General features: G+C 46.3%; 3 protein-coding genes across 5 annotated transcripts; all 3 read right to left on the bottom strand.

The window, feature by feature from the left end:
• Window positions 1-16,886: 16,886 nt before the first annotated feature.
• Window positions 16,887-25,271, bottom strand: DPH2 (diphthamide biosynthesis 2). 3 transcript variants are annotated; one of them, XM_078867510.1, is made up of 6 exons: window positions 24,953-25,271; window positions 24,481-24,593; window positions 22,672-22,892; window positions 19,274-19,945; window positions 18,439-18,627; window positions 16,887-17,464 (listed from the first exon to the last, which is right to left on the bottom strand). In XM_078867510.1, exons 1-6 carry the CDS (start codon window positions 25,253-25,255, stop codon window positions 17,331-17,333), a joined length of 1,632 nt encoding a protein of 543 aa, XP_078723636.1. In that variant the 5' UTR covers window positions 25,256-25,271; the 3' UTR covers window positions 16,887-17,330. The 3 variants fall into 3 exon arrangements, with proteins under 3 accessions (XP_078723636.1, XP_078723635.1, XP_078723637.1); XM_078867509.1 differs by having other exon boundaries at window positions 18,443-18,627; XM_078867511.1 differs by lacking the exon at window positions 24,953-25,271 and adding an exon at window positions 24,805-24,915 and having other exon boundaries at window positions 18,443-18,627.
• A 1,204-nt stretch (window positions 25,272-26,475) lies between these two features.
• On the bottom strand, window positions 26,476-41,023 carry PRPF38A (pre-mRNA processing factor 38A). Its single transcript, XM_078867508.1, has 10 exons — window positions 40,840-41,023; window positions 38,494-38,653; window positions 37,483-37,604; window positions 36,328-36,413; window positions 33,475-33,600; window positions 32,885-32,994; window positions 32,147-32,173; window positions 30,882-30,976; window positions 27,193-27,241; window positions 26,476-27,078 (listed from the first exon to the last, which is right to left on the bottom strand). The coding sequence occupies exons 1-10, from the start codon at window positions 40,967-40,969 to the stop codon at window positions 27,039-27,041; spliced, it is 945 nt and encodes a 314-aa protein (XP_078723634.1). The 5' UTR covers window positions 40,970-41,023; the 3' UTR covers window positions 26,476-27,038.
• Window positions 41,024-41,804: 781 nt separating this feature from the next.
• Window positions 41,805-127,838, bottom strand: HFM1 (helicase for meiosis 1). The gene is given in 35 exon segments (XM_078867835.1): window positions 41,805-41,874; window positions 44,050-44,117; window positions 44,514-44,664; window positions 45,521-45,656; window positions 47,301-47,344; window positions 47,498-47,583; window positions 48,491-48,621; window positions 49,531-49,611; window positions 50,198-50,359; window positions 51,519-51,622; window positions 53,186-53,343; window positions 54,554-54,637; window positions 57,833-57,918; window positions 58,035-58,172; window positions 58,279-58,376; window positions 58,679-58,726; window positions 59,408-59,511; window positions 61,192-61,283; window positions 62,777-62,854; window positions 63,618-63,683; window positions 65,090-65,223; window positions 96,553-96,647; window positions 97,838-97,986; window positions 98,751-98,852; window positions 98,950-98,993; window positions 109,112-109,200; window positions 119,486-119,686; window positions 120,224-120,412; window positions 121,766-121,843; window positions 123,014-123,165; window positions 123,292-123,424; window positions 124,005-124,075; window positions 125,102-125,152; window positions 126,146-126,273; window positions 127,807-127,838. Coding segments are annotated over 35 exon segments (3,633 nt in total).
• Between the last annotated feature and the right edge of the window lie 3,378 nt (window positions 127,839-131,216).

Genomic DNA, 131,216 nt, shown 5'->3' with positions numbered 1-131,216 from the left:
TTTGTTGTTAGTAACTCAGCTTATTGTAGAGTATAGTAAGTTTCAGTTTATATTTTAGTTTTTTATGTAGTTTTTACTTTGGTTTTCTACGTGGTTGTTTGGTAAATGCAGCTACATATCACTAACATTCCTTTCCTTTATTAACGCTGTTCCTTGCGCCCCCCCGTGGTGCTGTTGATCCTGCATAATGCATGGGCATAATGGGACTTTGAAACCCCTCCGCCCACCTCCTACGCATTGTCCATTGGTATGCTAAATTCCTCTTCATATGCACATTCTTTTGTTAAGGCGCTCCTCCTCGCAACACCTATATAAGCTCCTAGCTTGATAATGTCTCATTCTTCGCCTGAGGACGGCTGCTTGCGTTGTGGCCGAAACGTCGTGAGAATTGTTTTATTATGTTTTATTTTTATTATTTTATTACTTCCCTTCTACGTGACTTTACCGAAAGAACCAAGAAGATGACTTCCCAGAATGATTGAGCTGGCCCAGGAACTTAACATCTCGTTGCCGGTGTGCGGCCATGAACCGCTTACGTCGCGTTGGGCGGTGCGCTGCTTGGACGCCAAGTTCAACCTAAAACGCTGGGATCAGATGGCGGCATGGACGGGGAATCCCTAAATAGATGGTCCACCATTGGGGTGGTCTCCACGTTGGGTCATCCACGGCTCCAATGACTCCAGCGACGACGAGGTGATGGCTGCTGTTCCTCGCTGGGCCCCGAAACGCCGGCCGCACGAGCAGCGTGATGGGGCCGGACGACCACGTGCAGAGACCGGGACGAGCGACCGCCGGGCGACGGCGGCCACGTGTTTCAAGTGTGGCCGACAAGGCCATTTCGCCCGGAATTGCCGCTGCCGACTTCAGCCTTCTCAGCTCCCGTCGGGCCGGCTTCCATCTCCTCCACCGGACGCGGATCCACGGCACCCTCGGGCAAGTCGGCACACATCGGACATCCGGCAGATCTTGTCACATCACCCATCCACTCGCACACATGTTTGCACTCCGGACGGTAATTTTGGTGTACCTGTGTAATGCGAGCAAGGACAGGGTGGGCGCTGCCTCCGCACCACTCACACGGGCCGGAGTATTGGGGAGGCGGAGCCTGGTCGACGGGGCGTGTGGGAGGAGCCACTGCTCACCTCGGCTCCAATGGGAGTCGGGGTGAGTGGGGGCGGAGACAGGGGCAGTGCGGGAAGGAGGAGTCAGGGTCACGTGAGAAGGAGGATATAGGGAAAGAACCGGAAGAGATCTGGGAGTCGGGAGAGAGTGGAAATTGGGGAGAGCCACGCTGGGTGATGGCGGAAGAGTGGCACCATTTGCCACGTGGTCGGAGTCATGGCACCGTCGGCCAGCGGTGTACGTGGGATAGCAGTAGCTAGCGGAGTGTGTGGAGCTAGCAGGATGTGAGGAGATAGAAGCGTGTGCAGGGCACACAGGGGGCAGCGGTGTGGTTGCAGAGTGTGCAGGGCACACGGAGCAGCGGTGTGGCTGCAGGGTGTGCGGAGCACACGACGCGTGCGCGGGGCGCACGACAGAAGAGGCGCGGGTCCAGAACGTGGACATCGCGGGGTGCGAGACAAGAATCCAATAAAGGACAAACGGAGACCTACATCGCCTAAAGAGTCCTTTATTACATTGGAGTCAGAAGTGGAACGGGATGTCGAAACATCTCAAGAAGAAGAACTTACCTGCGCCATCTTCTGAAGACGACGACGATTTTCCTCCGGCGGTGGCGCTCCCGACGATGGAAGGCGGAGGCGACGCTGGGACAGGCGACGCGCTGGGAGTGCAAGATGTTGCTGGGGCGGCTGGACCGTCTGCATCGACGGGCGCCAAGGAGGGATGGCAACATGTGGCAGCCCAACTCGATTCACTGAGGGCTGTTTTGACGCAGTTATGCGCCCTGGTAACGACGACGACGAGTCCGGGGAGGCCAAGCGGGGAGCCTTCGAGTGGGTCTGAGCCGTCCGCCATTGGGGCCTTGCCGATGCTTCCTGCCCTCTCCAGCACGCGGCACCAAGCCGCCATCTTGGGCGTGGTCGGGGACGAACGGCGGGAAGCTGCCATCTTGCTGCCTCCACTGCGGGAAGCCGCCATTTTGACCCCGCCGCAGGGAGACGCCATCTTGTCGCCGCCGCGTGGAACACCTTTGGCGGGAGACGGCGATGTGGGGACCCGCAGCCATCGTCTCACGACGGTGAAGGAGTTCTCCATCGGCGGGGACTGGAGCGCATTCGCCTGCCGTTTTGAAGCGGCGGTTCGATCCGCCAAGTGGACGGATGCGGAAGCCTTGGAGGTCTTGCCAACGCTCCTTGACGATGAGTCCGTCGGGTTCTTCCGCTCCATCAAGGCCGCAAAGAAGACGGCGCTAAAGAGGATGTTCGAAGAAATGGCGGAGGCTTATGAGCCCCCGGACGATGCACATTGCAGGTTCGAGCAGCGGCAACGGACACCTGAAGAATCGCCGGTGGCTTTCCAGGGCGCTGTGTTGGAACTGACTATGGCCGCATATCCGGACAAGGAGCCCCGACTTGCTGGAGCCCTTGATATTAGGTAAAATGTTGGAATTGTCCAGGGATTTGGGCATCCCCATGCCAGTGTGCGGCCACGACAAGCTGACGTCCCGGATAGCGGCTAAGTGCCTGGATGCCCAATTCAACCTTCGCCGGTGGAAGCAGGTGACGGCTTGGACAGGGAGCCGCACCGTCGAAGGCGGTGTCACAGGGTGGGACACGTCCAAGGCCGTCTACGTACGGGACGTGAGGGGGCCTGAGGAGCTGGCGGCAGCATCGACCCAGTGGCCTGCTCAAGGGGGAGCGGGGGTGCGCTCGGGGCCGTCGTCGCGGGAGCGCCAAGACAAAGGGAGTGCTGCACGACGTGCCGACTTGTTGTGCTTCCGCTGCGGCCGTCGGGGGCACTTCGCCAGAGAGTGTTGGGCTCGTGTTCGGCCGCCGCTCCAGCAGGGGGCCCCGGTCACGGACGCGATGCGGCAAGATCACCCACGACAGGCAAGTCGGTGCGCATCAGACACCCGGCAAGGCCTGTCATCTCATGCATCACCATCGCTACTCGGGCCGGGTGCCATTAATAACGGGGGGGCGTTCAGTGGTCCGCATTGCTCACTGACGCAGTGGCGGAAATTGGCACGGAGGGTGGTTGCGGCCGCTACTGGGTCGTTGACCGTACCGGGTTCTATCCAAGGGGTCGACGTGCGCATTTTGGTGGACTCGGGTGCGTCCGCGACCATTATCTCTGACGTGTTATTTAATCTCTTGTCCATTCCGCCGGGGCGGGTGCGACCAGTTTACGACTCTTGCGTAGCGGCGAACGGGGGTAGTATGGGCATTGTGGGTCAGGTGGACGTCAGTATATCAGTTGGGGGTGTTTCGGCGTCAGGGACGGTGTTGATTTCCAGGTCCTTCGCGGTGCCCTGTTTGTTGGGGACAGATTTCCTGGTGAAGATGCGCATTCAAATAAGGGTGGATCACAATTGTATCGAATTACTGGGGGGGTCGGAAAATTTCTTTCTTGCCGTCACCCTGGGGCCAGTCCGCTCCTGATCGCCAGGTGCAGGCGCTGTCCGAGGTATCGGTTGATATTCCACCTGGCTCGCAGATGCTTATTCCGTTGCGGTATCGGAAACCGGTGCCTAGAATCGAGGGTGCGGCGGGGGTTTTGTTATCACCGTCCACTGGTATAATGGGTGGCTTGATGCTGGTCGGGGCACAGACGATTGTCCGGCCGGGTCAGCCTCCGTTTTTACACGTGTTGAACGGGAGCACGGATAATGTTGTTGTACTGGCCGGAACGGTTTTGGCTAACGCTACGACTGATTTCACGTCCCATCACGAGCGGGGCCGCCGGGGACTTGTAGGGGGGGTATCGGCCTCCACGGCACAGGACGATCGATGGATTGCCGAGTTGTGCCGAGAAAATGTGTCCTTGACTGGGGACCAACGGTCCGCGCTTCGCACGCTGTTGGGGAAGTATTCCGACGTCTTTAGTTCGGACGATTTCGATTTGGGTCGCACCTCCTTGCTTTCCCAACATATTGATACGGGGAATGCCGCTCAGATTCGGATGAACCCGCATCGGTTGATTTCGACGGAGCGGGATCATGTTCGCGGCGCAATGGAGGATATGCTGGCCGCTGACATTATTTCCCCGTCCAACAGTCCGTGGGGCGCCCCGGTGGTCCTTGTGAAAAAAAAGGATGGGAAGTTGCGATTTTGTGTAGATTTTCGCAAATTAAATAAGGTGTCGGTTGCGAACGCGTACTCCCTGCCGCGTATGGATGATTCCCTCGATGCCTTGTCTGGGGCGAATTTTTTTTCTACTCTTGATCTCTCATCGGGATTCTGGCAACTTCCCCTGGACGAGTCCTCGAGGGAAAAGATGGCTTTCCGGACGCCGCAGGGATTATTTCAGTTTAATTGTCTTCCCATGGGCTTGAACGCCGCCCCCGTGACGTTCCAGCGGCGCTCGTGTTAATGGCGGCGCTCGTGTTAATGGGTCTGCAGTGGGAGACGTGTTTGATATATTTAGACGATGTTATCGTCTTCAGCCGCACGTTTGAGGAACATCTGCGGAGATTGGATGTGGTGTTTGCTAGAATGCTTCCGCCAATTTGAAATTTAAGCCCAAAAAGTGTCACCTGTTGCAATGATCCGTGCGCTATTTGGGCCACATAGTCAATTCGGACGGAGTAGCCACGGACCCGGAGAAGACGGCGTGCATCCGAAATTGGCCGACTCCGGCCACGGTGGGGGACGTGCGCCGGTTCCTTGGGTTCGCTTCCTATTACCGCAGGTTCGTTCCAAACTTTGCCACAATCGCTAGGCCGTTGCACCTCCTGGGGACCGACGGAAGAGGCGGCGTTTCAGGGCCTGCGCGATCGTTTGGCGTCGGCACCGACGTTGGACTATCCAGATTTTACTCGGCCTTTTATTCTGGATACTGACGCTAGTGACACCGGGATTGGGGCCGTTCTGTCCCAGTCTAAGGGTGGCATCGAACGTGTGGTAGCTTACGGTAGCCGCGTGTTGTCTCCGGCAGAAACCCGCTACTGCGTTACTCGCCGCGAACTATTGGCTATTGTGCATTTTTTTTGCCAATATCGGCCGTATCTGTACGGCCGTACGTTTATTGTGCGCACGGACCGTGCGGCTTTACAATATGCCCTGAGGGTTGACCAACCGTCTGGCCAATTGGCACGATGGTTGGAAACCCTGCAGGAATTTTCGTTCGAAATTCAGTATCGTAAAGGGTCGCGTCACGCGAACGCGGACGCACTCTCCAGATTGCCGCTGGGGTCCCCTTGCACTTGCGCTTTGGGCACGAATAGGTGTACGCGGGTTTCGCAACCCCCTCGGCCTGTTATGTCTGCTGTGGAGGTGCCTGAGGCTTCCGTGTGCTCGGAACCGGCTGATGGGGTTTTGAACTTGCCGCGTTCGGTATGGGTTCGCGAGCAATTGCTCGATGAGTCGCTGGGGGCCTTGCGGGGTCGGGCTGCAAAGGAGATGGGTGGACCGCTGTCTGATGGGACGCCGGGAGCCGCTCTCCGGGATAGGTTGCTGATGTGGAGGGAAGGATTGCATGATCACTGGCGTCTGGTTGTGCCGTCGTCCTTACAATATGAGTTGATTCGGACTCTGCACTCCGAGAAGTTGTTACATCTCGGGGTGCAGAAAACCTTGTTGACGATGCAGCGGGATTATTTCTGGCACGGCATGACGACTGATGTCGTCAGGCACATTCGGGCGTGCTCCAACTGTGCCCGGCGGAAGCAGCCTAAACACCCATATGTTCCACCAGTGCAGTCCATACAGGTGTCTTGGATTAACGAGTTGGTGGCGTTGGATATTTTGGGGCCCTTTCCGCCGTCCGCTCGGGGGAATACATTTTTGTTGGTCGGGGTGGAATATCTTTCCCGGTGGCCAATGGCCTGGCCCTTACCCGACCAGTCAGCGGCGTCTATCACGGACGCGTTCCTGTTCGGATATGTAATTGACAAAGGGGCGCCGGAAAGGTTGCTCACAGACCAAGGGCGGAATTTTTCTTCCAAATTATTGGCCGAGGTGTGTGCTGCACTTGGGACCAAGAAGGTTCGGACGTCTCCCTACCACCCGCAAACCGATGGGATGGTTGAACGGCTGAATCGGACCCTGTCGACCATGCTCTGTCATACGGTTAGCGAAAAGCAGGCTGATTGGGATTTGCATATCCCTGGGGTGCTCTCCGCATACCGGATGACGCCTCATGCGTCCACGGGGTACTCACCTTTCTTTTTGATGTACGGCCGCGAGAATGTGCCGCCAGTGGAAGTGCAGCTGGGTACGGGAGCGAAGGGTTCTGTTAAGCCTCTCCCGGAGTATGTTCCAGATGCCGTTCGTCGCGTGGCAGAGGCGCGGGAGGGGGCCCGGTTGGCTACGGCCAAGACCCAGGCCCGGAACGAACGTTGCACATGGAGCTCGAATTGTGAGTCCCCCTGGCGAGTGGGGGACATGGCCTGGCTGCACTGCCCGCAGGTGCGGGTGGGGACCTCCCCTAAGTTGCACAAACCGTGGCAGGGGCCGGTTGTGCTTATTGAGATTCCTAGTCCGCAGTCCGCACGTGTGCGGTTTGGATCGCGGCGCTGGTACGTTCATACGTCTCGATTGAAACCCTACGTGGCCCCGCGGAAAGATGCGTCATCTCCTAATGTTGCCTTGCCGGTGCCTGTTGCGGCCGACGCGCCACTGACTTTGCCTGTTCAACCTGCAAGCGTGCCTGTCGTACCTTCTGTAGATGGACCGGCTGTGACCCAGCCAGACACAGTGACTCCTGCTCCGGGTGGGCCTACCACGGCGACGGGGACACTTGGCCCCGCTGTCCCTCCAACTCTGCCACGGACGCACTTGCAGGAGGCCCCGGCGACGGGCCTCTCTGCAAAACGGGACGCTGGAATTGACAGGCCTCCAACAGCAGCGGGCGGTTCCCATCCCGCTGCTCCTAAAACCCTGTCGCGGTCAAGGTCTGTATGGGGGCCGCCCCCCGTTCGGGACGGGCCGGCGACCCGCACTCGCTCTAAGTCCCTTCCCTTTCGTTAATTGTTGTTATAATACGCTGCATTTGCAGCACTTGGTGTGGCTACGTGAGCAGGAGGCCGATGCCTCTCTGGCTCCGCTGCAGAAACTGATCAGGAAACCGAGATCTCATTTGGCGGGATGGAAATGGCAGATGTTTCGGGGCCAAGCGGGATTACTGATGTGTACGGATGGATTGTCTGACCGTTCACGCCTGGTTGTGCCGACATCCCTTCGCCACAACCTGCTCCGCGCTCTGCACGCCGACAAGCTGATGCACCTCGGCGTGCAGAAAACGTTGGCCGCGATGCAGCAGGATTTCTTTTGGCCCGGCATGACAGCAGATGTCACTAACTTTATCCGATCATGCTATGATTGTGCAAAGAGGAAACCGCCTCGTCAAAATTATGTCCCGCCACTACATTCGATTGAGGTGTCCCGTATTAATGAGCTGGTTGCTCTGGACATCCTGGGCCCATTCCCTCCATCGGCTAGGGGAAACAAATACCTTTTGGTCGGGGTCGAATATTTTTCTCGCTGGCCTATGGCCTGGCCTTTGCCTGACCAAACGGCCTCGTCCATCACCGAGGCTTTCTTGAATGGATACGTCATGGATAAAGGGGCACCCGAAGGGCTGCTCACGGATCAAGGACGTAATTTCTCCTCCAAATTGCTCAAGGATGTATGCTCTGCGCTAGGTACAAAGAAAATCCGCACTTCCACTTACCATCCGCAAACGGATGGCATGGTGGAACGATTTTACCGCACCCTTTCGGCCATGCTTTGTCACATGGTGAGTGAAAAACAAACCGATTGGGACTTGCACATACCGGGCGTCCTGGCGGCATACCGCATGGTTCCGCACGTGTCCACAGGATATTCGCCATTTTTCCTGATGTATGGCCGTGAGAATGTACCCCCGATTGATGTGCAACTGCATGCAGTGGGGAAACAACCGTCCCCTTCCTTGCCTGATCACGTACGGGACTCGCTTAAACGGGTAACGGAGGCGCGAGAGGCCGCCAGATGTGCGACGGCCCGTACGCAGGCAAGGAACGAGAGGTATGCGCGTCGATCGCGAACTGACATGCCCTGGTCGGTGGACGATATGGCATGGCTCCATTGCCCTCAGGTGCCAGTGGGTACGTCCCCTAAACTGCACAAGCCTTGGCGGGGGCCTGTGAGGCTGGTGGACATTCGGAATCCCCAGAGTGTTCGCATCCAGTACGGCCAACGTCGTTGGTATGTCCATTCGTCGCGACTCAAACCCTACGTTGACCCGCGTGCTGGCCCTTCATTTCCACTTGTTAACCTGCCGGGGTCTGGTTTGCCGAATGTGCCACTTGCCTCGCCCGTTGATCCCCAGCGGGGCTGTGTTATACCCCCCGCAGATGAACAGATTTTGAGGGACGACGCCGGACGTCCCTCCTACCAACGGGACCTGTCCCAGATACAACGGAAACCGAACATTCTTCTTCTTCTTCTCCACGGCGACCACCTCCTGGCCCTAATGTATGTCTGTTGTTAAATGTTTTGAATTTCCTGGTGCGTAGACGCCTACTCCCCCCTTACCTTGCTAATGCGTCTTAGACGCCCTAATAATTTTCCTAATGGGATTCGGCTTGTCACCCTTTTCCCCGCCGAGACGGATGACTTTTTACACCGGGGGGGAGGGGGGGGTGATGTAATGTGAGGATATATCCGGCTCAATGACGTATCACAACTCGTCATGATGATTGGCTCTGCCGGTCCTGGGTTATAGCCAATGGGGGGAAGCCTAGGTGTGTGGCCCTGATGTAATGGAAAGGTGACAGCTGTAAGTAGGGGATTGGTTCTGCTGGCTTTGGCCACAGCCAATGGGGAGATGAGTTAGGGGCGTGGTCCCGGCAGCTTATGAGGGGGCCTGAAATATTCCATGGAGGCTAACCAGGATTGGTAGAAACGTACCACGTGACCCGGGTATTAAATAGGGGTGGCGACGAACGACACGTGGTCAGAACGGGAACGAACAGAGGAAGGGGGCCACGCGGGAGCGGGGCTCCGGGTTGCCACGTGGCGGTGCGTCTCTCTGTATCTATCCCTCTCACGCTGCCTGCCAGCAGTGTGAAGGAAAGCGGTAATACAAGTTGAATAAAAGACGGATTCCAGAAGTCGCCTCAACGATCTTTATTACATATGTATTGGTGAGGCAATGTCTCACCAGGGCTGGTGTTGTATCTATGCCCCTTTTTCCAAAAAATTATATTAATAATAATTAGGCCAACAATTTTTTTTTTATATATACATATTTTTAAATTAAATAATGAAAACAGCCTCTACTCCTCACAAGCACACCAGGAATCTGTGAAACGGGGAGGGCCATTAAACGGCAAAACTTCGGAGCACAGAGAGGTCAGAGACATCCAGATGGACGGAAGGTCGATGGCTTAACCTTCCCAAGACGTCTGGAGATGCACGGATAACGTGCAGAGCAGAGAAAAACAACTGTTGCAACTCGCGTTTTCTTTAACGTTTTCCTTAACGAAAAGTAGAAACTTAACAAAAAGAATCAACCAACGGTATAATACTGCAGCCTACAATATGGGCTTTTTATTAGTAATTCCCTTATTTTACTCGTATTCACCGCATATATATTATTTTGTATTGTATGTTTCTATCTACATGACCTTACCAAAAACTAAAGAATACGAATTCCAGCTGTGAAGAAAGCTTAAGTGGAAACTTAGTTACACTTAACCTCAGGACATTAAAATATAACTCGAGTAAAACAGTGCAATCCCTGTATACAGATAGACAACAAACATCAATAAACTCTACGAAATACGTGGTAATAACCATGGTAAATCACAAACCGAATAATAATTATTAAATATTAGAACAACGGTCATCCAGAAGAATAGGAAGTCAAAATAGGTCAACCACGCACAACTAAAAGAATATGTATCCCATAGAACAAAAATCTCCTCGGCCACCTTTGTCTTCCCACGATTCGGCACGAAAACAGGCCCGCAATAAATCCGTGGCGGGGTCTGGCCTCGGGATCATCCACTCAGAGGGAGTGGGGGGTCAGGGCGGTCGCGAGGAGGGTTCGGGAGGGTGTCTGGTTTTTTTTCGGTTTGTTGTCTCTCTCGCAAGAAATGTGCAGAGGGGAGGGGTTCACGTTTTTTGGGTTTTAAACACAAACGCACATCACGCAGTGCAGTCTGGTTCGAGTCGCGCTCAGTCTTGCTCTCGGCTTGCGACGTGGCGTTGCAACGGGGCTCGCAAGGGAGCTGGGGCGGGTCGTGCCTCGAGGAGAGATGGAACGAGGAGGGGTTGTTGGAGTCGCAGAAGTCTGAGTTCAACCTGGGTCGAGGCTGGGTTTTCAGCCGTGCTCCGGCTGGCGGAGCGTCGTGAGGGAGCAATCACCGATACCGATGGCAGGTGTCGCTTCTCGCAAGAGCGAAGTGGCGAGGTGTGGTTAAGTGCGAGTGAAGCTTGCGAAATTCCAGCTATCATTCTCGTGAGAGAACCTGAACCAGCGAAAACCTGAAGGAAGGGCGGGAGAGGCGCCACCGGGTACCCGCGTGAAGCTGGTAACTGCACGCCAAGGGAGAGAGCGTGATCAGCAACCGAGAAAGAGTGTCAGCATTGACGACATGCGGATGAGCTGCGAGCGCTATTGGGCACCGCCGAAGGCGAGAATCGTGCCGACTCAACAATCATCCAGCAGTGGAGAAGCCTGGAGCTGCCACCAAGAGAGAGAGAGAGCGCCATCGAATGCGCCGTGTGTTTGATACACACACACCGACCAGCACCCGCTGAGAACAGACAAGACGTCCAGCAGTGGACGACGGAATCATCGCACCACGACGGCGAGCGTCGTGCCGACTCGTCATCCAGCGGTGGAGGAGCTGCGCGCTATCCGACGACGGAATCATTGCGCGCCACGACGGCGAACGTCGTGCCGACGCCGCTCAATCTAGCAGTGGAGAGAGAAAGCAGGACGGGCTCGCTGCGGCCACGCCCAAGCGAGAAGTAACCTCTGAAGAGCTGGTTGTATCCCCTCCCCCACCCCACAAGCTCCGACACAGCGCCCTGCCTCTGCTTAAAATATTAATTTTGCAAGGGGACAACGCACACACAACACGCACACGAATAAGACTTTCAAAAAGTTATCTTTGTGTTTCAAAAAGGGTTGCCATTTCAAGGTGGTGCGTTCAATATCAACTGATCGTGCAAAGCAGTTGCTGCCGTCGAGTTACATGAATAAGAAGTGTTTTAGTCATTCATTTTCGTTAATTGCACAATCTTGCCGATGAATCTATTGACGTATACTTTTGCCTTTGCATATTAGAGTGGCATATGTTTGTTTAGAATTAAAATTGCTTAACACCAAGTGTTCTAGTGCTTCTTTCCCAGTCCATGCAAAACTGTCTTATTCATAAGAACTGTAACCTGCGTTGAGATATGAATTTGGAGACCTAACATAACATAAACACACTAAGATAATCAATAAATGTTTAATCAAAGATAATCGTTTATCCCGATTGATACAACTCTGGATAACGAAACTAAGCCTAGTTATCATAACTGCACACATTAATATAATCGCAAGCAGTCGCATAAATTAATACGATTATATCCGTGATTATCATAATTTATGAATATAAGTATGTATATTAGCATAATTTCCGCGATTTACGCATTTTTCCAATTTTTATTAAAAAAAAATTTTTTATCAAAATTTCATAATCTGGCATATACAACACTGGTATATCAGCATTCAGTCCTTGTTGGACCAAATCTTCAATTATTGCAATGGTATCGGGCACAGGAACTTTGGCCAACAAAGAAACTACATCGAAACTAACGAGCAAATCACCTGGGTACAGTGAGATGTCTTTAATTGACGAAACCAGGTGAGCTGAGTTAAGAACAGAAGAGGTGGTCTTACCAGTGAATGGCTGCAAGGTCTCTGACAGATATCAGGCCAGTTTGTAGGTGGGTGAGCCAATGGTGGAGACGATGGGACAAAGGGGTGTACCTTTTTTATGGATTTTTGGTAAGCCATATAGTCTGGGTGGTCTAGCAGCAGAGGATTTTAAGGAAAACCGTTTGGTCTGTCCAATCAATGAAGCTGAATCAGTGATGATACTGTTCGTTTTTGTAACGAGGCAGTTGGTGGGATCTCTTTTAATTTTTGTGTAGCTACCATCATTAAGTAGGTCCTGAATTTTGTTATTGTACACGTTTTTGTCCATGATGACCGTGGCATTGCCCTTGTCGGCTGAGAGGATGACGATATCTTCCCTCTTTATTAATTGAAATAACTCAAAGCGCTCCTCCTTACTGATGATGCTGACTGGTATCTTAGCGCTTTTGAGGGTTGCAGCGATTTCAGATCTTGTCACATCTGCAGCGATGTGTCCCAAACCCCTAAGAGATACATCGACCTGATAATGTCATCCACTGGTATGTGTTTAGGGGTGACTGTGAAGTTCAATCCTTTAGTCAAACCCGACTTTAGACCATTGGGAATTGGGCTATTACTCAGATCGATAACAACCTTGTCAAGCATTTACACCATTGGAACCTCCTTTGCCAGTAGCAAAATATGATAATTGTTTTTTTACCCTTTTATCTGGCAACAAAACTGACACCTTTTTTTTATAAGGAGTCATGTTTGCATTGACCACAATACGTGCGTTCGGAATGCAAACAAAACACCCAACTCTGATAATGTATGCACTGTCCTTAAAATTGATGCTTACCCCGAGCTCTCATACTCTGATGGTGCATTGTCCTTGAGTTGTGCGCCTTTTTGGCGTCATCTGGTCCAACACCATGTGAGACTAGGCTCTAATAAAAGCTGTCTCGGGTGTGGACCAATCAATTTCAAGGACAGTGCATACATTATCAGAGTTGTGTTTTTTGTTCGCATTCCGACCGCAGATATTGTGGGCAATGCAAACGTGACTCTTTGTAAAAAAAAGTTGTCGGTTTTGTTGCCAGATAAAAGGGTAAGTAAAGAATTATCAACCTTGTCAAGGTCTAACTTTACGTGTGGATCTGGTTCCTTCTTGGAAAGGTTGAACTTTGAAATCAGATTACACTGGTCAACACACCTTTTCTGGCATAAGGTATTCCAACGGTTTGAAGGTAATTTTGGGGTGCTGATTCCAAATCTGGCATCAGTTTTTGTCTATCACATCGGGGTTTTGAGATATCAAATATTGCATTTTCAATAAAAACTGCAGAAGAAAAATATTAAATAAATGTGGATATCTACATAAAATGATATTATAAACACACTATCCTAAAAATACAGCACCATATTTTAACACTAAAGCAGTCACTGACTCGCAACAACTTGCACACATAAGTGACAGAGTTAATCTCGGGTAAAATCAATGAAAATGGGGTATGCCGATAGCATAAAAATGAGATGTGATAGAGCAAATCTGAGATCAGATTTGGAATCAGCACCCTGAAATTAGTCTAAAACAGCTGCAAAAGTCGAGGCCAGAAAAAAATGCTTTTTTTTTTTACCAGTGTTATCTTTACATTTAGCTGACATTGTAGCGGCTGATGAAGCTGTCATGTTATCTACATGTTCCCAATCAGATGTAGACATTTTTTGTCAATGTTGAGTGTGATTTCAAGTGTCTTGCGAACATAATCCAGTTCAGTGCGGAGCAGTCTAATTCTCTCAGAGATCAGGGCCAAGCTAGCTCTAAGCAAAATGTGTTTGGCATTGGAGGATGTGACATTAGTAGCGGTCAGTGTGAATGAGGTCGGTATTACCTTAGAGTCACGGCATCTCTTCAAAAATGTGAGTGACTCGATCAGATGAGCTTTCTTGTCTCGGAGTTTGTTAAAAAATCTTATGGTTATGTGGAAACCCTCCCAGTAGAGGTGGTAAAATTTTGACTTGAAACTTTCGTGAATGCAGGAATTAATATTCTTGGTTCTTTCAGTAAAGTCACGTAGATAGAAAACAAAAATAATAAAATTTTAAATAATAATAAAAAAATTAAAGTGAAAATAATAAAAGCAAAAAAACACATAGAAATAGTAAAATACAATAACATTTTTTTTTAATAATAAAAGCAAAAAACCCACGACGTTTCAATCGCAACACAAGCGGTCTTCATCAGGCGGAGAGAAAAGAGGGGGCAAGCCTCCAAGCCTTCAGTCCAACAAGGACTGAATGCTGATGTACCAGCCCTGGTGAGACACTGCCTCACCAATACATACTTCACTTAGAATGGTACATTCTACAAACTGAAGGCACCCCTAATCTCCGGTTGTGGCCAACATTTTCATGGAAAATTTTGAGAAAGACGCCATACAGGTGTAGAATATGACTTCTGGACAGCCCGAGTGTTGTAGAATCACACGGAGACCAGATTCTTATTCAGGGCTGCTCGCCGTTTATTCACTCCTCTTCCTCCACTCCACTCGCACTCCTTCTCTATCTCCACACTTCCACCCGTGGCGGGCACTCGCTAGCCCCCGTCCCTTTCTCCTTCCTCACTCCCTCTCTCCCAAGGCAACCCCTCACGTCTCCCCCGTTTCCCCACTCCCCCGGGACGTCTTCACTCCAACTCCCCTCTCTCTCTCTTTCTCCCCTGCTCTCCCGGTCTCCCTTCTTCTATCCATTTTCCGTGGCTCCTCCCTTTCCACCCCTCTTCCCGCGCTCGCCCCTCGTTGGGTCCTCACGGTACTCCTCTACACAGGCATCCACTCTACGCCCGTCCTTGTGGAAGAGGCACGTGGATGACACGTTTTTCATCTGGCCACATGGCCGACTGGCTATGAAACAATTCCTCAACCACATCAATTCCATACACCCAGCAATCAAATTCACCATTGAGGTAGAAAAGGATGGCATGCTACCCTTCTTGGATGTCTTAATAAAAAATAGACGAGATGGCTCAATGAGCCACCCTGTCTGCCTTACATAGCAGAGATAACCAAAAGGATTTCCAAAATCTTGAACAAACACAAGGTCCAGGTCAGATTTAACACAGTGCATAAAATTCGTGACCTGATCCCATTTGTGAAGGACAAGATTCCTGACATGCAATATCCCGGCGTCTACAAACTAAGCTGTATCTGCGGCAGCAGTTACATTGGGGAAACTAAGCGACATGTCTCGGACTGCGTTCATGAACATAAGGAAGATCTGAAACACGGCAGGACCAATACTTCTGCTGTGGCTGATCATTACTTTAATTCGATCGGCTCCCATGAAATATATCTCTCTAAGACAATGGTACTTTGCAAGCCGACTGGCTATCAACAAAGATTCGTTCACAAAACCATCCATATATACAGACACAATTTCAACCGAGACGACGGTTTTTAAACTCAGATGTCATCAACCATTTTGGGTTATGGCTTGATTTGTTTTCTTGTCAACCTCTACCGTCAGCAGTGTGGATGTGTGTAGCGAGGTGCAATGCCCCCCCCCCATCTCTACCCCCCTCCCCCCCTATCTCTGCCCCTCCTCTCTCTCCCCCTGTCTCTGCCCCCCTTCCTCCCCCTCCAGTCTGCTCCTACATTAGCGCTGGCTGACTGGCTGCCCCGCCCATGCTGTTTGCGCTACACAAGCTCACCTCCTCCCAACTCCCCCATTGTTTTGCTCCTGCATTAGCGTGTCGCTTGCGCAGCTCGTTTTGCTTGCGCAGCTTTCGTCTCCTGCCCACTCACTTTGGAACCCGCATAAGCAGTTACATTTGGAGGCTTGCCCCCTCTTTTCTCTCCATCTGATGAAGACCGCTTGTGTTGTGATCAAAACGTCGTGGGGTTTTTGCTTTTATTTTCAATTTATTAAAATATATATATATATCTACGTGACTTCACCGAAAGAATCTAGAATATGAATTCCTGTAGTCACGAAAGTTTTAAGTCAAAATAGGAATCCACTGCAGCTGGACACATAGAATAGCCGAATACTCACTGCTCACTGCAGAGGAGAGGCTGCCATTCCTCAGTTGGGAGCTGGACCGGTACTGACCGGACCTCTATGGAATACGTCTGGTGGACTGGTTCTGTCTCCACTCACCATGAGGGATAGACAGTCCTCCACTCAGGGCAGAAAACAGTCAACCAGGAGTGGCTCTTCTTAGAAATTAAAGAATGAAGGGGTCGTGGGAACATGCAAGCGAGATATGAGAAGCTGCGAGTCCCAGGTTTATGGTAGGCTCGCCCGTGACAGACACATACAGTACAGAGAAGCAGAGACAGATACAGGCAGAAAACAGACATAATTACGTCGACACGAAGACAGAGACAAAGAGGCATAGAGACAGTAACACTTCTCTTTTCTGTAAGTGGGCTTGGGCCAGGGAATGGAAAGCATCCCAGGAGAAGTCCAACAGGAAGTTGAAGTAATGAAATCAGCGCATGTGTGTACACAGGCTGTAGAGGCAAGTATGGTCAGCAAGCACCTATGAAGGCCAGGTCAGCAATTGAGAAGAGTTGTGGCCAGAACAATTGTCAACCACCTTTGTCTCGCCCATGCTGATGTTTACACACCATGCATCAGGCACTCATCTAAGGCTGAGTGGATCTAGGGGAGGTCCAATCTAAATTTTAAGTGGAATACCGTTCATCAATAATTTACCAAATTTTTCAAAGATATGCCATTTTTATAGAATGTAAAATGAATACCAATATTTACATGTATATTTTCGTTAAATTAAATTGCATATTTAGCATAAATAGATTAGGGTTGTTTTTCTAGAAGATAATTGCATGGGTGTGTAAGGGATCTTACTTTTTAATGTACAATTTATACAGGACTGCCTCAAAAGTACATCGCACATTAGCTTTGTGTTCAGCATCGCTTTATTCCACGCAAAATTACGAAAGTTTTCATCTTTGAAAACAATTTAATTAGGCGATTTAGTTTCACGATTAAAAAAATTAATCGTTTATGTTTACTGCCATTGCAACAACCCTGCAATATTTTATGAGCATTTCAGCTTCAAGAGAGCAGACTATACACCGTCTTCACAAATCCGCCCGTCCGCATGCAAAATAAAAGTACGTTTTTATGCATACACATTATGCCCTCCCAGCAGGCCGCGTCGCTGATGGGATGTGTAAAATGTTGCTTTCCAAGGCAGTGGCACATTTGACGTTGTCGTGCGGCGAGGGCAGGGTGCGTCTCATGTAGTCGTGGCACACGCTGCCATGTCGTGGTGCGAGCCGCTACATCGTGGTGCACGCTGTCACGCCATGGCGGACACCGCCTCATCGTGGCGCGTGCTGCTACGTCGCTGCGCTCTTGTGTTCGTCTTCGTACGCGATGGCGACACCCCGGCGCCCCTGCTGTACACACGACACGCGCGTCTGACCAAGACGCGGGTCCAGGCCCTGCCAGTCACGGGCAGCCAGGTAACCAGCTGCGCACCGCACACACAGTCAGTCAAAGAACCTTCATTACTGAAGAAATAATCAGACACAGCAGCAGCAGTAGTGGTGGGTGAGGACAAGAGGTAGCAGTGGGGTAGCTATCACGACCAACAAAATCCCTCCTGGAGCAGCAAGATAAAATATTTCCCATACAGTCATACCTCGGTATACGACCGCTTTGGAATACATCGAAGTTGATATACGTTGTGTTTTGACGAGAAAAAAATGTCTTGGGATACGACGTCTTGCTTGGGATACAACGCGCTTGCTAGAACTTGTATGGGTCGGGATGAGTCACCGTGTACAGTACCCGCGTACACAATACTGTTACGGCTCTAACAAGCTCTAACAAGCTCTAACAAGCCGGAACAGTATTGTGTGGAATGACCAGACAATGTCATACTTCAGGAACATTCTTATATAAAGGCAAAAACAAACTTCAATGGACAAGTTTTTAGTAAAACTCAAACCTGGTGAGCCTCAACCAGGTCCAAGTCAAGAAAAAAGACAGACAAGAGAAAGAGAAAAAAACCCAGAATTTCACCTTCCTGAAGTTTTAATGGAAGGGGACTCTCCTTCCAAAAAATAACATCTCCTCCTCCTCCCCTTCCTCACCACCATCCTAATAGGCTATCAACTCCTCTCAGTAAGGTAAAGTGATGTTAAATTATATTTTTATTTCAATTTATTTGAATTTATTTATGCATGTATTTTAATTTGTGTATGCATTTTAGTGATAAGTAGTGTCTAAATTATTTTATACAACCCCATTAATGTATAATATGCCATATAAAATATAATTTGTTATACTCTGGAATGGATTATTTCCTTTCCCTAGATTTCTTATGGAAAAAATTCGTTTGGTATACGTCATTTTCGGTATAAGTCCTACCTTCTGGAACGAATTAACGACGTATACCGAGGTACCACTGTATCTGCATTTTTCATTTGTGCAGAATTGTACCTGCCGATTGGCTGGACGCCACTTGCAGGTTGTGACCTCGGACGAGCAGGGCATCGGTGGGTCCCACGTCCGTGGGGTTCTCTACCCCCCGCGATTGACACCTTATTGCTCCAGTGATTAGAGACACGTCTCCCTCCGTTCCCTCCTCCTCCTCTTGCGATTCTGGCAGTGGCACGTGATGTGGGTAACCTGCAAGCAGAAGTTATTTGTCGTAAAATGTCTGTGACGTTCAGACCCACATACTGTTTTTATTTAGGCGTCGCTTTGTCAAGAGATTACATGACTGTATTAATTATAATTAAGTCATGTTCCTTTGCATAGTCAACAAATGATATGCATAATCGTAGCGTGATTGTTTTCTGATTTGTATAATATAGTTTTTCGTCAAACTAGGTCCCATGTCGAACAAGAGAGGTTCCTTGCATATCAACATCTGGCAGTTCACCAGCATTGCTTGAGACACTAGATTTCAGAACTGGTCAAGAGGTTGCTTGTATCAAACCAATATCTCCTGAAATTATGCACTTCCTGAAAGCCATGTGGCCAATGAGATGGGCAAAAAAATCCTTGCATTGTTACGTGGAGATATGACAAGAAAGCATTTTACATGCTTATTTATTTTGTAATTCTTCAGGTCAGTTGATGTAGTTGTCCAAGCTGTCAAAAAAACCAGGCCAAAATCACAAATATGTAGAAATATATTCCAATTACAAGACTGGAACAAAAGTGAATGTCTGACTCAACATCTGGCAAAACACAAAACGGCTACACCACATCTAAAACGCATCACGTGTCTTCACAACTACCGGCCTACGAGTCTAAAATGGCATCAAACCTGGGAGCAGCTCCCTGAAGTCTGAGACGAAGCTTCCAGTCCACGGGCGCTGCCGGTTGCAGGCCACCTCCATTTCAAAGGGTGTCACTATCGGCTGGTAAAATTCCGCGCAGTCCAGCAACGAGTTCTCGGGGCACGCGACCAGAACGAACACGTCTATCTCTGGAAAGTTGGCGAGCTTGGCGGGGTTGGGCTTGCCCACGACGAACACCTGCCAGCGCTTGCCAGCGCGTGCCAACGCACGCTTAAGCTGCTCGATGATTTCCAAAAATCCAGCGACGCCCAGGGTGCCCACCAAAATCCCGACGAAGCCGGCGTCTCTTGCCCGCTCCACCAGGTAGTACCTCCGCTTCACCAGGCGGCTTGTGTTGGCCGAAGCCCTCTGGCTTTCTCCGCTCTCTGGGTCGTACGTAAAAAACTCACAATTGCTCCAGCTCATCATGAAATTAGTCAGGGTGATGCTCTCCCTGCCAATGTAGAAAACGCTGTAATCCTCCAGCCGAGAGCCAGCTTCCACCAGCAGCAGGCGGCCAAATGCACGCTCGGTGCCGTCCGTGCGACACGGGTTCTCAGCCGGCGGCACGTCTTCCGGGGTTTGATCCGCAGGTTGAGACTCGACTCGAGCAAACCGCACATGAGGGTACTCTGGACCAAGGATGTTCTCCAGATCATCTGTATGAACACACGTTGACTATTAATATGGCACACGGATCATTTTGCAAACATGGTCAGTTATGAAGTTTAAACAGCAATTGCATTGATACTCAATATTTAAGGCTGTCGTGGTTTAACGGTTGGCACACTAGACTTAGAATCGAGAGATTGCTGGTTCTATTCCTTATCCAGCGCAGCAATTTAAACAATGCGGCAAGTTTATTAAACCCTCTGACATCTGTGCACCCAGCAGTATAATTCAGTTCTACAGTTGGTGCCATGGGGGAAAGTGTGGGTATGCCTACCTCTTCCAACACGTCTGGTCAGCGTGGAAGAGTAGGCCAAATACTCTTTAGCGTTCACTCAAGTGGATATTCTTCTGCCAGCATTGGTGTTATCAAGTAATTTCAGGGCTGCGTCTTTACCTATTTAATCCACTGTTTATAAAAACATATACGTCAACAATAGGACAGATGAGAACGTAAAATAAAATTGCATAAAAATGCCACTCCTTAGCAGAATAAAGTTAAGACATTTGGGCGTCGACATCATGCGAACGGTACGCATTCCCCGCTAGTTTTAGCGGATCGTGGTTCAAATCCGGAAGACCACCCTGGCTAATACTACAAGTGTATTGACAATAAAATACTAGGTGCCATCTGCTTCGCTTGCAAATATGTTCCATGGGGTTCTGTGCATGCTTCCATTCTATTCTCAACTATATAAATTATATAGTATCAATCTATCTCTTTCTACAGTTCCACTTTATTCTCAATACCCCAGGATTTTCACTAGATAATGCACAACCACAATTACAAGAGGACTTTATACAACCATGCAAAACAACTGGATAGCTTTGAATCCCCAACTGAACGCTAACACAAGACAATGTTTGACCGTTATGAGCCCCAACTCTGACAGCCGGAGACATCGCGCTTTCTCCATCACCACTCTCCGCAGCACAACAACTGAAAATGTTTCCTCGTAAAAATATCTTGAGATTTGGCTCGATTCCCATCTCAACTTTAAACCTCACGATGCAAATTTTTAATAATTTTAATATAAAGGGGACTTTGTATATAAACAAATTCTGTTATTCATCTTCTACATAGAAACATATGGGAGCTGCTGCCTCCATGCCTCTCATAGACTATGCTGACATCAGATACAAATCAACCTCTGCAACTGACTTTGTATTTCTGAAACTCTTATCTTTTATTTCACCTTACTCTTTGTTACAAAATCCACCCACAAGTGACCTGCCGATATACCAATGTATGTATAGAGAATCATAATTTTTATTTATACTGGAGGAATTCGCACCTCCAATTAGCGCGGTTGGCTACATACGGTGTGAAAGAAGTTCAACATATGTACAATCCAATAAGCTATAAAGATATTTTTCACAGATGTCCAGTTGGGGGGAAAACAAACTACTTCACTCACCAGTGTGATCTAGTTGTACAATAATCCTGAAGGACTCTGTTCTCGGTCTTTGCAATACTTATGGGTTTTTTTGCCTTTGTCTTTGTTGCTGCTGTTTTCACGCACCACCTATCTCTCCCCTTGTAATGGAATCATCCATGCATCGAATTAAATAACATTTCCTCCAATATCACCTCTTTCAACTTAAATGGAGATTCATTGGGCCAAGGTCATCGTTAACGCATACACACTCAGTCCTTACCGATGCAGTGTTAATTCAGGACCTAAACCCTCAAAATCTTAAGGTGCCCCACAGCACTAAAGTGCATTGTACAAAGGACACAGAACGCACGTGGTTCTCATTCTCTGAATGCCCCCAACATCTGGAAACCCATCGCCTCAACTCTATCCTGTTACTCTCGCACCATCTGAATCACAAATTCATACTGAACTATCGATTCCTTATGATAACTTAACCTGCAACTACATCTGATTTCTTGTATCCTGGTCTATTTACAAATCACTATTGAACTAAAGTCACCCTATATCTGTTGAATTCCTAATGTTGCATTTCAATATATTTTCCATTTCTCATGTGATGCTCCTTTTTTTTGTTCTTGTTTCTATTTGCTTCAATGCTTTCTTTTATTTCACTTTTGTCATTTTGGTAACTCAGGTCACTCTTGCAACTGAGACTACCCTTGATCTCTTGAGTTCTCATCTGGTTCAGCAAAAACAAACTTTAGAGATCCCGTGTTATAGAATCATGTTCAAAATGTCAAATTTGAAAACAAAATTATGCTGCAAATTACTTGCTTGGGATACACGTAGCGATTCATCACCCCCTACTGCAAACCTTGTCAGGGCCCTCTTGAAAAAAAGTGTTGAGGCTCAGTGAGGCTTATGATTGTAGGCGTCCCTTAATAATACTAGCCGGGCGGCTCGATGGTACAGCGAGTGACTCACAATCAGAAGGTTGCCAGTTTAAATTCTGGTTGGGAGTGATCCAGCATATCAGAATCAGAAAATGTATTTAGACAGGAATCCGATAAGCTATGAAGCTCTTTCTCACAGATGTCCAATAAACCATCCCTCCAGAGTTGATAATATGAGTGCCACTTCCGTGGGAAAGTCAACGACGGTTGTCCTATGGACAAACTTGTCCCCTGCCAGATGAATACGGATTTCATCACCAGCGCAGGGATGTTAATTGGAGGCTCGCACTCAATGCTCATTTGGAGCAGAAAATCGCTTTGACTTATGACCTGAGAGGGCCAGGCCGCGATCACCGATGACAGGACGCCAGAGGCGAGGCCTACCCAGGGTGTGCTCGTACTGCACGTCGGCCAGCACCACCACCCGCTGCGCCGTGGACGGGAAGACGCCGCGGAACGCCGCGAGGCACCGCGACGCGTCGCACTCCCGGCGGCCAAACACGCGCAGCACGGGGAGGAGGCGCGCGGGGCTGAGGCAGGCGTGGCCATAGTGGATGAGGCCCTCTGCCCCGGCGTGCTGAGCCGCCACCTCGTCCACGCAGCAGCTGCCGGGGGAGACGACGCTCGGCATGAGGCAGGGGAACTACAGAATCGCTCCACCACCTGCGCTCGTATGACGCGTTCACACTGTACGGCGTCAGCCACGGCGCTGTCAGGAACGGTGAATGAGGCCGAGAGTAAGTAGTGTCATAGGAAAATTCAAATAAGTAATCAAAGGGGGGGGAAATAACGTAATTTGCGTATCAGTATTATATATTTAGTTTGCAGAGTGTGTGGTGTTATGTAGTGTGTGTGGGTGTGATCAAGTGATGGCGGTCAACCATGTAATGGATGCTGATGATCTGGTAATTGGTGTTGTCTCTCTGAGGAGTTGGAGACTACTGTTGAACCTAGAGCTTGCCACTTACCATCAGCCCTTCAAAAACAAACTGCTTGAGTATTTTGTCATCATACACGCCAACCCTTCAACTTCCGATGATAGGTGGCACAGTTGTGGATAAAATTGAGAAGTTCCCATACTTAGGTAGTGTGCTTATGACAAGTTCCAGTTTGGCGGCAAAGATCTTACTGCGAATCAGTCGAGGAACATAATACATTTGTAATAAAGGACTCTTTCACTGCGTCTGTCTCCGTTGTCCTTTATTGGGTTCTTTACACTTGTCCCACACGGCCCTCGCTCAGAGCCTCCCCGCTTGGCAGCTCGACAGCTGCCGTCGCTCCCGTAGCCTTTCTCCACTCCGATGCAGCTCCGCTGCAGGTTCCCCTTGTGCAGTCCTCCGGCTGCTCTCACTGCAGCTCCACCGCTGCTCCCCGTTCCTCCGTGCTCGGTCACCGCTGGCCGACGGTGCCGAGTCTTACTGTGTGGCGATCTCGCCACTCTCCAACCTCCGCCCTGCGTGGCCTCTCTCTGTCTCTATGCCCAACTCTCTCTCGTCTCTTCCGGTTTCTCTCCCTTAAGACCTCACCCCTCTCTCTCACGTGACCTAACCCCTCCCCCCGTGACGTCATATCCGCGAGGCCATTTACGCCCGCATTACACATTTATGTGACTGCCTATTGCTGTCACTCCACACGAAGTCACAGTCAAGCTATCCCTGCTCTTTGCTTGCGAAATGTGGACCCCTCTAATGGAACATGGACGCCGGTTTGAAACTTTCAGGCTGGCCTGTCTACGATCCATTCTGGGTTGTGAACTCACAAATCCTTGAAAGATCTGGACACATTCCCATCAGTGAGGTCGTCCGGCAGGCAAGGTTGCGTTGGGTGGATCATGTAACCCGCATGCCCAGCAACCGGATGCCCAAGCATGGGCTGGAGAAGAGATGTACTCATGCGGTATGGGAGGATGTGAAGCTGAGTGGACTTGCCGATGATTGGTACCAGCAGTGTCAAGATCGGCCTCTATGGAGGAGGCTAGTGGAGGACGCTGCTACTGTGCACTGAGGCAGTCGTCCTCCAACAACAGTGGAGGGTAGAAAAGCGTCGCCTGGAGGTCCCCATACCAAAGCTCGCGGGGCCCCCCAAAGCGCGGGGCCCGGGGCCCCGATTCGCCGTGACCCTAGGGACGGTTCTTTGTCCAGTGCAACTATTTAGTGTGCGCAGTGCGTGTACAGTGCAGCTGAGTGACGGCACCTGCCGTAGGTGGAGTCGCCGAGGACGAAGCAGAGCGCGCCGCTCTCCTCCTCCAGCGCCCACACCACCCGCGCCGCGTCCCCCAACATTGCGTCCGGGAACTGCAGCGCAACCTGCATCGTCACCACGTTACCCACCTAGTCACCACACCTCGTCACCCTCCACACCACATCACACCTCGTCACCCCCACCTCGTCATCCACCACATCACACCTCGTCAGCCTGACCACGTTGCCCACCACACCTCGTCACCACCTCACCACACCATAACACACATCTCACCCGCCACGTGGTCATCCCCACACATCACCCTCGCTTCGTCACCTCTAATTCAGTCACCCGCACCGCACGAACTCCACCTCCCTACAGCTCTCCTCTCCCACCACCCTCGCCGCAGCATCCACATCACCGCGTTACCCACCAAACATCACCCGCCACCACCACCACCACCCCACATCGCCCCCGCGGCTACCGTGCGCAGGCTGTGGAGTCGCACGAAGGCCGCGCTGCGCTCCATCTCGAACACGCGGCGCAGCTCCTCCGGGGCCGTCGGAGGCGCCAGAGCCGCCGCCTGCCCCCCCTTACCGCCTCGGAGCAGCGCCTCGCTCGTGTCGCTACTGAAGGCCGACATGGTCCCCTGGACTACCAAGATGCCCGAAGTGTCCAAGGTCCCCTTCGAGTCTCGCAGACACAAACACGAGACCCCTCGCTCTGACCCGGGGCAGCGCGACTCTTCGGGCTGCTGCTGCTGCCACCTGGTGTCCACAGAGGGCATCACAAAGCCTGGCTCCTGCTCGCTCAATCTCCACCTCCTTGCTCCATCATCAACATCATTAGCCATGGAGCATCACAACGCCCCCCCCCCACTGCACACTTGAGCAGCTGTTTCCTGCTCAAATGAGCACGAGGCTGTGGTCATCTGTTTATAGCCGAGCCAATGGTGGAAATTCCCATGGTATTGGAAAGTTGACCCAGATGACAACCCCTGCTGATGTCTTCAACTCTCCTGCATCTCTTATATTCATGGTTCTGAACTTGTTTAATTTGAACAAACACATTATTTTACCAGGCAAGGCCCATTGAGCCATATAGCTCTTTTTCAGAAGCGACCTGGCCACATAGCTCAACGAAGGGGCCTCATGATGCCCTCAGTCTAAATGTCTGTGGTGAGGTTTTTTTTGGAGCTGGCGACTCTATCCCTGGTCTCCTGAGTTATCGCCTGGCTAAACGCACTTTCCTACCATTGAAAAAAAAACACCGATTCCTCAAAAATGGTATCGTTTTCACGAGTCGTGATAATCGAATCGCAGGTGGTGGGGGCGGCTTAAGAGCATATGTCGCTCTCATTGGCTGAGCGAATGACAGGGGCGAGTACATTTCCTTCGCCGATGCTGCTGCGTGTTGTCACTGGCAAGCAGTTTAGATATCGTAAAAGAAAATTGTCCAGGGCAGAGCGCAATAACAAATCAGCATTCTACGGCGTCACGCTAAGCAAGATCTGCCTGTAACGGACACAGCATCTGTGCACACAACTGATTTCATCGCTCCATTTTCTCAGCAAATGTCCTCATTCCTTCAACTGCCACTTCCATTATTATCTTGGCCATCGTCCCATAAATCCTTTCTCGCCACGTGCCCCTTCCCGTTATGCCATTCCAAGAAGAAGAGTAGCAGGCCATTATGCGTCGGCATCTTGGCATAAATTCGAATTGAGCAACACATTGCAATATCGCCCGACGCTGCGAAAAGCTGGCAAGACGCTTCTGGAAAGTTTAGAGACTGGCCGAGGTTTTCAAGGGAAAAAAGTGGAGTAAAATACGACCCTCAAGACAGCCAGGGCTAGATATGAAATATTCCGGCAACACAGGTTATGTTTATACAGCAGAGACGTGGAGACTAGTGGCTGGCTCTTCACATTTTATCAAACTGTTAAAACAAAAAGTTAAGGGACCCATTACTCAGTTAACTTTTTTTATTAAACAAGATTTAGTCAATTACCATTTGCTTGCTCATTGTTAGGATGAATACAAACTGTACAAATCCTACCAGAATTTGTAGACAACTCACACACAGGATTAAAATGTATCACATTATTTTAATTTTGTAAAAAAAATTATTTATGAAGCACAATTTTAAAGCAAAAATATTCTACATTGTGACAGGTTCCATTCATTAAGTGACGAACTAAAATCTAAACATGCACCAAAGCACACTTGCAGATTAAGCAATGTTGGACAGTGATTTGCATTAAACTCACTGCTTTTTACACTTTCAGATAGATGTAATAGACAAATTCACTACATACACGTTGATCCAAATGTTTATTACGATTCACCGCATTGTCAGAAAGGTACAAAAAAACACTTAAAACATTCTACGTATGCTTTTGTACGACAGTTACTTGTAATGAAACCATGTGTGCCACTTTATGCAATCGTTAGTAAGTTGAATGCAGCGTGAAAACCGCTGAGAAACCAAAAACTCTGGGGCAGCAGGCAGTCTGTCTCTTGAACCGCCCCCAGCACTGGATTCTCGCACCCAGCACAGACGTTGCGATGTCACTCCCCCTTGTGACTGCGCTTGCTCTTTCTCTTGGACCTGCAGCGCCACACACACAACGCGCATCACTGTAGCAAAACGGCTGGTGAAAGTACTTTGACGTTTAATTTTCAGACTTGACGGTGTCACACAGCACATGAGAAAAGGCCTCACCGATCTGGTGAGCGCGAGTGGCTACGGTGGCGGTGGCTGCGATGTTGACCTGGCATAGGAACAACGGAACAAACAATATAAGTGGAGTCATATCAGACCAAAAGTGCAGCGATTGTAATGTGTTTATGGCAACATTATTACATTATTGTAGGTGTTCCTTAATAATAATAAACCTGGCCAAGTGGATCAGCGGTAGACAGAGTGGCTCGCAATCGGAAGGTTAAGTTCAAATAAATACCACTATGTGGCAAAATGAATGGTGGTTGTTGTCCTGTGGATAATGTCAGCTGCAGGATATAAAACATTACTTCTTCTGAATCTCTCAAGGCTCAGTATTCACCATTATTTGACAGCGCTACCATCATTAACATACACTACAATAATGTATTCAATTTGTCAATGGAAAAAAAACAAGTAATTACTATTATTTGTTTCTTTCGGTTAAGTCACGTCTAAAGATAAAATAATAAATTAAATTAAATAATAGAATACGACGTTTCGATTGCAACACAAGCAATCATCATCAGGTATAATGAAATAGCGACATAAAATCTAACCAGAAAACTATAGACAGACATATTAGCAGACAGATATCACCAAGATACATAGAGAGAGCCACACAGGTAACAGAGAGAGGTGGTCGTCTCTGTGGGGTGACCTTAAATAGACAGAGGAGGGCGGACGCAGACAGAGGGAGGGGGGTTAGAGAAAAAATTAGCATATCAATGAGTGGACAACAAAACGTGGTGCTGCAAGTGCGATGACACGGCAAGCAAGCCTGAAAATCAGGAGAAGGACACACTAAAATTAAATAACCTAGTAAAATATCGAAATGTAATGTAATACAACACAGAGGGTCGGTCAACACACAATTAACGCATAGCCTGGTTGATTACGTATTTCAAAGATTGCTAAGTTAGAATTTAAGTGTGAACATTCCAAAGAAAGGACACAGGCAGAGAGAGCAAGTAGTCAGAGAGAGAAAAAAAGAAGATAAGTTTAAAACTTCCCCGTAGAAGTGGTTCAATCTTAATTTATTAGAACTTTCGTGACTGCAGGAATTATTATTTGTTTCTTTCGGTTAAGTCACGTCTAAAGATAAAATAATAAATTAAATTAAATAATAGAATACGACGTTTCGATTGCAACACAAGCAATCATCATCAGGTATAATGAAATAGCGACATAAAATCTAACCAGAAAACTATAGACAGACATATTAGCAGACAGATATCACCAAGATACATAGAGAGAGCAACACAGGTAACAGAGAGAGGTGGTCGTCTCTGTGGGGTGACCTTAAATAGACAGAGGAGGGCGGACGCAGAGAGAGGGAGGGGGGTTAGAGAAAAAATTAGCATATCAATGAGTGGACAACAAAACGTGGTACTGCAAGTGCGATGACACGGCAAGCAAGCCTGAAAATCAGGAGGACACACTAAAATTAAATAACCTAGTAAAATATCGAAATGTAATGTAATACAACACAGAGGGTCGGTCAACACACAATTAACGCATAGCCTGGTTGATTACGTATTTCAAAGATTGCTAAGTTAGAATTTAAGTGTGAACATTCCAAAGAAAGGACACAGGCAGAGAGAGCAAGTAGTCAGAGAGAGAGAAAAAAAGAAGATAAGTTTAAAACTTCCCCGTAGAAGTGGTTCAATCTTAATTTTTTAGAACTTTCGTGACTGCAGGAATTATTATTTGTTTCTTTCGGTTAAGTCACGTCTAAAGATAAAATAATAAATTAAATTAAATAATAGAATACGACGTTTCGATTGCAACACAAGCAATCATCATCAGGTATAATGAAATAGCGACATAAAATCTAACCAGAAAACTATAGACAGACATATTAGCAGACAGATATCACCAAGATACATAGAGAGAGCAACACAGGTAACAGAGAGAGGTGGTCGTCTCTGTGGGGTGACCTTAAATAGACAGAGGAGGGCGGACGCAGAGAGAGGGAGGGGGGTTAGAGAAAAAATTAGCATATCAATGAGTGGACAACAAAACGTGGTGCTGCAAGTGCGATGACACGGCAAGCAAGCCTGAAAATCAGGAGAAGGACACACTAAAATTAAATAACCTAGTAAAATATCGAAATGTAATGTAATACAACACAGAGGGTCGGTCAACACACAATTAACGCATAGCCTGGTTGATTACGTATTTCAAAGATTGCTAAGTTAGAATTTAAGTGTGAACATTCCAAAGAAAGGACACAGGCAGAGAGAGCAAGTAGTCAGAGAGAGAGAAAAAAAGAAGATAAGTTTAAAACTTCCCCGTAGAAGTGGTTCAATCTTAATTTTTTAGAACTTTCGTGACTGCAGGAATTATTATTTGTTTCTTTCGGTTAAGTCACGTCTAAAGATAAAATAATAAATTAAATTAAATAATAGAATACGACGTTTCGATTGCAACACAAGCAATCATCATCAGGTATAATGAAATAGCGACATAAAATCTAACCAGAAAACTATAGACAGACATATTAGCAGACAGATATCACCAAGATACATAGAGAGAGCAACACAGGTAACAGAGAGAGGTGGTCGTCTCTGTGGGGTGACCTTAAATAGACACAGAGGAGGGCGGACGCAGAGAGAGGGAGGGGGGTTAGAGAAATAATAATTCCTGCAGTCACGAAAGTTCTAAAAAATTAAGATTGAACCACTTCTACGGGGAAGTTTTAAACTTATCTTCTTTTTTTCTCTCTCTCTGACTACTTGCTCTCTCTGCCTGTGTCCTTTCTTTGGAATGTTCACACTTAAATTCTAACTTAGCAATCTTTGAAATACGTAATCAACCAGGCTATGCGTTAATTGTGTGTTGACCGACCCTCTGTGTTGTATTACATTACATTTCGATATTTTACTAGGTTATTTAATTTTAGTGTGTCCTTCTCCTGATTTTCAGGCTTGCTTGCCGTGTCATCGCACTTGCAGCACCACGTTTTGTTGTCCACTCATTGATATGCTAATTTTTTCTCTAACCCCCCTCCCTCTCTCTGCGTCCGCCCTCCTCTGTCTATTTAAGGTCACCCCACAGAGACGACCACCTCTCTCTGTTACCTGTGTTGCTCTCTCTATGTATCTTGGTGATATCTGTCTGCTAATATGTCTGTCTATAGTTTTCTGGTTAGATTTTATGTCGCTATTTCATTATACCTGATGATGATTGCTTGTGTTGCAATCGAAACGTCGTATTCTATTATTTAATTTAATTTATTATTTTATCTTTAGACGTGACTTAACCGAAAGAAACAAATAATAATTCCTGCAGTCACGAAAGTTCTAAAAAATTAAAAAATTAAGTAATTACTAGTGTTATTTCTTCCGCTTGTTTACACACAAAAGCCTCACCGAGTCTCAATACGATTTTTCATGAGGGCCCTCTGCTCAGTTTTCACGGTAGGGGGCAACAATCTCTGGGTTTTTACCAATCGAGTAGTTTGCCTTGTTATTTTAAAATTTGGACCGTGACACCGGCACTCTTCTTATAATCATATCCCGGGAAGTTTAACTTAACGTAAATGTCAGGGCAACGACATTTCAAAGGCTTCCAAAAAAACTGATATTTACAAGCAACAACTGCCAGACCCACACACACACATGCGTGATGTGGCCACTAATCAAAGAGTGTGTGCGCGCGAGGAGTGGTGCGAGTGGGGGCGGACGAACCGGGCGACTTTGACCGGTGACGCCGTTCCCTCTCACGCGATCGGTGCCGCCGGGGGGGGCTCTTGCTGCGGTGCCGTTCGCGCCGGGGGGACAAACTGCGGGGACGGCACGGGAACAAATCCGCTTCACCGTCATCGCAACAACAACAAAACCACGCAGCAGCCTGCTCTCCTGATCCCGCTTTTCACTCAAGATCAACGTACGTCATCGTGGCCAAAGCTGTGGATGCCACCACACCCCACTGCGACAAATACCTCATTGCAGACTCCACACAGAAGCTCCCTTGCTTCGATCGTCCACGAACCATATGGGCTACAACCCTAAACCTAATACGCACAAACCATGGCAGATGCAGATACTTGATGCACACGTGTAACATGTTAAACTCTCCGGTGTGCGACTGTGGTCGCACAGAACAAAACCATGGAACATAGAACTACTCTGGTCGATTCACAAATACGGAGGAGGGAGCATCACAGTCATGATCCTCTCCGCTACTCCTGACAATTATCTGGCTTAACCACCTCAATGTAAAATTATAGTTGTTGCGCTACATCAACATCAACCATACCAAGAAGACCTCATTGCGAATGCTTTCTACCCTCCACCAGATCCCTCACCTGCTGCACAGTAGATACAGTGACCTCCACGATAGTAATAATTCAAATAATAATTATTGCATTTAGAATGCACCCATAACGGAACAAAACATCCCAGAAAGCAGCGTTTTAGCCTCGGGAACCAGCTAATGGCAGCTTGTCCCTGTGCAACTCGACACGTAACCTGAAAGCGGGATTAAGCCTGTCAGTAGGGGGCCATGATTTCCGTGTTGCCAATTCAGTAATCTTCAGTGTGATTGTCGAATTTGGAAAATTTCAACCGTTACGGCAGCACACAATGGTCTATTTTAGAATGGCATCACGTGATCTTAAAGATCTACTGTGAAGTATACGACGTGAAATATTTTTACGGTTAAAGCATACCGCAGTATTAACCTGGGCAGTCTGCCAGATTCGAACAGCGTTAGCTCTGCAACAAGCGGAGAATGCGCTCCCGCTGGATCACCGCCCCAGATCTGCTCTAACAGTCTCTCCCACCATCTGACCTTAGGTCTTCTCTCTCCCTTGGTTACCGGACTCATGGAGACCGCTCTACTCCCTGTCTCCAGTAATCGGGCCTCCACATGCTACCTCTCGCGCTACACGCAGTCATGAGACCACGGGAAGCAGACACATCACCAAGCAGCAGCCCACACAGAGACGTACCTTCTCCTCTTTGGTGATCTGCTCCGTCTGAAATCAAACAAAAATACACATCGTACTCTGTGTAAGCACTCATGCAAATGCAATTCCACACAATCCCAACATCTGCTCTGATGAGCAACAAGCCACGAATGCACCACATATGGATATTTCATGAATCGATACACCAAGGACACACAGCCATAGTTCTGAGCTCTCACCAGTATTTTTGAAGAATAGAAATTGAGGGTACACTTTCTGCTATAACATACTACCTTCTATGATTCAGAAACATCATGGTCATGATGTAAAATATAGCATGTAGAGATGCGTGCTATAAATAACATTCAATCGACACACACAGCAAACATGAAATGGCATGTATACACCCACACCCAACACACAAGACACCCACACATACCCTAACTACAGACACGCATACGCATTGAAAACACAATGACACGTGTAGTGTAATAGCGCCGGCTGGTGGCTAACGGCGGCAACTGTAGTGGACAGACAGTTCATAAACCGATGAGCGTGTACACGGCTGTGTTGGCAGTGAGAGTGGCCCATGTGGGTCTGTATTTGAGTGAGAGTGGCCTTTGTGGGTCTGTATTTGAGTGAGAGTGGCCTATGTGGATCTGTATTGGAGTGAGAGTGGCCTATGTTGGTCTGTATTTGAGCGAGCATGTACCTATATGGGTCTGTATTAGAGAGAGCGTGTGGCCTGTTTGGGTGTGCAGAGTAGGGGCAGCACGCGACCTGCGTGGAGGGGTCTTGCTGCGGCGGAACCGCGGCGAGGGCGTGCGTCGTGGCCGCTCGGCGTCGCGGTGTTTCCGGCGCTCCACGTCTTGCAGCGGGGCCACCTCCACCTGCCACACGTCGGAGTGAGCGTCAACGCCTCGGTGCAACCCGCCAAGCAGCTAGCTCGGCGCTGCAGCGAGCAGCGAGCAATCCGAAGTTTTGCGATGTCAAATCCTTGGTTTGGGGGTTGACTCATAATCCTTCAAGAGTTGATAGCACGTATTATTGTGCTTGTTTACCCAGGAAAGCCTCACGGAGGGTCGTCACAAGTTTGCGTAGGGTCGTGTTGCTGCTGTGTGTTTTCCCAATTGAAAAATTTGCAAGTAAATTTCATAATTGGGATGTTTGGACAATACCAGTTACATTGTGGATTTCTTTAGCTATAGGAGGAAACTAGAGAACCCGGAGGAATCCCATGCAGAACACGGGGGGGGGGGGGGTGGGGAGAGACCAGACAAACTCCACGCAGTCGTCATGAATGTTCTGCCTGTGCTAGGGTTTTTTCGTGTGTGTGTGCTGCAGTGTGTAGTGCAGTGAGCGGGGCACACCCTCTTAGCTTCATGGTGGTCTTCATCATCTTCATCTTCATCACTAGATTCTCCTCCATCCAGATCCTCTTCCAGGGCGCTCACCCGCACCTCCAGCTCCTCCACCACCTCCAGCACAAACCGCTTCTGTACCACCACCACCACCACAAGAGAAATGCATTGAAGAAATAAGGTGAAATAAGTCTACATTAAAGAGCAGCAGTACGCACAGGTAAGTTGAGAAGCAGGCTACAGTCTAGATTATAGACTGCCAGTACGCCGACTCAATGACATATGCATTGCTACAGTCGACATAAAAAACTGGCAATACGGTCAGCAGCTGAAAAAGCAGGATACAGTCGACATGAATGGCTGGGCAGTACACTGAGTGAGGTAAAAATGCAGGCAACTGATTATAGACTGGCATATACTCATAATGGGCAAAAATTAAATTAGCAGTGTAGATAATAGAGTCCGAGTGCACGGACATTAACAGCAGGCAGCTGGCCACAGCACAGACTGGCAGTACACCGTCACAGCATCATAAAAACACACCTAAAAAGGGAAATATTTTTTAGCAACCTAATAATGGAATATTCGTTTCATAATAGTAAACAATGAACCTGAGTTCTTAGCAAAAGATTAAATAAAATTGTACTTTACATTGCCGTGGTGAGGCCTAGTCCCGTGCAGAGCCTGCTGTTTCGCCTAGATTTCCCAGCCGGAGGAGGTGACACATTGCCAGGCTGGGGGCTGGGCCGCTCTCCCCACCCGCGCTGCATTAATGCTATGGAAGTGCTATAATATTAATATCTACGGACTTTATATCAGTAACTGCATGCATTGGGTTGGGGGGGGGGACATAAGACTGTGAAGAATGAACCTCAGCGTTGTGTGTATATTTTTTAAGCATTGTTAACGCGAATGAAATTTTTTAGCGATCATGTGTGCGTTGCTAGGGGAAACTCCTGTCAGCGTTTCGCGCATGCGCAATTGCGTGCTTTGTCCCGAGGCGGGCGGCAAAACTACATAAATAAATAACTAAAAATCGCACAAAATTGCTAATGAAACTAATTTTAAGGTGACGGACGTGAAAAGGAATAGCGCTTGCCAACCGCGGGGCTTACGGCGTGGTACCTGGCAATTTTTTTACGTAAACCCCGCCGTTTTTTGAGAGCCAAATCCCTCGCAAGCACGTGAACACACAGACAGATAGACAGACAGACAAAAATTGACATTTATATATAGGAAGATGACAACAAGCATACAAATCTACCACACACAATGCCAAGAGTAGGTATTTAATGTTTTCCTTACAAGGGCAGTGATGATGCAACACTCTCCGGTCATTCTCTTTGGTTTTTTCGGTAAAGTCACGTAGGTAAAGCAATTAATAAAATAAAATAAATGAAAACTAAATTAAATCACGACGTTTCGGAGGCAACACAAGCCTCCCTCATTAGGTGTAAAAAGGCACAGCAAAATAACTGTAGCGAGAGTTATTTGTGAGGAGACATTTTTATATATTTTATTAATTGTTTTACCCTACGTGACTTTACCGAAAAAAACTAAGAGTATGAATCCTTGCAGTCACGAAAGCTTCAAATCTAGATTCTCCGGTCACTCGCTCGCCGGCGGTAAGTTGCCTCCTTTTCACTCTTCTATTGCTACTACCATGGTTACTGTTCCCGTGTTTATAAAAAAAACAAATTGCATATAGCATGGGCCTTTTCTCATAGCAATGATGATGTTAATCTTAAAAAAAGTTGCTAAACATTCCACATGATCCTTTTTTTCTGAAAGGATAATTGGTGTCAAAATGCCATTGTTAACTGTTAATACCACAGTTAACAACGTGATAACTACCCTGAGGAAAACTCTGAACAGTTTGGAAGCATGTATAATTATTGCCTCATTGAGTTATTACATTTTGACTTAAAGCTTTCGTGACTGCAGGAATTCATACTTTGTGTCTTTTGGTAGTCGTGAGGAAAATCAGGCTCTCCGATCTTACATTTACATGCAAATTCCATCTCTAGCTTTGCCCACTTGGGTTGCACCCTTCTCAAACCTATATAACCTCTTGCTGCAGCAGCTCTCCCGCGAAATTTCTCCTGCCTCAGCAGTTCTCCTGCTGTATTGTTTCACCTGAAGACGATTGCTTGTGTTGCGATCGAAACGTCGTGATTTTTTATTATTTTTCTATCTACGTGACTTTACCGAAAGACCCAAACAGTATGAGTTATTACACCTTTATGTTTTCATATATAATTTTTAAGAATGTGAACATAACATAAAAAGGTCGAAGTGCAGCCCTGCAATTACCTGTGCCTTCCAGAGGATACTTTGGCCTACTCTTTCCAGACTGGGCAGACTTCTTGGGAGATTTCAAGTTTATTTTGTTTCACCAAATAAATACAAACATTAGATCAGCCTATTGACTTTCCAGACCAACATTATCGAGCAGTATTTATTAAGTAAGCAAACTCCGGACCAGCTTACACATTTTGGGTCTCATCAGCAGTAAGGCTTGCACAACAAAAGCTGTTGCATTACCAGATGTTATTCAGGTGAGAAATTGAAGCAAACAGGAAGAGACTCATTTGCAAGAGTGACCAGTGTCACCAAAATAACAAATGCAAAACAAATCAATGTACAGCAATGAAACATGAGGTAGGTGTACCCACACTTTACCCCACCACACAACCTGCCAATCAACGAGCGAGTGGGGGGGGTGTGGTTTAAGAAACTTTGCACAATTGTTTCCCTTTCCAGACAAGAGGACAGATAATCTGCAGTCAAAAATGCTAGGGACCAGGTCACTGAACTTCACATGCAATTTGCAAGACACTCGGAACACACAGCCGTCCTTACCTGCAGCCTGGGCAGAATAATGTCGCAAACCCGCTCCTCTCTCAGCAGCTCATCGATGAATTCATCCACATGGATCATTTCAAATTCTGTGGGAGCACAAACATGACAAGGTTACATCACAGGGTAGAGGCAGTGGTTCCCAACATGTGGTCCACACATTAAACAATGCCCATCTCTTGTTAACAGCCCTGAGCCAGTGGTGTCAATTCCACATTCGAACATTTATTAATGCTGCCATACAGAGCACACATTAAGCTGAAGTTGTAAATGTGGTGTGCCATATCTGAGATCTAGCACACATTTTTTTTTTTACCTACGTGACTTTACCGAAAAAACCTAAGAGTAAGTAGCACACAGTTCCTACCTCTCTCCACTTGATAGTTTTCATAGTAAAGTATTCAGGGCGACTGATGATCCAGTGCTTACGAATTCACTCCAGTCACTCGCTCACCGGGAGTCAGCCGCCTCCCTGTCACTCATTATTTTATCGCTACCACGGTTACTGTTCCCATGAACTTCACTTATTGATTCCTCCACCAATGTCGAGGACTCAATGGCCAATTTGTTTCATCAATACTGTGTTCAACTGCTGGACTGCAGGTCACAATGCTTCTTCTCTTTCTGCTTCTTACCATCCCACTGCTCCAATTTAGATTTCCCTCCCATCGTCTCTTTCCCCAGGTCTATAATCATCTTGGTAAAATACAACACGTTGACTTACAACTTTCAAAGTGCTAAACTTAACATGTAGGCTTTCATGACAAACATTATGATTTATCATTGATTTTTGTGTCAGATCGCTCCCTTGTGGGTGCACATTAAAGACATCACACCACCTATTTAAAGCCCAAGACTGGAGGACATTTTTTACAATTCTGGCGACTGATGATGCCGGTTGTAACTACCAGCGAAACATCCGTACCCAGTTGTTAAATGTTATGAAATCACTCTCTGACACTACCAATGTGCTGCTTTAAGCAGTAATAAACCGACACGTTTGTTCATGGCGTGACAACTTTTATTAATCGACTGCGTTGGGTGGAAGAGTACGACACACATTTTACTCACGTGGCGAACTGACCCAAAAAATGTATTATGAATTAAATACGCTGTTCCTGCTTCACGTTGGATTGACCACAAGTTGGAGAAACCCACCACCGCTCCGTGCCTGTCGTTTGATCTTCCTGTAATCGTTGTAGAGTGGCTCCAAATACTTGTAGCAGTCCATGGGGGTTCCAGTCAGCCGCATGTACATGGCTCCCAGAAGCCTCACATACCTGTGCGACACATTTAAATTTACAAATTATTTTAGGAAGCTTTTTTTATATAAACTGTTGCCGAGCACATGTTAAGCGGCCAGTAATAAACAGCACTTATTAAAGTTACAATAGATAAATAGTTAACACAGTTTCTTGAATTTAGCAAGGTTATTATTATTATTGTTGTAAGAGCTTAGGGGGGAGAGAAACGAAAGGGAGGAAATTGCAAGGTGGAGCAGTGCAAGGGGAATAAGCGGAAAGGCTAAGCGGTGAGAGGACACGACGTTTAGACTTTGTTCTTTCGTCGATAAACTAAGTCGAGCAATGTTTCCAAATGTGCAGCGAGGCGCAAAAAATGCACTTCAAGATCAATATTGTCATCATGGCCAATGCCGCTGATGCCACCACACCCACCACCCTCCGCCAGATCCTACAGCTGCTGCTAGATCTTCCCTGACAGCCTCCCGCTATATGGTCTTAGACAAGGGAAAGATCCCCCATATAGCCTTAACAGACTGTTGGGGCAAGTGATGTTAGCGAGCACCTCTTAAGGCCGGCACGGGACACGTGGGGGTAGATGGCTAGCACCACGCCCGGCCGCCTTTGCCTCCCCAGTGGGCGATGTTTACACACTGCATCAGGTACTCATTTTAGACTGAGTCGACCTATGGGAGGCCCAGGACGGGGTCAGATAATTGTCACTGCCGTTGTTGGTCGAGAGCGGGAATCGAACTCGGCTCGCCGGGTTTTTAGCGCAGCGCGCTAACCGCTAATCTGGTCTTGGACCACATAGATAACCAACATGGAGACCCATAGACTCACACAGAGACCTCAGATCTGCCCCGAGTCTCCCACCATCTGCTCTTATGGCTCCTCGCTACACGGTTAACTTGTTGCGATGTCTCACTTGAAGTCCTCGTTTCGGATGAACTCAACCACGATGTCTTTCTCTGGCTGGATCTGCAACATCTTGAGCACCAGGCACAGAAAGGGAGTGGGCTTGATGTTTCCCCCGTACACTCCGCCCACGAAACGCAGCTCCATCGCCTTGTCCACCACCAGCTCGGCTGCCGGGACACACGCGGAGGCGCAACCAGGGTGAATACACGCAGCAGAAACACAACACACGCACACAGAGCAACGATGCCTCAACAACCTGTTGGGGGCGAATGCTGTTGGCGAGCACCTTTCAAGGCCGGCACGGCACACGAGGGGGTGGGTGGCCAGCACCACGGCCCGGCCGCCTTTGTCTCCCCACTCAGCGGGGATATTTACAAATCGCACCTGCTACAGTACTCATTTAAGGCCGAGTCGATCGAGGGGTGAGGTCCAGGACCGGTTCATTTTTATTCGTCACCCTATGTTGGGCCCTAAGCGACGTTTCGCCAGTGCGCAAAGTTCGTAACGCACCCAACGCACAGAGGCAGCCAGGCACCCAGGCACAGAGGCACCCAGGCACAGAGGCACCCAGGCACAGAGGCACCCAGGCACAGAGGCACCCAGGCACAGAGGCACCCAGGCACAGAGGCACCCAGGCACAGAGGCACCCAGGCACAGAGGCACCCAGGCACAGAGGCACCCAGGCACAGAGGCACCCAGGCACAGAGGCACAGAGGCACCCAGGCACAGAGGCACCCAGGCACCGAGGCACCCAGGCACAGAGGCACCCAGGCACAGAGGCACCCAGGCACAGAGGCACCCAGGCACAGAGGCACAGAGGCACCGAGGCACCGAGGCACCGAGGCACCCAGGCACAGAGGCACCCAGGCACCGAGGCACCCAGGCACAGAGGCACCCAGGCACAGAGGCACCCAGGCACAGAGGCACCCAGGCACAGAGGCACCCAGGCACAGAGGCACAGAGGCACCCAGGCACAGAGGCACCCAGGCACCGAGGCACCCAGGCACAGAGGCACCCAGGCACAGAGGCACCCAGGCACAGAGGCACCCAGGCACAGAGGCACCCAGGCACAGAGGCACCCAGGCACCGAGGCACCCAGGCACCGAGGCACCCAGGCACAGAGGCACCCAGGCACAGAGGCACCCAGGCACAGAGGCACCCAGGCACAGAGGCACCCAGGCACAGAGGCACCCAGGCACAGAGGCACCCAGGCACAGAGGCACCCAGGCACAGAGGCACCCAGGCACAGAGGCACCCAGGCACAGAGGCACCCAGGCACAGAGGCACCCAGGCACAGAGGCACCCAGGCACAGAGGCACCCAGGCACAGAGGCACCCAGGCACAGAGGCACCCAGGCACAGAGGCACCCAGGCACAGAGGCACCCAGGCACAGAGGCACCCAGGCACAGAGGCACCCAGGCACAGAGGCACCCAGGCACAGAGGCACCCAGGCACAGAGGCACCCAGGCACAGAGGCACCCAGGCACAGAGGCACCCAGGCACAGAGGCACCCAGGCACAGAGGCACCCAGGCACAGAGGCACCCAGGCACAGAGGCACCCAGGCACAGAGGCACCCAGGCACAGAGGCACCCAGGCACAGAGGCACCCAGGCACAGAGGCACCCAGGCACAGAGGCACCCAGGCACAGAGGCACCCAGGCACAGAGGCACCCAGGCACAGAGGCACCCAGGCACAGAGGCACCCAGGCACAGAGGCACCCAGGCACAGAGGCACCCAGGCACCGAGGCACCCAGGCACAGAGGCACCCAGGCACAGAGGCACCCAGGCACAGAGGCACCCAGGCACAGAGGCACCCAGGCACAGAGGCACCCAGGCACAGAGGCACCCAGGCACAGAGGCACCCAGGCACAGAGGCACCCAGGCACAGAGGCACCCAGGCACAGAGGCACCCAGGCACAGAGGCACCCAGGCACAGAGGCACCCAGGCACAGAGGCACCCAGGCACAGAGGCACCCAGGCACAGAGGCACCCAGGCACAGAGGCACCCAGGCACAGAGGCACCCAGGCACAGAGGCACCCAGGCACAGAGGCACCCAGGCACAGAGGCACCCAGGCACAGAGGCACCCAGGCACAGAGGCACCCAGGCACAGAGGCACCCAGGCACAGAGGCACCCAGGCACAGAGGCACCCAGGCACAGAGGCACCCAGGCACAGAGGCACCCAGGCACAGAGGCACCCAGGCACAGAGGCACCCAGGCACAGAGGCACCCAGGCACAGAGGCACAGAGGCCGCCGCCGCGTGTCGCCATTGCAACTCCGCAGGCGGCGTCGGGGCGCGCGCGGAAGGAGCGAGGCTCCGGCTACGGTCAAACGCGCGCCGCGCTCCTCACCCGTGAGCGCGAAGCATTCCTCCTTCCAGTACTTGGACTCGTAGATGCGCGTGCGGATGATCTTCTCCACCAGGTACTGCGGGTTGGTGCCGCGGATGCTGTGCGCGTCCTTAACCGTCCGGTTCGCCATCGCCGCCTCGAGCCGGAAGCGGCCGCCTCTGACCCCGGCGGCTGCGCCGACGACCCCGGAAGGGATTTGTGGATGGGATTGTCACGCGCACGTGCCGACCACGTGGGGGCCGCGTTCCGCTATGGCAACGCTCAGCTGTGGTCTGGGGACGTTGCAACCAATAAATTGTGGACTGTAGCCGCCGCGTTGGGTCGGTGAAAAACGACTGCGCGCTTAATGGAGACGCCCACGCGTTGGGATGTGATCATGGCCTAAGCTCGTTGATGCCACCATCGCACTCCATTTCCAACGCGTTATACCCTCCGTCAATCCCCGCAGCTGCGAGTGCTGCTGCACAACAGCGAGTGCTGCTGCACAACAGCGACCTCAGATCTGCCTACCAGTCTCCCGCCATCTGGCCTTGTCTTCTCTTCCCCTTGGTCGCTGGAGAACACTCGATCCAATACAGGACCTATGTCCGCAGTCCCCTTCCCCGCCTTCGCTATCACAGGATTTGTTTTTGTCCTTCCACTGGCTCAATACCTTAAGAGACGTCGTTCGGTGCTCAAAAGTATTTGGAAACGTTAACTTTATTTTCACAACTGTGAAACATTACATCTCTTGAACATTTACTGAAACTGGTAATACGATCAGAGGATTAAATATACAACACCAACCGTGAAATGTTTTTATTAGATAACCTACATTGTTAAAACATTAACATACTTATACAAGTTGTATTGCAGGCAAGGAAATTACTGTTATGATGAAGACAATCCGTTAATAATATAATAATATAAGTGATGCAATTTTACGAGAACACCTCGGTCAGACGTTTCATAACCAATTTACCAACTCAGAAAATCCCACTAAATATATTCAGAAAGTTCTTCATAGCGTCCTCGTCATCCTCCTTTTGTTGTACACTAAAATGTTGAACAATAACGACAAGCATTACAATAAGTGTGTCAATTTAAAATAATCCTCACAGTAGGCCATATTATTCACTGACTATACTTGTTAACCCAGGAAAGCATCAGTCAAAAATTATATTAGCCCATAGGGGGCGACAAATGCTAATAATACAGTAAAGGTTTTTGTTTTGGTTAGATCGCATAAATGTGTCGTTAACCCACCACCACCCGACACAGCAAATTAGTAAGGTTTGTCACGTAAACAAGACGTGCCAATTAGTTCATACTTCAGCCCATCGGTGTGTTGCAGAGTAAATGCACGAATCTGGCTGTCCGCCTGATGAAGCTAGTTGTAACCACTGGCGTAGATTGTAAATGTTGTGGATTTGCTCTCCAACACATCGGCGTGCTGTACTAGTAACGAATTGGCATTTATATTTATGCGATCTAACCCAAAAAAAACCTATATTATGGATAAATGCACATTTACAATTTGAGTACTGTGATGTTTCGCTGGTAATGACACCCAGCTTCATGACTACTTGTGAGGGTTGCTCATTTTTAATATAGGAGAGTGGGTTGTTCTGATCCATTTTCTGTCCCATGCAATTCTCTCAATATTTTTTATAGGACACCAATGTAGATTCTTTAAACGTGCTCTACGACGACAGAAAGGACAATAACCCGATATAGAATACAATAAATCTTAACATTTGGAATGTATAAACTATGCCTTGATTCCTTTTGCACTATTGACACACTATGCACCAGGACGCGAACCAACTGTGGCGGATGACAATTTCTTGACAACCAAATACACTATAAAGATTCAATTAACTCCCTATTATACACTCGTATAACAGCACCGTCGCTAATTCGTTTTTTTCTTACCCCCGTAGGAAATCCAACCTTTCAATATACGGCGTACAACAGTACAGTACTGTCATTTGCAAATTTGACTCCAGCACACAATGGCCAACTCATCTATTTATAATCCTCTTCGAAGCAGACGGCGTGTCGTATTTAGCAGTTAATAGACCTACAGTAATATCCAGGACAACCTGCTAGATTCTAACTCCGGTACCTTTACAACAAGCGGGAAAAAAGCACTACCTCTGGGGCAGGTACTGTATGCGAACGTTAAATCAGTCCCTCCAGAAAAACGCGGAGTTTTTTGGTGATTGTTGCGGGCAAAAATCGTTGATTATGCGGCACGTTTTCTTAAAAAATGCGATGGAATATGCGGGATATTTATGCAATTTTATGCGATTAAATTGCGGGAACTTGCAAAAATTGCGGGAACTTGCAAAAACTGCGGTTTGATGAAAAAGAGAAAAAAAGTGATTCCCCCAACACCCTATTCACTAGGCTACTACTTTAATGTAAAGAGTCATTTCTTATTACTTCCTATGATAAGCAAGCATACTACATCACAGAAAGTGCTGGGAATATTTAAGTTCTCATCTTGTTTTATTTCAGACCTTAACAAACAGATGGCTCAAACTTACAAAACATTGAGTCGAACAAGTTCTGTAGCTTTACAAAATGAATATGCTACAACTTCTGTAAAAATGAATAAATAAAATATTAAAAAATAAAATGTGTGCTTCCTGTTTTACAGAGGTAGCTATACAAAACAGACATCTTCTGTTAAAATAAGTTTTTTCAGTGCACAGTAACGTAAGCAATACAGTAACAGTACAGTCTTACAGTAATGTAAATTTACATACTACTAACAAAAAAGTGCAATCTTACAACTGTAAAGTTGCATAAACTCTTCATCATGGTTTCATTGGCATCGCGGGGTTTGCAGCTTTTCAATGATGTCGCGTAATGAGTGACGTCACTTCATAACGTTCCCATGGCAACAGGGGAAATGGCTGCGCTTGTGTGAAGTAAACGCAACATTTTTCAACTTTCTGCTAAGATATATGTGACTTTTTGCAACGAAAATGCGGGGATTATGAAATCATGCAAGCCCGCATATTTTGCGCGCGGAAATCTGCAATTTATGCGGCGAAAGTGCGGCGTATTTGAAAAAACGTGCCCCCCGCATAAATATGCGGACTTTGGCTGATTTTGCATGGAATCATGCGATCGCATAATCGCGTTTTTCTGGAGGGACTGTTAAATACGATACTACACTCGTGTTTTTGGCCCGTTTTTGAAAGCACTGGTTTTTCTCACCAAGTGGAGCTTGGAGAAAAAAACATGCGACTTTTGGAATCACCGTAGGATTTCTCACTGCATGCCACCTGAGATGTAAAAAGAGAGTAAGAACTTAAACATCGTCCTCCAATCACAATCATGTCAAAAACAATACTTCTCCAAGCAAGGGAAGAAGCAAAAAGAGAGTTGTTGTGGTCAGTGGATGAAGAGCGTGGATGAGATGAAAGTCTGGTAAACCGAGTTCTCAACATGTGTTTAGAAATCAATGGGTGAGGCTCAAGCGAAGAGTAATCATAGCAGATCAATATTAAGTGATAAGGAGGTAACTGTCGTTAAATTCTATAAATAATTATAATTTCAATGCTCTATTTGGAACTAAACCTTAAACCACACGTGCGATCATGGTTCATCATATTCTTACCAAACGTCCATATTAAATGTAGAATTTACATTTGTATGTGAAGTCTGTGATGCAATTTTACCTGCTCAGGATTTGTCAGCAGAGGTTGATTGGCTTGTGCGACACAGGGGGGAACAGCTTGCTCACATTGCTCCTGGCGATTCCACTGCACATCCAGTCCTGACCATCTGTCATAAGATCTCTTCCTATGGTTGTCATCCCTCTTGTCGACTCTGCACAACCAGAATGTGGCTTATTTAGTAATTCTTTCGGTAAAGTCACGTATATAGAAATAAAATAAAAATAGATCACAATCTGATCTATTTTCATTTTATTACACGCTTTTATTTAACTCACTGTCTGTTGTTGTCGTTGTATCCTCAAATCTTGTAACTCAATTTTTACCCACTTCCCAATGTGGTATCGACTGCAAACTTGGTATACTTATGTCATACTGATGACAATACTATATTCTATCATAAAAACATAAACATATTTTAAAACATAGTTTTTTATATGTTATGTTTCGGCTTGGCGCTAATTGTCCACGGTAAACTGACGTTGGCAGTAAATGACCACGGTCCCTTATGTTATGGCAAGCTTCGGGGCCACTTCCTGGAGTCGTGGAGTTCTTCCATTACAAGTACGGTACATTTCATTAAAGGCGTGTTTAAAAAAAAAAGAGTGTTTTTTTATATTAATTACTTTAATTTTATTTCTACATACGTGACTTTACCGAAAGAACCAATGAGTATTGTATTCCTCTCTTAAGGATCAAGCTCTTTAATTTTCCAGGAAAACCTCACTGACTCCTAAGACTATTTCCAGAAGATTTTGGTTTGGAATGTTTGGCCATTTCCATTCATGAGAAAATTAGTATGTTGGAGAAAACTGGTAAACTCTGAGAAACCCAGATCATAGTCCAAGCTATCAACAGCTGGAAAGCCCCGATGATCACCCATTGAATGCTTAACCAGACTTAACTGATTAGCTTTGGACTGGTAAGACCTGGTGCATTTTGGATGATTTCGCTGAATAACGTTTGCATGTAGAATGTGTGTTGTGTGAAAGGTGATTTGAGAGACACACCCGCTGTAGGCTTGATTTCGAAATGCTGGAACTGGAACATCAGTGACGCTCAAGGGAGATAGTGGTTTGGCCACTCCACTTGGTAACTCTCTGGACTCCGACATGTAATTCACACTCTTGTCATCAGCAAACACATCTGCATGCACCATGTTTCATCGAGTGATATTAAAAAAAACTTATTGCTGTATATTGTGCCATGTAAAATGTGTATCCCTATCCAGAGTGCATAAATATACAGGGCAGCTTAAAAGTCAGGGCACAAAGAGTTTTGAAACTTATTTTTACAAATCTCATCGGGTTATTTAATTTATTTTAACAAACGTTAAAACTGACTTCCATTGACATTAATGGATGCTTGAATTCTCTTATGAAATTCAATAAGGACTTTTTAGACTGCAGGTGTAATACTCTTTGGTTCTTTCGGTAAAGTCACATAGGTAGAAAAAAGAATAGACCACGACGTTTCGATCGCAACGCAAGCAATCGTCATCAGGCGGAAGAAAGAGGAGGCAAGCTGCTGATGCAGGCTGCTTGTAAAGGTTAGAGATAGGCGTAGCCCCAGAGTCATAAACGAAGTGGGGGGGCCTAGTGATGTTAAAGTGAGAAATGTGTAAATGTCCTGTGTAAATCTGATTAGCATGTCAATGTATACTCGCAGCACGCCGTCACATCGAGGACTTTACCGAAAGAACCAAAGAGTATGGATTCCTGCAGTCACGAAAGCTTCAAATCAAGATTGCAGGTGTAATCTTTGAACATTCATCAATTATTTTGTCTCAATTCAATTCGGGTTCTTTGTCGAGGTGACCTCTGGGGCAGAAGAAAAATAGGTATTAATAATGATAATAGATCAAATATTACCTTAAAGAATAAACAAAATGTTTAATGCCAGTGTTAAATTAAATTACCCTAACTTTTAGGCTACCCTGTATGTCGGAAACAGCTTAATATGCTTGGCATTGTACTTTTTAAAAATTTTATCTGGAAAATAAATCAAGAAATTATATTTCTATTGATTTAATCATCTATTATAATACATTCCCAAGTGAATAAATGTTTGCTCTTTTTATAGTCTGTGGCTCATTTTAAAGCTATCCGACAATGTGGCTCAGCACTAGATCGAGTGCTTGCAAATTGAGAGATTACGAATTTAAATCCTCATTTGGGGTTGACTGTCCATCAACCCTTCGTGATCTAGAAGTACCAGTTTGTGAGAAATTAATCAGTGGTTGTCCTATGGATAGAGTCTCCCCCTGCCATTGGAAAGGTGAATTCCCAACACTGGATCAGGGCTATAAACAGGAGTGTGCAACAATGCTCATTTGAGCAAGACATTTATTCTGACTTTTTTCACTACAGTATTTTAAACCTCCATCTTTTCTTATCTCCTTTAATTTGTTTCCAGGTTTGTACAATTAAAATGTAGGGTTACAAACATATAATTACAACAGTGCCATATTATTCTGTATCTCAAGGTGAAAAAAGAGCAAAATTACAATAAAATCAGGGTGGCCTTTGATATTCCAAGATTTTACACTTTGGAAGTGGAAGGGACAGATAGATAGACATGCAGGCATGAGTGAGAATGTCTCGTGGGACAGACACTCGACCAAAGGGCCCAGAAAGACATGCGTCGCTTATTTTTAAATAAAGCATTGCATTTAATTGTAGTCATTGTTTTAGGAGGTTAAGAGCTCAGACGACACGGAGTTATAAAAATGACAAGTGTAACATTTTAAGTTGAGCATATAGCTATTATCTACAGACATAACCAAATTACCCAACTGGCCTTGTGGCGACAGCAGCTCAGAAGGACCACTGCATCTGCAATAAGACATACACGTTTAAAATATCAAGCTTTGCCATGGCTATACAAGTACAATACACCTTAACACGGTATGACTCAGCATAATTAAAATGTATGAATCACTGTTGCATTTTTAATATTCAGCACACTTAATTTACTGTAAAACGTACCTGTCATCATGCGGTCCATACTGAGGCATAGGGGCGTAAGCAAACTTGGATAAATTCACTGTATTTCTCCCCTTTACAGAGCAAACCTATGAATGTACTCAACACAAGACACAACAGTATGCTCATAACGTGCTTAAGGTATATTGAGGGTTTACCATTATAGTACTAAACACAAATACAATCTGATATTTTCGTTTTGTATAAAATGACAATTATTATAAAATTGGCATGTTACTAATGAAAACAAGTCAATATGAGACAAGATATATAATGTTTGGGGTGTATATTAAATAATGCCACACTTAATCCTTATGCACTTTTAAATCTAGATTGAAAACTAATTTCTTTAGAACTGATTTTTGTGTTTAGTTTGTTGTACCTCCCCCGCACCTCCGATATGGCATGGTTGGCTACATATGGTGCGAAAGAACTTCAACATACATACAAATGCATTTCAGAATATTTCACAAAGCATGGGTGCTTATTGATACATGGGTGCTTATATATTTAAAATGTAGCAAAGGCTACATAGAAATGCATTCAGACAAAGGCTGTTGTAATCCGTAACCATCCCAAGAGTGGAAACCGAAACAGGCACACTCTCGCTCCCAGAGCCACTTCAACATGGAACAATGATCTTCCGCACACACTCGACTATGATTAAGACCCACTCGCACAATGTGCACAACTGTTACAGCTCGAGTGCATTCTTCACAGTGCAGCGGTGTGCACCACTGCATTATGTATTTATTTGTGTGTTGACAGGGTGCGATACTCACTATCAGTGCTAAATGTTTGCATACGTGTTTGCTACGTACATGTCAATTTACACCCTGAACACCCTTGAAAATTAGATGTTCCATCTATAGGGATTATCCAGATTGAATGTTATGATGAACAAGACAAAACGAGGTACAGTATCAACACAAGTGCAGTAACAGACGCGAAGGCTGTAAAGTGTGCTATGTTTAACTATAACATTTTCACTCATACCTTGAGTCTTTTGTGATTTGGAAAGCCAGTTAGACTTAAGGTCTTGCTTTTTCGTTCACTTACGAAGTCACGTACGTGAGCGCTCGGGGTCCTAGGCGTTAGCGGCATTGACCTGGCCATATTTCCTTTGCCTAGAAGTTAAAACGGCGCAACACAAGCGATTAGACCTGAGTAACAACACTGAATTTAACAGGTTCTTTTGCATTACGGATGGGCCGCTCACAGTTGGAAGGTTACAAGTTCAGAGCCGAGTGGGTGGTTGGCTCAGCCTACATTCACCAGTCAGTAAAATTGGTATCATATTGTGGGGAAGACAACAGACTGAGACTCCTGTGAATCAGACTCGCCCCCACCACAGGAATGTAGAATTAGCACCACTGGACCATAGCTGTCATTAGGAAATGAGTATCGCCTAAATGCTCATTTGAGCAGGAAAACAAAGACTATAAGAGTTATTTATTTATTATGCCTATGATACTTGCAACAAATTGTGCATGAGAGAATTATCGATGATTGATGAAAATTATATGCAAATGTGTCATTTTGGCTAACGTTGAAAATGAGACCACACAGACAGAATATACGAAACAGACCATAAAAATGAGACAGCAGAAACTTGACACAAATAATGCAGTCTTGAATTGAATCGTAACAAATCACATTATTTTACACATTCCATTACCAGCCTACAAAAAAATAAATACGCACACGGTACGCCTCCATGTCTGTCCCTCCACATAGACAAAGTATTTGTACACATCCCATTTGCCAAACCTCCATTCTGGGAATGCATAATTACAGCAAAATTTGTTTAATACAATAAAACGCTGCACCAGTTTTGCCATTCAGTGTCTCATCAGCAAAGTCAGATTTGCTTGAATCAATGCTGGTGAATGGCCAGAAGTGTATCGGTCCTCGTTTGATGCAACACGATATGATACACAACCCAAAATAATAATAGCTTATTATATTAATAACTTTGTAAATATGTTTTAATTATTTTGCAATACAAGCCTAGCAATCGTAATGAAGGTACTCACAACACTCGTGTCCACACATTTGTTTATTCTTACACTTATGAAGACAGCTTCTTTTGGAACCATCCGAGCCAGCAGAGTAACCTTAAAAAACAAATGAGAGCTCTGTGGAGAAGTTTTTCATTGTAAACCTATTTTATAACGACACATTACATATGATGTGACTAATACAATCAAATGCTGAATTTTAATGAACATTACTTTTATTTTAGGTCAAGCAAAGAGTTGAGATATGTAAACCACTATAGTGTGCAGAAGCATGTCTTAAAATGTTCCAAGGAGGGTGGGGGGCACTCCTGAGGTTTTAATTAGGTCCCTATAGTCATAAAAATACATATAGTTAATGTATTTTTTCTGAGAATAAAATATTAATTTCGGGGTCTCAAGGAATATGGGAGGGGGGTAGATCACCACTTTGTCAGTTTGGAACTCTCTAGCACAAAAGAGATTATCTTTGCAGGAAAATATAATGCACCACACTTAACGTCCCTTATGTATATTACTGCATACTGCCAAACATGAGCTGGTGGGAACAATTGCACAATTTAAGGATTATATCAGTGTTGTAGATATGAGATGCTGCATTCTAAATTGGTTCAATGGAATCAAATGCATACATCGAAATAAACCAATTCATCTAAAATGCATGTAGAAATGAGGCGATACAAACCATTGCCGGCTGCTTGTATTGCTGCTGAGACAAACGTCTTTGGTTTCTCGCAGGTAGTAGCATGCAGGGATTGGGCCTGCTGATGCCTCTCATTGCCGTAGAACCCAGAGGTGCGTGGGTTAGAGTAGGATGGTGTGAAGTTCTGATGGATGTCCATACCAACTGGGAAAAGCATTAAATCACATTTTTACCACTATAGCTTAATCATCTTCACCACTTATTTTTTTTCAGCTAAACACACGAGAGTGAGAAACCTTGCTGTTGCAATTGATCCTGAGCTCGTGTTCTCTTTCCAATATCAACTCTGGAGGGCCCATACCTCCATCTGCACATTTCCCACGTCCACCATTTCCTTACCCCAGCTGCCATCCATACCTTCACATCTCCTCACATCCTTAAACTCCAGATTATCCAAGATGCCCCTGACAGGCTTCTCGTCCACATCCGTAAACAAAACATCACCACAACTCAGATCCCTCCACTCTCCCAATGCAATCCCACATCAATTTTTAAATACTCACCATCTTAAAGATCCTTCATCGACTCGCCCATGCCTAAATCTCTCCCTCTCATCTCAATCTACTCCCCTCCACATACTCTTCACTCCAGCAACCAAGGGTTTCTGTCAAATTCCCCCTGTAAACCTTGGTTCACTGGGAAGTTGCTAACTCTCGTTTGCTGCCCCCATAATCTGGACCTCCCTCCTCCCAGTCATAAGTTATGTCGACTCCCTTTCCTTGTATAAATACAGCACCAAGAGCTTCCTTTTTCCTCTGCCTATGACTGACTGCCTCTATATATTTTTAGAAAATGTACCTTCTGTATATGTACGGTGTCTTGAGATGCTGTCGCATTTAGATGTTATACGAAACCACTTTGTATTGTAACCTTTGATAAATAACAAGTAAAATTGGACGAGAGGCTACATGGATGAAATAAAGTTTGTGTATAACATGTACAAGATTGCCACCTGTTCGGGAATTGACGTGTGTGCTCAGGTGGCAGGAATTTATTGTTACCTAGACCTGGTACCAGGATTGAGTTGACATTTATTCCAGAACACTGCACAGTTTCGTTAGACCTCGGCCAGGGGTCGGCAACCAAAATAACAAGAAGAGCCTTTTTTAATTCAATGCAAAACTCAATATTTCAAGAGCTGCCATGCATGTGAATACTGTATATACATACATACATTACGTCATGAAGCAGTCTGTAAAAAGCTGCATGTGGCTCCGAAGCCGCAGGTTGCTGACTCCTGACCAAGGCTGACTGAGAAATATTTCCTGTAGTCTGTGGACAAGGTGGCAACCCTGAGACATACCATATGTAGAGCTGAGGAGGTAAATGTTGAGCTCGTCACTCTTTTCCGGCCGAACAACTTCAACCTTTTTCATCCAACTCCCTGTTTTCAGCAGCATGTAATCTCTGTGAAGGTCATATTGATGTATATGTAGCTTCCATAACTTGCTATTACTGCAGGTATATTCATAATGAAATATGTGCGCTATGTTACACTGACGTTAAAGATTTCTGACATTCAAAACGAGTAGACCAGTTCTACTCGTTGACAAATTTTAAAAAAATACAAAAAAAAAATACTCAATTGGAATTACACACAGCAACCATTTCCCCCTACTGGCAACCTCACGCCCAATTGCAGGCCAGGTGCTAAATCTTCTTGTCTCCACAGGGACAGTTGTGACTGGGGGTGCCCATTTAAATGTGTTTGAGACGTGATGTAAGTCGCTTATTGCGCATAAAGCGCTCATAGGCACCCCAGAGTAAAAGGCCCTATAAAAAACAAGTGATTATTATTAATTTTGCCAGTAACAAGTGCATTTCAAATTTGAATATTATGTAGTGACTGTACTTGTCACTGTATGGTGCCAAGACTTGTGAAGTCACGGCCGGTGATATTATTGCGGGCAGCCCGAGTTGCTGGCTGCAGTACCAACACTAGCGGTAGTTGGGTGAGCGCGGATTAGCGCGAAGGCACCGCGAGCAGCGTGCGGTGCCGGCTCCCAGTGAGGGAGCGAGAGCGAGCGTCAGCCAGCCAGGGTTACTCTGGGGCATGATACTCTGGCTGACCTGTTGTCACGTGACCGGATGATACTGGATGGGGGGCACCGGTGGACGGGGGCCGAGGGGCGGTCACGTGGTCCCGGAGAGCTCTCGGGAACGTTCGAGAAAGGGCCCGAGGAGCCTGGAAGGTGGGCGGGGCTAAGGGCGGAGCGAGCCCCAGTCCGGGAGCATATAACGAGAGCTCCGTGAGGAGCTCGGGGTTCTTCGTGTGTTGCTGTTCGAAGATCCACGTCGGGGAGAAGAAGCCTCTAGCCACGCGGTCCGGGACTCAGCTTGTGGTCCGGACCGGGATAGCGAACCGTGTCTAGTTCTGCCGCAGCATGGCTCGATGGGCATTCAAGTCCCGAGCATAGGTTACGTTATATTGGTGCTGTTGTGTTATATTTAGTGTTGCTCCTAAATTAACGTCTGCGACTCAGTTGGACTCACTACAATTATATCAAATTATTTTTTAGGAACAATATTGTTTACATATAGGAAGGAGGCGTAATGTCTGCTTATTTTGTTACATTTACTTCTATATGATGCTAATTATGTTCTATTTCTTTATATCGCTGTATGTTCAGGAGCTAAATGCCAATGTCGAAAGCTGATAGCCACGAGAGAGCTTCAGGAGCGAGTTTGTGTAGTTTTTCTACTGCTCCGTTGAAGGAGAGCAGACTACAGTGGTTTACCACATGGTCCATAGTTTGGGTTACATGGCCACTTATCACACTGAAGGAGACATGCGCATTGGCCTGTTGATGTTGTGATGCGGTCGATGTTCACCAGTGTCTTTGAGGAATGTCAAAGCAAGGAGGTGCGATGTTTGAGTCTGAAATTATCAGGCTAATGATTATTTTGTTCTATTCAACATAAAAACACGTGGCCTTGTCACAATTACTGCGATGTGGAATTTAAGCGCACGTGATGATTTTCCGATAGATGAGGTTGTTGTCGGCGTTGCCCAGTAGTAGCGTGCAGCAGTGGTTGTCCGGAGCTGTGCGGTGGGACTGCAGGTCCGCACAGTTCTTTAGTATCACTGTAATTATCACCTCAGCCACACCTTTGTAGTACTTGTTACCCTGAAAAACAAGCAACCAGCGCTATTCTGAATTAGATGATATGTAAAGATTACCAAGCCATTCAATTAAATTGAATATTACTAAGGTGAAGATAAAAGTTAATTATTCGATTCCTTAATTTGAAACCTAGTGAAAAAACATTTAACAAATGACAGCAAAATTCTAAAAGCCAACTGCCATTTGCCCCACTGTAGTCACCATCTCTGTACCAAGACACTGCATTACAAGTGTAGTGACATAAAATGGGTCACTACGGCGCGTAGCACTGGTTACTGACAGAAAGCGGAACTGTGGGTGTAGTAGCTCTCTCTGCCAGCAGGGCATGCAATGTCCCGGAATGGGTCACTAGGGTGCATAGTGCTGGTTGCTGGCAGAGGGGGGCACCTGAGGACGTAGCAGCCCGGTCGGCTGGCAGGGCACGTGATAGGCCGGGGTAAGGGATGTAGGGCAAAGGTGACAGAGGGGACACGTGGGGTATAGCCCGGAGCCTTCTGGTAGGTTCCAGAAGGGGGCGAGGCCGAGAGCGGAGCCAGGCCACGCTAGGGGGCATAAAAGGGAGGTCCCAAGGCTGGATCGGGGCTGTCGTTTGGAATGGAACCCGCCGTGCTACGTCTTCGTCTCCTCGCATCGTGGGTTAGGCAGCGTGCCGGCTGTCCCGACCTGTTTATATCTATCCCGTGTGCGAGTAGTGTCTAAGAAGTGTTGAATAAACGTACGTGCCTCCTCCTATTAGTGTCTCCGAAGTGACTCACTACACAAGTACTCATAGTTATTTATTTCTCAAACGAGCATTGAGGTGGTGACCATCTCCCATTTACAGCCCTGTGCCAGTGGTGGAAATAATGCATCTCTATATTATCCATAAGACAACCACTGTTGACTTACCCACAAATCGGTGCTTATTTTATCTACCACAGAGGAATGATGGAGTGAGTCAACTCCCAACTAGTACTTGAACTCGCAAACCTTCCGATGGCAGGTCGCTCACTCTACTGCTGACCCACGTGGATAGTTTCACAGGTATTATCAAAAACCTAATTGATGTTTTCTTTAGACTCATGCTGCTTCAAGTAAATTGAGCCACATGGATGGATGGTTTCACAGGTATTGGCAAAGTCCTAATTGACGTTTGCCTTTAAGCTCCTGCTACTTTGAGTACGTTTTAGCAATGTGGAATCTTTGATTGGAGTCGGGGTTCGGTCTCATGCACCTGCTCCACTCTGACTTCGTACTTGGGCAGACGCTGCACGGCTTCTTTTATCTGGTTCCCAAATGGAGGGTGTCTGTTCACTATCTGCACAACGCAGGAATACACCAGCAAAACATAAGTTGGTTTTGTTGAATTTACAAACAAGAAATACACTCATTATTGGCAGGTGTTACTATTATTAAGGAAGGGTGATGATTGTAATGAAGGCACTCCACTTCGGCCTATCGTTTCCACTATTAACTCACCTACCTACAAACGGGCCCTCCCCCCCTCTTACCTATATAGCCTCTTGTTACAGCAGCTCTTTTGCCCACTTCAGCAATTGTTTCTTGCTGTGGTTGTCCCACCTGATGACGGATGCTTGTTGCGCCCAAAACGTCACGATTAAATTTATTTTAATTTTTATACCTACGTGACTTTACCGAAAGAACCAAAGAGTATGGATCCCTGCAGTCACGAAAACTTCAAATATAGTTTGAACCGCTTCTACGGGGAGGGTTTATACACATCTGTTAGAGCTTTTAACAGACAGCGGGACAAAAAGGCGCAACTAATCGAGTCGCTGACCTTCAAGAGATGCCGCGATAACAAGGTAATACCTGTTAATTGGTTTTTTACCCTTCTATCCGGCAACAAAACTGACACCTTTTTACAAGGAGTCATGTTTGCATAGACCACAATACCTGCAGTCATAATACAAACAAAAGACATAACTCTGATAATGTGCACGGTCCTTGAAGTTGATTGGTCCACATCCGAGACAGCTTTCCTTAGAGCCTAGTCTCACATGGGTTGGACCATATGACGCCAAAAGGCGCACTAAAGGTGCACATTATCAGAGTTATGTCTTTTGTTTGTATTATGACTGCAGGTATTGTGGTCTATGCAAACATGACTCCTTGTAAAAAGGTGTCAGTTTTGTTGCCAGATAGAAGGGTAAAAAAAATTCTCATATTTTTACTGGCAAATGAGGTTCCCATAGTAAAGGTAATACCTATCGCATTTACACTCACATCTGCTGCTGTCACTTCTCCTAATGCTAAACGGATCTTGTTCAAAGCCAGCCTATCACTAATCTCAGAGAGAATAAGATTGCTCCGATTTGAACTTGATCATTTAGACAAGACTCTCTTACAATCACACCTAATATTAACAGATAAAATGTCCACTTCTGATTGGGACCATGTAGATAACATGACAGTCTCCTCTGCTAATTCAATGTCAACCAAATTTAAAGTTAACTTGATCGCTAAATTCAACCTCCTGTGAAAAATGAAGCCAGATCCACATGTTAAAAAGTTAGATGTTAACAAGATTGTCATCAATCAAAGTAACATTCCAATCTCTGACAGCCTAAAATCGGTACTAGCTAAAGGGTTGAATTTCGCAGTCACCCCTAAACATATCCCAGTGGATGATATAATCTCCTAGGTCGACGTAGCCCTCAAAGGCTTGTGACACATCCTGACAGACGTTGCTAGATCTGAAATTGCCACCATCCTTAAAAATGCTAAGAAATCCATTAGTAACCTCAGCAAAGACGAGCACTCTGAACTCGCAAAATTAAAAAAGAGAGATGACAGTCATCCTCTCGGCCGACAAAGGCAATGCTACTGTTATGGATAAAACCACATACAACAAAATCCAGGACCTTCTTAATGATGGCAGCTACACCAAAATCAACAAAGATCCTACTAACAGCCTGACTACAAAAACCAACAATATCATTACCAGTTCGACTTCTCTAATAGAACCAGTCAAACGGCTCTCCCTAAAACCTTCTGCTACTAATTTGGAGCTTTCGTGACTGCAGGAATTACACGTAGGTATAAAAAATAAAATAAATTTAATCACGACGTTTCGGGTGCAACACAAGTGTCCGTCATCAGGTGGGACAACCACAGCAAGAAACAAGTGCTGAAGTGGGCAAAAGAGCTGCTGTAACAAGAGGCTATATAGGTAAGAGGGGGGAGGGCCAGTTTGTAGGTAGGTGAGTTGATAGTGGAAACGATAGGCCGAAGTGGAGTGCCTTCTTTATGGATCTTAGGAAGACCATATAATCTGGGTGGTCTAGTAGCAGAAGTTACTCTTTGGTTCTTTCGGTAAAGTCACATAGAAAGAGTTAAAGCAGCTCTTTTGCCCACTTCAGCAATTGTTTCTTGCTGTGGTTGTCCCACCTGATGACGGACACTTGTGTTGCGCCCGAAACGTCGTGATTAAATTTATTTTATGTTTTATACCTACATGACTTTACCGAAATAACCAAAGAGTATGATTGTAATGTGTTTCCCAATTGAGTAATTTGCAAATTACTTTTTACATTTATCGTGACTGTGATTGTCACTGTGTGGTGCCGGGCTTACGAAGCCACGGTGGATAATGTGCTGACATTATGTGTAGCCTGCTTACGGGGCGTAGTACCAGTCCTAGCAGGTCTTGGGTGAGCGCTTGTCAACGCAAAGGCACCGTGAGCAGTGTGCGGTGCGGGTGCGGGCTCCCGGTGAAGGAGCGAGAGGGAGCGTCAGCCAGCCAGGGTTACGTTGGGGCATGATACGCTGGTTGACCTGCTGACACGTGACCGGATAATATTGGAGGGGGGCCAGCGGTGGACGGGGGCCGCTGGGCGGTCGCGTGGTCAAAAAGAGCCTTCGAGAAATAGCTCGAGAGATCTGGAAAGTGGGCGGGGTGAAGGGCGGAGCCAGCCCAGAGGGATATAACGGGGGCCCCATGAGGAGCTCGAGGTTCTTCGTGTGCTGGTGTGAAGAAGATCCACGTCGGGGAGAAGAAGCCTCTAGCCATGCGGTCCGGGAACCAGCTTGTGGTCCGGACCGGGATAGCAAACCGTGTCTAGTTCTGCCGTAGTGTGGTTATATGGGCTTTCGAGACCCGAATGTAAATTGTGTGATGTTGTGTTAAAGTTGCGTAATAAAGTGTGTTGCTCCCAAGATAACGTCTGCGACTCAGTTGGACTCACTACACATTTTGCTAATTTGGACAATGACGCCGGCACACAATGGTCTTCTTTGAATGACATCAAGGGATCTTTAACGTTCACTTTGAAGAAGATGGTGTTTAGATTTTTATGGTGAATAAATCCGCAGTATTAATTAACCAGAGCGGTCTGCCAGCTTCGAACTGCAAGCTTTTGCAACAAGCGCTACCACTGGGCCAATGGCATTTATGGTATAGCTACCATATAATTGTATTGGGAAGTGTGCTTAACACCAGCACAAACATAGATACATGTTGTGGAGATTAACACTACACCCATTATCTCACCAACTCAATTTCCCGTCCATGAGTGTTTTCAATTTTCTCAAAAGATGTCAATCCAGCGTTGACCAGTGCGCTGGACATTGAGAAGCCTACAGCAGAAATACTGAGGTTAAGTAATGTTTCATTGAAGGGTCTTCTGAAAAAAATGCGTGGTTGTAAATAATTTGTATTTATTGCTTTTAATCGTAAAAGGGACCATATTTACCGATTTTTTCAAGTTGTTTAAAAACGGAAGGTGAATTTTCCCAAAGCTTTGCACGAAAACATTTAGCGAGGTGGACCGCATTCACCACGGCCTGGAAATTATTCTGCTTATCCTTTTGCTGCAAAAATTCGGCAAGACCTACAAACACAAAATGGAGAAATAACATATATAAATACTGTTATGCGTTTAAAAGTTAGCTTCAGAAACAATGTAAATTTGTTTAAATAGTGCAGTTTAAACTTACATTTTGTAAGTCGGATTCCAGTCCTGAATATTTTGGCAGTGTCCTGTATCAATGCAAAATCTTGCACGAGTACACATCCCAGCTGAGCTTGAATGAGGCTACAAACAACGTGTAATTTTAATTGTGTAGCAAAACATAATTCTCCACTCGAACAAACTTTTTTTTGCAATATAGATGCAGTTTAAAGTGTTAAAATGAGTGTCAATACATTTTGAAGGCTCTCCAATTAAAATGTGTGATCTGTATGGTGATATCAAATGGATAATAATCTGCAAATGTGTAGAACATTAAAACCCTAAACACGAAGTTGTGTTGCTAACTATAAAGAAAGTTAATAACCAACTCCAAATATACGTATGTGTTATCTTAACAGGAATATTGAATTCATAGCTGTACTGACCAGTTTACTTTCATTTCAATGGTTTTTATTTTACCGGACATTGGAAATCTGAAAGAATATAAGCATTCAGATTAACTTATAATGGCTTATCCAAATAATAACTAATACACACTGAATATACAATATACACTTAAAATATGCGCATACAGACTTAAACCCCATTCGTTTATCCGTACAATATTTTGAAATGCGTAATACTTGAACAACTACTATTTTCTCAAATATGTAAATGTTTTCTCATTTGATGTTTCACTATTCGAGAAACCTCTTAAATCAAATTATAATAAATGTTTTAGACCGATAAAACATTTGATATTAAACTTTCAAGATTATTCCAGTGTAGGTTCTGGATTTTTATTCCAAAAAATGACATTAATACAGGGTCTTAAAAAAATACCTAACATTCTTCAACCTGGCCAAATACCATATAAATGTTTTTATTTATTGTAATGTAACTTTGCCAATATACAGTATGCATAATTGTATATTTACATGACAATTCATCTGTATTGGTTTAAACAAACGTGACTGCTGATGAGACAAAGAATGTCAAAACCAGTCCAGAGTTTCGTTGTGTGAAACCAAGTCTGCTGAAATGCTAGGATGTGTAAAATATATGTATTCTTTTATGTGGAGGGACAGATATGTGGAGGCATATTGTACGCTTATTTTTTTCCCATTCTTTACGATGCTAATGGTTATTTTGTGATGTGTGTCACTGATTGTTACCGTATTGTGTGATTTTTGGCCATATTCAATGTGTTCAGGGTTTTCTTTTCATTAACGCGGAGTGCGATGTCTTTATACTCTCGACAGCTTGAGATAAGAGTCACCTGTAAAGAAGGTCAAAGATCAAGATGCCATCATGGCCAAAACCATTGATGCTACTACACAGAATTGTAAACGCATTCCACCCTCCGCCAGATCTCGCAGCTGCTGCACAATAGACACACAGTGAGCTACCAAATCTGCCCTGACACTATTGCACCATTTGCTCTTAGGTCAGCCATAAACGCACATCCATTACAGTAACAAATCAGTATTTAATAGCAATTACAAACCTCTAAAACATTTATAATATAAGGTGTCCTAAACCGAAAATGTGTTAAAGAGATCAAGAGGAAAATGTATCAGTTCAGCTAATAGCTAATCACAAAAACACTCTCTTGTAAAATATATGTGGGAGTTATGACCTGGTGGCTCAACAGTGTGAGTGGCTTGCAGATGTAGGGGTGTTAAAGAGAGAGCCGTTATGCATGGCAGCTTATGGGAAACAAACACAGTGGGCGGGGCTACGTGAGTGCACGGGGGGGGGGGGGTGCTCTCAACGACGTCCGCACCAGGCAGCCCGGGGCCCCACCCCTCAGCGGGGGTGGAGTATAAAGGGGGATGTGTCAGAGGGCTCGGGGCAGAATGTTAAAGCTAAACCAGTGAAGACCGAAGATCGTCTAGCTAGAGCCCTGGACTCCCCTGGGACGCCGCCCTTGTCAGGGCCGCGCAGGACCGAGCCAGCGGCGTGGTCCCGAGAACCAGAGCTAGTGCTCTGGGACTCCAGGTACCGTAGCTCGACTTACCAGTGTCGGGCCAGACAGCCTCCCCTAGCCCGTTAGTGGAGGACTAGGAGGTAGGTCAGAGATAGCTAGCAGTGTATTCCCAGCTAGCCGGGTGAGGGGGCCGATACCCCCTCTAGTATTGTATGTCCACAGTTGTGACTACTTGTACGGAATAAATACGTGTGCCTCACCAACGGTGTCCAAGAGTCATCAACGGTACTTCACAGACAGTAGGTTCCAAGTTCAAATGCTGGTTGTGAGTTGACTCAACCCACCTTCCCTCCGAGTTTGATAACATGAGTACCACTCTGTTAGTAAGTTAACAGTGGGTGTACTACGGAGAGACCCCTGTAATAGGATTGTGGATTTTCCACGATAGTCTCAGGGCTGTAAACGGTAGATGGACCACCTCAGTGCTCATTTGAGCAGGAAATCACTTTGACTTGGCTCTGAATGCTGCTGTACAATGCATTGATTATGCCTTAAAATGTACGTGTTAGTTGAACCTTATGCCAGAAGCACACCTATTGATAGAATTGTCAGCAACGATTTATGCAGTAATAAACTAAAAGTCTGTCTTTTTAAGTAAAAATAAAATAAGGTATCCTTGCTCCAATAAGGTGTACTGTATAGATACAATGATGATGATGACCGCCAAACATGCCAAAACTGCTAAATTATCTGCACAATTGTTTTTCTGCTTATGAATTTGTTTATACAAAATAACAATTTACGGCCGTTTGTCAAATCCGCTGCTGTAAGTCATTGTGGTTGTTTGATACGTGTCATATACATATATCCTTGTCTGTTAACGTAATTACAGTCACTACTTGTAATGCGTTGTCATGAACCCTTTCAGGGAGCTCTCCCTCTGCTAAGGGACATTGCGCAGTAAGCCTTGTTGACATAAGTTGATGGTGATATGGAAGAATGAGAAACCAAGCCTGTGACCTTACTTACCAGGTCTTGCATGGCTTCAGAGCCCTGTAATGTGCCAAACAGCTTTATGGTATCAAATGCGATGTAGTAGGAAGCCATCAATCTGCCAACATCTGTACAATATAAAACCATTTTTGTTAAAATAGCAACACATATTAAAAAACTTTAATTAAATGCCAGGGTTCATCTTCTTGGTTCTTTCGGTAAAGTCACGTAGAAGGGAAGTAATAAAATAATAAAAATAAAACATAATAAAATGAAATAATTCTCACGACGTTTCGGCTACAACGCAAGCAGCCGTCTTCACCTGAAGACGGCTGCTTGCGTTGTAGCCGAAACGTCGTGAGAATTATTTCATTTTATTATGTTTTATTTTTATTATTTTATTACTTCCCTTCTACGTGACTTTACCGAAAGAACCAAGAAGATGAATCCCTGCAGTCACGAAAGCTTTAAATCGAAATAAATGCCAGGGTGTTGGTGACTATACTGCATGCCTGTAATACAGGGTTGGTGGATCAAACACAAATTGGTAAAACTCTCTTCCCAAGGTGGCCAAGATCGACATATGCTTGGCTTGCCAGGGTGTGGCAGTACAGCAAATTCATGTATCCATATGCACGGATATTGAGTTATTACCCCTTGCACACGTGGGGGTTTTCCATGTGTAGTGGGTTGAATAACTAGAAGAAGGCTTCTCTGAGGCAACACAGTTTTTATTTAACAATTAGCACTTAACACAGAGAGGTAACGGCCCCTCACACCCAATACACGATGGAGGTTACTCTCCAGACTGCTACGCCTCTCATTGGCTAATCTACAAGTCCTCCGTGAGTTTAGCTTGAATCTTCACTGGTATATAAGCTGGAGCCGACCCTTGCCAGGGGTACGGCTCTGCCCTCGGGCTCTTCAGTCTTCACTGGCATAGCTTCGAGCCGACCCTTGCCAGGGGTACGGCTCTGCCCTTGGGGCTCTTCAGTCTTTAGGAGGCTTCTTGTCTTCAGCTAGACGACGACTGCCGGGACCGTCCAGAGGTCCGGCTTTTACACAGAGCCTTGGCTCGCTCCGCCCCGGCCACACCTTCTCGAACCTTCGAGAAGGATCTGGGGATGATGTCATCCCCAGCCCCCCTCCTGGGGTCTGGGGTCTGCCCCTTTTACATACTGTTCCAGAGGGTAACCGTTGGACCCGATGGCCCACAGACTGTCAGCACTGGGGCTCAGCCCCTCTGTTGCCCCCTATTGGCATGAGGCCGGTATTGCCGGCTACCGCATGGGAACGGCGCATCTTGGCCCAATAACACCGTGGTACATGCACAGACACTCATTAATGAAATTGGCGAAACATCCCAATATAGCAGCACAGGGCTCGAGAAATTGTTGGCGCAGGTTCTCACTGCCTCCCCTGCTTGTCTGTGGTTTTACCCCTGTGGCTCCGTTAGGAAACAGTGCATGTTACAAATTCTACAGCACGTTTTGAGATGCAATTTGCGTTAATCACTAGACGCTATATACAAATAAAATGTGAGATTACATTATGTTTTTTCATCACAAATAAAACACACAAACACGTAATAGTATGCTGTTTAAGCGGAAGGATTATTTACCTGTTGGCTTAATATCTCCATTCTGCATACAAATTAGCTTGAAAGTTGCCAGTGAGTTCAAACTCTCTAAGCATAGTTCTGAAATAAATAATGCAAAATAAACAGTAACATCGTTGTGGACAATACAACAAACTAAGCAGGTAATATGCCTTCTTCTCATATTTGTCTCTCCACTAAAATCTAAAATATGCTTTACACATTCATAGCTAACAGAGGAGATCCTTGCCTCTTAACGTCGAGCAGGTCACTCGTATTGGTTCAAACAAGCCTGACTGCTTATACATTGAATGTCGGGACCGGTCCAGATTTTTGCTTGCGTTGAAACCAACGCTGCTGAAAATATTCACTCCCAGAAGGCCGTGTGGCTGATCGGATATGTTATAAACAATGATTGTATTTTATGGGGAGAGACAGATATGGGAAGAAGGCATATTGTCAGCTGAATTATTTTAACATAACGATCGTTAAACAAATACAATTAAATAAAAAGCAATTTGTCTCAATTTTAATCATTGGAAATTATGCTGTATGTAATTGAAAAATAAGGAACAATTTGAATTGACCAAGTGGCTGTTTCAGAGGCTGCGGATATGGGTTTTCTTCTCAGTTTTCTTTCTTCTAACAAGTAGATAGGTTTCTTGAATTGAGCAAGGTTGTAAGAGTTTGGAAAATGAGACCATCGGAGGGAATTCACAAGTACTGTAAAGCATCAGTACCAGGGGAAGCACAGTAACATACGAATAACACAAGCATACAATTATATTTCCCTTAGTTTCAAATTGTCTACTATTATTCCAGCAAAATTACAGTTTGATGTGAAATTGTGTTAATATCACTCTACCTTGCAGAAGTTTCTTCTCAATGTCCTCTTTGCTCAGACCAGCGGGAAATTCTGTATCAATGATTCATACAGAGTACATTTATTTTTCAGTATGCTGCCTTTTTATGCATCGCTTCAGATGTACTTAAGACGGCTTTAACATCTTCTTTGTTCTTTCGGTAAAGTCACGTAGAAGGGAAGTAATAAAATAATAAAAATAAAACATAATAAAATTATTCTCACGACGTTTCGGCCACAACGCAAGCAGCCGTCCTCAGGTGAAAACCAGGTCCGTCGAGGCGACAGAGTCTGATATGCAAATTCCTTTGTCAAGGCGCCCAGCTTATATATATGCTCCAAGCTCGTGTGCTGTTTCATTCAGACTCTGTCGCCTCGACGGACCTGGTTTTCACCTGAGGACGGCTGCTTGCGTTGTGGCCGAAACGTCGTGAGAATAATTTTATTATGTTTTATTTTTATTATTTTATTACTTCCCTTCTACGTGACTTTACCGAAAGAACCAAGAAGATGAACCCCTGCAGTCACGAAAGCTTTAAATCAAAATTTAACGGCTTTAACAGTTTAATATCTTGTCATAGTCAAAAGTCAAAACTATTGAAACACTTTCTGTCAACGAACAAAATATAAATTTTCAGAATGTTTAACATTACTCCTTGCAAATATACTGTCATTATGTCCTTTGTACTTAATAACATTAAAACATGTTATTTCCTCCAGTCAGCTCATAATATTTTTGAAAGCACCCAACATTGTGAAATATAATTACAGCGAAGATTACTGTTTTATATTCCAATAGCTGATCTATGCAAAGGCATAATGGCTCAAAATACCCAAAGATGGTTTCACACAATGTTTTAGTGTCCATATATAAGCAGGAAATACTACCTCCTTCACATATCTGTCTCGCCACATAAAAATGCAGTATTTTTTTTACTCATAACGTTATTGCCAGTGCATAATTTTTATAATAACCATTCAAATTTATCATGCGCATTCCATCCTAGGATCAAAATTGTGGACCGGTTTTGCAATTCAGTGCCACGTCAGGATTGTATGAAGCAATGCCAGATGTTTACAGGCAAGGGCCCTCTCTGTTAGATATGGATCTTCGTTCAACACAAAACTATATAATATACATTACATTAATTTGTGTTTCATTCGAATAAGTGTCATTCACTCAAATACATTTTGAAAATAGGATAGATACACATCTATATACATCCTTCCAAAATACCTATACTACTTAAAAACACATTTAAAATGTATGGTCTTGAATAATTTTCTTAAATAAATGCACGAATAGGTAACTCAACCTTTTCCAATACATGTTAATTGTTATTCCTTTCCTATGCATAATTTGAACCTGGTGATTATACTATCGTACACTATAGCTATTTAAGAGGCAACACTATTTTTTATCTGTCACGCGAACATTGTATGTTTTGATTTTGAATTGTAAATGCATTTCTTACTGTAATGCTTTGGGTTTTTGAGTGCCCGAATGTACAGGAATGTGGATCGGATCCAATCCAATGCCACGTTGACATCTGTGATCGTGTGCAGTACAATCTCCGCATTGAGGTGCTCTGTTAAATTCATGTGCAAACTGCAAGAGACCGAAGGTGTTCACAAATTAACGGTAGCTACTTCATAACAATGGGAATATGAAGTTGCACAGAGGAAGCTGATTAATGGAAATTCACAAAAAGTAGAAAAAAACATAATTCTGAACTATCTTAAAATTAATTGAGAAAGTTTTCATTACAGCGTGAAAATTGGAAAGATCTTGAACAAGATAATATAATACAAAATAAATGTTTATTTTGATATAGTACTTTTCCTCAAAAGAACACAAAGTGCTGTTACATGTGTAGTGACATAAGAAGGGAGGGGCTGCTGGGGGCTCTGGGTTCCCGGGCGGGTCCAGACGCTTAAGCCTCTGGGCGCCAGGCGTTGGGTTCCCAGGCGCTGAAGCCTTTTGGCGCCGCCAACGGGGGGGGGGGGCTGTGTGTGCTCAATGGGATGTCTGATGGCGCACACGGCCCCACCCCTCGTTGGACTAGGCATAAAAAGGGGAGCTCCCTAGACGATCGGGGCGAGTTGTAACTCAAGACCCAAGACCCACGACCAGCCATCTGAAGACCCTGGGATGTTGTGAGAGCGAGTGGTGGGACTCTGGAACTCCCGACTCTACGACCTTGTGAGGGCGAGTTCCAGAGCGTAGCCAGAGTAGAGTATCTAGGCTGTGTACCTAGGCTGTGTACCTAGGCTGTAACAGAGTATCAGGACTGTTGGAGTGTTGTGTTGTAAACAGGACCCTGCGGGGTGGGCTGGTAGGAATAATACTTAGTACCGGTACAGGGATATCGACCGGGTATAGAAGAGTTAAAGAAAAAATTATCGTGCACAAATAAGGCGATTAAATGTATCTCGTCTCTGTGTTAATAAGCCTCCCGCACTAGGCCTCGCGAAGCCTGCCGCACTAGGCCTCGCGAAGCCTACTGCACTAGGCCTCGCGAAGCCTTCTCTGCAGTAGACTTAGCGAAGCCTTCTGCAATAGGCCTCGCGAAGCCTCTGCAGTAGGCCTCGCGAAGCCGCGCTTTTCGTGCACAAATAAGGCGATTAAATGTATCTCGTCTCTGTGTTAATAAGCCTCCCGCACTAGGCCTCGCGAAGCCTGCCGCACTAGGCCTCGCAAAGCCTGCCGCACTAGGCCTCGCGAAGCCTGCCGCACTAGGCCTCGCGAAGCCTACTGCACTAGGCCTCGCGAAGCCTTCTCTGCAGTAGACTTAGCGAAGCCTTCTGCACTAGGCCTCGCGAAGCCTCTGCACTAGGCCTCGCGAAGCCGTGCTTTTCGTGCACAAATAAGGCGATTAAATGTATCTCGTCTCTGTGTTAATAAGCCTGCCGCACTAGGCCTCGCGAAGCCTGCCGCACTAGGCCTCGCGCCGTGCTTTTCGTGCACAAATAAGGCGATTAAATGTATCTCGTCTCTGTGTTAATAAATGTTTCTTGTCTCTGTGTTAAAAAAACGTGCTGCGTTTCAGTAAAGTAATTTTTTAAATAAACGTGCTGCGTTTCAGTAAAGTAATTTTGAAGCGAAGTTTAAAGTTTTGCCGTGATGCGCCGGAAACGACGGCCATCTTGTTTAATTCACAGATCGCAGGGGGAGCGGGCGGCCATCTTGTCGGACAGGGTCATGCCAAGTGTTTGCAGTAGGGGGCGATGTTGATACACGGACGGACGGACGCGGACGGACGGACAGCCGGGCGCGGACGGACGGACGGACGGACACATTAATCTATTGGTCTGGTCCACTTCGTTCCTACCAGTATAAAGAAGTTACCTCTACAAGTGTCTCCGGAACCCGTTACATTTGGCGTCAGAAGTGGCAATGGAGACAAGAAGTAAGCCACGTACCTTCAGTCCTGACGGCGATGTTGAGGAGCAAGCGGCGACGGGGCAGCCAACTCGGGCCGACAACGACGCCGCACCGCCGGCTGAACAGTCGTCCACCACACCTACCGATCCTCCTCCAGCGTCGGGAGCAGCAATGGAGGAAACGCTGCTTCGCCTCACCGAGCTGCTCCACGCCACCGTCTCCATCCTGGATGACATGCGTCGCTCACAGGCGGAGACAGGAGGGAGAGAGGCGGCGCAGCGGCCGCGCCATTCCGCCGGCTCCAACACAAAGATGGCAGCCGTTCCCGCCGCAAATACATCCGGGTGTGTCGTCACTTCTGCCGGGGGAGCAATGACCGCTGGAAGCGACGTCACTTCCGGGCCCAGCGTGGGCCAACCCGACGACGCTGCGTCATCAGCGCTGCGTCCCTCACCGCCGGGTGACAGCTGTTTGCAACCTAGCAACGCCGCGTCATCAGTGCTGCGTCCCTCACCGCCGAGTGACAGCGCTGGGAACGCGAAGCCAGCTTCAGCCGAGTTGCCAGGCAACGAGCGCGGGGCTCACGTCCACCAACGCCTGCCGGCACTCAAGGCATTTTCTTCAGAGGGGGGTGAGTGGGCAGCATTCGAACGCCGGTTCGTCTCTCTTATAGAGACGTCCGGCTGGTCGGAGTATGAAGCGCTCCAGGGCCTCCCGGCCATGCTCGACGACTCCCTCGCAGAACTCCTTGCGGTGCCACGGGCGAAACGTGCCACGCTCACGGATGCCCTTCATCAGATGCGGCTGATTTATGGACCCCCGTCCGAAGCACGTCACCGCTTCGATGCGAGGAGGAAGAAGGCCTCCGAGTCGGCGATGGGGTACCGCAGCGCGCTACTGGCCATGGCGCGGGTTGCCTACCCTCGCATGGATGAAGACGCTGTGGAGTCACTCGTGCTGCAGAAGCTCATGAGCTTGGCCCGCCAGCTTCGAGTTGCCATGCCGACAGCCGACGACGACTTCACGTCGCTACGTGCTGCCAGGTGCATCCAAGCACACCTACATTGCGATGAGGACACGACCATCGCCGCCTGTGCAGGCCCACCTGATGCACAAGCCTATGACGTGCATTCGGGGCCTCATCAGGCCTTCGCGGCAACAGAAAATCGCGGATCGTCCAACTGGCGATCCCAGCGAGATCACCACCAGCGGGACCGGCCAATCTCGCGCCAGGACGGGGCGTCCATCGTCTGCCACAACTGTGGCCTTCGGGGCCATGTGGCGTCCGGCTGCCGGGTCCCCCGACGCCGGACTTCAGGACCTCCGGCGCCTCGGCCACCACCGTATCCTCAGCATACCCAGGCAAGTCACGACACCTCGCACTCTTGGCCCCCACTTACAACAAGCACGGACCCTCACACCACACAGGGGGGTCATGCTTCGGAGGAGGGGGATTCGGGCCCATCATTGAACAACCGGGCGCTCGGACCAGGTCAATGGTCCGAGTTGGCCCATAGGGTCATTGCCGCGGCGGCAGGGTCCTCTGCCGTAGTGGGTTCCATCGAGGGCGTTGATGTTCGTATGTTGATCGATACGGGTGCGTCGGCGACCATCATTTCAGACATATTCTTGGTTCTTTCGGTAAAGTCACGTAGAAGGGAAGTAATAAAATAATAAAAATAAAACATAATAAAACAATTCTCACGACGTTTCGGCCACAACGCAAGCAGCCGTCCTCAGGCGAAGAATGAGAACATTATCAAGCTAGGAGCTTATATAGGTGTAGCGAGGAGGAGCGCCTTAACAAAAGAATGTGCATATGAAGAGGAATTTAGCATACCAATGGGCAATGCATAGGAGGTGGGCGGAGGGGTTTCAAAGTCCCATTATGCCCATGCATTATGCAGGATCAACAGCACCACGGGGGGGCGCAAGGAACAGCGTTAATAAAGGAAAGGAATGTTAGTGATATGTAGCTGCATTTGCCAAACAACCACGTAGAAAACCAAAGTGAAAACTACATAAAAAACTAAAATATAAACTGATACTTACTATACTCTACAATAAGCTGAGTTACTAACAACAAATAATAAATTACAATTCTACGTCGTAAGAAGTATATAATATACTTCCATCTAAACTTTATTCTCTTAGCATATACAGTACTATATACTGCCATAGATAAACCCAACATTAAATTATATACTGTATTGCTGTAAACCACCCTATACTTTATACATTTTAATATAACACTATGTATTATTCAACTCACCCTAATGTGTATCGAAATGGTTTATTGCGTCCTTCCAATGATTGCTAAGCCTGAATCCATCTTCTCGGTTAAAATTGTCTCTGTGTTTGTATATGTGGATCGCCTCATGAACGAATCTCTCATGATAGCCAGATGGCTTGCAGAGAACCTCCGTCTTGGAGAAGTCAATGTCATGTGAGCCCACTGAGTTGTAACAGTGGTCTGCCACGGCTGAGGTGTTTGTCCTACCGTGTTTTAGATCAGCTTTATGTTCACGAATGCGGTCTGAGACGTGTCGTTTGGTTTCCCCAATGTAACTGCTACCACAGAGGCAACTTAGTTTGTAGACGCCAGGGTACTGTATGTCTGGAATCACATCTTTTACAGACGGTACCAGATCACGGATTTTATGTACTGTGTTGAATCGGACCTGGATCTTGTGTTTAATCAGGATTTTGGAGATCTTTTTTGTGACCCCAGCAATGTAGGGTAAGGTGATGGTCTTGAAAGGCTCCTCAACAGGATCTTTCTTGATGGTTGGAGTGATGGCTTTGCGGATTGTGTAGTCGGAGTAACCATTAGCTTTAAGAGCTTGGCGTACGTGTTTGAGTTCACTGGAAATGTGTTCATGGTCGGAGATGCATTGGGCTCTATGATATAGAGTCTTGATGAGGGAATTCTTTTGGGATGGATGGTGGTGGGAATCCGGTTTTAGATAAGCATCCGTGTGGGTGGCTTTCCTGTAGACAGAGTGGCTCATTGAACCATCAGGTCTCCTTTTGATTAGGACATCCAAAAAGGGTAGCTTGCCATCATTTTCGACTTCCATGGTGAATCTGATGGCTGGGTGTATGGAATTGATGTGGTCGAGAAATTGGTCTAGAGCAGGCCGGCCATGTGGCCAGATGACAAAAGTGTCGTCTACGTATCTCTTCCATAAGGTCGGGCGTAGAGTGGCAGTCTGGATGGCGTCCGTCTCAAATTTCTCCATGAAGATGTTGGCTACAACCGGAGATAGGGGGGAGCCCATTGGGGTGCCCTCAATTTGCTTGTAGAAGGTTCCATTCCAGGTGAAGTATGTATTGGTTAAGCAGTGTCTCACCAGGGGGGGTACCCCAGCATTTAGTCCTTGATGAACCAAGTCTTCAATGATTGCGATGGTGTCAGGCACAGGCACCTTGGTGAACAAGGAAACCACATCAAAACTGACAAGCAGGTCGTCTGGGGACAGGGCAATCCCCTTGATTGTCGATACCAGGTCAGTAGAGTTTAGTACTGCAGAGGTGGTTTTTCCAGTGAAAGGCCGTAGGATTTCGGACAAAAAACGAGCCAGTTTGTAAGTGGGGGAGTTGATAGTAGAGACAATGGGACGAAGAGGTGTATCTTCTTTATGTATCTTTGGCAAGCCGTACAATCTTGGTGGCCTGGCTGCAGAAGGTTTCAACGAGAACTGTTTGGTCTGATCAATTAATGCGGTTGAAGCAGAAATGATGTTGTTGGTTTTGGAGACGAGGCTGTTGGTGGGGTCTCTTTTTATTTTTGTATAGCTGCCATCGTTGAGTAGTTCTTGAATTTTGTTGTTGTATTCTATTTTGTCCATGATGACAGTGGCATTGCCTTTGTCGGCTGAGAGGATGACAATGTCATCCCTCTTTTTTAATTGAGCTAATTCAAAACGCTCATCTTTGCTGATGTTGCTAGCTGGCATCTTAGCGTTTTTGAGGGTTACAGAGATTTCAGATCTTGCTACGTCTGCAGCGATGTGACTCAAGCCCTTGAGAGCTACATCTACTCGAGCAATTATATCATTAACTGGTATGTGTCTAGGTGTGACTGCAAAGTTTAGTCCTTTAGCTAAAACGGATTTCAAACCTTCAGAAATAGGACTGTTACTGCGATTAATTACGACTTTGTTAACATCTAGCTTTTCAATGTGTGGGTCCGGTTTCTTGTTTGAGAGGCGGTTGAATTTGGAAATCAAGTTGTCCTTACATTTAGTCGACATAGCGGCAGCTGAAGAGGCAGTCATTTTTTCCACGTGTTCCCAATCCGATGTGGACATTGTTGCACTCAAAGATAAGTGTGATTTGTAGAGTGTCTTGTCTAACTGATCTAGTTCGGTGCGCGTAAGTCTGATTTTCTCTGAGATAAGAGCTAAGCTAGTTCTAGACAGAATTCGTTTCGCATTAGAAGAAGTTACAGCAGCAGATGTTAGTGTAAATGCGTTTGGTATTACCTTAGAGTCGCGGCATCTCTTCAGAAAGGTGAGAGACTCGATTAGCTGAGCCTTCTTATCCCGGAGCTTGTTGAAGGATCTCAAAGTTATGTGGAAACCCTCCCCGTAGAGGCGGTTAAATTTCGATTTAAAGCTTTCGTGACTGCAGGGATTCATCTTCTTGGTTCTTTCGGTAAAGTCACGTAGAAGGGAAGTAATAAAATAATAAAAATAAAACATAATAAAACAATTCTCACGACGTTTCGGCCACAACGCAAGCAGCCGTCCTCAGGCGAAGAATGAGAACATTATCAAGCTAGGAGCTTATATAGGTGTAGCGAGGAGGAGCGCCTTAACAAAAGAATGTGCATATGAAGAGGAATTTAGCATACCAATGGGCAATGCATAGGAGGTGGGCGGAGGGGTTTCAAAGTCCCATTATGCCCATGCATTATGCAGGATCAACAGCACCACGGGGGGGCGCAAGGAACAGCGTTAATAAAGGAAAGGAATGTTAGTGATATGTAGCTGCATTTGCCAAACAACCACGTAGAAAACCAAAGTGAAAACTACATAAAAAACTAAAATATAAACTGATACTTACTATACTCTACAATAAGCTGAGTTACTAACAACAAATAATAAATTACAATTCTACGTCGTAAGAAGTATATAATATACTTCCATCTAAACTTTATTCTCTTAGCATATACAGTACTATATACTGCCATAGATAAACCCAACATTAAATTATATACTGTATTGCTGTAAACCACCCTATACTTTATACATTTTAATATAACACTATGTATTATTCAACTCACCCTAATGTGTATCGAAATGGTTTATTGCGTCCTTCCAATGATTGCTAAGCCTGAATCCATCTTCTCGGTTAAAATTGTCTCTGTGTTTGTATATGTGGATCGCCTCATGAACGAATCTCTCATGATAGCCAGATGGCTTGCAGAGAACCTCCGTCTTGGAGAAGTCAATGTCATGTGAGCCCACTGAGTTGTAACAGTGGTCTGCCACGGCTGAGGTGTTTGTCCTACCGTGTTTTAGATCAGCTTTATGTTCACGAATGCGGTCTGAGACGTGTCGTTTGGTTTCCCCAATGTAACTGCTACCACAGAGGCAACTTAGTTTGTAGACGCCAGGGTACTGTATGTCTGGAATCACATCTTTTACAGACGGTACCAGATCACGGATTTTATGTACTGTGTTGAATCGGACCTGGATCTTGTGTTTAATCAGGATTTTGGAGATCTTTTTTGTGACCCCAGTAATGTAGGGTAAGGTGATGGTCTTGAAAGGCTCCTCAACAGGATCTTTCTTGATGGTTGGAGTGATGGCTTTGCGGATTGTGTAGTCGGAGTAACCATTAGCTTTAAGAGCTTGGCGTACGTGTTTGAGTTCACTGGAAATGTGTTCATGGTCGGAGATGCATTGGGCTCTATGATATAGAGTCTTGATGAGGGAATTCTTTTGGGATGGATGGTGGTGGGAATCCGGTTTTAGATAAGCATCCGTGTGGGTGGCTTTCCTGTAGACAGAGTGGCTCATTGAACCATCAGGTCTCCTTTTGATTAGGACATCCAAAAAGGGTAGCTTGCCATCATTTTCGACTTCCATGGTGAATCTGATGGCTGGGTGTATGGAATTGATGTGGTCGAGAAATTGGTCTAGAGCAGGCCGGCCATGTGGCCAGATGACAAAAGTGTCGTCTACGTATCTCTTCCATAAGGTCGGGCGTAGAGTGGCAGTCTGGATGGCGTCCGTCTCAAATTTCTCCATGAAGATGTTGGCTACAACCGGAGATAGGGGGGAGCCCATTGGGGTGCCCTCAATTTGCTTGTAGAAGGTTCCATTCCAGGTGAAGTATGTATTGGTTAAGCAGTGTCTCACCAGGGGGGGTACCCCAGCATTTAGTCCTTGATGAACCAAGTCTTCAATGATTGCGATGGTGTCAGGCACAGGCACCTTGGTGAACAAGGAAACCACATCAAAACTGACAAGCAGGTCGTCTGGGGACAGGGCAATCCCCTTGATTGTCGATACCAGGTCAGTAGAGTTTAGTACTGCAGAGGTGGTTTTTCCAGTGAAAGGCCGTAGGATTTCGGACAAAAAACGAGCCAGTTTGTAAGTGGGGGAGTTGATAGTAGAGACAATGGGACGAAGAGGTGTATCTTCTTTATGTATCTTTGGCAAGCCGTACAATCTTGGTGGCCTGGCTGCAGAAGGTTTCAACGAGAACTGTTTGGTCTGATCAATTAATGCGGTTGAAGCAGAAATGATGTTGTTGGTTTTGGAGACGAGGCTGTTGGTGGGGTCTCTTTTTATTTTTGTATAGCTGCCATCGTTGAGTAGTTCTTGAATTTTGTTGTTGTATTCTATTTTGTCCATGATGACAGTGGCATTGCCTTTGTCGGCTGAGAGGATGACAATGTCATCCCTCTTTTTTAATTGAGCTAATTCAAAACGCTCATCTTTGCTGATGTTGCTAGCTGGCATCTTAGCGTTTTTGAGGGTTACAGAGATTTCAGATCTTGCTACGTCTGCAGCGATGTGACTCAAGCCCTTGAGAGCTACATCTACTCGAGCAATTATATCATTAACTGGTATGTGTCTAGGTGTGACTGCAAAGTTTAGTCCTTTAGCTAAAACGGATTTCAAACCTTCAGAAATAGGACTGTTACTGCGATTAATTACGACTTTGTTAACATCTAGCTTTTCAATGTGTGGGTCCGGTTTCTTGTTTGAGAGGCGGTTGAATTTGGAAATCAAGTTGTCCTTACATTTAGTCGACATAGCGGCAGCTGAAGAGGCAGTCATTTTTTCCACGTGTTCCCAATCCGATGTGGACATTGTTGCACTCAAAGATAAGTGTGATTTGTAGAGTGTCTTGTCTAACTGATCTAGTTCGGTGCGCGTAAGTCTGATTTTCTCTGAGATAAGAGCTAAGCTAGTTCTAGACAGAATTCGTTTCGCATTAGAAGAAGTTACAGCAGCAGATGTTAGTGTAAATGCGTTTGGTATTACCTTAGAGTCGCGGCATCTCTTCAGAAAGGTGAGAGACTCGATTAGCTGAGCCTTCTTATCCCGGAGCTTGTTGAAGGATCTCAAAGTTATGTGGAAACCCTCCCCGTAGAGGCGGTTAAATTTCGATTTAAAGCTTTCGTGACTGCAGGGATTCATCTTCTTGGTTCTTTCGGTAAAGTCACGTAGAAGGGAAGTAATAAAATAATAAAAATAAAACATAATAAAACAATTCTCACGACGTTTCGGCCACAACGCAAGCAGCCGTCCTCAGGCGAAGAATGAGAACATTATCAAGCTAGGAGCTTATATAGGTGTAGCGAGGAGGAGCGCCTTAACAAAAGAATGTGCATATGAAGAGGAATTTAGCATACCAATGGGCAATGCATAGGAGGTGGGCGGAGGGGTTTCAAAGTCCCATTATGCCCATGCATTATGCAGGATCAACAGCACCACGGGGGGGCGCAAGGAACAGCGTTAATAAAGGAAAGGAATGTTAGTGATATGTAGCTGCATTTGCCAAACAACCACGTAGAAAACCAAAGTGAAAACTACATAAAAAACTAAAATATAAACTGATACTTACTATACTCTACAATAAGCTGAGTTACTAACAACAAATAATAAATTACAATTCTACGTCGTAAGAAGTATATAATATACTTCCATCTAAACTTTATTCTCTTAGCATATACAGTACTATATACTGCCATAGATAAACCCAACATTAAATTATATACTGTATTGCTGTAAACCACCCTATACTTTATACATTTTAATATAACACTATGTATTATTCAACTCACCCTAATGTGTATCGAAATGGTTTATTGCGTCCTTCCAATGATTGCTAAGCCTGAAAAAAAAAAAAAAAGATCTCCAAAATCCTGATTAAACACAAGATCCAGGTCCGATTCAACACAGTACATAAAATCCGTGATCTGGTACCGTCTGTAAAAGATGTGATTCCAGACATACAGTACCCTGGCGTCTACAAACTAAGTTGCCTCTGTGGTAGCAGTTACATTGGGGAAACCAAACGACACGTCTCAGACCGCATTCGTGAACATAAAGCTGATCTAAAACACGGTAGGACAAACACCTCAGCCGTGGCAGACCACTGTTACAACTCAGTGGGCTCACATGACATTGACTTCTCCAAGACGGAGGTTCTCTGCAAGCCATCTGGCTATCATGAGAGATTCGTTCATGAGGCGATCCACATATACAAACACAGAGACAATTTTAACCGAGAAGATGGATTCAGGCTTAGCAATCATTGGAAGGACGCAATAAACCATTTCGATACACATTAGGGTGAGTTGAATAATACATAGTGTTATATTAAAATGTATAAAGTATAGGGTGGTTTACAGCAATACAGTATATAATTTAATGTTGGGTTTATCTATGGCAGTATATAGTACTGTATATGCTAAGAGAATAAAGTTTAGATGGAAGTATATTATATACTTCTTACGACGTAGAATTGTAATTTATTATTTGTTGTTAGTAACTCAGCTTATTGTAGAGTATAGTAAGTATCAGTTTATATTTTAGTTTTTTATGTAGTTTTCACTTTGGTTTTCTACGTGGTTGTTTGGCAAATGCAGCTACATATCACTAACATTCCTTTCCTTTATTAACGCTGTTCCTTGCGCCCCCCCGTGGTGCTGTTGATCCTGCATAATGCATGGGCATAATGGGACTTTGAAACCCCTCCGCCCACCTCCTATGCATTGCCCATTGGTATGCTAAATTCCTCTTCATATGCACATTCTTTTGTTAAGGCGCTCCTCCTCGCTACACCTATATAAGCTCCTAGCTTGATAATGTTCTCATTCTTCGCCTGAGGACGGCTGCTTGCGTTGTGGCCGAAACGTCGTGAGAATTGTTTTATTATGTTTTATTTTTATTATTTTATTACTTCCCTTCTACGTGACTTTACCGAAAGAACCAAGAAGATGAATCCCTGCAGTCACGAAAGCTTTAAATCGAAATTTCAGACATAATTTATAACATTCTGCCCGATACATGCCGTCCCTTGCAGCCAGTTGATGTGCCATGCTATGCCGCAAATGGGGGTTCGTTGGGCATCACCGGACGGATCAATGCTCAGATCCGCATTGCTGACGTCCAATTAGTTGGGCCCATTTTGGTCTCATCAACCCTCGCCGTTCCGTGCCTCCTTGGAACAGATTTCTTGGGGAAGATGCCCATTAAAATTCTCATTAACAAAGGGTGTATTGAGCTCCCCTCCGGCCGACGCATGCCCTTCCTACCCACACCCACTCGGTTGCACTCCGCATCTACGACGGTGCAGGCGTTGGCGGCGTGCACAATTCACATTCCTCCCGGCTCTCAGATGTTAGTTCCCCTCCGGTTTCGTAAACCCCTTGATTACGACGCGTTCATGGGGGGTGCTGTGATCGGGCCTTCGCGTTCAGCTGAGTCGGTGTCGGACCTCGTGTGTGCACAAACGCTCGTGCGAAGCGACCACGACCCCTTTATCCAGGTCCTTAACGCGGGATTGGAAACGGCCGTTATCTGTCAGGGAATGGTGCTTGCTCACGCGATGCCAGCCCCGCCAGAAGATGTGATTGTGGGTCACGTAGGGGGCGAGTCCTCTTCCGTTGCCAAGCCAGGTCCTGACACAGGATGGCTCGACGCGCTTTGCTCCACTTCTGCCGATTTGTCACCATTACAGCATGCTAAATTACGCACGCGGCTGAGCGATTTCGCCGTCGTTTTCAGTCAAAGCAAATTTGACATTGGCTGCACTAAATTGCTAAGCCACCACATCGACACGGGTGATGCCGCTCCAATTCGTCAAAACCCATTCCGGTTGAGCCCGGCCGAAAAGGAACATGTACGGGTGGCCGTCAACGATATGTTGGCGGCCGATATCATTGCGCCATCAAATAGCCCATGGGGGGCGCCGATCGTTCTTGTTAAGAAGCACGACGGGAGCCTCCGCTTTTGTGTTGACTTCAGGAAACTTAATAAGATTTCTGTGGCCGACGCCTACCCGCTTCCCAGGATGGACGAGTCGCTCGATGCCTTAGCAGGTACGCACTACTTCTCCACCATGGATCTCCTCTCGGGGTTTTGGCAGCTACCCCTTGATGACGCATCCAAACCAAAGACGGCCTTTCGCACGCCACAGGGACTGTTCCAATTCAACAGACTTCCCATGGGTCTTCACTCGGCCCCGGCGACGTTCCAGCGCCTGATGGAGCTGGTCCTTGCTGGGCTCCAGTGGGATTCTTGCCTAATCTACCTCGACGATCTAATCGTGTTCAGCAAAACTTTTGATGAACACCTCACGCGATTGAAGGCAGTTTTCCTTAAAATGCGAGCGGCTAACCTCAAATTCAAACCGCAAAAGTGCCACCTCATGAGGGATTCGGTTCGTTATTTGGGCCATATTGTCAGCCGCTCGGGAATTGCCACGGACCCCGAAAAGACAAATTGCGTGCGCTCATGGCCAACTCCTACCTCTGTTGGGGAGGTGCGGAGTTTTATCGGCTTCGCCTCATATTATCGACGATTTGTTGCGGGATTCGCATCCATCGCGAAGCCCCTCCACGCATTAACGGCCAAAGGGGTCAAATTCCGCTGGGGAGAGTTAGAACAGGCATCGTTCAATGCCGTCCGAAAAGCACTGGTCGATGCTCCTACCCTGTCTTATCCAGATTTTACCACTCCGTTCATTCTGGCTACAGACACCAGCAACACCGGAATTGGAGGGGTGCTGTCGCAAATTGTTAATGGAGTGGAGCGCGTCGTCACCTATGGCAGCAGGGTGCTGTCGCCCGCGGAGCAACGGGATGTGTGCAACTTGCTAGGGACACACAAAATTTGCACCTCGCCATATCACCCCCAGACTGAGGGTATGGTCGAGCGATTACATAGGACACTTACCTCCATGCTAAGCCACCAGGTGTCTGAGTCTTAGACTGATTGGGATCTCCACATACCTGGTGTCTTGGCCGCCTATAGATGGCGCCCCATGCTGCCACGGGGTACTCGCCATTCTATCTTATGTATGGTAGGGAGGTTTGCCCCCCGATCGACGTACAATTGCACATTAAACAGCCCGCACCTGAGGCTAAGATTGCCGACCACATCCGTGCTAATGTGCGTCGTCTCGTGGATGCCCGGGAGGCTGCTCAAAATAACTCAGAAGCCCGTCAGCTTGCCAACGAGCGGTTGCGGAATCTCCGCACGTCCCGCCACGTTTGGGTAGAAGGGGACCGCGCCTGGCTCCACTGCCCGCAGGTACCATTGGCTACTTCCTCAAAACTGCTTAAGCCTTGGAGAGGCCCGGTTATTATTCGCGTTCTCCGCCCGCAGTGTGTCAGGATCCAGCATGGCAAGCGACGTTGGTTCGTGCACCTGTCACGTCTAAAACCTTACATTCAACCCTACACACCTCCTTCACTTCTCCGGGGCCGAGAGCGCGACATGTCTGACGAGCCGCGCCGCGATGATGCTGCTTCTAACTCTCGGGCAGGTCCCGCTGTCCCGCCCTCAGGTGCCTTGGGAATGAAACCCGCCACGGCCGACCCAGCGGGAACAAGCTTGCCCGCGGGATCAGCGACCCAGGACACAAGCGCAACAGCGGGTCGTCGGTCCCCTCCCGCCTCCGTCGCGACCGATGGACCTGCCACTCGGACTCGCTCAAAACTCAAACGATTTTCATGACCCCCGCCCACGAACTCTCGTCCCAACGCGACGCCACTCACCTTGCCATCATGTATAGTGGGCGATTGGGGCGTGCGTTCATCCTGCATATATGTGTTTATAAAGTGTTGTTCTGCATCAGTGACCACAGGAGGGGGAGAGGCGCTTTCTTCTCATTTTTTTTTCTTGATTTGTCACACACTCATTCTGATGGTTTACAAATAATTTATTGTACAATTGTATTTTTTTTTTGACAGCCGGGTCAGCTGGAGGCTACGTAGAGGGGGGTAATGTAGTGACATAAGAAGGGAGGGGCTGCTGGGGGCTCTGGGTTCCCGGGCGGGTCCAGACGCTTAAGCCTCTGGGCGCCAGGCGCTGGGTTCCCAGGGGGTCCAGACGCTTAAGCCTCTGGGCGCCAGGCGTTGGGTTCCCAGGCGCTTAAGCCTTTTGGCGCCACCAACGGGGGGGGGGGGGGGGCTGTGTGTGCTCTGTGGGATGTCTGGTGGCGCACACGGCCCCACCCCTCTTTGGACTAGGCATAAAAAGGGGAGCTCCCTAGACAATCGGGGCGAGTTGTAACTCAAGACCCAAGACCCACGACCAGCCATCTGAAGACCCTGGGATGTTGTGAGAGAGAGTGGTGGGACTCTGGAACTCCCGACTCTACGACCTTGTGAGGGCGAGTTCCAGAGCGTAGCCAGAGTAGAGTATCTAAGCTGTGTACCTAGGCTGTGTACCTAGGCTGTAACAGAGTATCAGGACTGTTGGAGTGTTGTGTTGTAATAAAGAAGTTACCTCTACAAGTGTCTCCGGAACCCATTACACATGTGTAGTGTGCTGTACGGAGGTGCACACACTGGAGTTGAAGGCAACACGTTAATTTAACAACTTCCCCAACGTGTAACTCTAACCGCATTGGGTTCTATAGTTAGGTGTGGCTACACTGTTTACGATGTGCTTTGCGGGTTAACTATTAACGAATGGGTCAGTCAGCACACACGCTGCCTGACCCACGATGCCGAGCGAAGACCCAGATCGAATATCGAGGAGTGAATAGAGGCGGGACCCCAGGACGATCCCACAGACGAGCCTCGATCCCTGTCGGGCTCCCCCTTTATTCCCCCGGCCGCGGCCTCGCCCCGTCCTCGGCCACGCCCCCTTCTGGATCATGTCAGAAGCTCCCGGCTCCCTGCCACGTGTCTCTCGAGCCTCCTTGTGAGGTTCCAGGCGCAGCACTCCTATGATAGTGACTGGTGCTAACACTATAGTGACATCATTTACGTCACTACACATGTGAAAATGTCAACATTTCATACTTTGCCCTAAGTAATTGGTCTAGTGTTCCAACGAAATAGTATGGACGTCAGTTTTCAATCGTGACTTAATAACATCGACAATGCCCAAATCACGAATATGACTGGGGAGGGCATTGTTGGGTATATGCCCCTTTTTCAAAAATTAATATTAAGAATAATTCTGCCAATAACATTTTTTTTAATAGACACGGGGGAAACTTGGTAGCAAACAAAGGGAAAAAAACCTGTTTCCCCGCTTCCACGGGCAGATGCACGCACACATCGCTTCAAAAGGCCAGAGAGCATGAAAGAGACAGCCATAAAATGTCATAAACCTTCCCCGAATTGCACACAAGAAGAAAAGGGTGGGGGGGGGGAATTGCAAAAGGGTGCTAAAACCATACCCACACTACAAAAGGCCCCCTCACAATACAAGCAATAGGCGCCACGAGACATACATAATTATTCTTATTTTTGGTTAAAAGAAAAAAAATTGGCAACAAGGAAGCAAACAGACGGGTTTTTGAGCCATATTAGTTAAACAAAGTTACCAACTTAGCCATGAAGATTAAGCAAACATTATCTATCCTCACTCCAATTGAAAACCAGACTACAGTCTGCACCAGGGGGTCGTGAGTCCTCATTTGTGAATTCAATACTGATATTATTTACCTTTAATAATTCTCTACGCGGCCTGACCGAAGCATCAAAGAATAATTATGGCAGTCAGAGTCGCTCCTAAGCCAAAAACAAATTCCCTAGCCCCGGGATATCAGATAAAAATAATAACAGGCTAAGTCACAAATCGTGAATAAACACAAAACCAAATAATAAGTATGAAATTAGAGAGGATCTCCTAGGAGAGTTAAGGGCGGAGAAGTCTATCATAACTAACCAACATGTAACACTCCAGGGAAAGGGAGCCCGACCGTCTTTGTCTTCCCGCAGCACGGACAGCAAGATTTGCGCACACGAGCAAATAACATCTCCTCATAAATAAATCAAACCACGATGGAAATACCGTGAACACGGATACAACATACCTTGAATCACTTACAATCAAATCACAATTATACAAAGCAGTAAAATGTCTCATTTTAACTTCCAAACCAAACGAACAGCTTAAAGCTGTGTGAAACAAAGGATAACGCCCAGAGCGAGGGAAGGGATTATATAACTCGCTTAACGCGTAGGCTTTCGCGACCAATATTATTCATAATCCAAACCCAAAACGTTGATTATGATTTAGTAAATCTCGGTGCGTCGGGAATCGTCAGTCTGGTTTAGCCTGATGACTCATATGTAACGCCGTTTCGCGAGGAAACCCCCCCCCCCCTCTTTCCAGAATTATTACGGACAGCCGCTTCTTTGAAGAACTTTATTCCTCCAATAAATCGCACACACGGACACACACACGACACACACGGACGCAGCTGTGTCCACGCACACAAACAAAAAATAATTATATTTTACTTTAATTAATTTTAATTTTTTACCTACGTGACTTTACCGAAAAAACCTAAGAATATAATTATATGGTTCCGGCCTTTTGAACTCGGAAAAAAAACAGAGTGGATTTTCCCGATATAAGCCAAGGCACAATCCCAACAACGATATACCACCGGGGGGTCAGCGTCCCACCGGGGCTCAGCCCCTCACCTCGTCTCGTCACCGCCAACGAAGGAGCTCTCTCGTCATCCAGAATGGCGATGTTCGCGGAGTAGCGACGTGCATTGACAAGCTGAGGTCTGCACCACCTAAGAAGAATCGCTACACTGAGCCGCCGAGCTGCGAGTGAAACTGACGGAGATTCCAGTTATCATTCTCGAGCCAACGAAGACATCCAACGTCCACCCAGCAACGAACGAAAGCATCGTTCATCGCCAGAGCGACAACCAGCAAGCAACCTGGAGAAAGGGCGGAAATCGCCAAGCGTCGACCAAGCGAGCAAAGCAGAGAGCACGAAGCAGTGGAGAAAGCCTGATCAAACGGCCGTGAGGAAGAGGACAGCGCCAGCGCATGCGCCGTGTGTTTAATACACACACACGGATCGACCAGCACCAACGAGAACCGACTCGTCATCCAGCAGTGGAGAGAGAGAACGAGCCACCGCGCCGTCAGCTACAGAGAACGAGCCACCGCGCCGTCAGCTACAGAGAACGAGCCACCCCGCCGTCAGCTACAGAGAACGAGCCACCGCGCCGTCAGCTACAGAGAACGAGCCACCGCGCCGTCAGCTACAGAGAACGAGCCACCGCGCCATCAGCTACAGAGAACGAGCCACCACGCCGTCAGCTACAGAGAACGAGCCACCGCGCCGTCAGCCACAGAGAACGAGCCACCGCGCCGTCAGCTACAGAGAACGAGCCACCGCGCTGTCAGCTACAGAGAACGAGCACCGCCGACGCCGCTCATCTCCCAGCGGAGAAAGTCGCGGCTGCAACCCGCACAGGCGAGAGGAAATCTCCGAGTCGGTCGTATCACCTCTCCCACTCACAAACCCAAGGAAGCACATACACACACACACATCTACATTCCCCAGGGCATGCAAGAATTTATCCATGAGACAATCCACCTCTCTCACATTGAGACCGACCATAGACAATCATCAGAAGACTAATTATAAAGTTTGAACACCAGCTGGCCGTGAGGATCGTGGCCCATCGTGTGATTAAGAATCCGTTGGTTATAAGAGTGTGAAGTTTTTTTTCTCTTGCCTTTTCACTTGTTTCTCTTATCGCATAAATGACCAATAGATTCGTCGATGCCATCTAAAACTCTCAAAATCCTCATTACGAATCGACACGTTTACAGAGAGAGAATATCGTGTCAAACCTGTTTCTTTGTCATAGAATTAAAGCAGAGCCAGATACGCTCTCCCACAAACACACGCACCCACCCACCATAGTCTCAAACATTTTGTCAACAAATATAATCTTGCCGATGAATCTATTGACGTATACTTTTGCCTTTGCATATTAGAGTGTCATATGTTTGTTTAGAATTACAATTGCTTAACACCAAGTGTTCGAGTGCTTCTTTCCCAGTCCATGCAAAACTGTCTTATTTATAAGAGCTGTAACCTGCGTTGAGATATGAATTTGGAGACCTAACATAACATAAACACACTAAGATAATCAGTAAATGTTTAATGAAAGATAATCGTCTATCCCGATTGATACAACTCTGGATGACGAAGCTAAGCTTAATTATCATAACTGCATACATTAACATAATTGCAAGCATCTGCATAAATTACGACGATTATCTCCGTTATTATCATAATTTATGCATATAATTACATACATTAACATAATTTATGCGATTCACGCTTTTTTTTTTACTTTATTATTTTTTTTATTAATTTTTATCTACATTTCATATCCCTACATATACAACAGCATTCCACAGATGGGGAACCACAGCAGAAGGCCCAATCACCCTTGGAGTGCTGTCTCATCTTTGGGATGCAGAGAAGACTTGAATTCATGAAATGTAGATTGTGAGATAGAATACTGGGATTCAAAAAGTCCCATTGGTAGGTGGGTGCTTTTTAGGCTAGTAACACGATCTCAGAGTCGATTCTAAGATTCACCAAGAGTCAAAGTAGAGATTCCAGAACATGTGTGATATATTTGAATGAAGCGGTTATAGACAGAAGTCAGGCAAGCTGCATTATGAAAACATTGCAGCCTATTGAGAACTCTTGCAGGAGGCATGCCGAACAAGAGGGCGCGACAATAATCGACCCGAGAGAAGACATGCATTATCCAAATTATCTGCATAATAGGTGGTCAAGCATGATCTCGTGCTGACAATATTTTGAAGATGAAAAATTACTTCAAAATTACACTTTTCATATAGCCTTCAAACTTCAAAGCAGGGTCATGGATGCCACCAACGTTTTTTTACTGTGGGTGATGAGCTTAAGTTGGGTGCACAGAGCCAAGAAGCACAACCTCTGTTTTGTCACAACATTTTTCTGCATCAAGGACTTAAGGTGGAGTCGTCACTGGGTCAAGATATCAGGGTAATGAGAAGGGAGGGAAGAGAGGGGAAAAGCATGAGCAAGGAGAAGCGAGCGGCACAAAGCAGCATCTGTTTTTTATTACATACCAGATACGCAAGTTAGAGGCATCAAAGCTATGAAGAAAAATAAGTAAGCTTGGGCAGGACATACATACTAGCGGCAAGTACCTGGCGTTGCCCGTGGGAAAAAATATATTTCAAAACGTCTCAAAACTTAAAAACATAACATATATACACAAATACTAAGCATGCGGTTTGTCTGTCCATTTGTCCGTCAACAAAATTATAAGTCAAAAAAGATGGTAAATAGTTGATCTAAAAGGTCTCCGAAAATTCTTGACCCCCCCGCCACCCTCAGAAAATATTTTTACCCCCGCGTAGGCACATATACCTAAACACCCTACATACAACAGAGTGAGTAATATCTCGTGCCTCTATAGTAGTGTAATAATCCTTCCAGAGACGGTATTCGGAATCGGTCCTTTTATTTCCACTCCATAATACACTTTGCTCACTCACTCTCCGTTGCTGGCAGACAACGGAGAGAGGACAGACCACGCACTAAGTCCCCACCGCGCACGTGGCAATCCCAGCCCCCGTCCGCGCGTGACCCTGCTCTTGTCAGTTTCAGTCTGCTCCCGATCGTTCCCCTCCACTCGCTCTTAATACCTTCGTCACGTGGTTCCCCCAGCCAATCGTACATGGACAGCTTTGACCATTCTCGATGGTTCCCTGTCAATCCCGGGACTACGCCCCTCATCCGGCTCCCCATTGGCTGGGGCCCCGAATGGCTAGGCCAATCACTCCTGATGACCTGTCGTGATGACGCATGGTCCATGGTCCCTATCTCAACCCTTATTGGCTACAAGCAGGACCGGCAAGCCAATCCCCACGTGAACCCTCTATGGCTGTTATTACATCACCCCCCCCCCCCCCGGTGAAAAAAGATTTAGCCGTCTCGGCTGGGAAAAGGGTGAAGAACCAATTCCGCAACATCTTATTAGGGCACCAAGGTGCGTTTAACAATTTAAGGGTGAACCGGCGTTCCCGCGCCTAACAACATTTAAAACAGTCACCCATAATAATAAAACAAAATCACAACATACATTAGGGCGCCCCTGCAGCGCGGTAACGACAGGGATCAGCGAAACGATCAAACGTTAACGAAACGGAAGAGATTTCGACCGCGTACGCGACGCGGGACCCTCTCCGCTCCCAGCGCAAGGTCGCTTTGCTTCCGGATGGACAGGAGGTGGCAGGCTCGAAGAAGAAGTCGGTTGTTGGTGCTTGGTCACGTCCAGGGCGGGCCCCGTTGGAGGGGGGGCAGCGGGGGTTTCCTCAGCCCTCAGAACCTGTTCATCTGCAGGAGGCACAACACAGTCCCCCCTGGGATCAACGGGCATGTCAAGCGGCGTAGTCGGCCCAGCAGAACCCGGCAGGTCAGCCATTGGGGATGAAGGACCGACACGCGCGTCCACATAGGGTTTAAGTCGCGAGGAATGAACATACCACCGACGTTTGCCGTATTTAACGCGGATACTTTGCGAGTTCCGAACGTCTACGAGCGTCACAGGCCCCCGCCATGGCCTGTGCAGTTTAGGGGATGTGCCCGCCGGTACCTGGGGGCAGTGGAGCCACGCCAGGTCTCCCACTGACCAAGGCATGCGAGTATGCGATCGACGCGCGTACCGTTCGTTCCTTGCCTGAGCACGGGCCGTCGCACACCGGGCAGCCTCTCGCGCTTCCGTTACTCGTTCAAGCGAGTCACGCACGTGGTCAGGCAGGGAGCGGGACGGTTGTTTACTCGGCGTACCCAGTTGCACATCGATGGGTGGAACATTTTCACGGCCATACATAAAAAAAAACGGTGAGTATCCCGTGGACGTGTGCGGAACCATGCGGTATGCCGCCAAGACGCCTGGTATGTGCAAGTCCCAATCGGTTTGCTTTTCACTGACCGTGTGACAAAGCATAGCGGAAAGGGTACGGTTGAATCGTTCCACCATACCATCTGTTTGTGGATGGTATGGGGAGGTGCGAACTTTCTTTGTACCCAGCGCGTCACAAACTTCCCTAAGCAATTTAGAGGAGAAATTCCGGCCTTGATCTGTGAGCAGCCTTTCAGGTGCCCCCTTGTCCATGACATACCCGTTCAAGAAAGCGTCGGTGATGGACGCTGCCGTTTGGTCGGGCAGAGGCCAGGCCATCGGCCATCGAGAAAAATATTCCACCCCGACCAGAAGGTATTTATTGCCCCTAGCCGACGGGGGAAAGGGCCCCAGAATGTCGAGAGCCACTAATTCGTTAATACGGGACACTTCAATGGAACGCAACGGTGGTACATAGTGGTTCCGAGGCGGCTTCCTTTTCGCACAGTCATGGCACGAGCGGACAAAATCATTGATGTCCGCCGTCATACCGGCCCAGAAAAAATCCTTTTGCATCGCGGCCACAGTCTTTTGGACGCCAAGGTGCATCAACTTATCAGCGTGCAGAGCACGGAGCAGGTCGTAGCGAAGCGAAGTAGGCACCACCAAGCGTGGTCGGTCAGACACCCCGTCGGTACACATTAGCAATCCCGACTTACCCCGGAACATCTGCCACTTCCAGCCCGCCAATTGCGATTTCTGTTTACCAACCAATTTACGTAGTGGAGACAGCGAGGCATCGGCCTCCTGCTCGCGCAACCAGACCGCGTGCGGCAGCCGTAAGGTGTCATCGGTGTCCACCGACACCTGCTGGTCCTCCTCCTTCGCTTTCGCCCCTGCGTCGTCCTCATTCGCTATCGCCCCCATAACCAGGCAGGGCGACGTGGGCGGTGCGGCGCAGCGGTGCGTGCCCGTCAGGCAAGTGCACGGAGGAACTGGCGGCAGCCTTGAGAGCGCATCAGCGTTCGCATGACGGGCTCCCTTTCGGTACGTTATATCGAAGGAAAATTCCTGTAACGATTCCAACCACCGGGCCAATTGGCCTGACGGCTGATCCAATTTGAGGGAATATTGCAAAGCCGCATGATCAGTGCGGACCAGGAATTTCCGTCCATACAGGTACGGGCGGTACAATCGAACAAAATGGACAATTGCCAAAAGTTCCCGCCTTGTCACGCAATATCGCGTTTCCGCAGGGGACAGAACCCTGCTGCCATACGCCACCACTCTCTCAACCCCATCCTTACGTTGCGACAAAACGGCCCCAATGCCGATATCACTAGCATCCGTATCAAGGATGAACGGCTGTGAAAAATCTGGGTAATCTAACGTAGGCGCCGTGGCGAGGTGGTCCCGAAGTGCCATAAAGGAACTTTCTTCATCCGCCCCCCATTTAAACCTTTGATTTTTGCCAGTCAGAACGTGTAATGGTTTTGCCAACGTCGCAAAGTTCTTAACGAAGCGGCGATAATAGGAAGCGAATCCAATAAACCGCCGAACATCACCCACTGAAGTGGGTGTGGGCCACTCACGTACACACTTCGTTTTCAGAGGGTCAGTGGATACGCCGTCCGAACTGACAATATGACCCAGGTAACGGACGGAGTGTTGCAGGAGGTGGCATTTCCTCGGTTTAAACTTAAGGTCAGCCGCACGCATTCTTTGAAAAACTGTCTCAAGGCGTTGGAGGTGTTCCTCGAACGTGCGGCTAAAGACAATTATATCGTCTAGATATATGAGGCACGTTTCCCACTGCAGTCCCGCCAACACCAATTCCATGAGCCGCTGAAACGTGGCCGGAGCCGCGTTCAGGCCCATCGGCAACCGATTAAATTCAAAGAGGCCTTGCGGCGTGCGGAATGCCGTTTTGGGTTTTGACTCGTCATCGAGGGGAAGCTGCCAGAAGCCCGAGGACAGGTCAAGGGTGGAAAAGAATTTAGCACCCGATAAAGCATCCAATGAGTCATCCATCCTCGGTAAGGGGTACGCGTCCGCTACCGAGATTTTGTTCAACCGGCGGAAATCAACGCAAAACCTCGTACCACCATCTTTTTTCTTAACCAAAACGACGGGCGCGCCCCAAGGACTATTGGATGGCGAGATAATATCCGCCGCCAGCAATTCATCTACCGCCCCACGCACGTGTTCCCTTTCCGCCGGGCTCATGCGGTGAGGGTGCATACAGACTGGTGGCGATGCACCGGTTTCAATATGGTGCGACAAAAGCGATGTGCGTCCGAGGTCCAAATCATTCCTGCTGAACACATCAGCGTACTGCAGCAACAGCGAACGCAAGGCGTTCCTATGTTCATTTGACAAGGAAGAATTCTCTCCGCATAAATCCGCGATCCAACGTTCTTGTGAACGATCATGCGGAGACCCATCAGCAGGCATCCGAGCGCGCGGCGGTTTTTCACAAGAGGCGAAATCGGTAGTGGCGTGAGCCAGCACCGATCCCTCCGGAACAACAACACGATCAGGTCCCCCATTCAAGACCTGTATGAAAGGTGCCTGACCTGGGCGCACAATCGTTTGTGCCGCCGCCAAAGAAAAAGATTTCGATACGGAATTCGATGGGGATAATAGCACGCCTTTCGCACCCCTTCCCATTTGAAGCGGTTTTCGGTAACGTAGCGGAATGAGCATTTGCGCTCCCGATGGAACTTCCACCGTAGCCGCAACTGCAGCAGTAACTGCGTTACCTGTAGGCGCCTTGGCCAGCAGGGAAGGCAGGAACGCCATCCTACGACCCCCCGGCATTTCCAAACAGTCCTGGTCGACCCGTATTCGCAACGGCATCCGGCGCAGGAAATCCGTCCCCAACAAGCATGGAACAGCTAGCGAGCGAGAAATTAGCACAGGTCCTGCGGTGGTAATATTTCCGATAGCGATGCGCACATCCACCTGTCCACAGATACCCATGCTCCCCCCATTGACGGCAACACACGCATCATTAACCTTGCGTATTCTCGACGCAGGAATGGACAACAAATGAAAAATTACATCCGAAATGATGGTAGCCGATGCGCCAGTGTCCACCAAGATACGGACGTCAACGCCGTCGATGGTACCACGTACCGTCGACGAGCCCGACGCCGCAGCCACAATCCTGCGAGCCAATTTCTTCCACTGTGTAGCAGAGCGTGTCAATGGAGCAGGAGAAGTAAAATCGGCCTTAGGAGTGTAAGAATGAGTGCGAGTGGATGAGTGATGTGACACGACCTGCCGGGTGTCCGATTTGTGCCGACTCGCCCGAGGTTGTTGCAGTTCCGCGGCAGGTAGAGGAGATGGATGTCCCCTTGGCGGAGGAGGCGACAGCAGAGGTCGGCAGCGGCAGTCACGGGCGAAGTGGCCCCGTCTGCCGCACTTAAAACACGCGCCGACGTCGGCCGGTGGTCGGACGACCCGGCCCTCGCACGCGGTCGGGCCGTGTAGTCGTCCCGCTGGTCGCGCAGCCGCCGGCCCGGAATCCTACGCGGGACAGCAGCAGCCAGCATGTCGTCGTCGCCCGAGTCGTCGGAGCAGTGGACAACCAGTCGCGGAGACCACCCCAGAGGCGGCCCGTCGATCTCGGGTTTCCCCGTCCACGCCGCCATCTGGTCCCACCGTTTGAGATTAAACTTAGCGTCCAGGCAGCGCGCCACCCACCGCGATGAAAGCGGTTCGTGGCCGCACACTGGTAGAGAGATGTTGAGCTCCTGAGACAACTCCAGCATGCGGGAAAAGATGAGTGGATCCAAATGCTCGGCCGTTGCGTCGGGGTAGGCGGCCATGGCCATCGCCATCAACGCCCCCCGATAGGCCAACGGCGATTCCTCCGGTGCCCGGCGACGCGACATAAATTTTCTGGTGGCCGATGTCGGCGGGTCGTAAAATTCCGCCATCTCTGTGAACGCATCCTGCAGTGTCTTCTTCTTGGACGCCGGAATGGAGCGGAAGACTCCCAGAGACACATCATCGAGCAGCGTAGGTAGCGCTCCCAGCGCTTCTTCCTCCGTCCAGTTGACAGATCTAAAAGCCGACTCGAAGCGCCACGTAAAAGCACTCCAATCGCCCCCGGCGATAAATTCTTTTATTTGTGGAAGGCGATGTCCGCGGTGGCAGGCGCGTGCCGCGGGCGTCTCCGGCCGCCGTTCCCGCTCTCCGCTCGGTGCAGACAAAATGGCGTCCGGCGGCCGCGTGGTAGCAGGCGCGCCCAAAATGGCAGCCGACGACTCCGGCGCAGCCGCCCCACCCAAGACGACGGCGTCCTCCCGCGTGGCAGGAGCAATGGCGGGTCCCGCTTCCATAGCAGGACCCCTTCCCGCGGCGTCCAGCTGATCGGCGATCTGGCGACCCACGGCTGGTGAGGACGCCACCGCGGTCACCAGGCTTAGCAGAATTGCGCGCAACGACTCAATCTGCTCCGCCATCAGCCGCCATTCGTCTCTCGGTCCTGCGGTGGTCGCATCTTCCCGCGGTCGACGCTGAGAGGCGTCGAGGCGAGCGTCGTCAGTCGGCGGCACCAGGGGTGTAGCTCCCAACAGCTCATCCTCCTCCGTCTCGGCCTCTTCCTCCGACAGAGGCACGGGCAGGTTCTTTTTTCTGAGTTGTTTAGACATCTTGACGATCGTCCAACAGTCGCAGAATTACTTCTGACACCAGTGTAATAATCCTTCCAGAGACGGTATTCGGAATCAGTCCTTTTATTTCCACTCCACAATACACTTTGCTCACTCACTCTCCGTTGCTGGCAGACAACGGAGAGAGGACAGACCACGCACTAAGTCCCCACCGCGCACGTGGCAATCCCAGCCCCCGTCCGCGCGTGACCCTGCTCTTGTCAGTTTCAGTCTGCTCCCGATCGTTCCCCTCCACTCGCTCTTAATACCTTCGTCACGTGGTTCCCCCAGCCAATCGTACATGGACAGCTTTGACCATTCTCGATGGTTCCCTGTCAATCCCGGGACCACGCCCCTCATCCGGCTCCCCATTGGCTGGGGCCCCGAATGGCTAGGCCAATCACTCCTGATGACCTGTCGTGATGACGCATGGGCCATGGTCCCTATCTCAACCCTTATTGGCTACAAGCAGGACCGGCAAGCCAATCCCCACGTGAACCCTCTATGGCTGTTATTACAGTAGTATCTGACTCTCCAGTAGTATCTGGCTCTACAGTTATAACTGCTGACTCTACAGTAGTATCTAATGACTATAGTAGTACCTACTGAATCTATAGTGGTATCTATTGACTCAATAGTAGTATCTACTGACTATAGTAGTAACTACTAACTCCATAGTATTATCTGCTGACTCTATAGTAGTATCTGCAGACTCTATAGCAGTATGCACTGGCTGTATAGTCGTATCTACCGACTCTGCAGCAGTATATACTGACTATAGTAGTAACTGCACACATTAGGGTGGGAGAAGAGGACTTGACACTTTGAAGAATTACCTCAGCATTGTCTTTTTTTTGCATTAAAGCGAATGAGAATGTTTCCCCGCCCCCACCGATCGCGCGTGTGCGTTGCTGGGGAAACCACGACGTTTCGTGCATGCGAAGATGCGTGCTTTGGCGCGCGCTCAGCGTAGTAATATAATCATTTATGGTACTAAATTGTCAATTTAACTACTTTAAAGTTAGAAATGTAAACCCCAGTTTGTGAGTTCAAAGCGTCGCAAGTTGCGTACACAGACAAACGGAGAGACACAGACAAACAAAAATTATTTTTATAGGTAAAAATTCAAAGTACTTGCAATAATAATTTACCTAAATAATTTTTTACATAAAAGACCCATTGGCATTGTACCGTCTACTTAGGGGGGAAACATTTAACGTGCTACATGTAGTTTTCACACAATAACCCTAATCTTTATAATTCATGTAATTATATATTTTTAAAGCAATTTAATCATAAATGAAAATAAAACTTTGATCATTACCTGATTGATAAAAATAAAACCGAACGCGCGGTGGAAGGTCTGACTGACGCTCGCGTGCCAAGAATCAATTCTTTAAATCGAGAAAAGGAATCGAAGGTTGTAGATTTATTTAGAATCGGTCTATTCCCGTTTAATCGATACCACAAACGCTCACCAGATATCGATTCTCGCCAGGCCTGTATGCGGTTTGACGCCACACACTTCATGGTCATTCCCCCCCACCCAAATACAAAAGTCTATTTTTAAACTTTTTACGCTGTATACACAGTGTGGAAGCTACCCACATGCCAAATTTCAAGTGTTGGGAAGTATGCTAAACATTTCGAACAGACACACAAAGGAGGTGGAATTGCAATCTATGTTCATAATACTATTGCATGCTCACCAGCTCACTCCTTGTTAAAAAAATGTTGCTTTGAATGTCTGGCTCTCAGAATAACTCTCCCAAATAATCAAAAGATATTGGTAGTGTGCTGCTATAGACCGCCTAGTGGTAAGGATGTTGAAGCTGCATCTGCACTGAGAGAGAAAGCTTCTTGGGGGCCTCCCTAAAGGTGAAATAATTTTAGTGGATGATCTGATTTGGAATTGGCTAAACCCGCTGGCCATGGCCACAAATTTTGCAGATGAATTTAACCTATTTTAATTAATAAATGTCCCCACAAGACCCAACCTAAAAAATCCAGGACAGTCATCTCTGCTTGAAGTCCTATTGACAAATGCCCCTCACAATTTCTCACTGACTGATGTTCTGGGTAATAAACCTTAGTGATCACTCCTTATTTGGGGTGAGATCATCAGCCAGACCCAAAGCCCCCCCTACATTGGTTGAGAAGCACTCCATGAGACACTTCAGCATTCAGGCATTTACTAATGATGTGCTTCACTCGGATATTGTCAAGGTCTGTGATATCCCCAACCTGGCTACGGCTTGGGAGACCTTCAGGTACGTTTCTCCAAATTCTTAACAAACATGCTCCGTTAGTTAGATTTAAAACTAAAGGCAACCGCCCATCATGGTTTGATCCTTTGATTACTAAGCTCATGCAAACTAGGGACGAGGCTTGGGCATGTGCTCAGAAAAGTAATTTGGTCAATGACTGGCTAGAATACAGGATTTTAAGGAATAGATGTGTCAAAAAAATACGGAATGCAAAAAATGCTTACTTTTCCTCCACTCTCCTGGAATCACATGGAAATGCCAGGATCTTCTGGAAAACAATCAAATGTATCGAAAAAGGCATCCAACACATATAATCTGCCCATTGCGCTTAACCAAAATGGGGACTATTTTTCAGAACCCCAAAAAATAGTCGACAATTTTAACCTTCATTTTTCTGAAGCTGGTGACCTTTTTTTTATAATGGATTGGGAGTCACCCCTGCTCATGCAATTTCCTACACCCCTGTCCAAACATTAAACGAATTTAGTTTCCAGCCAATCCACGAAAGTAATGTTCTGAAACAACTGTGCTACCTCAAAGGGTCCTCCTCTACCGGAGCAGATAATATTCCCGTCTTTGCTCTGCTAACTGTTGGTCACCTAATATACAAACCTGTAGCCCATATTTTCAACCTGTCCATCAAAGAAGCATCAGTACCTCTAGAATGTAAATATTCCTATGTTCGTCAACTTCACAAAGGGGGCCCTAAAGATGATCCAAATAACTACCGACCTATCTCAATTTTGTCCCCGTTGATGCAATAAAAAAAATGATTGAAAAACCAAAGTCGCAGTTTCCTGTCCAACAACAATCTATTACATCGAAGACAATCTGGGTTCCGAAAAAAATACAGCACCACGTCTACTGCATTAGACTCTCTGAATCACATTTACAGTCGCCTTGATAATAAGCAGTACTGTGCCAGTCTTTTTCTTGACTTGTCCAAAGCCTTTGATACAGTGGACCACAGCACCCTGCTTAGTAAACTAAGTTGCCTCCGTTTCTCCAAACATGCAGTAGAATGGTTTAAAAAATTACCTCTCTTCTCGCACCCAAACTGTATTCACAGATGGTTGGAGGTCAAACAGTGTTAAGATAACAAAAGGGGTTCCACAGGGTTCCATCCTTGACCCCCTCTTGTTCTCTCTTTACGTCAATGACTTGGGCACTGACCTGGATCATTCCAGGGTAAATCTGTTTGCAGATGACACTATACTGATTACTGCTGGCCGCTCTCTGGATGACGTGATTGCTAAGCTCCAGGGTGATTTCAATAAACTACAACATAAGCTAGTAGCTCTTAAACTGGTCCTGAATACCTCCAAAACCAAGGTGCTATGCTTCTCACCAGGAGTAAAGCAGGAAGATATTTTCCCCCAAATATATTCCTTAAATAATCATCAAATAGAGCAAGTCAAGATCTATAAGTATCTTGGGGTCATCTTTGATTCAAAACTGAATTTTCAAGATCACATTGATTATATTGGTAAAAAGACAAAAGAAAATATTTGTTTTCTTTATCGACACAAGCACTGCTTTCCCCCTATATTCCGCTTGGAATTGATAAAAGCTACTATACTGCCTCTACTTGATTACTGTGACATCGTATATAAATCAGCCCCCAGTACTTTACTGAAGAAGCTTGACTCAATTTATCACTCGGCCTTAAGATTTGCATTGAACTGCCCATATAGGACCCACCACTGCGATCTCTACATTAGGTCAAACTTAACTTATCTAAATGATTGATGGCTTGTGCATCAGATCTTATTTATTCACGAAGTACTTACAAAAAAATCAGCAGACTACCTGCTGGATCTCCTCACTGTTTCGAAGAACAAATGTGACCTAAGGTCTTCGCTCATTTACCAGCTTCACATTCCTTATTGCCGTACAAATACTGGAGGAAGGGCCTTTTCTATTGATGCCCCCAGGGTCTGGAATGCTATCGCCAATAAACTGCAACTTTGATCACTACCTGTGAGATCTTCACTCAAAACTGATCTAGAGGAGTTGTACACACCTAGCTGCCACTGCTATTCAGAATGGCCTGAAATCAAATGTATCATTCCGGATGACTGCTGCAAAGTATGATCTTGAGTTTTGATTGTGGTGTGCTGATCTTTAAAGGTGTATTGAGAAATTTAGATTCTGCTACTGATGCTCCTGCTGTTATGGAGTGACTCATGCAGCCAGTTATGGCTGCGGGATTTGGTTGTACATGTTATGTATATCGTTTGTTGTTGGATTAGAATCACAGTTCCTATGATCACTGTTACATTGTTTTTGTGGCTTTATTTGAGTGATTTTGAGGACGGTTTGGTCTGGCCATGTTTGTTTGTTGTCGTACATAGTTGGCCTGATAACTTTAATCTACATTGTCTTATGGTTGTTATTGTTTGACTTGCATCCCACTGGGATTTTTTTGCACACAGCGTTGAAATGCGGTGTTTTTTCTGGAAGACTTTGCTGTTTTTTCCATGATTTTTTCTGTTGTGTGTAGTCACTTTAAGATGTTTCTTGTTCATAATTTTGTTTTGTTGTGGTTGCACCCGAGTCAAGAGCCGCATGGCTCACAGGGTTATACCTAATAAATGAAACTGAAAACATATCCACAAATTTCCCTTTTTTATATATGTAGAGGTGTTACGGGAGGGCAAACAAACACACCGAGCGTGGTTATGCCCGTACGCGAAGAGATGCTTACATCCACGTCCACACCGTTTAGCCTGGGGGGCTAATACGGCGCTGGGATCCCCCACGGCCCCACCCCTCGGTGGGGGAGTTGCTATATAAGGCGGTGAGCCGGAGGGCTCGGGGTTCAGTGTTCAGCTTAAACCAGCGAAGCAAGAAGACCGGCTAGATAGGCCCTGGGACTCCCCTGGATCGCTGTCCTTCTCAGGACCGACCAGGGCAAGCCAGTGGCGTGGCCCCGAGAGCCCAGAGCCGATGTTCTTCTAAGAGCCGGTCTGGGGACTCAGGGTGCCGTAATCCCAGCTTAACCAGAGCTGGGTCAGCTAGCCTCCCCTAGCCCTGTAGTGGAGGACCTAGGAGTAGGCTAGCCGGGACAGAGATTGTGGGATCTCCCTGTTAGACGGGTGAAGGGGCCGATACCCCTTCGAGTGTTGTATATCTCGGCCTGTAATATACAACTGTGGTTAATAAATAAGTGTGCCTCCGACTACGTCGTCCAAGTCTCCTTGAACCTACTACATATACATAAAAAACTGCCGTTATTGTCCTACCTGCTTTCTAGTTCTTGGGTCCCACTTAGCATTCGTTCATATTTTTCTTTCAATTCATTTCTTGTCAATATCACTGCAATGGCTGAAACATCAAACTGTAAACGATATAACGTATGTTACTTTGCATAAAAAATAGATAAATAGCAATACGAATAATTAGGAAATTCAGATGGATTCTGCATTAAATATTTGCATGATTTATTTGGATAAGTTTTGTGTTTGGGAGGAAACAAAAATTCCTGGGGAAAACACACAGGTTCACACATAACTTTATGTACTGCCATCTCTAGTGAGTATTACACACACATATGCACAATCCACAAACCCTTGCTACCACAGGCATATACTACTACAAAATACAAAGATCCCCCGTAGAGCCTTAACTGGCTGTTGGGGCAAATGCTGTTAGCAAACACCTATGAAGGCAAGCATGGCACACGAGGGGGTGGATGGCCAGTACCAGGTTCGGTTCAGATAATCATCACTCAGGTCGCCAGGTTTGTAATGCAGCGCGCTAATCGCTACACAACCGCACCCCACTTCCAGCATGGCGACACACGTCTATAATCTATTACTGTGCTTAGCCGATTGTAATTAATTTTTTACCATTTAAAAAAAAAACACAATTATATGTTTTAACAAATGGTTAACATGGTATGACACAGTCATAATTGAGCCAGAATAGTGTAACAGTTTACTACATCTTGCAGAACCAGCCAGGTGGCTCAGAGGTAGATCGGCCAGCTTGCAATCGGAAGGTTGTGAGTTCAACTCATGGTTAGAGGTTGACTCAGCCCATCATCCCTCTTTGGTCGATAAAATAAATGTAACTTCGTGAAAAAGTCAACATTGGTTGTCCTTTGGAAAGACTCTACCATTCCATTGGAATGAAGGAGGCCCACCCCTGGCTGAGGGCTGTAAATAGTAGATGAGCACCACATCAATGCACAATTAAGCAAGAAAGCACTGACTTTACCTCTTCTTCAAAATAGATGCTATATTGTCCACATGATGGGTTTCAAGAGATGGGATGCAATAAACTAGAATACATTTGTGCACAATGCAAGAATGCATTTCAGTTTTGAAAACGAATATTTACACCATTGGAACCTCAATTGCCAGTGATTATGGCTGCAGGTATTGTGGTCTATGCAAACATGACTCCTTGTAAAAAAGGTGTCAGTTTTGTTGCCAGATAGAAGGGTAAAAAAAAAACAATTAACGAATATTTAGTTCTCAAAAGTAAGGAATTATGAAAGAATATAGTCAGAGTATGTGCATCTACCTGTGGTCTTCCTGCCCTGCCAATCATCTGTAGAATATCTGTTTCCCCATATTCTTGCAGCATGCCTCCCCCGGTGTAGTGCATGGTAGATTTTACGATGACCAGGTGTGCAGGAAGGTTTACACCCATAGCCAGTGTACTTGTGGAGACTGCAGAGAAATAAAATTAAAAAATTCGGTATTTGCACCATTCTTATATCAGGCTATCACAAAAAAGGTGCTGTGTTGCACATATTCTGCAATAGTTTCACAGTAGGGGCAATGTTGCTATATGCTTCCTGATGATATTTTGTGGGAACATTTACAAATCTGGACCTCGACACCAGCACACAACAGCCTACTCTCTTCAAATCATGTCACGGGAATATTAATGCCCACTCTTAAGGAGACCGCAACAAAGTATGTTATGATTACGGTAATATACTTGCAGTATTAACCAGAACGAATTGCCATATTCCAACTGCAAACCTCTGTAACCTCTGTAACAAGTGTCAAACACGCTGCCGCCCCTATACACAAACCATAGCATAAATAACTCGGTGAAATTAATAAGTCATCATAAAAATATTGAACTTTATAAAATACTGTAATCATGTATCTGGCAGCAAATATATCGCATGCGGTTGGTTACAAGGCAGCTGCCAGTAACCACAATTTCAGCGGCATTGGTGCAGTTTCAATGTTCAGTGTCTCATCACCAGTCAGGCTTGCTTGAACCATTGATGGTGGACTTCCAGATGCTTATACGCAAGGATAATCTGTTAGATATCAGTATGGGCTTGTAATCTTAAAATATGCACACATGACAGCCCCTACTAATTTTACAAAGCCACATGCAAACCTGATGCATGGACACATATATCAATTTACAATCTCTCCATGAATAAAGTATATACTACTCAAATTTTACGTACACAGTACTGGCAGTTCTCCTTGCAAGAAAACATCTTCAATGTTTCTTCTATCAGACGTTTCCATCCCTGCATGATGGTATGCAATTCCTTTCATCAGCAAATCTACAACAGTAATAAAAAATACACGAATGTGAATTTTATATTTTAATGCAATTGTTTTAAATCATCGTTAAAAACAGTGAGGGCTTTACAAACTTACCTCTCAGCTTGATATCCTTTAGGTGAGAAGCATGGTTCTGCAGTCTGAAATTACAATAAATTACCAGTATATATGGTGTAATGGTTACCACGCTAGACTTGTAATCAATTCCACCTTCCAGCGCAATATTTTAAACGGTGCACGCTTTAAAATCTCCCCCCACTGCCCCTGTCCACCGAGCAGTGTATAAATACAGTACATACAACCATAGTTGATCGGCAGGACGCGTGTAGTAGGGTAAAGTGTGGGTATGCCTGCCTCTTCCAACACGTCTGGTCAATGTGAGAGAGTAGACCAATATCCCTCTAGAGCAGTGCTTCTCATCGTTTTTCATTTCACGGCACAAACCTTTGAGCTTACTCTATCTTCACAGCACATTGAACAAAAAATATAATTGGGCTCTTCATCCAACAGTGGATTGATCATGGCTGATGATGATGTGTGCGCGCGCTCATCTCTTTCTTAAGTGATATGGCACTACGGACGGTCTTGGTGCCATAATGGAAGTGTGCAATTTTCACAGTCACATGTGTCAATCTCCCCTTGATCACCTTGTTCCCCAGATCTTAGATGCATTATTATCAGGCCCAGATTAAACTTATGAGGCGCCTAAGGCTAATACGAGGGAAGGGCCTCAGTACGTATTTCATATTGCTAAATAAATTGTGAAGTCAGTTCAACACGTAGGCTTTCGCGACCAATATCATCCATAAGAGGGTTTTTTTGGGTTAGATCGCGTATCGTTAAAACCCGCCACCACCCGGCACAGCCAACTAGTAAGGGTTGTCACGTAAACAGAACATGCCAATTCGTCACTAGTACAGCACACCGGTGTATATATTCGTTGGGTCTTTCGGTAAGGTCACGTAGATAGGTTCAAAGAAAATAACAAAAATAACAACAAAAAACTACGTTTCTATGGCAACACACGCGGTCGTCATCAGGAAAAGGGGGGTTAGCTTCTAAAAACAACTGTTTATAAAGGTTTGTAATGAGCGTAGCCCAAATGTCAGTAGCCAATGTTAATGTGGTGGGCAGCGATTACGGCAGTGGTAGGTTTTCCACCAATCAAAGGGCTGCCAGGTAAAAATGAGCATGTTAATGTAAGATCGCCGAGCATCCTCCACGGCGAGCACGCCGAGGTGGCTGTGTTAATGTGAGAGATTAGCATGTTAATGGCAGACCGCCGAGCAGCAACCTCGGGGATGGCGCACGAGGTGGCTGTGTTAGTGTGAGAAATTTAATCTGTTAATGTAAAAAATCAGAGAGCCGAAAATAACAACTAACATCAGAAGGTGGTAGGATGGGAACATCACAGCTAGTGATGATTTTAACTGGTTAATAACGTCCTTCCAATGATTGCTCAGTTTGTACCCATCTTCGTGGTGGAAACTGTATCTGTGTCTATATATATTTGGATGCCTTCGTGAACGAATCATTGTTGATAGCCAGTGAGTTTGCAAAGTACCTTCGTCTTCGAGAAATCAATTTCGTGTGAGCCCACCGCATTAAAACAATGATCAGCCACGGCCGAGGTATTGGTCCTACCGTGTTTCATATCTGCCTTATGTTCACAAACCCGGTCTGCGACATGTTGCTGAGTTTCCCCAATGTAACTACTGCCACAGACACAGCTTAGTTTGTAGACACCGGGGTATTGCATGTCAGGGATCACATCCTCACAGATGGGATCAGATCACGAATCTTATGTACTGTGTTAAATCGAACCTGGATCTTGTGTTTGCTCATGATTTTGGGAAAAAAAATTGGTGACCCCTGCTATATATGGCAAGGTGATAGTTTTGATTGGGTCCTCAGATGGTTCTTTCCCAACGGTTGGGGTGATAGCTTTACGGATTGTGTAGTCTGAATATCCATTCATCTTGAGATCTTGGTGTACGTGTTCCAGTTCACCGGCTAGGTGATGGTCGGAAATACATCGAGCTCTATGGTGTAGAGTTTTGACGAGAGAATTCTTCTGGGATAGATGGTGGTGGGAGTTAGGTTTTAGGTAGGCATCCATATGGGTGGCTTTCCTGTAGACAGTGTCCCATTGAGCCATCTGGTCTCTTTTCGATTAAAACATCCAATAATGGTAACTTGCCATCCTTTTCCACCTCCATAGTGAATTTGATGGCTGGGTGTATGGAATTGATGTGGTTGAGAAATTGGTTCAGAGCTGGTCGGCCATGTGGCCAGATGATGAACGTGTCATCTACGTACCTCTTCCACAAGGATGGATGGAGAGTGAATGCCTGTATGGCATCTGTCTCAAAATTTTCCATGAAAACATTGGGTACAACTGGAAATAAGGGACAACCCATTGGGGTACCTTCAACTTGTTTTTAGAATGTTCCATTCCAGGTGAAGTAGGTGTTGGTGAGGCAGTGTCTCACCAGGGCCGGTACATCAGCATTCAGTCCTTGTTGGACCAAAGTTCCTGTGTCAGGCACAGTTCCTGTGTCAGGCACAGGAACTTTGGCAAACAAAGAGACCACATCGAAACCAATGAGCAAATCACCTGGAGATAGTGAGATGTTCTTAATTAACCACACCAAGTGAACTGAGTTAAGTACAGCTGAGGTGGTCTTACCAGTGCATAGTTGTAAGGTCTCAGAAAGAAATCGGGCTAGTTTGTAGGTGGGTGAGTCAATGGTGGAAACGATAGAACAAAGGGCCGTACCTCTTCTTGGTTCTTTTGGTAAAGTCATCCGAATGACGCTGTCTTTCCGACAGCCCTCTTCTTCACCTGAGGACGGCTGTTTGCGTTGTGGCCGAAACGTCGTGAGAATTGTATTTTAATGTTTTATTTTTATTATTTTATTATTTCCCTTCTACGTGACAAGAAGATGAATCCCTGCAGTGACGAAAGATTTAAATCGAAGGGGCATACCTTTTTTATGGATTTTTTGTAAGCCATACAATCTGGGTGGTCTAGCAGCAGAGGGTTTTAAGGAAACCCGCTTAGTTGGTTCGATTGAAAATGTCGAATCAGTGATAAAATTCTAGATTTGAAGCTTTCGTGACTGCAAGGATTCATACTCTTTGGTTTTTTCGGTAAAGTCACGTAGGTTAATAAAGAAAACAAATAAATGAAATCACGACGTTTCGGAGGCAACACAAGCTTCCGTCTTCAGGTGAAACCGTCACAGCAAAATTGCTGTATCAAGTGAAGAGAAGTCCCAAGAGGCACGATCTTATATACTGGTTAAGGGGGGAGGAGCCAGGATGGGCCGCGGGAGAGGAGGAGTTGTGAGATGGTCAGTACTGCTGCTGGAACGGAGCCTTTGTAATGTAGATGGCAGAAGTAGATAAGCAAGCTAGGATTAAGCCGCCTTTTGTTATGCTGCTGGGTGGGTAAAATTCAAAGCAGGTAACTAAAGTAAAAAAGAAGCTAAACATGATAAGCAACGTGTGGTGATGTTGATGGTGGTGCGTGGAGCTGGGGGTAACAGACTGGTAATATGGATATGTTTAAGAAGATAAATCTAAACTGGCTATCTATCAATAAACTGCACAGTAACTAAAGTTTAACCTGGTTAATTACATCTTTCCAATGAATGCTCAATCTGAATCCATCATCTTGGTTGAAGTTATGTCTGTGTTTGTATATCTGGATGGCCTCATGGACAAATCTTTGGTAGTATTCAGGAGGTTTGCAAAGTACCTTGGTATTTGGCTGACATTGAGGTGGCTGAAGTGGCTGTCATGTTATCTACATGTTCCCAATCAGATGTAGACATTTTTTCTGTCAATGTTCAGTGTGATTTCAAGAGTCTTGTCTAAATTATCTAGTTCAAATCGGAGCAATCTTATTCTCTCTGAGATCAAGGCTAGGCCAGCCCTGAACAAGATCCGTTTAGCATGGGGAGAAGAAACAGCAGCAGATGTCAGTGTAAAGGCGATCGGTTTTACCTTAGTGTCGCGGCATCTCTCCAGAAATATGAGCGACTCGATCAGATGAGCCTTCTTGTCTCGAAGTTTGTTAAAAGATCTAATAGTTGTGTGGAAACCCTCCCCGTAGAGGCAGTTAAATCTTGACTTAAAGCTTTCGTAACTGCAGGAATTAATATTCTTTGGGTCTTTCGGTAAGGTCACGTAGATAGGTTAAAAAAAAATAACAAAAAAAACTATGACGTTTTGATCACAACACAAGCAGTTGTCATCAGGAAAAGGGGGGTTATCTTCTTAAGGCAACTGTTTATAAAGATTTGAAATGGGCGTAGCCCAAATGTCAGCAGCCAATGTTAATGTAAGTGGTGGGCAGCGACAGCAGCGGTAGTGGGTTTTCCACCAATCAAAGGGCTGCCAGGTAAAAATTTGCATGTTAATATAAAATCGCCGAGCATCCTCCACGGTGAGTGTGCCAAGGTGGCTATGTTAATGTGAGAGATTAGCATATTAATGGGAGATCGCCGAGCAGCAACCTCGAGGATAGTGTGCAAAGTGGCTGTGTTAGTTCTAGATTTGAAGCTTTCGTGACTGCAAGGAATCATATTCTTAGGTTTTTTCGGTAAAGTCACGTAGGTAAAACATCAAAATTAATGAAAATAAAATAAAACAAAAATCACGACGTTTCGGAGGCAACACAAGTCTCCGTCATCAGGTGGGACCGTCACAGCCGAATTAGCTGCATCAAGTGAGGCAATGATTCAAGATGTAATCCCTTATAAGCAAGTTGAAGGGGGGAGGAGAGGGGGGGGGAGCTCATCAGAATGTGGTAGCCAATGAATGGAACGTATCGGGAGGGAGGGGGGCGGGGCTCAAAGACAGCACGGAGTGCTAAGTACAACGCATCGGGGGGGGGGCGGGGCCAAAAAAATGGACGACGGCTTGGACGCGGTTGCTGCTGCACACACCAACACAATGGACAGAGAGGGGGAGGGGAGGTCTGATACACATGATAGACAAAAGAACGAAAATGCCCATGTTTATACCAATGCTGGCTGAATAATGAAGAGAGTACTGTTAAAAATAACTGGGGATGTTAACACTCGGTAAAGTAAAGTAAAATAGTGCCTGTCAGATAAGATGGTCCAAAAAAGTGTAATTAAGTCTTTTTTGCGTGGTTGATAACATCTTTCCAATGATTACTAAGTTTGTACCCATCATCACGGTTGAAATTATGTCTGTGTTTGTATATTTGTATGGCTTCGTGTACAAACCTTTGATGGTAGCCGGGAGGTTTGCAGAGAACCTTGGTCTCGGAAAAGACAATTTCATGAGAGCCCACCGAGTTGTAGCAATGATCGGCAACGGCAGAAGAATCAGTTCTGCCGTGTTTCAGATCTGACTTGTGCTCGCGGTCACGATCAGAAACATGACGTTTCGTTTCTCCAATGTAGCAATCACCACAAATGCAACTCAATTTGTAGACTCCAGGATACTGTAAGTCAGGAACGACATCCTTCACAGATGGAATCAGATCACGGATTTTATGCACTGTACTGAATCGGACTTGGATCTTATGTTTGTTTAGAATTTTGGAGATCTTTTTGGTCACGCCTGCTATGTATGGTAACGTGATGGTTTTGGTCGGAGTTTCATGTGGCTGTTTCTGTGTGGTGGGAGAGACAGCTTGGCGGATAGTACGGTCAGAGTATCCGTTCATCCTGAGGGCCCGATGTACATGTCTTAATTCACCGGTCAGGTGGTGTTTGTCAGAAATGCCATGGGCTCTGTGGTATAGCGTTTTGATGAGAGAATTCTTTTGAGATGGGTGGTGGTGGGAATCCGGTTTCAAGTAGGAATCTGTGTGGGTGGCTTTCCTGTAGACAGAATGTCCCAAGGATCCGTCAGGCCTCCTCTCAAACAGAATATCCAAGAATGGTAGTTTACCATCTTTCTCCACTTCCATGGTGAATCTGATGGATGGGTGTCTGGAATTGATGTGGTCCAAGAAGTGGTTCAATGCTGGGAGGCCATGTGGCCAGATGACGAAAGTGTCATCCACATACCTATCCGCCACCACACAGAAACAGCCACATGAAACTCCGACCAAAACCATCACGTTACCATACATAGCAGGCGTGACCAAAAAGATCTCCAAAATTCTAAACAAACATAAGATCCAAGTCCGATTCAGTACAGTGCATAAAATCCGTGATCTGATTCCATCTGTGAAGGATGTCGTTCCTGACTTACAGTATCCTGGAGTCTACAAATTGAGTTGCATTTGTGGTGATTGCTACATTGGAGAAACGAAACGTCATGTTTCTGATCGTGTCCGCGAGCACAAGTCAGATCTGAAACACGGCAGAACTGATTCTTCTGCCGTTGCCGATCATTGCTACAACTCGGTGGGCTCTCATGAAATTGTCTTTTCCGAGACCAAGGTTCTCTGCAAACCTCCCGGCTACCATCAAAGGTTTGTACACGAAGCCATACAAATATACAAACACAGACATAATTTCAACCGTGATGATGGGTACAAACTTAGTAATCATTGGAAAGATGTTATCAACCACGCAAAAAAGACTTAATTACACTTTTTTGGACCATCTTATCTGACAGGCACTATTTTACTTTACTTTACCGAGTGTTAACATCCCCAGTTATTTTTTAACAGTACTCTCTTCATTATTCAGCCAGCATTGGTATAAACATGGGCATTTTCGTTCTTTTGTCTATCATGTGTATCAGACCTCCCCTCCCCCTCTCTGTCCATTGTGTTGGCATGTGCAGCAGCAACCGCGTCCAAGCCGTCGTCCATTTTTTTGACCCCGCCCCCCCCCCCTCCCGATGCGTTGTACTTAGCACTCCGTGCTGTCTTTGAGCCCCGCCCCCCTCCCTCCCGATACGTTCCATTCATTGGCTACCACATTCTGATGAGCTCCCCCCCCCTCTCCTCCCCCTTCAACTTGCTTATAAGGGATTACATCTTGAATCATTGCCTCACTTGATGCAGCTAATTCGGCTGTGACGGTCCCACCTGATGACGGAGACTTGTGTTGCCTCCGAAACGTCGTGATTTTTGTTTTATTTTATTTTCATTAATTTTGATGTTTTACCTACGTGACTTTACCGAAAAAACCTAAGAATATGGCTGTGTTAGTGTGAGAAATGTAATCTGTTAATGTAAAAAATCAGAGAGCCAAAAATAACAACTAATATCGGAAGGTGGTAGGATGGGAACATCACAGCCACCTCGGCGCGCTCGCCGTGGAGGATGCTCGGTGATCTTACATTAACATGCTAATTTTTACCTGGCAGCCCTTTGATTGGTGGAAAACCCACTACCGCTGCTGTCGCTGCCCACCACTTACATTAACAGTTGTCTTTAGAAGCTAAACCCCCTTTTGTTGATGATGACCGCTTGTGTTGCAATTGAAACGTCGTAGTTTTTTGTTATTTTCTGTTATATTCTTTGAACCTATCCATGTGATCTCACCGAAAGACCCAAAGAATATGAATTCCTGCAGTCACGACAGCTTTAAATCAAGAGCACACCATTATGTTGGAGAGCCAAGCCACAACATTTACAATCTGAGTACGACATTTCGCCAGTAATTACAACTAGCTTCATCAGGCGACAACCAGATTTGTGAAGTCGAACTGTTTCATTCCTTATATAGAGGCGTAGATGTGGTGACCATGCTTTTGTGCTCTTGCACCACGTTGGGGGGGGGATTACTGAGGCAATGTACATGATTCATTATGCAAGCCCTTTGAACTTGTCCTTCCTATTATATTTATTAAAATAGCCGTACCAACGGTAATCCCGATTGAAGTATGCTGCCCTTTGTAGGCATGCATTTAAATAATGTATTATTTGATGATTCGCTTCCACTTTGCTGTTGCCCCACGTAAAATCCCTGTCGATGAGATCATTGCTGAAGTGGAATCAGCAGTTAGACATCTCCCCCAAAATCAAGCTGAGATGACTTGGCACGAGGTTGCCAAAATTATTGAAAACAGCAAATTGCCAAAATCAAATATTAACTTCAGTGAAGCAAAAGCCTCAAGAGAATTGAGAGCAAATAAAGATATCCAAATTTTTGCTGCTGATAAGGGCCGATCAATTGTTGTGATGCCCCGTGAGGACTATGATAATAAAATTAAAGATTTACTCGATGAAGGTACCGACCTTAAAATTAAACGAGACCCAACCAGCACCTTGGAAAGTAAAACGGCAATCATTGCCAAGTCATCAATTACCAAGGAAGAGCAATACCTGATGAAACCAAGGGCATCAAACCCACCAAGACTTTATGGGCTACCAGAAATTCACAAACCTGATGTCCTATTAGGACTCAAAGTTAGTACAATAGGCTCTGCCAAGTACAAATTAGCACACTACGTAATGAAACAAATACAGCCCTACAGCAGTAGGACCTCTTCGTTCATCAGAAACTCTGAACATCTCATAAATATAATCAAAGATATTAAGCTTAATCCTAATGATATTCTCGTAAGTTTTGATGTGACTTCTCTGTTCACGAGGCTTCCAGTCAACGAGTCAATTAAATTACTCGACACTTTAGTAACGAACAAAAGTTTAGCCAAAGATATCCCAAGACGAGCTGAAACTGTCTAAAAACACTTACTTCTTGTGGAAAGGTGACTTCTATAAACAAAAGGAAGGAGAAAAAATGGGCTCTCCTTTGTCTCCTGTGATAGCGAATTTGTACATGGAAGATTTTGAAACAAAAGCAATAGCTTCAAGCACACTAAAACCATCTGCTTGGTTTAGATATGTGGATGACACATTGGTGGTCTGGCCACACGGCAAAGATATATTGAACGCATTTCTAAATCATCTCAACTCGCAAAACCCATTCATCCAGTTCACCATGGAAGTGGAAGCTGATAGAACTCTACCATTTCTGGATATTCTGCTCGGACGGGTCGAAATGGTAAAATAACACACAGTGTTTACCAAAAGAAAAAGCATACTGACGCCTATCTGAATGCAGAGTCACACCATCACCCCACACAGAAATCTGCTCTTATCAAGACGCCCATTCATCGAGCTAAGAAAGTGTCAGATGGTGACGATCTGAGAAGTGAAATTCAACATGTTAAAGAAGCGCTGCAAATTAACGGTTACAATGATACCCAAATCAACAGGACATTGAATGTCAAAACCAAATCAAATAACACGAGCATTGAAACTGCCCAAGTAATTAAAACGATCAAAATGCCGTACATTGTGGGAGTAACTGATAAACTCTCCAGATGTTTAGAAAAACAAACATCCGAGTCAGATTTGGCACGGTACATAAAATACAGAAATTTATATCTGGTATAAAAGATGTATTACCGAAGCTGTCAACATTGTGTGATAAATGTTACGTTGGGCAAACAGGACGAATGATCAGCATGAGACAAAAAGAACATCAGAGAAATATTAAATTATCCCAAATACAACTGTCAGCAGTAGGAGAACACGCGTGCCAACAAGGACACTCAATTGATTTTGATAATGTTGAAGTTCTGTTCAAAACTAGCTACGACTGGCCAAGACAAATTAGAGAATCTATCGAAATTGAAAGAAATAAAAAAAAGTTTCATCATCTAATAATAAATTATTTAAATGCATGCCTACAAAAGGCAGCATACTTCAATAGGGATCACCGTTGATACGGCTATGTTAATACACACAATAGACAGGAAGGACAAGTTCAAAGGGCTCGCATAATGTACGTTGCCTCAGTAATACCCCCCCCCATGTGGCGCAAGAGCGCAGAAGCGTGGTCACCACATCTACGCCTCAATATAAGCAACAAAACAGTTCGACTTCTCCACAAATCTGGCTGTTGTCTGATGAAGCTAGTTGTAAGTACTGGCAATCTGAGTACGACGAAACGTCGTACTCAGATTGTAAATTTTGTGGCTTGGCTCTCCAACACACCGGTGTGCTGTTCTAGTGACGAATTGGCATGTTCTGTTTACGTGACAACCCTTACTAGTTTGGCTGTCGGGTGGTGGCGGGTTTTAACGACACATTTACATATTTACGCGATCTAACCCAAAAAAACCTCTATTATGGAAATTATGAAGTAATTGAAAATATTTTTCTCTCGAGTGGAGGTTAACACCAGCAGTGGCTCGAACAAGGAATTTCAGGACGGCACCTTGACTGCTACTTTTTACACCGATATCTTAATCACAGAACCTTTGCGAAACACGAATATTTGTAGAGCCCAATTCCCATACCTACCTCTGCCTGTGCTGGAAATCAATCATGAATTTGGTATCTTTAGCCAGTGTGGCTGCAGCCTGCTGAACACTTCTTCTAGTCGCACAGAACTGTAAAAGAATAACCATAAGGTGCCTTTGATGCACACTATTAAAAGTATGCCTGCTTCCAAAGGAATAAACGTACACATGAAATATATAAGGCCTGCACCATTAAAATATGTATATATGTGTGTATTTGACTAGGTGTGATATTCATTGTATAAATGCATACTTTTAAAACGTTTTGTGTGTGCAAGCATATATGTGTATGATCTTTACAGGTGCTTGCTAAATGCTTCTCGCCCAGACAGTCTTGTAAAGACTAAACAGGGGATATTGTCGTTGTGTTTATGTGATTGTATATGCATGGTTATAGATATGCATGTGGGGAGTGGTGATTAGTGCACTGTGCTACAAACCCTGTGACCGAGTTCGATTTCCGCTCATGATCACTGACAATGGTGAATATTTGAACCAATTCTGGGCCTCCCCTAGGTCTAGTCAGCCTCAAATGAGTACATGCTGTGGTACTGAAACATCAGCACTGGGGAAACAAAGGCGGTCCGGCGTGGTGCTGCCCACCCACCCCCTCGTGTGATTATGCTGGTCTTCATAAGTGCTCGCTTACCAGCACTTCCCCCAAAAGTCTGTTAGGGCTCCACAGGAGATGTTTTTTGTACACATGGCATTTCTTGTTTGCTATGTATGTGTAGGACTCGTACTGACGCGACAACTTCTATGTATTTCTCGTTCCTTTATTAACGCGTATAGTTCACATCTCCGGCCAATATCACTCAATGTTCCTCCATACTCTTCAATGCACAACTCTCCATCGACCCCACTCAATGTCCCTCCGTTCGCTCGCTCCGCTCCGCTGCTTCGCTCGCTCTCTCTCTCTCCACCAAGGTCCGTTACTCCGCTGCTTCGCTACGCTGTACTCGCTCCGTCCTTGCTACTCTGTCCGTACTCTCTATATCCACTGCTACCGTATACTGTATTCTCTTTGTCCACTGCTACCTTATACTATACACTCTTGTCCACTGCTACCTTATACTATACACCCTTATCCACTGCTACCTTATACTATACACTCTTATCCACTGCTACCTTATACTATACACTCTTGTCCCAGGCACCAACTCCAACGCTAACTCCAACTGCAACTCCCACACTAACAACGACTCCCATATCTCCATACGCTCTCTCCCTTTATCCCCGAACCAATTAGCCCCCATTAATTATGTTATCCCCCGCTTCGCTACTCGACCCCAGGCCCCCAGCCTCACGTGATGCTGTTATCATAGACACCCTGGCGCCAGTCATCAACCACTCACCCTCTCGACCAATCACCCGCCAGCGTCCTCAGTTACCCCTAACACCTGCAGCGTCCCTTAATTACCTCACCCCCTTAATTGGCGCAACAACAACTGTATCGCGCGCCCCGCTCCCTGTGTCCCCGTTCACCCCTACTATTCGCCTCACGTCCGTATCACAACCAAACGCGTGACGCGTGTTATATCAAGTACTACATCACCCCCCCCCCCCCCCCCCATGTTTAAAGAGTTAGCCGTCCCGGCTAAACACAACGCGTCACGCGGCAAACCACAATATCCCAACAAAATGTACACGATCCTCCACCCGGACACGACCCCCAACGTCCATGTCACCCAAAGTTTTATGAAAAAGTCAATCTTCTTGAGCGGGTTCCCGCAGCCGGTCCGTCGCCCCGGCTCGACTGAACAGGGGGCAGGGTATATCTGTCCGTGGGCGCGGGGCAGCGTCCTGCCCGAAACGTGCGCCCATCTTCGTTACAACGGCCATTCCCCGATGAGACCCCAACGCGGTCGCGTGCGTCCCGGGGTGGTTCCTGACTAAAAAAAAATGGCGATCCTGCAGACACACGGGGGGTAGACTGCTGAGGTGCGTTCTCCCGTCGCCGCACAGTACGCTCGTCAAACACATCCAATGCAGGCCGTTCCGGGATGGGAGATGACACATCATAAGGTACGACATATTTTTTTAACCGTGATGGGTGAACATGCCACTATCGGCGACCGCACCGAATCCTCATACTCTGGTCCCTACAAATTTCCACAACTCGACGGGACCCTGCCAGGGCCGATGGAATTTCGGTGACGTGCCTACTGGCACCATCAAACAATGTAACCCGGCCCTGTCTCCCACTTGCCATGGTTCCCGCGGAGGCTATGTACCGTACAGGCGCCCGTTAACCGCCTGCCTCCGCTTCGTGTTACCCAGTTAACCCACCGGTGCTCGCAACGGCACCCGATATGGTTGCGCCGGCGCCTCTCGCTGCGCACACCCATTACATGCTTTGCGTACAATGAACATCGTTATGCAATCCCGGCCAGTAAAATCGTTATCCAAGTCAATGCGGTTACTTTACCCCCAAGTGCATCAACACTCGCGCGCATCGCGAATAAGTTTTACCCTCAAGCACAATGGTACCATAATACAAAATTTCAGCAACACGATATCCCAAACAAATATGGTCGAAACAACTGCATGAAGCATATAATTGCCAACAATTCTCTGCGCGTTACACAACATTCTTGCTCTGCCGGCAGGCAGCACACGGCTGCCGTATGCAATTGTAATAAGAGCCTATGTCCGGCTCACGTGGTGATCGGCTCTGCCGGTCCTGCTTTACAGCCAATGGGGGAAGAGCCTGGGAGCATGGCCCTGGCGTGATCGAGGGATGTCAGCTAGGATGATTGGTTCTGCTGGTCTTGGCCTCAGCCAATGGGAAGACAAGTCAGGGGCGTGGTCCGGGGAGTTGATGGGGGAATCTGGAACATTCAGCGCAGGCTATTAAGGATTGGCTGGAGAGTACCACGTGACCCAGGCATTAAATATGGGAAGAGCCGAGGGACACGTGGTCAGACAAGGAACGAAGAGAGAGAGGGGCCACGCGCGAGCGGGGCTCTGAGTGCCACGTGGCGGTGCGTCTCTTGCGATCTGTCTGCCCACTTCCCGTTGCCTGCCAACAACGGGGAGTGCTTGTGAACTGAGATAAGTAAATAAAAGAACCGATTTCACAAGCCATCTCCAGAGTATTATTACACAATGACTCTTTCCACCCCATCGATTTTTCCCGCAATAACAACCATCTCTTCAAAATTTTGATATCCGAGCAGCGGTGCGTCTGCTAAAGCGTCCCAAAGCGTTTCAACGAACGCTGTTCCTCATCATCCCATAGGAACTTTTCACCCTTAGCGGCAGCGTATGCAATGGCCTCGCAATCGTAACAAAAATGTAACCAAATCGACGGTAGTATGACGCAATTTCCATGAAGCTACGCACTTCCGAAACTATTTCCGGCACTGGCCACGTGCGTACCTAATTTGTTTTTCTCCTGGTCAGTGGCACTCCCGAAGCGCTGACAGCATAACCCAATACTTGACAGGCGTTCTCAACAAAATGGCATATTTGGGTTTAAAATTTCAAATTAGCGTCCCGTATCCAGCCAACACAGTTCACAACCGTTGCAATTTTGCCTCCAAATTCCTACAAACACAATGACGTCGTCAGGTAAATCAACATGACTCCCACTGCAATCCGGTGATGTTTCAACAGGGACGCGCGACCGACCCCATATTTCCCTGAGCTAAAGACGTTATGAAAATTCCAAAAGCAGCTTACGGAGACGCGTCCCCTGCTCGGATGTCAAATCATCAATACATTACAAATCCCAGAACCACTCAGGTTTCTCGTAACACTGCGGTAGCGCATTTCCTAAGTCTGCTGCTAAGCACGCCTTCATTACAAATCCCGGAACCATCCCGGTTCCTTAACACTCTGCAGCAGCGCATTCCCTTCGCTCGCTGCCAAGCACGCAACCCAATCTGAATTCTGCGCAGCCAATGTATGATCTAACGGATTCCCTTTTTAATTAACAACTGACTCATCTTCTTGGTTCTTTCGGTAAAGTCACGTAGAATGGAAAAAAGTAATATATAGTATCGTAATTGTATAGTGAATATACAGCAGTGTGATATAGAGTAGGGTGGGTAGAATAATACATAGTGTAATATTACAATGTATAAGGTATAGGATGGTGTATAGTAATACAGTATATAATTTAATGTTGGGTTTGTCTATGGCAGTATATAGTACGGGGTATGGCAGTATATAGTACGGGGTATACCTGCTACCAAGCTTGCAAGCCTGCCAACTGGTCACTCTGACCGCATCATCTCAATGCGTCTACCACTTCGTGACCAACAACACGCAACGCTGATCAGTGTGTACGCTCCAACTCTCCAGGCAGATCCCACTGATAAAGACAAGTTTTACTCCGACCTACGCAGCCTTCTGCAGGATATCCCAGCTGACGACAAGATTGTCATCCTTGGCGACTTCAACGCCAGAGTGGGCAGAGACTCGGAAACCTGGAAAGGCATACTTGGAAGGCACGGCGTGGGCAGCTGCAATGACAATGGACGCTTGTTACTTGAATTCTGTGCGGAACAGCAGCTTTCCATTACCAACACCATCTTCCAGCAGAAAGACAGTCTGAAGACAATCTGGATGCACCCTCGGTCAAAACATTGGCATCTCATAGACTACATCCTTGTGCGCCAAAGTGACCTAAAAGATGTCTTTCACACCAGGGTAATGCCCAGCGCCGAGTGTCACACAGACCACCGTCTTGTCCGCTGCAAACTCAGCTTTCACTTTAAACCCAGACCAAGGAAAGGTGGCGCTCCGAGGAAGAAGCTCAAAGTCTGCAGCCTTCAGTCTGCCGCGGTCAAAGCAGCTTTCCAGAAAAGCCTACGATCTAGGCTCGAGGAACCGAGCTGCCTAGGAGACTCGCCTCCGGTTCCTGAAGTGCTGTGGGACCGCATCAAAACTGTTGTTCTGCAAACATCTGAAGATACCCTCGGATTCTCCACGAAGAAAAACAGAGATTGGTTCGATGAGAACAACTTAGAAGTCCAGGAGCTGCTGTCAAAGAAGAGATCAGCACACGAAGCCCACCTGGCCCGACCATCCTGCCCACACAAAAAAGCAGCCTTCCGCCTGGAATGCAGCACCATCCAGCGCAAGCTTCGAGAGATTCAGAACGAGTGGTGGACCAACCTCGCAGTAAAAACTCAGGTTTGTGCTGATACTGGCGACTACAGGGGATTCTATGAAGCTCTAAAAGCGGTATATGGCCCCTCGTACCAAATCCTGAGCCCCCTGCGGAGTGCAGACGGGAAAGAACTGCTCACCGAAAAGAACTCAATCCTGAACCGCTGGTCTGAGCACTTCTACACGCTCTTCAATGCTAGCCGCTCAGTCCAAGAACCAGCGATTGACCGCATCCTACAACAACCAGTGAAAACCGAACTGGATGTGGCACCAACATTACAAGATACTGAGGAAGCCATTAAACAGCTGAAGAGTGGTAAAGCTGCAGGAGTTGATGGCATCCCTCCTGAAGTATGGAAGAACGGAGGCCCAGCACTGCACACCAAACTCCATGAATTCTTTGTCTGCTGCTGGGAGCAGGGTAAACTCCCTAAAGATCTCAAAGATGCAGTCATCATCACCCTGTACAAGAACAAAGGGGAGAAATCAGACTGTTCCAATTATCGTGGCATAACACTTCTGTCCGTCGCCGGCAAAATCCTCGCAAGAGGACTGCTGAATAGACTGGTACCCGCAATAGCTGAAGATCACCTCCCAGAGACCCAGTGTGGCTTTAGAGCCAACCGGGGAACCACAGACATGGTGTTTGTCCTGAGGCAGATTCAGGAAAAGTGCCGGGAGCAAAACAAAGCGCTGTACGTCACCTTTGTGGACCTGACAAAAGCGTTTGACACCGTGAGCAGGCAGGGACTTTGGAAAATCCTGGAAAAGCTAGGCTGCCCACCGAAGATCCTCACCATGATCGTCCAGCTTCATGAAGACCAGCTTGGACAAGTCAGACATAGCAACAATCTCTCGCAGCCCTTCCCTATTGCAAACGGCGTGAAACAGGGCTGTGTTCTTGCTTCCACGCTGTTCACCATTTTGTTCAGCATGATGCTCCAGCAGGCCACAGAGGACCTCGACGACGCTGATGGCGTATACATCCGTTTTCGTCTCGACGGGAGCGTGTTCAACCTGAGGCGTTTGCAGGCCCACACAAAGACCATGGAGCAACTGATCAGGGAGCTGCTTTTTGCTGACGATGCCGCCCTCCTTGCTCACACAGAGGCAGCTATGCAGCGAATTACGTCCTGTTTCGCGAAAACAGCTTAGATCTTCGGCCTTGAAGTCAGCCTGAGGAAGACTGAAGTTCTTCATCAGTCCGCACCCCATGAGGAGCACCATCCACCAAGCATCTTCATTGAACAAACAGAACTGAAAGCTGTCCACCAGTTCAGCTACTTGGGGTGCGTGATCTCGTCTGACGCCAAGATCGACAACGAAGTCGACAACAGGCTGGCCAAGGCAAACAGTGCATTTGGCAGACTATACAAACGTGTCTGGAACAGCAACCTTAAAAGAGCCACAAAGGTCAACGTCTACAAAGCTGTTGTGCTGATCACTCTCCTGTATGGCGCTGAGTCCTGGGTCACGTACCGTCGTCACCTGAGTCTCCTCGAGCAATTCCATCAGCGCTGCCTCCGCACAATCTTCAATATTCACTGGAGTGACTTCGTCGCCAACACTGAAGTCCTCAAGTCAGCGAAGGTCATCAGCATCGAGGCCATGGTCCTCAAGACACAGCTTCGTTGGGCAGGGCACATCGCCAGGATGGAGAACCACCGCTTACCTAAGATTGTGCTGTATGGGGAACTGTCCTCTGGCCATCGCGACATAGGGGCACCATGAAAGCGATACAAAGACTCCCTGAAGAAGTCCCTCACTGCTTGCTGCATCGATCACCGTCAGTGGGCAACACAAGCAGCTGATCGCAACTCCTGGCGGCACACAGTCCACCAGGCCACCTCCTTCTTCGAAGATACCCGCAGGGCCCGTATGGAGGACAAAAGGAGGAGGAGGAAGAACCATGATCCCTCAGCACCCATCCCAGATCAGACCTATACTTGCAGCCGTTGTGGCAGGACCTGCTTGTCCCGCATAGGCCTCGTCAGCCACCAACGTGCCTGCAGAAGACGTGGATGTCCTTCCTAGATCTTCGTTCGCGAAGCCCAGCCATGATATAGTACGGGGTATACCCGTGTGATTTAAGAGAATAAAGTTAAGCTGAAGCATATAATATTTTTTGCGACATAGAATTGTAATGTATTACTTACTGTTAGTAAATCAGCTTATTGAAGAGTATATTTAGTATACTGATGATACTATGTAGTTTATACTTTAGGTGTTTACGTGGTGGTTTAGTTACTGCAGCTACATACTATTAACATTCCTTCCCTTTATTAATGCTACCCCTATCCCCTTCCTTTGATGCTGCAAATCCTGCATAATGCACGGGCATAATATGACTTTAACCCCCCGCCCACCTCCTACGCATTTCACAAGTAGTACTAATCGCATATCTGCATTTTCCTTAAATATGCTAAATTCCTCTTGATATGCAAATTATTGTCAAGGCGCTCTCCCCCCCTCCAACCCAGCTTAAAGAGACGCTCCAAGCCTGAGGGGTGTCATTCAGACTCTGTCTTCTCGACAGACCTGTTCATCACCTGAGGACGGCTGCTTGCGTTGTGGCCGAAACGGCGTGAGAATTATTTTATTATGTTTTATTTTTATTATTTTATTATTTCCATTCTACGTGACTTTACCGAAAGAACCAAGAAGATGAATCCCTGCAGTTACGAAAGCTTTAAATCAAAACAACTGACTCGTGCCCCTATTATTAACAATTTATATAAATAGCTCGCAATTTTCCCGCATCATCGTAAAAGCTCCGGCCAAGGAGGGCGTCCATGCCATGGCATTTGATGGTGTCAACAAATTACTCTTTTCTCCCAGTTATCCGAAAACAGGCACTTTCAAGCGCAAAGGCACGAGCTTCAGCGTCGCAGGCGGAACACGCACTGTGCGACTAACCACTCTTACATGAATTAATAACCACACCCGTTGCTCACTCAACATCGTCGTCATCACCGTTAACATCATCGTCCTCATCGGCACAATCATCGTCATCATTGTCATCGTCGGCACAATCATCGTCATCATTGTTAACATTGGCATCATCGGCACAATCATCGTCATCATCGTCATCATAGTTAACATCATCGTCATCATTGTCACAATCGTCGTCAACATCGCCACAGTCGTCGCCACAATCGTCATAGCACATTTAGATGGAGTTCCCCAAATTTTAAGGCATTTCCCCGATAGCAATTCCAATCGTCCCTTCTCACTCGAACTATTAATTGGCATCTTTTGCAAAAAAATCTGTGCCCAACAACCATGGCATGGCCAGAACAGATGAAACCAAAATGTATCCCGTTACGCACACCACCCCAACTTTAATTGTTGCAAGAACGCGAGCCAAATTTCCCAACTGCCCCCATCTGTCACAATACACGTAGCATCCACTGGTTACAAATTTTTGGGCGAGGTTGGCAACTAACAAAAATTTCCAAGAAAAGAGGGTCGCTGAACCCGCCCCATACAGCATTACCGTGCAATTCGTATGAAGGAAAATTTACAGTGTGTGGTGTCGCGGATGGGTGATGGGAAGGATACGGCTGTATTTTAAATGTGTCACGACTCGCCTGATAGTCTTGGGATGGGAAGAATCCGCGGTTGTAGTCTCCTGATGACCGCGGGAAGACGCCTCTTCGTCTCCAGCAGTCCCGTGCGAAGCGTCCTCGACGTCCGTACTCGTAGCTCGTCCGCGGGGTGGCGAGGCAGGCTCGCGAGCAACCACTGCTGCCACTGCTGCCAGCGACCCCGGTCCCTCCGACTCCGACGTACCCCGGCCACGCCGGCACACACCACCAGAGGCTGTGCCGTCACCACCGCTGGTTCGTTGCGAAGCCTCAACCATTCCACGTGCGGCCGGCGCCGTGAGCTCGGAGTCGGCAACCCCGGCGCCTCATTGGCATCTGGCTCCGCTCCTGGCATAGCGGGAGACACAGCTGCGCCGCTGGCCACCGCTGGTGTCGCAGGCTCGTGCGGCGGCTGGCCCGATCCCGTCGGCGCCTCTCGTATCGTTTTCGAACTCCTTCGCGAGCACCATCATGTTGGCCTCCCACTCAGCCATCGCAGTCCTCCATACGTGAGTCGGGCTTGGTTTGTCATCGTCGTCCGGGTCATCCTCCTCCAGCCCCGATGGGGTTATCACGTCCGCATCGCTGCTGTCGGTCGACGAGGCCGCCGGCAAGTTCTTCTTCTTCGTAACTTTCTTTGACATATCGGCGTAGTTCTTTTAATCACTTCTGACACCAGTTGTAGGACTCGTACTGACGCGACAACTTCTTTGTCTTTCTCGTTCCTTTATTAACGCGTATAGTTCACATCTCCGGCCAATATCACTCAATGTTCCTCCATACTCTTCAATGCACAACTCTCCATCGACCTCACTCAATGTCCCTCCGTTCGCTCGCTCCGCTCCGCTGCTTCACTCGCTCTCTCTCTCTCCACCAAGGTCCGTTACTCCGCTGCTTCACTATGCTGTACTCGCTCTGTCCTTGCTACTCTGTTCGTACTCTCTATATCCACTGCTACCGTATACTGTATTCTCTTTGTCCACTGCTACCTTATACTATACACTCTTGTCCACTGCTACCTTATACTATACACTCTTATCCACTGCTACCTTATACTATACACTCTTATCCACTGCTACCTTATACTATACACTCTTATCCACTGCTACCTTATACTATACACTCTTGTCCCAGGCACCAACTCCAACGCCAACTCCAACTGCAACTCCCACACTAACAACGACTCGCCTATCTCCATACGCTCTCTCCCTTTATCCCCGAACCAATTAGCCCAAATTAATTATGTTATCCCCCGCTTCGCTACTCGCCCCCAGGCCCCCAGCCTCACGTGATGCTGTTATCGTAGACACCCTGGCGCCAGTCATCAACCACTCACCCTCTCGACCAATCACCTGCCAGCGTCCTCAGTTACCCCTAACACCTGCAGCGTCCCTTAATTACCTCACCCCCTTAATTGGCCAAACAACAACTGTATCGCGCGCCCCGCTCCCTGTGTCCCCGTTCACCCCTACTGTCCGCCGCACGTCCGTATCACAACCAAACGTGTGACGCGTGTTATCTCAAGTCCTACATATGTGTCAATGGAGGCCATATACACTTTAAGATATTCCATATGAATGGATTTTGCATGCAAAATATTGTAATAAAAAAATGCAATTAAACTAATCATACCATTTTGACTTGGAACAACAAATAATACATGTACTCACAATGAGTGTTGGCTTTCGCTCAGAATATGTTTGTATAATTCTTGCCAGCTTGTAGTTGAGTATCATGTCAAATTTAAAGGCAGTCTGTACACTATAGAAAGGAAATCCCAACACGATTTTGCGAAGTTTTACAGGGCGGTGTTTTTCATCCAATTTTATGAAGATGGCCGTTCCATCCCTATCAGACAACCACTCGGCAATCTAGAAAGAGAAAGTGGATGCCTCAGCAATATTTGTAGAGGGTATACAAATATGAATAAAAATGCATTGAGAGGGACTCATACCTCTCCATATTTTATTTATATAAGTATTTGCCCACGTGCAACTTGATTAAGATGACACAAATTCCTGTAACAGTGGATGTTACAAATGAAATGCAACTAATTTATAGTAGACGTTAAGGTCATGTAAGACAAATCAAATTCAAAGTAATTTTTTACTCAAATGAGCATTGAGGCGGTGTTCATATCCTGTTGACAGCTCTGGCCAGCGGTGGACATTCAACATTCTTATAACGGGGGTGAGTCTATCCATGGAACCAATATTGACTTCCCCACAAAGTGGTACTGATTTTATTGACCCCCGAAGGACCATGGAACGAGTCAGCCCCCCAACGAGGATTTTAACTCGCAGCCTTCTGATTGCGAGCCGCTCGCTCTACCACTGAGCCACCTGGCTATTAATCAAATGTTATAGCAATATATGTTTAAATAATGTATAATAAGTATACCAACTCACATCTTCTATATTGGGAATGGTGGCTGACACGGCGATAATCCGTACTCCCCTACAGGTATGCAGCGGTTGAAGTGCATCCTTTGTGGAGGTTGGAGGGACCGTTCCCTGAGCAAGATTATGAAGCGTCTTCATTCTGCTGACCACAGCCTCCAAGGTGGCACCACGTGACTCATCCCCTACTGTGTGTACCTGCACCATGATCCACAGCATAACACGACACAACCTCCATGATTTTTTATCGAAGTATCCCACGATCTTATCTCAGGTCTTTTCCTTGAGTTGTCCAACTCGTGGAGATCATTACAATGCCTGTTTCGGCAATCGGCCCTTCCCCATGCTACACACATGAACCACCCGGCGTCACCATTTTGCCTAATAATAGCTAATGTACTGAGTTGTCGTGTACTCTTCCAGACTTCTGCATTGCTATTGACAGTATTCTGTCTTGCCACAAAATTCCAACATCCGTCTAAGACACCTGGGCACAAATGCCAGCAACTTCTTTATAAGTTGTTTGAATGGGTCCAACTTTATGATCGAAAAATGTATACATATGGTACTCTCACCTCAATTAGGTGACCATATATTTAAATCAGGCACTGTAACCATATACAGGCAATCCTCGGTTTACGCGCTTTTGTTGTACGCCATTTTGGAATAATGAGCGCTTTGTATTTAGACTTTTAATTGACATACGCTAGGCAATTATCGGAATAACGTCATCCGCAACACGAGATGTGCCACCCTAGCCTGCCACCGCGACCCAATGGCGTTGCCAGCAGCCAGTGCGGTACGATAACTCGTGTACTATACTGTACAGCATTCACCAACTCCAAGTCTGTCTCCCTCCTCGTCTCCATCCATCCTCTCCACAATGCAACTCCGGCGTAGTTACAAGTAATACTGTATTTCTTTATTTTATAAGAAGTAAATAAGAGTTTACATGATTTAATTTTTTTATTTAAAGTATTATATTGTGGGTACATGTATTGTATTGATATAGGCTAGGATAATAAAAGTGATTATGCCTGCGAGTGAAATCCCCGAACCCCCTCCTTTACCATGATTTCTTCTGGGAAAATGGCTATTGACATACGCGATTTTGAGATACGCGTGCTTTTCCAGGCACACATCTATCTTGTAAGTCAAGGAGTGCCTGTATAACTATCTCACTGTATTGGATTGCAAATCCAGCACGCTAACCATCACACCACTGTGGCCGCTTCCCATAAATTCAATAATGAGTAAAGTAATACCCCGGTTTACGTCGGGGATGCGTTCCTGAAAAGTGCGATGACGAATATCGAAACGTCAATCAAATAAATTTACAGGGGAGATGGAGGCGAAGGCTGAGGTGGCGGATACGAGAAAGGACGGATGCTGTCAGCGACGTATGTGTGCGTGGAGGCGACGCAAAACAGGTCGTGGTATCCATAAAGTGGCGACGTATTTGCAATATGATGGGGGGGGTACATCGGGGTATCGCTGTATTTACAAAAGTATGCCGAGGAAAACAAAGAACAATACAGTCATGTACTCTACCTCATCAATCAGAAACAGCCTCACGACCTGCACGAGAGACCTGTCGTGCCACTGTCTTGTTGTGCTATCCCATTTTTCCTGCAAACAAATTTGGTCAGTGAGCCTAGTAAACAAGAGCATGAGAGATATAATATTACAATGTACAATATCACAATACGATACAGCCGTGACGATTAAACATTTACGTTATAATAATGTAGATGTATAAGGCACCCGTAAACAATCGATATTAGAGCACCATGCATATAAAGGAGGAAAATAAGTGAGAAGTAACCGGGGAGGGAAAGACGAAAGAGACAAGATCGAGAAGTACAGAGAGAATAACTTTTCAAATACAGGAGTAGGTGGTTGTTCAGACGGGACTTAAAACGTCTCCATCGACTACGGGTTCCTAACTTCCAAGGATAGGGAATGCCAGAGCCTGGGTTCTGTACAAACAAAAGCCATGTTACCCCAGGTTCACACTCTGCGAGCGTGCTACACCCGAGGAGGGTCTTATCGGTAAATATGAGAGATCTCAGTGGAGTGTATGGCTGAATCACTTCCTGGATGTGCGGTGGAGCAAGACCATTAAAGGTCTTGAACACAAGTCGGTGAATGTTAAACTCAATTCGGGTGGGAACTGGAAGCCAATGAGAAACCTGAGCACATGTGAGATATTGTCCCGAAAAGGTATGTGAGTGAGCAGCCTTTTGGACAGACTGTAGTCGACTAAGGAGGTTATCAGTACAGAGCCCCGAGGCTACTCCGGGTTGTTCGGCGCTATGGAAAGCAAGGCATTAGAATAGTCGAGATGTGAGAAAATGAGCGCATGGACCAGCCTTTCAGCGTCTTCAGATAAAAGAATGTGGCACCATTCTTTACATATGGACAGATATGTGGAGGCATTTTATCTGCTTTTTAAATGTCACCTATAATCTCCACAATAATGTTAATGATTACGTTGCGTTCCGTGTTATGTAGGTTAGCATCAAACTAGGACCCATATCTAACAGAGCGGGTCCTCGTCTATACACATCGAGCAATTTAGAAAAAATGGCTAAAGCAAGCCTGACTCTGCTGATGAGACAGTGATGAGCAAAACTGGTCCAGAGTATTGCGTGTGTTGACTGCTGAAATTATTATAATCCCAGAAGGTCGTGTGGTGGCTGATGGGATGTATAAAAAATATACCCTTAATTTTTAATGTGGAAGGATAGCTACGTGAAGGAGGTGTATCGTCAGCTTATTTATTTTTTCAACATTTACCGGTGTTGTCAATATTATTTGGGCATCTTGCATCTCAAAATCGTCATCGACGTCTGTGTCTCCGGTAAGCTCTTTGCACTGAATGCCGAGTGCTCCAAACTTGTTCTGCCAGTCTTCAAATTTCTCCCGACACAGTGCCTTGATGGGGGCCACTAGGGGGTGCGCGTCACATTCATGCTCACACAGGTCTACATCAAACATGGATGCTGTTATACGAATACAATACCGTATGGGAAATTACAACAATGTATAATACAACAATTAAGAGACGTACTTACTATAAATAACTTTTGCATTGCAGGAGGGCCCTTGGCATTCCATTAAGAGTCGAATTATGGCCAGCTCAAAAAGAACAGTTTTCCCAGAGCCAGTCGGAGCACAAACCACGACAGGTCTGTTTGTGTACAGAATCTTAATGAAAAAAATTAAGACAAAGTTTGTTAAACATCGTGTAAAGTCATATCCAGTATTCATATGAGGTACTGTCATTGCCTCTTGGAAGTTGTGCAAGTGTTATCAATTCGGCAGAGTTAGTCACAGCCAACGTTATTTCCTGCTCAATTGAGCATTGAGGCGGTGTTAAGTTTGGGATGAGTCTGCTGATTCATCCACAAATTGGTACATATTATATCAACCCCGGTAGGATGATGGGGCGAGTCAACCCCCAACCTAGATTTGAAATCACAAATTTCAGATTGTGAGCCACTTACCCTGCTGTTCAGACACCTCATCATAGCATGCATATGCTTGCATCATATGCCAGTATGATTATCTTTAGAAATCTTAAACCTCGTACGTACCCTTATGATTGTTTCACTTAGTAATGACCATTAATATCAACCCTTCTGGTACATTCTACAGACATAGTTACAATCAGTAGTGAAGATGTATAGTATCGAGTAAAACAAAACTGGTATCACTGCATACAAATCAAACCTTAAAATCAACAGTAAGTTACACGTTTGTTTAAGTGTAAATGTCATGTACTTACGTCATCCATGACACGAGACTGAATCAAGTTAAAGTAAGGAAACTCCTTGAAAATATGTCTGTAAGGCAATGCTGAAGACAAGTTTAGGATAACATATGTATAGGATTATACATTTCCATGGATAATAATTAAAAAAAACGTATTTTGTTACTTCATATGAAAACAAACATGTGTTAACATTTGCGGGAAATTATTAGGAAATTGTATATTCGCATTTTTATTTGTTATTATTGTTGTTACGCTTGTTTACCCATGAGAGTCTCACCGAGTCTTAAAACTTTTTCAGAAAGAATAAATACATTTTTGGTCATAAAAACACACAATGTCACACAATCCAGCAAATATTTTAATGAGTGTGGTTTCGTTGACGTTATTGTTTGTTATTTATATTCTACAGAGTGGTCCAGATGCATTGTGACCCCCAATTAATTGACTCCTAACATTTTTCCCCTTTGTATATACATTTCTGTTACATTTTAAGGATTCTAAGGTACGCAAAAAGTCAGTGATTTCCTGCTCAAATGAGCACTGAGGCGGTGCTAAACTCCTGTTTACAGCCCTGAACCAGTGGTGGAAATTCCATATTCTTATAGGACAACCAGTTGACTTCCCCACAAAGTGGTAATCATTTTATTAACCCCAGAGGGAAAATGGTTTGAGTCAACCCCCAATCAGGATTTGAATTTCACAACCTTCAGTTTGTGAGCTGATCCCTCTACCGCTGAAGCACCTGGTTGGTTCTTACTTAGCTGTGTTGCTCTTGAAACTAAAAGAAATCACTCATTAATTTCACATTAATTTTGTGGAATGTTCACAAATAAACATAGTAAAAATAGCAACAAAATATTAGCATACAATACTCCTCTGTCACATACCTATCCCTGCACATAATAAAAAATAATGCTACGTATTACACATGCGATCGGCCACACGTCTTTCTCGGAGTACATCATTTCAGCAGCATTGATTCAACAAAATAAAAAGCAAAGTCTGGTCCGGTTGCTGGTGAGTGAAATACCAATCTTACAGGCAAGGGACCTCACTTCATATGATAGATTATTTTTATTGTTTTAAAGAGGCAATGTCAAAAAGGATACGAATTTCAGAAACTGATCGCATTTGACTGATACTGAAGTCTCCTGAGTTTTCTGGAAAAAAAGATATATGCATTTATAGCATACAAATGAAACGAAAAGAAATACATGTTGAAATTAACAAAACATATAAGAGCGGAGATAGACAAGGAGACATGTGTTTGTCTAATGTTATTCTCTTCAATATTAGGAAACATTTTTTTAAGTTTGGATTTGATAAATGAAAGTGTAGAAAAATAAACGGATACAATATTAATGATCTTAGATTTATTGGCGAAACCATCTTTCAAATAATCGATGGAAATTAGCGATAGTAAATTGTTTAAAAGCTTAATGAATAGGACTGCAATGTTAGGTTCTAGATAAATATGAGCAAAAACCGGTGTGTTTAACTTCCCATAAATGTGCATTATTATCTTTGGATGCAGTCAAGTTCTTTCCGTGAAAATATATTCCATTAAATGAGGATCAACTTTTTATTTGCCGATGCTATGTGCAAGAGAACCAAACTGATGTGTATTGTACTGTATGCAGTATTGTCATCAGGGCAGGCACAAGATCCATGAGCTTCAGTCAGGAGAGATTTGAATATGCTGTATTGAGATACGTGATACATTTTAGTGCCTACAGACTTAAAAATAATTATACAATTAAAGAGAAATCTGAAAAGTCCCATCGGAAAATAGGAAGAAGGTTGCAATGTACAGTTAATACAAACTTATCATGAGCACAAATGTGGAGAATATAGGTAACTACATAAATAAGCAGCTATGACCCCTTCCCATATCTGCCCCTCCACATAAAAATATATAAAAGTATTATTTGCACATCCCATCAACCACGTAACCTTCTGGGAGTGCATCGTTTCAGCAGCATTGGTACAACACAAGCAAAATCTGGATTGGTTTCGACAATTAGTATCTCATCAGCAGTCAAGCTTGCTTGAACCAATGCTGGTGAAACGACTGATGCTTTACGCAATGATAAAATGAAACCATTTGAGACTACCCACCACATGTACTCATACATCAAGTCTAATTATCTCACCTTCAACGTTCTCTTTTGTTTCTCTACTTTCTGAGGAATCGCCGCATTTTAGACTTATGTGAAAGTCATGGGTATACATACCAGAATAGTGGGCAAAGCCATCCATCGACTCAACACCTTTGTGAACACTGTAACGACAAAAACAAATATCACATTATTGAATAATTCTTGCAAAACAAGAATTCTTGCAAAACAAGAATTCCGTTTCAGTGTTAGGGAACTCATACATAGCAACGCACATGTTGTAAACTCTTCTTATCCACACCGATATTTGAGGTATTGTTGACGGATCCAAATATCTATGGTTATCTTAGTCCACTTACCCGCAACCAGAAGTGTGAATATATGTACGTATGTTCCGCACCGCACGGAGCCAACCGTGCTAAGCTGAGGTGTGTTTGATACTGGAAACATACTCTGAGTATTTCGGTAAAGTCAGGTAGATAGAATAAAAATAAACCACGATGTTTCGATCGCAACATAAGCAATCGTCTTAAGGTGAAAAAATACAGCAGGCGGACTGCTGAGGCAGGAATAAATGTAACGAGAGAGCTACTGCAGCCAAAGGTTAGATAGGTTTGAGATGGGATCAACCCATGAGTAAGTGGGCGGGGCTAGAGATGGAATTTGCAAGTACTGTAAATGTAAGATCGCAGAGCTAGGCATACTGTACCTGGAAACATTACATATCGAATTTGGAGATGTGTTTCTATGTGAATATGAAGTTTAACTTCAAGTGGAGCATCATGTGAAAGGGCCTGGGCCTCCTCACCATGCATATAGATAAGGGCATTACAATGGATCGTCATCAGCCATGGTCAATCCACTGCTGGATAAAGGCCTCCGCAATTAGCCGTCGCTATCTCTCACGGCCCTGCAATCTAGCAAACCATCATTGCTACTACAATAAATATGTTGCTACAAATATATTTGTTGTCATACAATAAATGGCCAATACAATAGAAAATGTACTGTAGCCACCTTCATGAAGTACAGTATTGTAGTAGCCATCATTACTACTGCAATGTATTTGTACATATTCATATTATACAACTGCGTTTAAATTAATAATGAAATGTAAAAAACACAATTATGTAGAATAAACATGCCCACGGCGTTTTGTGAGATGAGGTGCTATAAATAAGCCATATTAACCCATGGGACGATGAAGTTCAAGGGTTACATCCATCTTCAAATCCGGTGCTAACATGTAAAAACATGTTTTGACCTATCGAAGGGCAAATGTTGTCATTGAAATGTAGTCAAATTAAGGCGTGCCATACAAATATAAAAATGCTAACTGTACATCGACAGTCATTTGCACATAGCGACACGTGATTTCACTTGGGTTTTTTGTCATATTTAGATATTTTTAGACAGTGAAATACATGATAAAAACATGAGTTGAAGGCATATGTCGATAGTTGTGAAAGATTATAATACATTTATTTATATTGCGCACATAATGTAACACATTATCTGAGCGTAAGGTTTATTTTAGCATCGGGGACCCCCTCATGACAGCTTGGCCTTGTGCAGCACAAGGTAAACACAACCCTGAGCCAATGGAAATTCCATAGGAAACCCAAATAGGCATTTGTCTGCCGACAGGGGGCGATGTTGCCTTTGGTTAAAGGACCCATATCTCATAGGGTCCTTGCCTGTAATTATCCATCTAGCAGTTAACCAGCATTGGTTCAAGCGAGCCTGACTGCTGAATGTCGAACGGGTGCGGATTGTTGCATTGTGTTAAACCAATGCTGTTGAAATAATGGGACTCCCAGAATGGCCATGCAGTCGATGAGATGTGTAAACTATGCAGTACGGCCTTGGTATTTTTAATGAGGTGGCATACTGTCTGCGTATTTACTGTGAAATAACTGTTATTACGTTATCCCTGACTAAGTTAGGTTAACCTATAACTAGGTTAATCTCTAATTAGCTTAATCTCTAACTTTGTTAATCCCTGACTAGGTTAATCCCTAACTAGGTTAATCTCTAATTAGGTTAATCTCTAATTTGGTTAATCTCTAATTTGGTTAATCTCTAATTTGGTTAATCTCTAATTAGGTTACTATCTAACTAAGTTAATCTCTAATTTGGTTAATCTCTAATTAGGTTAATCTCTAACTAGGTTAATCTCTAACTAAGTTAATCTGTAACTAAGTTAATCTCTAACTAGTTTAATCTCTAACTAGTTTAATCTCCAATTAGGTTAATCTATAACGAGGTTAATCTCTAACTAAGTTAATCTCTAACTAGTTTAATATCTAACTAGTTTAATCTCCAATTAGGTTAATCTCTAACTAAGTTAATCTCTAACTAAGTTAATCTCTAATTAGGTTAATCTCTAATTAGGTTAATCTATAATTAGGTTAATCTCTAACTTGGTTAATCTCTAATTTGGTTAATCTCTAACTAGGTTAATCTCTAACGAGGGTAATCTCTAACGAAGTTAATCTCTAATTAGGTTAATCTCTAACTAGGTTAATCTCTAACTAGGTTAATCTCTAATTAGGTTAATCTCTAACTAGGTTAATCTCTAATTAGGTTAATCTCTAATTAGGTTAATCTCTAACGAGTCTTACTGAGGCGCGGATGACTTCATGACGACTGCCGACTGGGGGCGTTGCCACGGTAACAGCGTCTCCCCCGACCGTCACGTGACGCCCCCCCCCGCTCGCGCTGCAGTTTCCCGCCAAAAGCGCACGCGGCGCTAATTATGCAAATGAGCGCCTTGTGATGCCCTGCTGCGCCAATTAGCGCCCATTAACCACCACGTTGCTGGATTGTGCGCGGTAAACCACGATGTGCGCCGGAGCACCCAGTTCCTACCTCGCTGCACTTGATAACATCTCACGTAAAGCAGTCATTTCTGTGCTATGAAGGGACATTGGCCGAAACGTCGACTTCATACAGTATATTTCCCTTTTAAGGCCACGGTGTTATTGACGCATGTTGAGTGATTTTTTTGTAAAGCAATCATTGTGATTAATGATTCTCCACTGATTCTCCTGTCACTTACCGACGGTCAACCTCCTCATCACTCTCCTATCGCTACGACCGTGGTTACTGTTATCGTGAACTTCACTTCTTGATCCTTCCACCTAATTGTTGAGGACTCGCTCTGCCACTCACCGACTTTCTCCTCATCCACGTTGTGTTCCAGCACCACCACACTGCTGGTTTTTACAAAGAGCACTCACACCATTCACCCACCCTCTCAATCACCCACTCACTCATTCACTTAATCGCTAACTCACTCATTCATCCACTTAATCGCTAACTCACTCAATCACTCATCCACATGTCACAACAACACACTCAATCGCTCAATTGTCCACTCTTTCACCCTCTCACTAACTCACCAATTAACTCACTTACCCACTCACAACAGCTCTTGATACTTTTTACCTCGCACTGCCCCACTCTAGAATTCCCTCCTCTCCAATATCTCCACCCCCAAGCTTTTATAATAATAATATAACTTCGCCCAATTCAAGAAACGCGTTACACTTATCTGTTACAACTTTGATGGTGCTGTTTGTTGCTGGCCGTTTGGCGTAGTAGGCGCCTCTACAAAGCAGTTACATCTTCACCCGTCAATCCACGTCACCACACGACGTATGTTGATATTTAAATATCAACATATATAGTTGGAGAATGATCACAGGGGGCCCTCCCCTGTACACATCTGGCCGTTCGCCAGCACTGGTTGGAGCGAGCCTGACTGCATGCTGATGAGACGCTCAATGTCGAAACCGGTCCAGAGATTTGCTAGCGTTGAACCAATGCTGCGGATGATGATGTTGATGCTGCTGCTGCACTCCCAGAAGGAAAGCCGTGTGGCCCATGGGATGTGCAGCTAGGCGCCTCGACAGAGCAATCACATCCTCACCCTTCACCCATCAATCCACGTTACGACTCACGCCGCGGTGGCTAGGAGATGTTAACTACCTCGCCTGGTATACAGGAGGTCGTGAGTTATATCCCGACCCTGACCCTTGCTGTACATTTGGAGTTTGCGTGTCTCTCTCTCATCATCATCACGGTGGCTAGATGTTAACTACCTCGCCTGGTGTACAGGAGGTCGTGAGTTATATCCCGACCCTGACCCTTGCTGTACATTTGGAGTTTGCGTGTCTCTCTCTCTCATCATCATCACGGTGGCTAGGAGATGTTAACTACCTCGCCTGGTGTACAGGGGGTCGTGGGTTCTACCCCGACCCTGACGCCTGCTGTGTATTTGGAGTTTGCGTGTCTCTCTCTCATCATCATCACGGTGGTAAAGAGATGTTAACTACCTCGTCTGGTATACATGAGGTCGTGGGTTCTATCCCGACCCTGACGCCTGCTGTATATTTGGAGTTTGCGTGTCTCTCCCCGTGGGAGCGTTGATTTTTCTCCGGGTCCTCTGGTTTTTCCCTCCACATTTAGAATCATGCGTTTCCACATAAGCCACTTCGTTGTGCTATCATTTGTGGCCAGGTCGCTTCTGAAAAAAAGCTGTACAGCTCAGTGAGCTTTACCTGGTAAAATAAAATAAATAATTTTTTAACTATTACTTTAAATACTTTTTTATGTGGAGAGAGATAATGGAAGGCAAATTTGTCTGATAATTTATTTTGTAACATTCTTCACGACCACTCACGGCTTACGAGCAATATGAAGGTCGCTGTGACATAGATCTTCTCAATTTTCATTACACATCTGAGGACCACAGAACAAGCCACTGGAGTCTGCGCTCCTTCAACGGAGGATGAATAGCAAAACTATTAAACAAAAGCCCTCTCGTCGTGGCTAGCAGACCTCGAAATTGGCACCCAGCTTCTAAACCATATTGCTGCCGTGCGTAAGAATATAATAATTTACATGTATTTGTAAGGCGCCTTCCACTAATGTCTCAAGGCGTCATGTTATTCACAATGAGCAAAGGAGAAAACTCCACTGCATCGGTTTAGACGAGCGGTGGCCAATTCGTGGATTTCAGAGCAGAACAAACCTGAACACAAGCAGATAACAATTTTCGTTTCGGCTTATGGCAAACAGCAATTCCCTCATATATTTTATG

The sequence above is a fragment of the Lampetra fluviatilis genome, chromosome 24 (genome assembly GCF_964198595.1).
Source record: "Lampetra fluviatilis chromosome 24, kcLamFluv1.1, whole genome shotgun sequence".
Taxonomy (NCBI): domain Eukaryota; kingdom Metazoa; phylum Chordata; class Hyperoartia; order Petromyzontiformes; family Petromyzontidae; genus Lampetra; species Lampetra fluviatilis.
The sequence above is the reverse complement of the archived record's forward strand: the minus strand, read 5'-3'. Positions and strand labels throughout refer to the sequence as shown.

Excerpts from the sequence above, each read along its gene's own strand:
- PRPF38A (XM_078867508.1), bottom strand. The coding sequence starts at position 40,969 with ATGGCGAACCGGACGGTTAAGGACGCGCACAGCATCCGCGGCACCAAC. Across the intron at positions 32,995-33,474 it reads ACCACCATGAAGCTAAGAGG|GTGGAGGTGGCCCCGCTGCA; the intron begins GTGTGCCCCGCT and ends GACGTGTGGCAG. Across the intron at positions 30,977-32,146 it reads AGATCACCAAAGAGGAGAAG|TTTGTCCCCCCGGCGCGAAC; the intron begins GTACGTCTCTGT and ends CCGTCCCCGCAG.
- DPH2 (XM_078867509.1), bottom strand. The coding sequence starts at position 25,255 with ATGCCCTCTGTGGACACCAGGTGGCAGCAGCAGCAGCCCGAAGAGTCG. Across the intron at positions 18,628-19,273 it reads CTTCAGGGAGCTGCTCCCAG|GTTACCCACATCACGTGCCA; the intron begins GTTTGATGCCAT and ends TTCTGCTTGCAG. Across the intron at positions 17,465-18,442 it reads AAGTGGCGTCCAGCCAATCG|CTGGTTACCTGGCTGCCCGT; the intron begins GCAGGTACAATT and ends TGCGGTGCGCAG.